The 144,179-nt window shown below is 38.1% G+C and overlaps 7 protein-coding genes and 1 pseudogene across 10 annotated transcripts; 4 read left to right on the top strand and 4 right to left on the bottom strand.

Moving 5' to 3' along the window:
• Positions 1-6,842: 6,842 nt before the first annotated feature.
• On the bottom strand, positions 6,843-9,578 carry LOC104592721 (indole-3-acetic acid-amido synthetase GH3.17-like). Its single transcript, XM_010252181.3, has 4 exons — positions 9,030-9,578; positions 8,845-8,946; positions 7,772-8,667; positions 6,843-7,545 (listed from the first exon to the last, which is right to left on the bottom strand). Exons 1-4 carry the CDS (start codon positions 9,317-9,319, stop codon positions 6,941-6,943), a joined length of 1,893 nt encoding a protein of 630 aa, XP_010250483.1. The 5' UTR covers positions 9,320-9,578; the 3' UTR covers positions 6,843-6,940.
• A 9,560-nt stretch (positions 9,579-19,138) lies between these two features.
• LOC104592720 (protein DETOXIFICATION 33-like) lies at positions 19,139-25,012 on the bottom strand. 3 transcript variants are annotated; one of them, XR_016083514.1, is made up of 10 exons: positions 24,512-25,004; positions 24,241-24,436; positions 23,717-24,062; positions 23,541-23,627; positions 23,202-23,258; positions 21,802-22,040; positions 21,118-21,236; positions 20,912-20,998; positions 19,489-20,665; positions 19,139-19,409 (listed from the first exon to the last, which is right to left on the bottom strand). XR_016083514.1 is itself a non-coding variant. In XM_010252180.3 (9 exons), exons 1-9 carry the CDS (start codon positions 24,770-24,772, stop codon positions 20,609-20,611), a joined length of 1,449 nt encoding a protein of 482 aa, XP_010250482.1. In that variant the 5' UTR covers positions 24,773-25,004; the 3' UTR covers positions 19,139-20,608. The 3 variants fall into 3 exon arrangements, 2 of the variants coding, with proteins under 2 accessions (XP_010250482.1, XP_088755895.1); XM_010252180.3 differs by having other exon boundaries at positions 19,139-20,665; XM_088899769.1 differs by lacking the exon at positions 23,202-23,258 and having other exon boundaries at positions 19,139-20,665; positions 24,512-25,012.
• An 18,404-nt stretch (positions 25,013-43,416) lies between these two features.
• LOC104592719 (small ribosomal subunit protein eS27y) lies at positions 43,417-44,549 on the top strand. Its single transcript, XM_010252177.3, has 4 exons — positions 43,417-43,573; positions 43,787-43,888; positions 44,080-44,108; positions 44,216-44,549. Exons 1-4 carry the CDS (start codon positions 43,472-43,474, stop codon positions 44,340-44,342), a joined length of 360 nt encoding a protein of 119 aa, XP_010250479.1. The 5' UTR covers positions 43,417-43,471; the 3' UTR covers positions 44,343-44,549.
• Positions 44,550-59,862: 15,313 nt separating this feature from the next.
• On the top strand, positions 59,863-64,425 carry LOC104592718 (nudix hydrolase 12, mitochondrial-like). 2 transcript variants are annotated; one of them, XM_010252176.3, is made up of 6 exons: positions 59,863-60,111; positions 60,403-60,491; positions 61,778-61,892; positions 62,067-62,150; positions 63,371-63,520; positions 63,804-64,425. In XM_010252176.3, the coding sequence occupies exons 2-6, from the start codon at positions 60,421-60,423 to the stop codon at positions 64,152-64,154; spliced, it is 771 nt and encodes a 256-aa protein (XP_010250478.1). In that variant the 5' UTR covers positions 59,863-60,111; positions 60,403-60,420; the 3' UTR covers positions 64,155-64,425. The 2 variants fall into 2 exon arrangements, with proteins under 2 accessions (XP_010250478.1, XP_088756064.1); XM_088899938.1 differs by lacking the exons at positions 59,863-60,111; positions 60,403-60,491 and adding an exon at positions 61,187-61,414.
• Positions 64,426-81,112: 16,687 nt separating this feature from the next.
• Positions 81,113-82,213, top strand: LOC104592717 (ethylene-responsive transcription factor LEP pseudogene; annotated as a pseudogene).
• Positions 82,214-96,460: 14,247 nt separating this feature from the next.
• Positions 96,461-115,810, top strand: KUP3 (K+ uptake transporter 3). The gene is made up of 9 exons (XM_010252174.2): positions 96,461-96,736; positions 100,695-100,935; positions 101,023-101,268; positions 112,345-112,395; positions 112,543-112,803; positions 113,003-113,055; positions 113,463-113,577; positions 113,694-113,948; positions 114,348-115,810. Exons 1-9 carry the CDS (start codon positions 96,689-96,691, stop codon positions 115,430-115,432), a joined length of 2,355 nt encoding a protein of 784 aa, XP_010250476.1. The 5' UTR covers positions 96,461-96,688; the 3' UTR covers positions 115,433-115,810.
• Positions 115,811-116,850: 1,040 nt separating this feature from the next.
• LOC104592714 (retinoblastoma-related protein-like) lies at positions 116,851-130,267 on the bottom strand. Its single transcript, XM_010252173.3, has 19 exons — positions 130,096-130,267; positions 129,744-129,906; positions 129,503-129,607; positions 129,214-129,356; positions 129,027-129,123; positions 128,864-128,910; positions 126,638-126,833; positions 126,353-126,419; positions 126,062-126,241; positions 125,545-125,738; positions 124,552-125,434; positions 124,128-124,287; positions 123,973-124,045; positions 123,198-123,374; positions 122,984-123,103; positions 122,760-122,901; positions 122,514-122,626; positions 117,334-117,449; positions 116,851-117,242 (listed from the first exon to the last, which is right to left on the bottom strand). The coding sequence occupies exons 2-19, from the start codon at positions 129,831-129,833 to the stop codon at positions 117,077-117,079; spliced, it is 3,069 nt and encodes a 1,022-aa protein (XP_010250475.1). The 5' UTR covers positions 129,834-129,906; positions 130,096-130,267; the 3' UTR covers positions 116,851-117,076.
• Positions 130,268-140,911: 10,644 nt separating this feature from the next.
• Positions 140,912-142,779, bottom strand: LOC148800892 (uncharacterized). Its single transcript, XM_088902142.1, has 2 exons — positions 142,467-142,779; positions 140,912-141,606 (listed from the first exon to the last, which is right to left on the bottom strand). The coding sequence occupies exons 1-2, from the start codon at positions 142,777-142,779 to the stop codon at positions 140,912-140,914; spliced, it is 1,008 nt and encodes a 335-aa protein (XP_088758268.1).
• Positions 142,780-144,179: the final 1,400 nt, after the last annotated feature.

The following is a 144,179-nucleotide window of genomic DNA, read 5'->3' as shown; positions in this document are numbered from 1 at the left end:
CCTTTCTCCGATGAAATGGTTGCCCAGAAAAGATAATGACGGAGCAGAGGCTATTTGACCATTGCAGAATTTTACACCAAAGGCGATGGAGATTTTCATCAATTTTATTGGTGGGAACTTTCCACCGATTCTCAGTGCAAAACTCACCCTAAGTGGAGTTTTATGCTAATTTACAATGTAAAACAACACCTAAAACAAACATAGGGAAATTTGAACCGAGTGTAAAGTTTTACCCCGGTTCTTATTTACACTGAAAACAAACACGGCCAAAAAGTAAAATAAAACCAGAAATTATACTCAACCTATTTGCATCCTCATATTTGATCAATCAAACGAAATTTAACTTATAAACAAATATAGTCTAAATACATACATAAATACATACATACATATAGAAAGAGAGAGATCTTCTCTTGAATGCAGACATATTCCATCATCAACATTTAATCATCGAAACTTCTTTACCAAGAAAATATGGAATCTCAGACTTTAATTCTCATTATTAGCTTAACTGCATGGATGCAAATTATCTATCGACATACAAATTCCAAATCGAATCTCAGACTCTAAAGCGGTCTTCAATGAATATTGTTTTTTTTTCAAATGATAATGTTCATTGATTTTACCTCTCTTTTTAATAAAAAAAGGCAGTTAATTTATTTTGTAATAGTTTTCTTCTTCCTTTTATTTATTTATTTTTTTTTCTGAAACACGTCCAAGGGATGGATATTATGATGAATCAATTTGTCCATGTGCAAACAAGAAGGGATGTGAATATGCTTACTTGGGACATTTCAGAGGTGTCTTGTAAGTAATTTACTCTGAAAGTTGTTTTTATTTATTTAGGCAATGGTCAGTGATCAGCATATGTGGAAGTTGACAAGATGAAGATGGGCTTTAATATTCCTAGAACCTTAGATATTGTATATGATGCAAGTATTGGTTGGCATTGGGATTTGCCTTGGGGATGATATTTTGCAGGGTTGGGCCTTTCCGGCGGGCTTTCCACAACCTAAACATCATGGGGCTTGACATATGGGCCCAGACGGGCTCTAGGTAGGTCTTGGACCATCCTATGAGAGCTCAGCAGCACATGACATGATTCGGCCATCCTAATTCTCTTTGCCTTTTGACATAGCCTGAGCCGGTCAGCCGGTCAGCCAGTCAGCCGGTCAGCCAGTCAGCCAGTCAGCCAGTCAGCCAGTCAGCCAGTCAGCCAGTCAGCCAGAGGGAGTGGGGAGGGGGGGGACAGAAATTAAAGCTGTTTGTCCATGGATAAACATCTTTTAAAGCATCTTCCTTTGAAAGCATCCTGTGAAAGCGAACGACCTCAGAATTTTGCCACTAGTTAGTTAGTGGGAAAGTAATACATGTATTCATTCACCCATGAAAACGATTTCCCATTTGTTGTGACCAAGGATCAAATAATGTTCTACTCTTGTTTGATGGAAATAGCCAATAGGAAAAAGCAGAAAGTTGTATAAATGAATTCATCCTGCAGCCACAGTCGTTAAGTAAAGGGTTTCTAGCAGATAAAGGTAACTTTTTGTCTTGAATATCAATAAAAGATAATATTTTTTAAAAATAAAATTACTTTTTTTGAAAAATATCAAAAAAGGGCAATGACACTATTTATTGTCTTCCTCTGCCTCTCTGCCTCTGTATTCATTCGAATACACTGTTCATGCGAGGGACGGAGCAGGGCACAGGCGGCGTAGAGCTCTCACCAGGGGCTTAATTGCTCCCAGAGAGGCCGCTAGAGCTGTTCCTCCCAAGCCTCCGTAACAGGCGGCCTTATTTTGAGAGCTCTGGTGGCCTTTGTAACAGGCAAGACGATGAACAGGCGGTTGTTGTTCCGGTCTTGACAGGAAGGGCTTAATTGCTCCCGAGGAGGCCGCCAGAGTAGGGCACAAGCGGCGTTCTCCCGGCAACGTCTTTTATATGCTTAGCTTTCGATGCTCGGTTGCTGTTCCGCCCATCTTAGTGAGCAAGTCTGGCGGCCTCTGTAATAGCTGCTTAAGATTGCTTGTTTAAATCGTGGTTTGTATCGCAGCTGCACTGGCTTGTCACTCTGATCGCCGTCGCATCCTGGCTTGTATCACACTAGCTTCGCCGTCGTATCCTGGCTTGTCACTGGTTTATCACGCACTAGCTCCGCACTTGGCAGAGTATATTGTCCATCCACCTATTAAAAACAATCACAGAGGCAGAGGAAGAAGAAGACGATGAACAGTATATTGCTTAAAAAATATTATCTTATTTTAATTATTTTATAGAAGTATTATCTTTTATTGATATTCAGGGCAAAAAATTGCCCTTATCTGCTGAAAACCCTTAAGTAAAAGGAAAAAATAGGAAAACACAGGATGCAGAATTCTGAATTCCAACCCCCCTTACAACTAGCCCTCTTCCCTTATAAATCACATTCTGACCGTGAATTTGACATCAATTCATGGTTAGAATGCATTTCCCCTGTTTGGTACTTCTCCCTAAATAAAAACTATTGATTGATGGCTAATACTAATCATTGGTGATGCACATTGGGGCTTGGACCAGACACAACACTTTGTCATTTCATTTGGGCATTTGAATTTGATATCAACCTTATTAAACCCAGAAATGTGTCAGGCTGTTTGACTTTGATTGGGCCCAACTGTTTATGGGAAACTATGCCTATGCACTAATCCAATTGCAGATAAATGGGAGGACTTTGATCCAGTAAAGAAATAAATGGGCTGGGCTGATTAGTTAAGCGTTTAGCCCAGTTTATAAAATGTGTTAGGCTTGGGCCATATCTATACAGCTTGAATCCTGGAATTAAATATTAGCCCAATCTTCTTTTTGGCGAATTATTCGACCATAAATACTATCTTTGTTCTGTTGTTTTTATTTATTGATCAGTGATGAAAATGGAATTTAATAACATTATTATTTAGATTTTAGACTAGTCATTGCTGGAAACTAGATTACTGACATAGGAGAATCCAAGTATGTGATTCGACAGAAAGTGAAATTCACAAAATATACATCAAGTCCCTTGAGAAGGTTAAATAAAATTGCAATTGGCCCTAATTAAGCCTCCCACAGCTAACGTATGCATGTTGGTGTGAGATGCATACATGATATTAAGTATTCGCCAACCAATGGACCATGGTCCACTCCATAGCGTGGTGGACCCACTAGACAAACCAGATGAACCCAATTGGAAATTAACTCAAAGACTAGGTGAGACCGATGACTTGTATACACAAAAGCTAGAAACACCTAGCGGTGTTTGGTATAGTGGCGTTATGTTGTTGTGCTTTGGATAGATCAATACAAATTTGTGTGAAAAAAAAAGTTTACATTTGAAATATTTTAAATTGATGATTGTTATTTCTATCTAAAACACCAAATTTAATATTTTTTATATAAATGGCATTCATAAATATGATGTGACAATACGTATTTCAGGATAACACAACATCACTGTACCAAACACCTCCTATTTTATTAGGCTGCTACAGATGTTTACACTCAAAGTAATGCCGACTAGTGAAAACCGACCAGCGATTGTTGGTGGTGAGTACTCGAGTGTATGTTTATTTGCTGCACCAAGTATAGGTTAAACTTAAACTTAACCATATTATATATAATGGAAGAAGAGTTTGGTAGCGAATGAATATATATATATGTTGTGCGTGTGTGTATGGTGTTATGTGTATCTAAGAAGGCGTGAGGATAAGGGAAATAGAATTTAATAGTGTTTTTTGCTTTTTTTTCATAGAAATTATAAGAATGTCATTCTCTCTCTCTTTTCTTATAAAATACAAGAATGCCATATTTCTCTCTCTCCTTATAAATTACAAGAATGACACTCTCTCTCTAACTGAGAGAGACCTCATCTCGGTTTCTATGGGACTTGCAATCAAAGGTAGTCGAGTTCGAGCCGAGCCGAGCCGAGCTCAAGCTCAAGTCTCTAATTCAAATCAAGTTCAAGCTAGATGACACATTGACCACTGAGGGAGACTTCAGTTCGACACCTTATCAACTAAGGGAGACCTTAGCTCGACACCTCGCCTATTAGGGAAACCTCTGTTCGATACTTCAACAGCTAAGGAAGACCTCGATTTGGTACATCCGCAATTGAGTGAGACCTCGGCTCGACACCTCTACTACTTGAGATACCTGTAATCAAAGATAGTTGAACTCGAACTTTTGAGCTTTTGATTCAAGCTGAACTCAAATCTCTAATTCGAATCGAGCTTAAGCCTGATAGTTTATAAACGAGCCCCTACAACATAGGGCCCCTCCACTAATATATACATATATAATGGGAGTTAGATGACATGAAGAGACTTATCACATCATAGGACATGGGGTGAGTGACTGACTCATCATAGTCCTATAGGGGGTGTGGTAGACATATCCTTGTAAAATTAAATGGACAACAAACTTGGAACTGTTACCCCTTTTCTCACCGTCCTTGTCTCGTGGAATTCTGAAACAAGCCAACAAGGGCACCACCCGACAACTGGGGTCCTACCCCCTACGACATGTCACTCGCAAAATAAAAGAAATAATTATCGATACATAATTTATATAAAATGGTCATGAGTAAATTCTATTTAATTTACATTTGATGTCATGAAGTGATGATATATCATAGCTCATATGATATAGATTTTAAATATGTATTATGGCCACTTTTCGTTTTTAGTCTGCTCCAAAAAGGAAAAATCTAAGATATGCATCCATCATATATAATAAAAAGATGTGTGAATGATTGAGATTTAAATGAATGCAGTGTAGTTAAACTCTATATATAATTCTTAATTTGTATTTTTCCTCTCAAAGTCCCAGTAAACATGAGCATTATATATTCATTGTTAACGTCACTCATCATAGTGAAAAGTGGCCAACTTCAGTACAATGTTACCCCAAGTTATACCGACTAACAGGAATGACATGACATATGACACCTGTTACTTTTTTTTTTTCTTTTGAAACTAAAAGCAAAATGTCATAACACTACCAAATTCACAAAGTTTTTTTACATCAGGAACCCCATCAGAGTAAAAATTAGAAAAAAAGATATCCTGATCCAAAGTCTTAGCTTTTTTGGCAATAGTATTAGACGGGATATATATTATGTTTCCTATTTACATAGAAAAAAGAAGAGGAGAATTAAACCTACTGCTTGGCTCTTACATTACAATGAGAAGGGGATATATATGATCTATCTATGATAGTTCAATTATATATACCATTTATATTAATGATTACAGAAAAAATGCATTGACTTAATTTGTTAAATAAAATGAAATTCCCTTCCACCATTCCAAGTCTTCAAGGGAAAGGATTAATGGAACCCACCCCCCCCCCCCCCCCCCCCCTCACCCCCATTTTCAATATCAATTTGGGAATTAAGATGGTAATGTTATACAGACTAAAGTGGACCTTCAATCCTTAGAGCTAGTTCACTCAGCTATGTTAACATGGTTACTCTATACCTAGACAAAAAAAGGTAATTAATTAATTTGTAAAAAAATAATAGAAAATATAAATAAAAATAAATTAGTTTCAAGGGAGAAACGACAAGAAAAGGAAAAAAAGGAAAGTGGGGTTGAGAGAGAGAGAGAGAGAGGGTCCACCCCCTCCCACCTGGTACAGGCGGGTGGGTAAGGCCACATGTTTGGAGTAAATGCTAGAGGAGGATGAAACACAAAGGATGCAATTATGGAGAGTGGGCAGGCAAGGCCCAGTACAATAGTCCTAATTGTCTCCTCCAGTCACAATCACTGTCGCATTGATGTCTTCATGCCTCATCATATCACATAGATTGATGCCCACCATCCCCACTACATGCAAACCTTGGGATGATGTCTCGTGTCTGTGTTATTTAGTTTTAGCTAGGGTGGTTGCTGCATTGAAATCAATAAGGTAAGCATCCATCCATTTAGGAATAGGATGATCTGCGCCTTGCCCCTGTGCTTTTAAATTCTTACCACAGCATGATTCTGGTGTTTGATTTGATCCATGATACAAAACTGTACCTTCATGTTAGGGCCCATTTGCTTAATTTCAAGGACTTTCTTTTGGTAGAGGACATGGACCCTCTTAGCTTATTGTTGGTAACACATTGCCGGTTTCACTGAACTTTGGCTCTCTCGATCTCCACTACTATTAATTTTCTTGGTGCATGCAAATACTATATATGCCGAGCTGTAACTCTGTAACTTATATTTTATTGAAAATTGTTGAATCCATTGCTCACTATTGTTGAATCATCCAGTTAACTGGTTCAAAACTGTGATCTTATATAAACCTGCCGTTTTCTAATTTGGCTTTACTTTCTCTATTTATTGTAATGCTAATTTCTATTTGTATTTTTATTAATTTTCAATTTTAAATGCATTCCAATTTCCAATATGAGTTACGGTCATTGGTTCAGTTCAAGTGTTCAACTTCAACCCAGCTGCGTTGAACTATCAACCCCTTTTAGGGTTCCATGAAACTCCGGGGTTCTACGAGCAGTCTAGAATTAAAACAACATACAGAATAACACCAGGAGACAGATGATGATATATACACACATCGCCTTCTTAATTCTGATTATTTCACAGAGAGCAACGCTAAGGGCTTAATTTAATCCACATGCTACATGACGGGGCTGCCAAACCACGACGATAAACTGTACAAATATAAATTTGTGGGTCGTTCATTGTCCCATGAGGTCTCGTAAACTAGCCAAGGAGGACATTGATGACATCATTCCAACAAATGTCCAACTACAGCAGAGCAGATTATCCACCCAAATATATATCTCATGACAGAGATCTAGAGAGAGAGAGAGAGAGAGATTTTACAGTTCTAATCCGAATGATTTCTCAAATCCATACCAGAAAATTAACAGAGTCTGAACAAGTGCCAGAGTGATGTGGCAGAGAGACATACATTATTATTTGGCCTCCATTCTGTAAGGTTCCCAATGGGGAGTTTTCTTACTGAAGAACCTGCCCACCACCCTTGAATCTAATAGTTCAATTGTTTTTTCCGATTTGATGCACCTGGGCGTCTTGTATTGATTTACTGAGGACCCCTGAGAAACACAGAAATCCATGAGTGCGTCAAATGTCCCATGTTGCACCACCCTTATCTCCAATGGCCCAATTGACCTGTCTTTGCTTCTGCATCTCCTATACACGGAATCAAGTGACTGTTCCACTGTAGAGCAGCATTCCTCCATTATGCTCGGATTCAGCTCAGCTGCCTGCTGCTGCTGCTGCTGGTTGCCGTTCCCCTTCATCTTTAGCTCCCAAAACAGCACATAGTGGCCGGGGATGGAACATGTGTCGGCGTAGCTTGTGTACTCAGTGAGAAGGAAGCCCAATGGTTCAAGAAGGAGCTTTGCTTGTGTTACGGCCTTCAGGAGGTCCTCTTCATTCGTTTTGTCTGTGTCAATGCTCAAAACAACGTTGAGACGATGTACAAACCGGAACTGTGGGGCATTGTTGTGGAACCCTGTTACCTTTAGAATATCTCCCACTCTGTATCTGTAAAGGCCTGAACAGCAGAGGAACAGAATACACACATAAAACAAGGACTAATTAACTATGGTATATATGGGTCAGATTGTTTTGATTTAACAGCACTGTAAATGGTATTATTGCGTCCATTTCAAGGATATGAATTTGCATCGAAACGTGATTGGAGCTTGATACAAGAACAAAAAGGAAAAAAAAAAACATGGGACATGCATGTGGGTCAGACATGAAGAAGATAATCTCACCAGTAAAAGTGGTGACCACAAGTTCATAATAGTGACCGGGCTTCACTTGTACAAGATCAACGGCCTCCTCCTCCTCCTCTTCTTCTTCTTCTTCTTCTTCTTCTTCTTCCTCCCTTCTTAAGCCATTCCGATCTGAACCCCCGCCATTGCATTGGATTCCTTGTGTCACTGCAGCTTGATCGTGGTTTCTCTCTACAGGAAGAAACTCAAAGTAGGCCATGTTAGGGAGGAGGGTGTAGGAGACATCCGATGGTTCACTCAGAGGCTTGAGATTGATCCCAAAGTAGCACTCTGATGAAGCGTACATAGTTGAAACAAGAGGCAGGCCCCCACTGTAGAAATCAAGCGTTGGGATATACTGCGCCATGGACCCTGTAACTATAACGTCCACGTACTTTGTTCTAGGCCACAACCTCTTAATTATCCCTTCCCATGATTTCCCATTCCCAATACATTCGGATTCAATCAGATGAGCCAGTTCTGAATTGGGTTGCCTTAGAATGTCAGAAACAGCATTTCTGCAACCTGGGTCTGTAATCCAATCACTCACATGACCCGTCCTGATGTTTGAACATAGCTCCTGCCAATAATCCTCCAAGAATTTGATAGCTCGTAACAATGCTGATGCAAAAACTGCGCCCACCCGAAGGACCTCATCTCTCTGAATCAGACCGCATAATAATTGGCAGTACATGCTTTGTCTGCAATCCGAACACAGGATGGTTTCATCCGGGCTGGTGTAGACATTGAACCTGTTGAAAGGGCGGTTTCTGAAGTTACAGCTTTTGTAGTAGCTGGTTAGTACTGGCCTTGCCATCAAACCAGAGGGAGTTCTGATTTCTGGTTTGATAAACAGGAGGTACATCCCTTTTCCTTGGTCCAGGCCATCTACATACCTGAAATTGAAACTAATGCATGAGCATCATATTCATTACCAGAATTAAACAAGAAAGATGATACAGAGAAGAGCTTCGGTAAAACCCGGCTTTTACTGTAATCCTGTAATATACATACATATTCATGATTCAGATTAAAGCAATGGAAAAAGAAATTATATAAGAGAGGAAGCTCACTGGTTCATGACAGGCACCAGCAGGTTATATAAGAAGGTCTTCCTATCCAAGTCTTGGGCAGTGGACGGCATAATCTTTGGTTGTCCTCCAGAAGTTCCAGAGCTGCACGTACAAGAGACAAGTTTTAGATGAAATTCTGGAAAATTAAGAACTGGGTCTTAAAATTTATCAGAAATATGCCATGCCTTGTGAGGAGTTCTGTTATTTGTTGTGATGAAATGATCCTTGATGCCTCCCCGTTAGCTATTCGCTCAATATAGGGCTTGATGTCCTCGTAAGTTACAATGGGGACTTTGTTCTTGAATTGCTCCTTATCAAAGCAGCCTCCGAGAAAGCTCTTTAGATACTCTGTATCTGCATTTTGAGTTAGTATCTCCTCCAGTATCTGTTGTTGCACTTCATTCGCATTTGTTGTTAGGTCCTCCACAAGCTTCAAGCTGCCTTCTCCATCATTAGGATCACAGTGGAGTAACATCCTCAATAATCAAAAAAACCAGAACTCAAATTCAAAGCTCGACCCAGTAAATAATATCATCAATTGTCCCTTAACCCACAAAGTGAAAAACAAAACACTGTCAACGACCATAAATCCTAGGAGTGGCGGCCTTGGCCTCCTAAACTAAATAGAAAGCAGCCTTATCAGCTAAAAGCAAAACAAAAAAAAAGGTGCTTCAAGGACAGAGAAAGAGAGAGAGAGAGAGAATGACATAAGCCACCACCCAAGTACACTGCCCCTCTTATTAGGCTTACCCTCATATTTAAATCTCTCTCTTTCTCTCTCTCCCAATCAAGTTTCTGTTTCTCGGTAGCTGCTGACAGGAGTGGTGGAGGGATTTTGGAAATTGCTGCTTTTTAGAAAATAATAATATTGATTAAAAAACACAAGGAAATGTAGGGGAAGTAGAGTCTATAATATTAATGGTCCTACACACGTGGACCTGTCTGTTAGGGCTCTGATCAGATGCTTCCATCGTGGGTCAAATTCTATATATATATATAGCAATTTTACTTTCCAAGCTAGCTAGGAATACTTCAATTATAATGACATAAATAAACAGTTAAAAACTGATTGAGTAGTATCTTAGAATAAAGACTATGAAAAGTAGTTAAAAAGTAAGATGGATCAGCTTAAGCGGCAACTTATATTTTCAGCAATAAATGCTAGTGTCATACTGATACATCTAACACTAGGCAAATGGGATGGGGAAGATAAACAAATTTATACAATTAATTAATGATGAAATTCAAGTACCAATGACTGTAGGACACTGCAATTAATCAAATTAATTGGAAATCATGGAGAAACTTCCCTGCAGCTTGTACAGTATGAAGGAAGATCATGACAGGAATCTTCAAGGAAAACCTCTATTAGTGTCTAATCTGCTAGATAGTCAACGGTCTGCTTGCTTAAACAGAGATTTTTGGTGGCATTATACATGGGGGGAGAGAGAGAATGAGTTCTATCCAATCCTCTAAGAATATGAGAGTTTTCAAGCTACCCACTTGTAGTTAAACACTTAAACTTTGAAATAATAAGACTTCCTTATCTAGCCCTGTACACAATAGATTGTCAAACTTTGTAATATCATACCTCACCAATGTCCTACAATGCGGCTTAACCTATAGCTCTCTTCTTCTTCTTCTTCTTCTTCTACAGTCTGCAGGGTCACCCATCTTGGGCTGACAATCGAGATCAATATCCCTGGTTATCCGCCAGACAAAGAAAATAATGGTTGAAACTTAAAACTTCACTAATGGTTCATATAATCGTGCATGCGTTGTAATGTTCCAGCCCTTACTTGTTTTGATATTCAAAACTTGTACTGTTTAATTATTAATTAAGCTCTCCACACCATATATTGATGTTAATTAATTAAACAGTCTGTGTTGATTTGTAACATGGTTTATTAGCAGCAGACTGACATGTCGCCCAACAATCAACCTCATTAAAGTTGAACAGGTTCTACTGTTAGAATTGATTTCAATATATAATCTATGCAAATGTAATTGCCTGCTTTGAGATGAAGAAAAAAACAAGGTTGGTCGTGTATCATGTTTTGTGTCAAGGTCAAGGACCCCACCATATATAGAACCATCCAAATTATGAATGGGACAAGGTGATAGTCTGATTATATATAACTGGATTCAAAACCGGAAGAGATCGATCCTGCAAATAAACACCCAGTTAGCTTTGATATACAGACCGAAAGTCAAGGAAGCTTTTGCTTGGGTTTGATCCATGGAGCTAGAAACAAAGGGATTTCTAATTAAATGGAATTTCAGACCCTAGTGACTGGTGAGAGTACTGGTGCTCTGGCCTGAGGTAAATTCTCAACATTAATTTTCTGTGGAGTGTGGACATATATACAACCAGCCCTCCCTCCCATACCCTTCAACTCATGAAATTTCGATATCTAAATTCTAAAACACGCATCATCTCTTAATTAAGATCGATCCTTCCCATCTTTCAGAAAAAACAAAATCACAATAATGAAAATAACGTGCAAAGATAAAAACAATTAAACTTCTTTCTCTTTAGTACTGTTGTGTTTATAGTTTCTGGGTTGTGTTGTTAGTCTGTGTGTCGAGTGTCTTTGTTTGGCATTTCTGTTGTTTCTTTTGTTAGCTTTCGAATAACAAAGGAAGTCTAGAAGATGACAGTTGTTGTAGGGATGTTCTGTCCCACCGGCCGGGCAACTGGCCCCTGGTGGTGCCCAATACAAGCCACTGCCAGGTAACTTGCAGAGAGCCAGAGGGAATTAAAACTCATAGTCAAAGGTGGTATTAAGTTGGGGTGTTATGATGAATTAATTTCTTGATTATAATATTCATTACTACAACAAGGATAGCGGGATATGCTGGATTTGTTGTTGCAGGTTTTGGGGTTTATTTATTAAAATACAAAACATGAAAGGTGTCTAATGATGATGCCATAAATGACCATATATATGGACGAATTCTTTTTAACGCCATTATTTAATTAGCTTTTTGATGGCCTTATTAATTATTTCACTACTTTATTTTTTTATTTTTCGAAGTTAATCAAAGAAGTCAACAAAATAATAGGGAAAAGATAATTAAGGAATCTGGATTTCCACGCCATGAATTAAACATGCATTTTTTTCTTCATTTTGATAATTAATCAGGCATATATAACATACGAGAAGAGATAATAAAAAAGAAAGCTGTGTTTGGTTTGAAGGTAAAGGTAGGGAAAGGAAGGCTGTGTTTGTAAAAGTTTTCCTACATTTTCTTTTCTTTCCTTATTTTTTCCTTCAAATCAAACATAGCTTTAATTAATTTCATCCAATGCATCTCCCTCCCATGCGTAATAGGTAGGATATACATGTGTTGATTACTTGTTTATATAAATATATATATATATATGAGCATGCGTGCAAGTGGTAAAATATGATATGTGAATGTGGTAGTCGGGCTGTAAATTAATATAGACCGGCTATTGGTCCAATCTGATCTGATCTAATATGAATTCATTATAGATGGACCAGATATAATCCAATCCAATAATGAATATTTGGACCTTTAAGTCTGGAATGGCCCAATTCAACACTTATCGGTCCATCTAACCTATTCAAATTGGTTTTTGATTCGAATAAATCCAATCCAAACCCGGTCCATTTACACCTCTATGCGGTAGCTAAACTACGAATGTAGAAAGGCTTTAGCTAGTCAGATTGGTGTGACACCTGCATTAGTGCACTCATTGCTTATCATGTGCATAGAGAGTCTTCCCGCCAGATTGTGGTGTTTGTATTAAGTGTAATGTAGAACCAATTATACAACCAATGCAAACCAATTATATTGGTTGTTATTCTAACTAATTAACTACTCCCAAAGCCCTCTTTGAACTTATACTAAAAGTCATTTTATATATATTTGGCATCGATGCTATAGAAAATAGTGTTGTATATATGTGGGTTAGAAATATTGTTTTCTAAGAAAATGATATCTTTTTTTGTTTAGAAACGTTGTTGTTAGCAGTAGAATATTTCCTGGGGCAACAGCAACATCTTTTGTTTGGTACCAGTGCTCCATATCTGTTTCAGCACCGGTACCCATTATAGAAAGTCCACGTCACTGCCACATCATGTCCTCATTGGTAGCAACAATCTCCAAATTGAGGAAACGTCGAATCCAATATTTCCCTAGACCACGCCTTCTCGATTTCCAAGGCGTGGTTTAGAGCACCGTTTTTATGAAAAAACAATTCCAAACATACTTCCATTTTTTAGAGCACCAATTTTTTCAATGTAGCACTAATATGTCACCATTTTCTGAAACAACAACATTGATGCCAAACACCGCCTTTATTTCATTTGGCAACATTTTTCCCCTCCTTTAAAACAAAAACGAACTCCTTAAAACAACTCTAAAAGCAAATATCATAGACCTTAATTGCTCTTAATCAAATCTTCACTCCCAACCAAAACCCTAGGCAGAAGGAAATATCCTTTTTAATTGCCTCCGGTAAAAGCTAAAATGCCCTAGGTAGATTCACCCATTTAAAATGCTTGACCAAATCCACACCCCATTTAAAATATTAGCTGCAGCATCAAACTAATCAAAGGCATCTCTAGCTCGTGCAAATATATACAAAATAAAAAAGTTATTAAAAAAAAAACTACTTCAACTTGAAGATGTAAAAAGCTAGATCCCTTACATATCACACCTACTATTTGCCACTTCTCAACATATCAAAGTAACAAAGAGAAGAAAAGAACGAAAAGTAACAAGTGGAGTCCCTAGAAAGTCATCAAAATCTCTTCAGGAGACCGAATAAATATTAAACAGCCAAATTAAGAAAAGGTGCATGAGTGCATCAATAAAAAGCAGATTACGTTTAACCAAAATCACCACCACAAGCACACGGTTTCGCCTTTTCATGGTTAACACCTTTAGACAGAGGGTCTTATTAATTTACTTGGAAGATGGGAAGAATATTATTTGTTATTTCATATTTGTTAGGGATTCAATTGGTTCTATTCTAATTAAACAGCCAATCCCTGAGGCTCAGTTTGGAAAGAGTACAAATACAAATATTTATACAATATGAATACATACAAAATAATATACAATACAAGGTTTTGCACTCTACATGTTTATATTTGTTCTCCTTCCAAACTAAGCCTAATAAAATTAAACAACCAGTGGTAATTAACCATAAATTAATCTAACTAATGAGACATTATTAACTAATTTAATGAAAAGGGAAAAAAAAGAGAGAGAGAGATTGTTCGATCAAATTAATCCAAGTAATTACCCGACCAAATAAATGGAGCTTAGGCCGGAATGGATGGGTTGGTTAATTTTCCATGGATTGGATAGAAATAATTAAGGGAATCTACATCATATTATATGGAGGTAAGCAGCAGATGAATTGGGCTAGCTTGATCCATACACTACATTAATTAATTAATTAAGGACTGGGGGTTGACATCATTTAATTTGTTCCCAAGATGCCAGCTTAATGAGTTGAAATTAAAAAACCTGCAACTGCAAGTAGTGTTGATATCATATTACAGACCCTTCTTCTGTCTTCACCCACTTTATCCAATCCATTGACACACCCACACACACACCTCCTACCACCTTAAGTCAAGCAAATATCACTAGATCCGAGATAAAGGGCAGTATCAAATATTAAAAAGCAGGGAGAAATTAAGAGAGTAAAGCAAGTTGTGTGGTGGTGAAGGGTAGAGGAAGGAGAACCCATTCTCATTTCATGGCAATTGGCACATGAAGAGAGGCTAGGGTACAAATTAAAAGGAATAGAGAAAATCCAAAAAGGTGGAGTGGAGAACATGGTAGCAAGGAGAACCCATTCTCATATCTCATTTAATTTTAATGGGCATTTACCAACTAGGACCCAGATCCAACTTCGAAATCCCATAAATACAATAACCTATTTTGCATGTTATATCCAGTATCCATATCTAAATATTAATTGTTTCTCCCAGAAAAAGCACATGAGCTTTTCAGTTTCGTATGAAGATGGAGAAGAAGATGCACATGCAGAGATTAACATGTTTGAAATATACACAAATTAATAATTGATATATATATATATATAGCTAGATATGGTGGCAACTATTAGGAGCTGTTTGTTTCATTACAATTACATTGTAATATGTGGTCCTTCTGCTCCTGCTCTTGCACGAGTTCATGGGATAATTTTGGTTGTTTTATATCATTTTTTTCTACTTTTTAATTTATTTATATTTGTTGGGTCCCACTCACCAAGCTGCAGGTCTTTTTAGACTTTTAGTTTTAGGTAGGCGGTGTTTAAACCTGGCCGGCCCTATTTATTTCTTTTGATCCAAGTCTCCATACAAACCGAGATGGGCCCTTAGTCCACACCACATAAAGATGGGCTCGGCAGAGTGTAGCAAGGGCATTGATTAAGAAACAAAACAAAATCCACATACTCGGTTGCAGTTGTCATGGATACAACTTCATTAAATTTAGAGATTTAAAATTACAGTAATTATCCTGTTCAGGCAGATAGGCAGTTTGATTAGACAAAGCCCAAGGGGGAGGACTATGATATCCCAAATAACAACACCAGAAATGGGTTTAACAAACTGCAACCGATTGGGCAAATCCTATCAGCAGATGTATGAACCATGAGCATAACAAAAAGAAACAGATTAAAAAAATATTTAGGGTCCGTTTGGTTTATAATTGGAATTAGAATCGGAATAATCTTTTCACTTCACCTATTTGGTTCAGTCTCAAATCGGAATCGGAACCAAAATTGGCTGGAATGGATTCTCATTCCTACGGGAGGGGGAGGGATTGTCATTCCACCATGAATGGGAATGGGATTCCGATTCCACCCAACCAAACAGTTGGAATTGGAATGGACCATTCCGATTCTAATTCCAGACCCCTTTTTCCCGTAAACCAAATAGACCCTTAAGGTCTTCTTGGCAATGGTTTCAACCCTCCTTTGATCGAACAGTCGAACTGTCCAAACAGTCATCCAGACGTGATTCCAGGTTCGGTTTGGCTAAAACCCAATATTTGGTTAAAACTTGTTGACTTGGTCAAAAACTGTCTGACCTGGGAGGTTGAATTAACCCATTCAACCTGATCACTAGGTTATGGGTTTGTATACACTCGATGTATGTGCAAATTTCAGGAGGTTATATTTTTGTAGTTGGGGTGATCTTTTTAGCCATAAAAAGCCATTATCAAAAGGGGCAATTTTGTTCCATCCAAGTATTGACAATACCCACATAGGAAATAGGTATCACTTCCCCAAATAGGAAATAGGTATCCCATTGACTAACTTCCCCCCCCCCCCTCTCAAAATCAAGAAGAAGAAGAAGAATGGGTCCTAAGTTCAACTTCCATTGCTCCTTGGAACAGGGAACACATAGTCCTTACCTGCACAACAAAAGATAGACTGACTATTTCTGGCCACTAAACCATAAGATCCTAAAGATGAAGATATAGTTCCCCGTCACAGTTTGGTTTGATATTTTCCCCTAATTTGGGGTTTCCAAGAAATTTCTCTATGCAACAAATCAGTGGTGATAACATCCTAAAGTTGAAGATTAGAATCTAGAAAGAACCTAAGGCTATGTTTGGTTGCAATGCAAATATATTTGCACTGATGCAAAACCATAGCAGTACAAATTATTTGAGTGTAAATTCTGATCTATTTTTGTTTCAAATTTTAGCTTATTTTGTTTGATTGCAGTACAAATGAAGTAAATTAAGACACAAAACAGAATAAAATGAAATCCGAAACAAAATTAAACCAGAATTTGCATTTTTTTATATTTGCACTCCCATGCATTATTTGTACTAGTGCAAATAAAATTGTAGTGCAACCAAGCACAGCCTAAGCAAGTGAGAGATCCTTACTATTAAAATTCCTCTTATTCCTGACATACTAAATATAATAAAACTATATAGAAAATCAAGAGAAACCATTATAACTACTTAGAGGTGTCGATGGACCAGGTTTGGGTTGGGTCCTATCTGAATCAAAATCAATTTTGGATGAATTGGATAGACCAATAAGACATAACGAATTGGACCAGTCCAGACTTAATGGTCCAAAATATTTATTGGATTGGGTTGGACCTGATACATCCATAATGGGTTTATATTGGACTGGGTTAGATTGAATTCATATCCGGTCCATTGATAGAATATAAGAGTACGAGTTTCAATGGACCAGGTTTGGATTGGACCGAATCTAAATTGAAACCAATTTCAGTTTTCAGGGCCTGCCTGCATACCTAAGTTGCATCTCTATTGCTTTTAGCTTAAATCTAAAAGAAGACAGCTTAGGTGGTGTTTGGCATCGATGCCGTTGTTCCAGAAAATGGTGATACATCAGCGCCACGTTGGAAAAATTGGAGCTTCAGAAAACGGTAATATGTTTGAAACTGTTTTTCCATAAAAAACAGTGCTCCAAGTCATGTCTTGAAAATTGGGGAGGCATGGTTTGGAGAAACGCTGAATTCGATATTTTTTCAAATTGGAGCTCGTTGCTACCAATGAAAACATGATGTGACAGTGACGTAGACTTCCTATAATGGATACCAATGCTGAAAACAGATCTGGAGCACTAATACCAAACAAAAGGTATCGCTTTTGTCCCAAAAAACGTGGCAGCAGCATTTCCAAACCAAAAAAAAAAAAGAAATACCCTCTTCCACACATATAGACAGCACCGTTTTCTCAGCATCGATGCCAAATATAAACTTAATTCGACAATAAAAGAATTGTCGTTGCCGCTATTTAATACTAACCCTTAATCCAATCGAAATTTGTGACTGAACCTATTTATTCAAAGCCCCAAGACAAAGAGTTATCTGAGTTTCTCAAGACAAGTAATTTGGGAAAAAGGTTTCCAAACATGCCAAGTAGGGATTTCAACCAACAACCTAAAACAACACATGGATTCTTTACCCACTCCAACTCCAAGTCTCCAATCCAACATTATTGGCCTTGCTCTACTTCTATAACATGGTGTTTGGAAGCGTGGGTGCTTTTTGGGACCGATTTAAAAAAAAAAAAAAAAAACATATGCTTCCAAGATCCTTTTTTCACAAAAAAAAACGCTTCTACCATGTACGTAGTGAGCAACAGTATGCTGTTTGGTAAGGTGATTTTTATCACTGTTTTTCATGTATGTGCTGACAGGTAAGCACCACATAGGATATATATCAGTCAACCGTTGAGGGAAATGGTTCACCGATTTGGTGTTTCATGTATCGGTGGGATCCCAATTTTCAAGGCATGCCCATTTTTTTAATAATCGACTGAACCAAACAATGAGATACATGGGCATTGTTGAAACGCCTATGTGGATCCGATGTGGCACCGTTGTTTTGAAAAACGACCACGGTTCCAAACATCCCCTAAATTATGATTCGGTTGATATGGCAGTTGGCACTTAGGAAGTTACAATTACAGCTGAAGTTGCTGACCTGAATGACGAATTGGCATCTCCTGCCAACAAAATGTGTTCCAACATGATCGGACACCACAAATTTCACCATGAGACTGGGAATCACCATGTATGAGATGTGTGGTTAAGATCATGTTGGAAGGGTGTTGGAACATATTTTGTTGGTAGGAGATCACTACTCCTGAATGACTTATTATTTTATCCAACATTTTCGAACCGCTGTTATCTCAGATGGTCGGACCGTTTGGGCCAGGAACTGTCCAAGCAATTGGTGGTTCTGTTTTACCCCAAACTCAGTCTTTGGCAAAAACCGTTGAATCGGTTAACGACCCATTGATCCGAGCGTTCGATTCGTTTGACCCAATCAATGGTTTTTTATCATTTTTTATTTTAATGTTTTGATAGAACGTATTGTCCATTCAGACTGGACAGTCAAACCATCGACCCGGAAACCAGTGGCTATAATGATTCCAGTTATAGGTCCTTTTTTAAAACATTGGTTTTGTCTTTTAGTAGATAAAGTATAATTAGATAAAAAAAAGAAAATCAAATTAAAGGTATAGTAATCTACCCAACTTCAGCTTCAGCCATTAAAGAGCCCCTAACCTCATTAAAATCTTATTCACTAAAAGACAAAGCAATAAACTTTTCAGTTCAGCCAAGGAATTGGGAATTGCTAGACTTGTGCACTTGCATTCAGGGGTTTCACTAGTAAAACCGTGAACAAGTTCCATGCTATGAGCAAAGAAGACCAATGGTTGCCGTAGGCCCTGCAGTTTTTGTAATGGGGCTACAAAGGCAGCTGAGCACCTTGCTAGCACTGCTCCTCCTCTAGGCTCTAGCTCCACGAATTTTGTATATTTCCCATAATTTTGTGATTTAATTGTTGTAATCTAGGTTTGAATTCTTAACTTGCTTTGCATTTTATGATGCATGTGAGCGTTTCAGTTTAATTTACAACCTTCTTCGACTTCCTTGTAGTTGAAAGTTTTGGTATCACAAAATATAATTTAAAAAAGATCCTGATGGTGCGCAATCTGATCACTCCTACCTGGCGACGGACGAGATACCTGTGAAGAAAAAGGATCCCTGGGGAGCTTTCCCGGCGGGAATACTTCGATGCTTAAGTTAGTAGCAGGAAGAGAGTTGTAGAGCAGAGCAAAAAGGGTTAGAGTGCAGATCACGCAAGTTACCTTTGCTCTTGGGGGTCGGAGCTCTTATATACCGATGTCCTATCAAATCAGGCATAACCGCCTCTGATTCTCTGCCGCAGCCGTTACTTGCCAGGGCTGAGCTGGTGGGCGCAGGTAACCATTGCAGAGTATGGCCCTCGCTAGGTAAGGGACACCTCTCAGGGTTGGCAGGCACGACGCCGCTTGACGAGAGACGTGGGTGCAGTCTTCAAATGTGGCAGGTACGGTTGTCAGGTAGGAGATCTTCCTGTGATACGTCGAGCTGCTCTGCCCCGAGCTACCCTGTGCCAAGGTGCTTCTACCGAGGTGGCCTACTTGAGTTTGGTCGAGCGAGTTTACTCTTACGAGGCTCTCGAGCTCAACCCGAAGCACCTTGAGCTCGGGAGATTTCTGTCTTGGAAGAATCTTATCTCGGGGTAATCGGAGTGTCATCTTATAGCGAGCTGCCACGCTGGATCTTGGCGGACTAGTTGTGCTGAGTTGTCACTTATGTTGAGTCACGTCCACGTGTCCTCTTATGATGAGGTTGGGTCAAATCACCCTCCATCAGATCCAACACAAAAAGAGTGCTATTTGGGGGCACCAACATAATGGAGGCAGTCAATCAATATAGATTATTCTTCTGATATTTCACTTAAATCTAACAAAGAACCTATGGACATATAAGAAATGTATCCAATTGATTGTTGTTAGTAGTTAGATTCAATGGCAACTTTTAAAATGAAATTCATGGGCCGGGGATGATGGAATGGGAAATGATACCTTGCAAGACCGTGTTCCCACAGTCCCTTGCACCCTTGCATTGAGAATATCTCCCCGTGAAAAAAAAAATAATACAAGTACAAAGATATTCCCAAATCCCAATGCAAGGCTGCAAGGGACTGTACGAACGGTGTGAGCACGGAAGTTGATCTCATGAAATATATGGTCATTGAAAACACAGCCTTTAAAAATGAAATTTCTCTACTTTCTAGATTGGAACAGATCAAGCCTTCAACAAAGTATGACATGCACTAGGAAGACCATCTCATTTTCCTTGGCATCATGTTATCCTGATTCCTGATGGCACTAGTTTTTGTTGAACAGCAGAAACAACAGGAAGCAAATTGTGCAAAGTAAATCAGTTCTCATCTACTGATCCTCCCCACTTCCGGATACGGTTCTCAGCTTCTGAAGCCTGCAAATTCAATTATAAGAAAAAAAAAATTATTTTCATCACTTACTGTAACAAGTACTAACTGGTATTTCATATAACAAGCTCTGGCGGAATTTCTCAATACAAATATCTTCTTAAGAAGAGAAAATTTATTCACTACATGGAAAGGATGGAGTTATGTTTTTGTAGACCAAGTATGATTAAAGATAAAGCATATAAAAAGTGAAGAGAGATTCTATCTAAATTGTGGAACTCTTTGATACTCACCTCCTTATTCCAGTCAGTGTATAAAGTAATTGCCACTAATATCATGGTCTGTAAAACAATGCCACCTATCATCCCTCCCCAAATGCCCTGCAACTCCAAACATGAAAGAGAAAAAGAAAAATCATAAAATCTTCCAAAACCTGATGTATGTAATAAAAAAAGAAAATCTTTCTAGTTATATAATCCAAACACTCTTAGTATTTCACCTCAGCCCCAAAGTTAAATTTAAACCCCAAAACTATGCCAGCAGGTAAGCCAACAAAGTAATAGCACCCAATGTTGATATAAGCTATGAGAGCTTGCCATCCAGCTCCAATAGCAACCCCTGAAAAGAAAATTAAACCAAGAAAGCAGAGTACATTGAACAAATTAGTAATCACAGTTGCAGCAAAAAAAAAAAAAAAGTAACCACAGACTAACTTAACTTTAATAAACCTTTGATAAATCCTCTTCCAAATACATACACAAAAGTAACTCATCAAAACAGAGTATTATTCTCATACTCTGCTCACCCATGGGTTTCCTAAGAACTCTGGATACTAGGATGATATAGATGAATTTTCTGGACCCTTTCTCCCTGCTTACTTTTCCCTTTTACAACAATTCAATAAAACTGGACTCCTACAACTACCGAATTGTAGTTTCTACCCTTATCTTTGTAAACATAAACTGTAGAGTCACCATTTTCCTAAAGCATAACATATGCATGGCTAATCTGTTGTCTTACCAATAACAAGACCCAGAGGCCCAGATATATAAATGTTTGATGTCATAGAGAAAACCAGAAAGCACAAATCCATAGAATATAATGCCCTTACAAATGCTACACGTGTCCAGGATGTATATCTTCAGAAGAAAATAATGGAAAAATAACAATTTTTCATACTTACCAGACAAGACTGGTTGAAGACTATTCAGAAGCACAGTGGCTCCTAGCAAAAGTGCAAGCTTGCTAACTTCTTTCATGACTTCAATGTTGCTAGTAAACAGAACAGGAAAATTGAATCTTGTTGTCAAGACCAAAATCATGCATAACACTCCTATTGACAAAGATGTGGCAGACACCACAGCTACTGCGAATTTTGCTGCTTGAGGGTTACGGCTTCCAAGCTCATTTGATACTCTCACACTGTGAAGCCAACCATGGAAAGATTTTCATGAAGAGGTAATATTAATGAATGTTTTCATGCAAGAGGCAATCAGGCAACATATACTCTAAACCCAACTATGCTAAATGGTAGACAAGATTGACTGTTTTGGTTCATTGTTTTATTTGTCATGTGGCTGTTCATAGCATGTATCTCTTGCATCCTATTCTACAATTGGAGTTTGACAATCTTGGTCATTTGACTGAGATTTAAGTGTTGTATGATTCACAAAGGTAAACATGCTGAGATAGATCTTAAGAGCACGATTTGTATTTGATTGCGCAGATAATTCTGGTTGGGTTTGGCACTAAGATTCTGGTGAAGCAATCATAAATGAAAGTGATGAGTTGCAGGAACCCTTATAATTTATATTGTTTTCAAATCAAGGTCCCCATAATCAATATGTGATACAGGAGAACCCAAACAAGAAACATGAAAACTGAGCTTTCTAAAATAATTATAAACTTTTATGGAAATTTTACAGAATGAGCCAGACACAGGACATTGCGACCAGGGTTCAAATCTTGGAAACAGCCTCTCTGTATGTGCAGGGTTAAGGCTGTGTACATTTGCCCCTCCCCAGACCCTGCATTGGCGGGAGCTTCCTACACTTGACTGCCCTTTTGGACACACACAGGACATGGCTGGAGTTTCATTGTCCTAATCCTATCCTAAAGCAAATTGGGAACAGATTCTCATAATGGAACAGAAGAGTCTTACTTCTGAAGAAAACAGAAACAAATTAATACAAAAAAGGAACTCACATTACTGTTTACAGAGGGGAATAAAAAGAACAGAAGAGTCCTACTTCTGATGTATGTCATTTTTTTTATAAATTGCATTAATTAATATCCAAAAAGTAATTGTTTTGAAAGACAGATGTATCTCACCTCAGCTCAACCCAACAAAATCTTATCCCAACTATTTGGGATCAGCTACGGGTACCCTATTCTGTGTAGCTTATAGAAATTTCTAAAAGAAGGCCATTAGCCAATGTTGGTCTCAGCTATCTGAGGTCAAGAGTTCCCTGTAATTATTAATTTTTATCCAATAAACACTAGCCCTGCTGTACTAGTGTTTATGTTAACCATCAAAATAATAAATTAAAAAGAAATGAGGGAAAAGGAAAGGAGGTGTTGAACCTTATGGCAGCATTGAATCCCAACCCAATCATTGCATCCCATCCATTTATGCTCATGCTGTTAAAAACAAAGAAACAAAAGGAGATTCTTATTCTAAGTAAAGAAGGTAGAATTAACAAATCATAAAGAATAAAAACCCATTCAGAGACCTCAGCTAACAGCTTAAGCTTTTAGGTTGAATGGTTACTTGAGAAGTCTCAAAGAAAGATATGATTAAGCTCGAAATGTAAGGTTTTTCTTCTTAGGTTGTTGGAGTCGGTTCAGTACAATTACAGGTAAAAAATACTGTAATTGGACAACCATGAAATCAAGCGGGATTATAATTTATAAAGAACTCACCAGATGGAAAGGGCATCAACTGGTACCAATGGATTGGTTAGATGTCCTGTTATTGTTATTATTATCATCAAGTACCAGAACTGCAGACTGCCACATCGTGCAATAAAACTATATCAGGAACAGGAATAGAGAAAGAGAGAGGGAGAGGGAGAGAGAGAGAGAGAGAGAGAGAGTACCATAACATCACGGCAGAAGCCAAGGAAAGCTTGATAAATCCCCACAGGTCTGCAAAGGCTTGCAAAGAGAAACCAGTCCAAGCTCCACCCGACTTGGATATGAAAATGTACATCGACTGACCAAAGATGTTGATCCACCATGAAAAGTTGAGACTCACTGCCGCACCGATCAAACCCCACCCCAGTTTAAATATTACCAACCAACTAATCAGTACATGTACCACCAGAACGATAGCTGCAACGCAAGCCATCACCATGACTTTCCTTTGAGCTTGCAAGAACTTCTGTATTGGAAAGTTCAGGGCATATGCAAACAATTGAGGAAGCATCCAAGTGGCGAACCTCCCTGTGTGCCATGAAATTCATCCGTCATGTTTTAGTTAATCCTGCTGGACTCATTTCAGGTTATAGTTCATCAAAATGTTGATGCATTTGATAGAATTTTTTATCTATGATTACACCCTTGCATGACTGTGGGGCATATTAGTCTCTGAAAGAGAGAGAGAGAGAGAGAGAGCACTCACCAGCAGCATCAGCGATCTCGACAGTCTGTCCCATGAGTATGAGGATGGGAGCAGAGAAAACATATATTGGAACCAAAAGAAGAGCAGTGCAGAGCAAAATGAGCCATGATCTTTGCATGTAAATTCCCAGCATCGTAAACTTCCCTGCTCCAAATGCTTGCCCACACAATGTCTCTAAAGCACTCCCCATTCCCAACTACAATAACATCATAAATAAACACTCACACATACACATGAGGATGAGGAGAGAGAGAGAGAGAGAGAGAGTTACCATAAGCCCGTAGCCAAATCCGGCTACTACAGAGTTTGCGACAGAAAAGGCGGCGAGCTCAAGCGTTCCCACATGTCCAATGAAGGCCTGAGTGATGGCACCAAGCGAGTACTGACATATCATTGTGAATATCGCTGGCCCTGCAATCTTCCAAAGCTTTTTAGACTCTACGCTCACCCGCCGGAGCAAGAGCAACCCAGACCCAGTATTACCACTGGCGGTAGTGTTGGGTTTATCCTCTTCAAGGAGTGGAGTTTCCATTGATTTCTAACAAACAAACAAAAAAAAATTCCCTACCTCCAACAGTCCAACTCCAAGGCTCCAACAAAAAAAATTTCCAACTGTGTTCTCTAGGTGGTTCATCTTGATCACTTATTTATCAACATCGTGTTGACTGTTGAGTGGTTAACTTACCATATCGAATATGATGCGTCTTGCTTCAACCGTCGACAGCCGTTGCAACAGTTGACGAATTGGTGGAACCTTGGCGTTGAAAGAGCAGCAGCACGCGTCCCTTTTATACTTAATTGTATCCCAAGGACTAAAAATTGTTAACAGACGTTAAGTGGTATATAGAAGGACAAAAATGCCCTTTTATGTGTCAATCTATTTTTCTTTATTAATCAATCGCATTGAATTCACCTTATACAAAGTCCCTTTTGTTGTTATTGCCACTCATCTCTTTACAATCTCATAGTTGGAGAAGATCGTTGCCGTCGGAGGTAATTGACAAAGAATAGAAGAATATTCAAAATTGTGATTTATATTTATAATCTCCAACGAGAAGAAAATGAAGAATAAGAGAAAAGACCAGATTCTTCTAAGATTTCTAACTTGTGAGTCTTTTTTGGTCCATTTCCATTTCCAATTACTTTAATTTTATGAAATTCTAAAAGAAAATCGGCAATAGCTTCAGTTTAGATGGTGAGCCTCTGCTAATTAGATGGTAAACTCACCAATCATTGATCTGGGATTCTATTTACTGTTTCTCTGGTTTAATCCCAAGGAAGAAATGAGTAGTGTCTTCCAAAGGGTAATTTGGAATTTTGAAATGTTTCAATTCGCATAGGACATGTAGTAAATTGGCAGTTTTCGAAAGTTCAAATATTGCAATGACATGTTTTGAAGTTTGGATACTAAATTGAGACTAACCCTAAAATATAAGTTAATAATGTTGAATTTTTTCTTATTTTTTTAGATTTTGAGAGAGGGAAAAGTTGGTAAATTGGATTTTGATTCTCATTAACGAAAATATACATATTCTTTTTTCTAATTTATGTAGGGTTTATAGAAAATTTATTTTTTCAATTAGATAAATAACTTTCCTAATTGAAAGAAAATTGTCAACAATTAAATGAGACAAAATTATAACATTTAATAATGATTTTTTTAAGACTAAAACAGTCATTTACTTTAAAAATGCTCCTAAACTCTTAAACTCTTGGAATTTCAATTTTCATTACCTCTCACAGTTAGGAGCCATAAACGTAAGGGACAAGCTTGAAATTCCCCACTTTCAGCTTTCAGGAGACGTAGAATTATCCACCGGCATGGTCCAGGCTATCATCTTGGTTGCCGCCGTGAGAACCATACAGGTTCTTAGGGCGTTTTGAGATGGCTCAAACTGCCCAAACCTACTAATTAAGAATAAAGGTCCGGTGATCTCTAATGATCAGTTTGGAAGGAGTATAAATGTAAATTTATAAAATATAAAACCTTATATTTTATATTTTTTTTGTATGTATTTATATTATACGTATTTGTATTTGTATTCTGAGCCTAAAATGCAACATTACTTGAGTGGATTTTGCCAATGAAAATACAAAAATGGGGTTTATAATTATCACATGCCAACCACCGGAATATGACGGGCAACTGACAAAAATGGGGTTTATAATTACCGCATGCCAACCACCGGAATATGACGGGCAACTGACAGAGATATGCTATTTTTCATGTTTTCAAAATTTAGGTAATTTAAAATTTTAAGAATACTTTTAATTAATTATGAAATACTATAGAGGGGCATTATAAATAATTTAACCTTGATACTCCATTTCCTTCTTCCGGAATGAATCCCACTCCAACTACGAGTTGAAAGCAAGTCTTAGATACCAATAATTTCTATGCTAGTAGGGGTGGATTCGAGCCGAGTCGAGCCGAATAGTATTAGGCTCGAGCTCAGCTGGAGACTATTCTACAAGACTCGAGCTTGGCTCGGTTCGGCTCATTTTATATTTTACAAAGAATTTTGTTATATATTTTTATAAATATTTTATTATAAAATTATAATATTTTTATTATATACATATATATATATATATAGATTATTTTCTATAATTTTATTTTATATATATATGTATATATTTGAGCCGATTCACGAACCAAGCTCGGCTCGTTGCCACCCCTATATGCTAGCAAGCATCGATTTCGACGCCTCACCAAATTTCAGTGTTCAGTGTCATTTTTGTCTCTTGATGGATTTATGTATAAAGGGTTGTATCACATGCTTGCTACTAAAATTTCTTAAACTACCCTTATGGTTTAGCTAATTGACTAAGTGTACCCTTATTGTTTGAAAATTGACGGATGTTACCTCTACTATTTTTGACAATTCTCTAAACATTATCAGGGCCATTAAACATGGACGGAAAAATGCAAAATGACCATTTTACCCTTAAATTCAATTGGATGGAGCCACTGACAGTAGCGGAGATCTGAGAGGAAAAAAAAAGATCTCTTGCATTGTTTCTAATCTGAACCCAGATCTGAGATAACCCCGATGGGAGCCACCAGAGAGATCAACGGTAGCAGAGATCTAAGAGAAAAAACTAGTCTGGAGATCTCTAAACAAATACTAGTCTAAACGGGTATTTATAGGACAAAGGAAAAGAAAAGGTGGGATCTAAGATAACTCAAATTGCTAATAGTTGCAGCGATGATGAGAGCCACCTGAGAGATATCTAGACAAATACTAATCTAAGCAAGTATTTATAGGACAAAGGAAAAGAAAAGGTGGGGTCTGAGATAATCCAAATTGCCGCTGCTAAGAGTTAAATCGGCGATGGTAGGGGAGGTGAGGTTGAAGAAGAAGGAGAGAGAGAGAGAGAGAGAGAGATGTGAGATCCCCACACATTGCCAAGAGACTAGTTTTGGTCGGTTAGGTTCTGTGAACGGCCACCACCGCCTGCACAGTTGCAATGGCAGCATCTGCTACGGCTACCATGGCCGCAACCACCATAATGCATGCTTGTTCTTCTCCTTCTCAATCTCGGTGTAATAAGACCTCAACCAAGCAGCATCTGCTTGACTTATGTTATTCGGAATGCTAGACAAGATCTGAACCATTCTCCCCAAATCCCTCCCTGACTTGCCAAAACTCCATCTTCTGTTATCTTTCAGGTCACTAGAGCTAGAATTCTCCCTTTGTTCCTTATCTTTCTTCAGTCAAAGTACAATAGCTTTGTCGTCGGCAACAAAAACTCCACACCATTTGACACAGCAGTTTATGGTTTGTACTAGTGCAAGGGCAACCTCAAGACAAGTGACTGTTCTAGGTGGCTCCCAAATGATTTGTGTATGTTTCCAATGAGTTTGTTTGATTGGAGCATTAGTATTTGTAATCTATTAAGGTTTGCGAGAGAAGTCGGGATTTTCATGTTAGGGTTCTTCATCCTGAGTTCCACGAATCGAAGTAATGGGGGATTTTCAAAGATTTCTTGATTTTTTAGAGGAAATCTCCTCCGACCATAGGTAAGAAAGAGAAAATTAGAGAGAGGTAAGGGAGAAGAGACAGGAGGTCTGAGGAGGAAGGGGTTGCCGGTCAAAGGAAGGGGACGAGAGAGGGGGATAATATTGGGTTTTAAAAGAAGTTTAAACATCACGTGATCTCACATGTATGCAGGTTTTGACAGAATATTACGGATGATAAGGTAAGGGTAGAGTTAGTCAATTGTCAAAAACAATAAGGTAACATCAATCAATTTTCAAATAATAAGGTATACTTAGTCAATTAGCTAAACCATAAGGATAGTTTAAAAAATTTACCATTATATTTTTCTTTTTTCAAAAAAAAAAATTATCTTAAGGAGGAAGTAGGGAATCTGCATTCTCTACTCCCATTACCTCTCTCTCTCTCTCTTTGATATGCTCCTTCTTCCTTGTGTTGACAGTCAATATGTTGCAAATGCCTGGATTTGCACCTGCACTGCACCCAAGTTTTCTTTGTGTGTGCTCTCTACAAAAAGAGAGACCAAATAAAGAGAAGCACAAGGTGTCGATGCAAGTGCAGGTCTAGACGAATGCCATATTGCCCCTCTCTCTCTCTCTCTCTCTCAACTTTTCATGAATCTTAAGGTGATGAAGACTCTATGTGTGGTGAATGATCGGGAGAGAGGTAATGGGAGACTGTAAAAGCTCCACTTGTCTCTTGATATGAAGAGGAAATGCTTGTTTTCCCCATATTTTGGTGAACTTTTTTTTCTAACTAATTTCTTTAGCTTTTATTCGTAACTTTCGATGCTTTTCCTTTCTGCGAAAATTGAAATAACGAAGATGGGTTTCTTTGTTCTAAGATTGTGAGATTGAGGTTGCAGATTATACAACCTTGAGAGACCTTTTTCGTTTATGTATGTGGGCTTCTTACCCAAGTGGATGTAGGGAGGCTAAGGTTTCTCTCATCTCATCTCAGGTTTGGTGAGACATGATCTAAGTCCGTGGGTAAGGTACTTTAGTTGGTGGTAAGGTACTCAGTAAGAAGAAGAAGAAGGAGAAGAAGAAGAACGCAGACTTGGAAGTAGGAACGTACATGTTAGCTATAGAGCCTACACCTATTTGATGCATGATTGGGCTAACCAACGTGGTTCATCACTTCATCCCTACACTACGAAACATTGGAGTCCGCATCTTCTAGTCCCCTGGACCAGCATCCTGCTAGTCCAAACCAATAAAAAACCTCCACGAAGCCCAACCCCTTTAATTGAAAAACTAACGGGAGTCCAAACTAATGGCAGTCTTGGACTCCAAAATGAATTGTGAATTCTGGCCTCTGAAACCCTTTTACCCTCTTTGAACTGTGAACTTCGGCGGTAAGGTCATCTTTACCGAAAATCAGAAAAGCTTTCACCGTTATTTTTCTTCAGAATAACCAGGTATATCTCCCTCTAGTCTCCTCCTATTCTTCTTCTTTTTCTTCTTATTCTACATCAATCACATGGATTTAGATTAACTTCGACTGATAGACGAATATAGAGTTCATGCTTAACCACTAAACAGAGATTATTAAAGTTCACAGGGGTTGTCATCCGAGTTGTTGTTGTCAGAGTTACTGTTGCCGTCCAAACTAGTCTATTCAACTGGTCGCCGCCGTCCAGTACCGCAGTTCACGGTTCACAGTTCAAGGAGGAGGGTAAAAGGGTTTATAGTCCGCTGCCGTCCAACTTCTTCAAAAACTAATTGGTATGAGGAAGAAAGAGGCATGTCATTTGGAGTCTTAAGAATACCGTTAGTTTGGACTCCCGTAAGGTTTTCAATTAAAAGGGCTTAGGCTAGTGGAGGTTTTTTATTGATTTGGACTAACTAGCAAGATGCTGGTCCAAGGGATTAGCAGATGCAGACTCGAAACATTGGAGTTCGGGTTCTGTGCACCCATGGGTGTACTTGATGCGTGAACCTGCCAATACGAGGCGTACACGTCAACTCCTTTGCACCAACCTTAACATAACGGGTTTTTAACATCTCAACTTCTATCTGTCCAGTTGAATTGGATGCTAAAAGACAAAAAATGGAAAACCTTGTTTTGAACTTTCCCTCCCATCCTCCCATATCCGAGCCTAACCCTGGCCAGAGAAAAGACCACCGACGATTTTCCTATGCAAACGACATTAGATGACGAGGAATCATCAATCAGCAACAAAAATAAATAAATAAATAGTCAGTGGTAAGTCAAGGGACCGTTACCGGTAAGCTGAAGTGAGGGCTAGACCTTTTATGGTATGCCGGAAAACCATCTATGCGTTAATGCGCCAGATTTGACGTTTTAGCTTCTCACCCAACAAGTGATTTTGTTACGACAATGGTTTTAGGTTGATGATAGAGACAGTTCAAATAAGTAATAACACTAAGGCTGGCTGTGTTTGGCTTGAAGGAAAAGGTAGGGAAAGGCTGTGTATGGATTTTCTTACCTTTCCCTTCGTTAAAAGGGAAAAAGGAAGGAAGGTTGAGAGACGAAAGATTTTTTCTCCTTCCTGGTTTTCCGGTGCAGCAAGTGAAGGAGCTCTAACTGCCATCGACGAAATTGGAATCTCAAGGCATCCAGGACACTTGGATCCTCAAGCACAAGAGTTCCGACCGAGAAATCCTTCTCTGCAGAACCAGGTTACTTTCCTTCCACCGAAAAATTTACTACCCATGCCCTTCTTCCTTCCCACCTATAGGAGTTCAAGCGATGCATTTCTATGATGGGAGATTAAGCTAACTCGCTTCATCCCCTCTAGCGGCGTACCCCAGACCAAATAGCACAAATCCACCTTAACTGCCGTCAACGCTTCCGCTGCCTTCATCAACAGCGACAAGCGCATTGCTTCTTAGCTCCGTGCCGACGGACGTTGATGAAACAATAGTGAGAAGAGAATTGGGGGTGTTCGGTGAGGTGAGGGTTGCTCAAATGGAGATGTTATAGGAGGGAATCGTGACTGTTCATTTCTATGATACGAGGCATGCACAGGCAGCAATGACGAAGATACGAGAGTAGTACATGCAGAAGCAAAATAGGCTAAGACAATACTACAACTCATTGTTGAACTGGAATATATGGTTTGAAGGGGAGAACTCGGAGGCTCCGGTTCCCCCACCGGCGCGTGGGCTTATCGTTGGGCGAAGACGAAGATGAATAAATTTTTTAGGCTTTTGGTATGAGTCGAAGACAAAAAAAGCAAACATTTGTTGTTTATTTTATTTTCACTGAAATCTATCTATGTGTGGTGTAATTTTATGGGTTTCGATTGATTTCTTGATTTTTTATTCCGAGTTAGTTGATTCTATTTGCTCCTCTCCTTCTCTTTCCCTCATATACTGTTAGAATAGACTTGGTTGAATATTTACGCTTGGGGCAATCACGCATTTAAAGAGGTGGTCTTCTCACCGTCGTTTGCGCAGGAAAATCGCTGGTGGTTTTCTCACTGGCCAGGGTTTGGCTTGGATATGATAGAATGGGAGGGAGAGTTCAAATCGTTCAAAACGAGGTTCACGCGTAGGCCAAGATTTGAACGTCGTTGGTGGTGTTGACGGTGAGAAGGCCACTGCCGTTTTCTTCTTTTAGTGTTGGTGGTCAAAACAAGGTTGCCTCTGTTTTGAACGTCGCCAGTGGTCTTCTCATTATTGTTTGCACAGGAAAATCACCGGTGGTCTTCTCACTGTCGTTTTCTTCTTTTAGTATCGGGTTCAACCAGACGGATAGAAGTTAACGTTAAAGACCCGTTTTGTTAAGGTTGGTGCAAAGGAGTCGACGTGCATACCTCTTATTGGCAGGTTCACAATGCACCCATGGGTGCACAAAACGCAGACTTGAACCAATGATGCATTTATTAGTAAAATTATAGAAAATTTTGAATATACAATATTATTATCATTTAAAATTGAAAATTGGGGTGTGCTTATATTTACTAGTAGAGAATTAAATGGGGTTTTATAAAAAAAAAATTTTTTTTTTCCCAAATAGCTAAATCTCTTTCCCTACCTAGGGTATCAAAAGAGACCTGAATTCAATTCAATATCGGACACTGATAAACTTATTTTATTATGTGTGATTAACTTACCATATGAAATGTTGAATTCAGATCATATAATAAGTTATGAGAGTGATTAACATATTTATCATGTTGAGTGATTAAGTTGGGATGAGCTCGGGCTTGGTTAGGCACAAGCTTAGACAAGTTAGTTGGGTTTAAAAAGGTTTCTAGCAAGAGTTTTGCTCATCGTCTTTGCTGTTCAATTTAGAAATATAATAAATGAAAAACATAAAAAATTTCACCAATGCCATGCCATCAAATAAATGCATACATATATTTTGTACATAGATACAAATACATCATCAAATATATAGTTGGAAAGCAATTTATATACAAAAATAATGTGTATTTGTACATTTCTAAACAATTTACGAATAACTAAACAAGCTTTAGAATGTGCAAGCCCCTGTCAAAGTTTAATACATAAGAGGTGTTCGATACAGTGGTATTGTGTTACTATTGCGTTTTGGGTTGGTCAATAAAAATTTGTGAGAAATTTTTCTACATGAAATGTTTGAAAAATATTTTTGAGTTGATTAATACAAATTGTTATTTTTACATAAATTGGCAAATATGATATTTCAACCATAACTATAAATAGCAATGATTAATCACATACATGCATTTTCTAGTTTAAATTACACACACTATATATATATATATATATATATAATTGGACGGTCCATGTCAGCATGTCTCTCATTTGAGAGAAGCTATTTATCTATTTTCTCCATTTTTTTTATATTTTTCTTATTTTGTTTGTTTTAAAAATATAAAACAATAACCATTGTTTATCTTGATTAGATTAATAAAACTGTACACTATTAGAGAAAGGCCTTTGGATTTTCCAAAGCCTCTAATTTTAATGCATGTTATTATTACAGTTAAAAATAACATTTAAGAGAGTGAGAAAGAAAGAGAATAGTAATAATATAAATAGTTTGAGGTTAACCAATAAAAAAAAATATTAATTTAAAAATTCGCTAAACTTCACTAAAAAAAATATTAACAAAACTTAGTAAATATTAAAAATGTGTTTCAATTTACTTAAAAATCAAACTTAATAAGCGTTGAAAACAGAAGAAGTTTAAATATAAAAATATTAATTGATAGATTTAATAATATTATTAGATAACTTATGAGTTGAGACCTTTAATGTGCATAATGGCCTCACGAAAAGGACAAAAATTAATGAAAATTTAAAATGCAAAATCCATTTTATTAACAGTATTTTATTGCAAAAATTACTGAACAATAATGAAAAAAATACCAATAATTAATTAAAATATGGAAATTTAAATATAGAAATATTAATTAATAGTTTTAATAATATTATTTATAAATTTATATTAATGCATTTTTAATTAATTAATAATTTTTATGAATTGAGACCTTAATTGTGCATAATGAACTCATTAAAAATGATAAAAAATAATGAAAATTTAAAATGTAGAACATGTTTTATTAATAATATTTTATTGCAAAAAATGCTCATATGCAAAAATAATTGAATAATAATGAAAAATACCAACAATTAAATAAAAATCCAAAAAAATTCATAAAAATAATTAAAAAGTACAATTAATAGTATTTTAATATTAAAATACACCTAAGCCACAAATTATTGAAAAATATTGAAAATTAGCTATGTTTTTTATTAACTATGGTAATTATTTAGTTATTTAATTTATTTTTACTTAAAGTAAATGAAAATTAATTTTGTAGTGACTAATATGCAAAAATAAATGCTGAAAATACTAAAAGTTATTGAAAAATACTCATATGCAAAAATTATTGATTAATAATGAAAAAACACCAAAAATTAATTAAAAATAAAAAAAATCTAAAAAACCTAAAGCTTAATTAAAATACTAAAGATAATTAAAAATTAAACTAATTGTATTTTATTACAAAAATACTGAATAATAATAAAAAATAATGTATTTTAATTATTAATAGTAATATAATTAACAATAATTATTTTTAAACTATAACTAATAGTAATTATATTTTAAGCTATAAATAGTAGAAAATTACATTTAATTACCAAAAAGTTATATTTAATTACTAGAAAATTACATTTAATTAGTTCTAGCCAAGAAATTAACAATATTTCTAAAAATATGATAATTTCAATAAATTATTGTATTTTAAATAAATATAGTAATTTAATAATTTTAATATTTTAATAGCTAACGATATTTTAATAATTAATAGTAAAAAGTAACAAATCGTTTATAACTTGACCTAACTCGATTATATCTAAAAATTTGCAAGTTCAAGCAACTATTTTCTTTTGAGTTAGGTCTAGCTGAGATATGCACCATGCTCACACATTATCAGGGATAAATGGATAATTATATTCGAAGTCTAATTGGGGATCAAACTTTTGGAGTCCAATGTTGGCTTTAGTGGACAGGGCCCAAGCTAAACAACTCCTAATAAGCTCAACTAGGAAGTTATATGCACATATGGTAAATATTCTTATATAATATTTAAATAACAAATTTTATATTACTATATGTGTAAAATGTTATATATTTTTTATATTAGACTAGAATTAAATAAAAATTTTAATTTATAAAAAGTCAGTTTTATAATTAACATGGGCCTCTTTATCAATAGAAAATGTGTAAGCCTGAGCCCGAGCCTTGCCCTTATATAAAGCCTGAAACTCGATCCCAAGCTGGAAGCCCGAGCTGTATACAAAATGTCTTATTTTTTAGTATACTTTTATAAACTAATACTATATTAATTTAGTAATAATTTAATAAATTAATAACATAATTTATATTTCCTAATAGTAAATTGATATTTATTAATAATTTAAGAAGCATGTATATATATTATTTATTATATATAACATAAGTACTTTTTTATATATGTAATAGTATCAGGTCGGGCTTATTTGAGAAAGCCCGAGCTCAAGCCCACAGGCTTGAACTGGCCTAGCATGACACAATTTACACCTCTACTTGAACCCGCCCAATACTGGGGACGAGGCAGGGAAATTCAAGGATTCCCCATCCTTGATTAGGAGTGGGGCTGCCTTGCCCTTGAACTTGCCCGATATTTAAGAGTGGTTGCCTTGCCCTGAACCCGCTTGACATTGGGCATAGGGCGAGGATGGAATAGAGTGTCTTGACTACAAGGCAAGGACAAGGATAGGGTGCCCCGCCCTAAACCCACCCCGTTGTCATTCTTATATAATTGTTAATTATTAGTGAAATTAATAAAAAATGTTAGCTTTTATAATTATTTTTATTTATTTAAAGTTATTTGAAATTTCATTTAAAAATAATAACAATTATTAGAATTACTATAAATTATTAATAAAACTAAATTTATTAAAAATATTTATTCATATTAAATTAATAATAATTATTTTATGAATCAACATTGATGCAAGCTGATTCGGCCCAACCTATTGAACAAGGGACACGTGGACGCGATTCGACCGCAAGACGATGACTCAGCGCTCCCTGCCACCTTGGTAGGATGAGCCACCTCGGGGTACCTCGGCTATGACCGAGGTGGGAGCAGATTGGGACAACCCAACCTGCTGAGGTGACACGTAGCAGACTTCTAGAAGCCCACCAGCTATCTCTGACACCTCTAGAATCATGCCTCACAACCGCCAGCTTTATCCTCAACCCGCCCAATTCGGGTGGGCACGATGAGCATTATCTGAAGACACGATAACTACTATCCGGTGCGGAATGGACTCCTAATAACATGGGAATAGATCTCGAAAACGTTTCGTGAGACCCACGACACTCTACTATATAAGGGCACAGACCCCCAAGACCCAAGTACGCGCAATTAAGTGTATTCTACCTCTCTTACTTCTAAGCTTTTAGCTCACAACCACGACAAGAATACTAACTTGAGCATCAGAGTGACCACACCAGGTTATCCACCCTAGGTTCTCTGACCTGTTTTCTTATAGTCTGCCCATCTCGTTCAGTAATCGACATTCAAGCTGCCATCCAAATAGGTGCATCCAGGTCGTGCACTATCAAACATTAAATGAAAAATATAATTATTAAAATTTTAGATATTAATGTAGTCGTATGAGACTACTGACAGCCCAAACTGTGGTGCATAATCAATGGGAAATTAAGAGGATGAGAGGAGAGAATGAGAGGAAACAAAGAGAAGAAGAGAAGAAGATTTTGAATGAAGGATTTCAGAAAAGAAGAGGATGCTTAATCTGCCACCCCCCTCTTTCTATTTATATTAATTATGAAGTAAGGATAAGACTGCTTACATGGCAAAATTAAAATCCTAATAAAAGACAACAATTAAAGTCCTAATTAAAGACTAACAACTAATTGTGGATTGACACTTAAATAACTAGTAGTTGTATACAAGTACAATAGAAAAAGGTGGGAACCACATACTAGTTGTATACGAGTACAATAGAAAGAGGTGGGGACCACATCAGTGGTTTCTACACTCCCCCTCAAGTTGGGAATAGATGTTTGTCATTCCCAACTTGCATAGATCTGCTTCTAACTTCTTCTTTGAAACTGTTTTGGTGAGAATATCAGCAAGCTGCATGTTGGAGCTTATATATGGAAGACAGACCTCTTGAGATGCAACACTTTCCCTAGTAAAATGTCGATTGACTTCAATGTGCTTGGGTCTGCCATGTTGTACCGGGTTATGAGCTATATTAATAGCAGTTTGATTATCATAATACAACACTAGAGGTTTCTCATAGGTAATACCCAATTCATCAAACAGTTATTTCAACCATAGTACTTCATCCACACCATTTGCCATGGACCGATATTCAGCTTCAGCACTAGAATGAGAAACAATATTTTGTTTCTTACTTTTCCAAGAAACAATGTTACCTCCTACAAAGGCACAATATCCAGAGGCAAACCTTCTGTTATCAACACAACCGACCCAATCTGCATTTGTATAAACTTCTATCTTCATGTGATTATTATCTTTATATAATACACCTATGATCGAACACCTCATCAAATATGCCAATATCCTTTCAACAACAAGTAGGTGGGTAGTTCTGGGAAAGTGCATATACTAACTAACAACACTGACTGCATGGCTGATGTCTGGTCGTGTAAGACAAAGATATAGTAGTTTGCCAACTAATCTTTGGAACATAGCTTTATCTTCAAGAGGCTCTCCACCTTCTACACTAATCTTGTGATTCTGTTCAATAAGTGTATCAGCTGGTTTAACACCCAACTTTCTTGTTTCTTAACAAATCAAGGACATACTTCCTTTGAGAAACAAAGATTCCATGCTTGCACCGAACTACTTCAATACCCAAGAAATATCGTAGCTCTCCCAGGTCCTTTACCTCAAATTCTTGATGGAGAAGTTTCTTAAGAGACTCAATTTCGCTGTTATCACTCCATGTTACTACAATGTCATCCACATATAAATCAAGTAGAGTCAAAGAAGTATCAACTTTCTTAATAAACAAAGTGTTATTTGTTTGAGCTTGCACATAGCCAAACTTTTCAAGGGTTTGTCTGAATCTACCAAACCAAGCTCTAGGGGACTGTTTTAGTCCATACAAAGCTTTATTCAACCGACAAGCTCTGAGGTAACTGCATGTACACTTCTTCTTGCAAGTCTCCATTGAGGAAGACATTTTTAACATCCATTTGGAACAAGGGCCAAGAGTAATTGGTTGCAAAAAATAATAACACTTTAGTAGTGGTAATTTTTGCTACTGGTGCAAAAGTCTCCAAATAATCTATATCATAAGTCTGAGTAAATCCCTTTGCAACTAACCGGGCCTTTCCACTCAATAATGGTCAGGGCTTCCTGTACTGTTCTAGGAATGGGAATATCAACAATTGGTTTAGGAAAGGACTTGTAAGAGGGAGACAGGTGATCATAGGACAAGAATTGTGAGATACAGTGGGTTGTGGATGAGGTGCAACGGCGTTCGCCTTTACGGACTACAATGGAAAGGTCAAGGTCATTCAATGGAAGTGAGGGCTCAGAAGATGGAGAAGGCTCAATAGCAGAAGGCTCATCTGTAATGGGAGCTGGAAGAGATGTAGTACTTGGATCTGGATCTTCAAAATGAATTGGGGCTGGTCTGGATTGTTGATGACCGAAATCAACCTGCCTCCATCGCCTGTGATAAACTCTCAAATCTCAACATTTTTGACAACCCTTCCCATTACACCCCTCTTCACTCAATGGAACAGGTAAAGGGGCTTCTAATGTGTTAACCCCAATCGTACTATTCTCCTCCTGAGAAGAAACCTTAAAGTAATAAAGTACATCCTCAAATAAAGTAACATCTATGGATACAAATCTCCTTCCTGAAACAAGTTTGTTGCAAGAGTATCCTTTTTGAGTTTGTGCATAACCAAGGAAAATACATTTTGAGGTTATAGGGTCAAATTTGGAACAGTGAAGGCCAAGAGTTTGCACGAAGCAGGTACAACCAAAGATTTAAAGAGGGACAGAAAACAACTCTTTATCAGGATATAAAAGTGTGAATGGGGGTTTGTTGTCAAGAACTTGTGAAGGAATTCGGTTGATGTGATACACAGCTGTGAGAATGGCATCACCCTATAAATGTATAGGCACATTGGAGTTGAATATGATACTTCTAGCTACTTCCAATATGTGCATATTCTTTCTCTCAGCCACCCCATTCTGCCGAGGGGTATGAGGGTAGGTACTCTGATGGATAATCCCATGGTTAAGAAAATAAGAGGCTAGTAATGTTTTAAAGTATTCTCTCACATTATCAGATCTGGAAATTTTGATTTTTACCCCAAACTGGGTTAAAATCATCTGATGAAAGGTTTGGGTTAGGGTAGGGACCTCATCTCGAGAACGCATCAAGTAGACCCAAGAAAACCGGGTATAGTCATCAACAAACAGCAAGAAGGATCTGTACCCCCCCATAACAGTGATGTGATATGGTCCCCAAACATCGGTATGCACAATGTCAAAATGAACACTATTTCTCTTATTACTTAATGAATATGTTGTTCTACAATGCTTTGCAAAGTCACAACTTTCACACTTTAAACTGGACATCTAGATAGATTCAAATAAACTAGGAAACAAGTTTTTCAAAGACCTAAAGGATAAATGACCCAATCGGTTATGCCAAAGCATGACTTGACCAATAGACTGAGAAACAAAAGACCCTCTAACTTCACTACCGTCCCACTGTGAACTTCTTCCAAGCAGATAGATTCCAATTGTCTCACGGCCAGTCCCAATCACCTTTCTTGTCTCCAAGTCCCGAAAAACACATTGATTAGGAAAAAAGGTTACTGAGCAATTATGGTTTTAGTAATGCATGGTAACTGAAAGTAAATTGGTGCTAAGTTTAGGAACATGCAGAACAGAAGACAGGGAAATGGCACTAGACAACTTGGTGTTTCCCTTGCCAAAAATGGGAACAAGTGATCTATCAGCAATAAACACCTTGTCTCTACTAGAGGATAAGTGATAGGTAGCAAATAGTGAAGGCAAATTAGTCATATGGTCAGATGCACCTGAGTCTATTACTCAACAATATTCAGTGTTACCTAGAGCTGAAGCATAATAAGCTAAGGCCCGTGTATCTGAATGAGCAAATGCTGAGGTGGGAGGAGCTGATGTTGTGACTGGCTGAGATGATGATGCTGAATTACCAACCTCTTTTTCCAACTGAGTCAAGGCAGCTCGGATAGCAGCTAGAGTGTCTAGTGGTACTGCTCTTGTGCCTGATGAGGTTGCATAATCAGTAGTAACAATTGTATTAGCACTCCCCTTTTTGTTCTTAAGTTTTGCGGGAACTAGATGAGGATGTAGCTTCCAGCATGTTTTTTTGGTATGCTTGGGTTTTTTGCAATATTCACATATTAGGTCCTTCTTGTCTTCCTTCTTCATATCTCTCTCCATATCCCCCCAAACTTGGGTTTAGTTGCTGCCAAGGCTGATTCAAGTGACAAATGTTGTAACATAATTTTTCTTATACTTCCTTCACTGTGCACTAAAGAGTAAGCTTGTGATAGAATCACAATGTCTCTTGTTAGAAGTTGTTGTCTCAAAATGTCATACTCAAAATTCAGAATAGCTAGAAACTCAAATACCTTATTGATTTTAACCTGCTTTCTGTAGGTCTGTGCATCCTTCTGGCTTTTCCACTCAATTATTTCTAAGTGATCAATTTCATGCCACAAGGATTTCAATGTGGAAAAATAAACCGAGATTGGCTTCTCTCCTTGCTTAAGGTTATTCACCTTACATTTTAGCTCATAGGCCCTAGCAACATTGAGGGCTTGGGAGTAGGTTTCTTTCATGATATCCCTAATTTCTTTAGTTGTTTTTGCCCATAAATAATTTCGGCTGATATGTGGTTGCATGGAGTTGCACAGCCATGTCATAACAAAATAGTTATCCCGAACCCATTTGGTATATATTTGGTCATCCTTGGCTGGTTCCTTGACATCTCCCAGTAAATAACTTAGCTTTCCTCTACCCCCAATAGCCATCATGGCTGATTGGAACCACTCTAGGTAGTTTGACCCATCAAATTTTACAGTGGTAATCTGAAAATTGTTCTCAGGTATGCTATTAGCACCACTAGCCCCTAAATAGTTTTCCCCTTGGCTCTTAAACTCCATTCTTTATCAAGAAAAGATTAACAAATGCCTTTTGTATCACTAAGACTGGGTAGTTACACCCTCAATTTTCTATCAACTGAACCTACTTTATCCTTCTAGGTCGGCAGTCCACCCAAAAAAGATAACCTTCCAAGTACAACTTAGAGTGCAGGGCTGAGAGTGCAAAACTAAAACTAACTGCAACCCTAGAATTGGCGATAGTAAAGAAACTAGAATCTTGACCCTAGAACTAGTCAAAGGTCAAGAAACAAGCCAATAACACAACCAGTTCAGCCACAACTCTTAAAGTAGCCAAAAAAACTATTCTTTTAATGTATTAAGAACAATTAAGAACAGTTCGGGAGGAAAAAACTTTTAGCTTAACCGTTGAAATAACCAGAAAAGGTAATCATTTTAATAGAAAAGATTGACTTACTTTAACAAAACTCTGGCCGCAACCTTCAAAGATAAGTCTGAACCCTAATCTTGAAGGTTCTTCCTTCTGACTTTCTGGCCGCAACCTTCAAAAACAAGTCTAAACCCTAATCTTTAGTGTTCTTCCTTCTGACTCTTCCTGATTGCTGGTCATCCTCTGATGCTTCACCAACAATCTCCAAGACTCAGCCGATGATCCTTTTTTATTGGAAATTTTCCAACCCTAGGAAATTCTTATGCAGCCGGCTATGTCAGACTATCATAAGATTTCCTAGATTGGCTCTGATACCATGTAGTCATATGAGACTACTGACAGCCCAAGCTATGGTGTATAATCAACGAGAAATTAAGAGGATGAGAAGAGAGAATGAGAGGAGAAAGAGAAAATAATAGAATAAATTTTCGAAGGAAGGATTTCATAAAAGAAGAGGATGCTTAATCTGTCGCTCCCCTCTTTCTATTTATATTAATTATGAAGTAAGCATAAGACTGCTTACATGGCAAAATTAAAATCCTAATAAAAGACAACAATTAAAGTCCTAATAAAAGACTAACAAATAATTGTGGACTGACACTTAAATAACTAGTAGTTGTATACGAGTGCAATAGAAAGAGGTGGGGACCACATCAGTGGTTTATACAATTAACAATAACTTTGAATACTTTTAGTTAATTAACAACAATTTTTGATTATTAATTTAATATTAATCAATAGTAAATAAAATTATTAAATCTTTTAGATTTTCCATGCATCACTCGGGTCCCCGCTAGTATAATGTTATAACACATATTTCTTTCAAATTTGTATTGATTGGATCAAAACACAACATTTGCACAACACTACTGTACCAAACACCCCATATTGATTATTGTGATAGAGAAAGATTTCAATATATAAATTCCCAATTTTGGGTTAAAACTTTGGACAAAAAGTTCATTACCAATATACTATAGAAATGTATCGGGAAAATTTATGATGCGGGAAAAATATGGCACTGGATTAGTTTTGACCAATCAAAACCCACCCGTGAATTTCGATGAACAACACATAATTGGTTACCACATTTATGACATAAGTTGATTGTTCAATTTGTTGAAAGGATAGCAAAGTCAACAACTCAACGTATGTAAGTCAAGACCTCATTATAGACTCCTATATGCTAGAATTAGAAACACATACAACGGCTACCAATGTGTACCAATAAGCATAACCATGGTCTATTTCTATAGTCTATTTGGTTTAAACTCGAATGGGAATGAAATTTGGAATCATCAGGATTCATTTCCAATGGAGGGGCAGGGAATGGCTATTTCCTTAAATGGGGGAATGCAAATCCAGCAGAAATAGGAATGAGATTCTGATTCCGCCCAACCAAACAGTTGGAATTGGAATAGCCCATACCGATCCCAATTCCAGACTTCTATTCTATGCAAACCAAATGGGGCCTAAGGGTTCGTTTAGTTCACAATTGGAATTGGAATTGAAATCCTACAGAATCAGAATGGTCCATTCTCATAGTTTATTTGGTTCAGACAAGAATGAAAATGAAATATGGAATTAGCAGGAATGAGATTTCATTCCCAAGAGAGGGGCATGGAATAGCCATTCCCTCAAATGGGGGAATGACATTCCAGCAGGAATGGGAATGTGATTCTAATTCCACCCAACTAGACAGTTGGAATCAGAAATAGAAATAACCCATCTCAATTCTGATTCCATACCCCTATTCCCATGAACCAAACGGATCCTAAAATAAGATAGAATAGGCCAGGCCTAAGCATGAAGTTTTCACAAGGGTTGGGCCTGGGTTGACCTTCAACCCGGACCCAGTCGTAGCCCTAAGATTGAGCTCTAGGCAATAGCGCCATTGGAGGGATGTAATTGGTAATAAATATAGAACTCAAGATATGACCGGAAAAGCACCCACTTCCACTGCCCTAAGATTGAACTCTAGGCATTAGCGCCATTGGAGGGATGTAATTGGTAATAAATATAGAGCTTAAGTATGATCGGAAAAGCATCCACTTCCACTGCCCTAGAACTTTCATAAGATACCGAACGAAAGGCCAAGATCTACAACTTATTCATCCAATGGCTAACTATTATTTGACTCTTCCTTATAAGTACCATGTTTATTTCGGTCTCTTCTCCCATTTTGCTAGCTGCCACAGCTCGCGCATTCGGAGGCTTATCTAGGGTTTCGGGTTCTTCTAGGGTCTCCGCCAAAATGGTGAGTTCGATCTGATCTGTTTTAGTTTCCTTTCTTTGTTTGTTAAGATCTTGTATGTTTGGTTCTGGGTTCCGTTTATTTTTTACAAATCGTTGGTCGTTCTATATTCTCTACATCTGTGTTGTCAATTTGTTTTATAGTTTTCTATATTATTTTTTTTACCTTAGATTTTTGTTAGTTTTAACCTTTTAAGAGGGATTTTCCTGGTCTTAGGTTCTTCCGAACGATATTGATTTGCTCAACCCTCCGGCCGAGCTTGAGAAGAGGAGGCACAAACTCAAGCGTCTTGTGCAATCACCGAATTCATTCTTTATGGTAATCATGCATATCTAAAGTCGTATCTTACCTGAAATTGATGTCTATTTTTTATGCATTTTTCGTGTGTTTATATAAGATTTCAATTTTTTTTGTTCCTCCAGTCTATTGGTTTCCGGGTTGATTTCTTTCATCTTTTATTTTAATCATTTGAGCTATCTGCGCTCTAATTGGTCATCTTCTTAATGCAGGACGTGAAGTGCCAAGGCTGTTTCAACATGTGAGTTCTGTCATTTGTCATCCGTTTTCTCTCTTCGTTTTGTTCGTTTCATTTTATTATTGGTTGGCTTGTTTGTTGTCCAATTTATGGGTGTATTGTGAGTGCAGAACTACTGTCTTCAGCCACTCGCAAACCGTTGTGGTGTGTGGGAACTGCCAGACGGTATTATGTCAGCCTACGGGAGGACGTGCTAGACTTACCGAGGGATGCTCCTTCAGGAGGAAGGGGGACTGAGTGGTGATCACTAAATGTTGTTAGAATTCGTATTGGCTTAGTGTTGGAAAATGAGGCGGTTTTGGTTTTGTTTCTAAGATATAATTTTGTTAGGAGAACATTTGTGACTGAGATTACTACCGACTGATAGTTTCTCTACTTTATGAAATTTGATTTTATTTGGAACTACTGTTAATATATTTTTGTCATTACTCCATTCATCTTTAATTGCCTCTTCGCTTATGGTATGCTATTTTTTTTTGCATAATTTGTGTCCTCGACGTTTTTTCTGTTGAGTTTCTTTGAATATTGATCTTTTACTGCAACTTCTGTATCCGTAAAAAATATAACTTCATTTTCTGTTGTGGTTTTGTTCATCAATGTTTGCCTCTATGGGAAACGGTGGTTTATATTATGTACGTTCTCTATCAGCCCTCAATGTAAAGAATATATGAAAACTTGATCCAAAAATACGGAAACACAACTATTAGATTTCTCCCATGAACTGTTCTGTTAATGTGTTATTATCTCATCCTTTTGTGTAAGACTGAGATTCAAAATTAGATTGCTTTCCCCTTTCTGGTCCATCATCTCTACTTTGATTCTGGGATCCAATAAGCTAGTTGAAATTATTTCATTTTTCTGGTGTCCAGAGTTTAGTTTGCTTTTCCTTGTTTGATCCTTGACTTAATGCATCCTGGTTTGCCTTGCAATAAGGTTGTACTTAGATCATGGTTAGTTCTCTAGTTTTATATTCCATTCAGCATGTATATTAATTGAAAAAATAGCAATTATCTTTATTAAGAACATTAATTCATCTAAAAATGTGTCAAATCATCACATCTAAAAGATGAAAATATTTTAAATATATTAATTCTATTTTTTCACAAATAATACTACTATAATAAGGATTTAATAGAGAAAGTTTATATCATAGCAGGTAAAGAAGGTTAACTTGTATGATAAATATTCGACATGGAAAGTAAAATAGAAAAACAACGATGGAGTTTCTGTTTTATGTAACAAGAGAGAATATAAAAACTGTACCTTTTATAATTCTTTTCTTTCTTTTTCTCTCCTCAAAACCTCTTGATCTTTAAATTTCAATATAAAAATTAAAACAAAGTGTATATATATGTATACACCTTGAACCTTGTTAGTTACTAAGTTGCTTGAGTTCAAGGTGATTTCATAGAATTTGGCTCAGTTCTCAACCATTCAAAATATAATTTGATAAGATCGATCCCTTTTCCTAGTTTTTGTGCAAAGATTATGCATAAAGGCAGATGGTTTGCTGCATATTGAAATCTCGGTCAGAACCGGATCCTCGAATGATTCTTTTTGGCATCAACTATGTGTTATCTGTGGTTGATGATTTGAGTCGTTCTTTCCTTGACCTGCGTCTGTATGCCGTGCTCTTTTGCAAGCTATTGGCTATCATGGGATCTAGTCAATGTATTGGTTGATCCTTGTAGCTGGCTTTAGGCAGTCATTGACTCGTTGATTATGTTTAGGAGAGCCTTGTTCTTTGTTTTTTCTATAATTAGTGTAGCCGTTACAAGACCCCAAATTGCTGGTGGACAGGCATTGGTTGGGTAATGACCTTTAATGTTGTTTGGAAGGAGTACAAATAGTACAGATATAATTTTGATTGATTGTGCTACATTTGGAAGGAGTACAAATACAAATATGTAGAGTGCAAAACCTTTTATAATTTTATTATGTATTATGTATTTGTAGTGTATATATATATATATATAAGATATTTGTATTTGTACTCCTTTCAAGGTTCAGTTTGGAAAAAGTATTAATACAATTGTGGAGTGCAAATCCTTGTCTTTTGTATTATTTTTATTGTTAATCCTTGTATTTACACTGTACATATATATATATATATATATGTATTTGTACCCTTTCCAAACTGAGCCTAATGTATGCTATTATATGTATCTGGTTGCAGAGGCGTAAGAGCTTCAAAATTTGGTAGCTTTTACTTGATACTTGAAACACATTAGTGACTCAGTGACTCGGTAATACTTGATGCATCTGGTAGTCTGCTAGTGTAAAATATGTATCAAACTTATGATAGGCTGCTAGTGTAAAATATGTATCAAACTTATGATAAACTTGATTTCTAAGATTTGAACTAATGAAGCATTCCTGGTTATGTTTATGCTCGGGATCGAATTGAAACACATTAGTGACTCAGTGACTTGGTAATGCTTTATGTATCTGGTAGGCTGCTAGTGTAAATTATGTATCAAACTCGTGATAAACTTGATTTCTAAGATTTGAACTAATGAAGCATTCCTGGTTATGTTTATGCTCGGGATCGAATTGAAACACATTAGTGACTCAGTGACTTGGTAATACTTTATGTATCTGGTAGGCTGCTAGTGTAAAATATGTATCAAACTTATGATAAACTTTATTTCGAAGATTTGAACTAATGAAGATTCCTGGTTATATTTATGCTCGGGATCGAATCCTTAATTAACTCGTCATTCTATCACAGGATTTATTATGAGGGCTGAGGTGGTTCTATGTTTATTTGTTTTTTTGGTGAGAGTTCTATGTTTGTTTCTGGATCTTTCTCTCCCCGACTGGCTTTTAAATTTCTCCCAAAAAAACGCTACCTGTATCTGTCTATCTGAAATCTAGTGTGCTAAAGAGGTTTTCCTGATGTGATGTAGTAACATGTTTGGACTTCAGACATTGGAGTGGGGTCTTTCTGATCCGGAACTGGGAAGTAATTTGTAGTAACGAGATTTCCTGAAAACAAAAACTGGGCCAGCGCCCTGTTTTCTGATTTATCGGTGGATGCCTTGCTCCCAAGAGTGATGGCATGGTTTTGCTTTCAGGAGATTCGAGAAGTTGATTCTTGAAGTATGATCCAATCCAAACCTAGAGCGATAGTGAAAGTTTGAATGTGCAGTTTTCATGTCCTTTTGTTGGGAGTTGGGTGGGGTGGGGTGGGGGGCTTTATCTATGCGCATAGGCCACGAAAAATGCATTTTCCCTTGCATAAATAGTTGGGTCACTTCTCTTGGCAAGTATTACAACACTGTTGGAACACAAAACTCAAGAATAAGGTCGTAACAGAGGAAAACACTTCTTAACAAAAGAAATGTTAGAACTCCACACCGTTTAAATATATTTACCTGCATAAAAATGTTCGTGAAAAGAATGACTTTGATTACCTAAAGAAAAAAAAATCAAGATTCAAGACTTAAATCCCCTCTTAACTCCCTCATGTATGTACCCAACCTCTGCTGCGTGTAGCCACTTTGGCTTGATAGGAGCATAGGAATATTGATAGGAGTAGGCCCTTTTCTTTTTCTGTAATTCTATTTTCTATAACGTGTAGGGTGTAGGGAGACGCTGTACCTGTGGGTAACCAAAGTTCCAGACTATCCATATAGAATTTGGAAGAGGGACCCCTCTTCTCTAATCTTTTACGAATGGGTTAAAACTGAACTGGAGTCGCTGATGAATTTGATTTATTGTTATTAATTGATAGGGAACTGTTGGCTGGTCGTGTCGTTATTTAGTGGAGTCTACTCTAATGGGCCAAGTGAATAGTCAAGATTTAGTCGATTGGGTTGGGTAGTCACTAATCACTAGTGAATCGGAGTCACTGAGATTCAAATTTTTTTTCCCTTTGAATCAATCCTGAGCTTGATAAAAGTTAATGTTATTTAGAGTAATTACTTGGGACTGGGACTTAGGGGGGGGGGGGGGGGTACTATCGATCGGGCAGAATAACCAAAGCTTTGTTGCTTCATAGTTTGTGTTATGATGGTGAAGGAGCATCAACGTGGGGATGAGTACCATCCACTTTCTGTTTGGAATTTGGATGGATTAAGTTAGCCACTATTCCATTCATTTATAGTGGGACCTCATCGCATCCACTATTCTATTCAATATTCATGCATGCAATCTGAAATGAGACCTGTTTTTGTTGGGTGACCCCTAGACGCTAGACGACGACCCCTAGTCCTCTTCCCCCAAGTTTTGGGTCAAATACCAATAAAGCCTGCATGTTTGTAGTAGTCTAAGCCTCTAAGGTGGGTTCTTCAATTGGGATCAAGTGGCTGGCAACTATATATTAGACGATAAGAACGAACAGCACCACCACATGGATCCACGTCAAACAGACCTCAAGGTTTCCCCCGATTGGTTGTGGTTTAGCTAAGAAAAGGTGGTCATTCTCACAACTTTCACGTCAAAAGAACTCATTAATATATCGCACCCTGTCTTATATTTGTTTTGCCGATGCATGCTTGGGGGAGATTCTCACTCAGAGGCTGTTAGTGTTTCCCTCATCTATCAAAAAATAAAAAGACAACAAGCCTGGTCCAAAACAGATAAAGAAAAGAAACACTAGACTTTTCACCGTTCCACTCGGAATGTGGAATTTGAAATCTTCCAAGAATACTAGTGCTCTGTGCCCAGCCACATCTTCCTTAGTAGTCCCCCGGCCCGGCTTGGCATGGAAGAATATAAATAAACCACCAAGTGATTTTCTTCTGGCCGGCTTGTCTTTTATTTTTTGTTATATGAAAAGCTCAGTATTAAACTATTAATTGTGTTGGGAACGACTTAACTTAAAAAAAGGATTGCTTTTTAGTAAATTAGATGATCAAGGGTAAAGCTCCGGGGTTCCATAGCTTGGCCACCTCTTAACTACTACTTCTCTGCTCTGTGTTTACCCCTAGCTCTAGCTTAATCGTTTCTTAGAGTCTCTTGTCATCATTTAATTAGCTAGGAATCTTATTCTCTTCTTATATTGGACAAGCTTGGCCTGGGAGTTGGGATGACCCAGTTAGCAACTAGTTTACAAGATTTCGACTTAATCTCAAGCCTTAAGCTCAGTCAGATGCTAGCTAGTTGCGCTCATGACTCATCTCTTAATTAGTGGCAAATAAGCGGTTTTTGGAATCTGGGTTATGGGGTAGATCATAGATGTGTATATCTTACACGTCTGATCCTATACAGTGGACTTGGGTGATCCAATAAGCTAACTATTGCCTTGATCGGTGGGTCATGCATGAAAATATTAATCTTTGACCAGATCTGGCCTTTCTTTCTTTCTTTCTTTTTTTTTTTTTTCTCAATTTCCTTTTCTCTTGCTTTGTTTACCATTATTTTCACTCCAATATGATTATTGAGATATTGAGTTCAAAGATTAGCTATGCTAGATGATTGTTGAGTTTAACTGAAAGGTTTTATTATTATTAAGAAACAAATTTTAATTTAATTATAAAATTTACCTTTTAAGAGAAACAAATTCATTAATGTCAATAGAGATGATTATATATTTATTTATTAGTGGTTCTGATTCAAATCCGACTAATTTTAAATTTTTTTTATAGCCAATTCATGAGCAATTTACATTTTAAAGCTCAGTTTATATACACAATTTTCACTGATGTACGTTATTATTACAAAGAGCAAACCAACTCCGGCTCCAGTCTCCAGTCTCCAGTCTCCAGGACCACTTTCTGGTCTACGATGGGTCAAGTAAATTCTATATTAGTATGTAAACCCGTGTTTTAAAACCCAACCCAATGGTTGAACCGTTTTTCCTACCTTGCTTCTCAATGAATGTGGATCATCAACCAACATTGTCATCATTATAAAAGTGTTTTTTTAAAAAAAAAACTACAATGTTTAAAAAAAATAAAAAAGTAACCTGTTGTCTTTCAATGGCTTGGATGTCAAGAATTCAACCATTTCAGCCAATAGATTGTTTGACCGAATCAATATTTTTGTTATATTGTCAATAAGTTGGGATTCTGACTGAATCACCCGTATCTTTAATTTGCCCCCCTATTCATGGCTTCGACCCTCTCAATCAAAAAATCCTAACTCCTCCACTGAACTGGTCAACAATGAATTCAAAACACTGATTACTAATATAAGGTTAGAAGTTGTTGTTGTCATATATCTTTCGTTGAATATGGTTATTCGATGTATATGGCTAAATATTGTACTGTTTGCACCTTAATTAGAGCAATTTCACTTCTTAATGCACTACACTGATCCAACAACATTTCCTTCTCCATCATTGAAATAAGAAAATTAAGGGTCCAATTTTTAGCTTATTAAAATAAATATTATTTGTCAATCATCTGTCATGTTGCATGCAACTCTCTGCTACCCACAAGATAATACAAACAATACATTAGGAACGTCCGGTCTCTCAGTTGTCATTCATGAGATAATGTTTTCCGGCTGTAGAATTTTGTGGGTACATACACGTGGATAATAGATCTGAGCTCCCACCTTTTTTTTTTTTTTAAAATTTATTTCCATTGTCGATCTGTTCGTGTTTAATTGGGAGTTGCAAGGAAGTGGTATAAATGTATTGTCGCTTGATGGATGTAGACATTTTTTATTGGCTGTTGCAACGGCGATCAGATTTTCCGAAAACAATAACTCTGCAAGCATGAGAATCATCCATCCACACATTCAGAATATATCTCTGTATGCATTTTTAATATATAGATATATTCCTGTGCCAAGGGACCAGGGATATTGCTTTCATAAAATCCGGGCTTTCTTGAAATATTGATAATTTTCAGGCCCACGCAGAAGCACGTGGTTTGGAAAATCTGAAGTGAGCTGGTGGAAGTAATCAGCAAAAGAAGAAGAAAGTGTTAAGAGATAAGAATCTCATACAACTCCATCAATGCTTACTCGGATGCAGATTGGTCAAATTGCCGAATGGATCGGCGTTCTCAAGGAGGTCATTGTGTGTTCCTCGGGTTTAATTTAGTCTCTTGGAGCTCTAGGAAACAAAGTACCGTTTCCCGATCCAGCACAGAATCTGAGAAACGAAGCTTCGCCTCCGCTGCTGCTGAAGTTACTTGGCTTCGTATATTACTCATTGAACTTGGTTTTTCGCTGTCCAGCACCCCTGTTATTTGGTGTGACAATCTGGGTGCTAAACACTTGGCTTCTAATTCAGTCCATTACTCCCGCACGAAGCACATTGAACTTGATATTCATTTTGTGCGCGAGAAAGTTAGTAACTAACAACACACCACACTCTTTGTACAGTTCACTCCCGCCTCTGAGCAAATAGCTGACGTGCTTACCAAACCTATTGCTGCACCCCGATTTCTTAGCTTTCTTCCCAAGCTCACCGTGTGCAAACCCCCGTTTCGCTTTAGGGGGGGTGTTACCGTGTTAGAGATAAGAATCTCATACAACAACTCCATCCTCAGAATCCTGAGCCTCTTGGATAGCCACGTCAACTATTCTTGATAAAGATAAACCATATCTGTTTTTGTTTTGATAAATGTATTCGATTGTAACCTGTTTTCAAATATTCAAAATGTTTGTATCTATCCTATCTTGTAAATAGAATCATTATAAATATAAACAGAAACAAACAGCCGTAGTTAAGTAAGACTATCGTTTCCTATTCAAAATCTTTTAGAAGCGATGAGACACAATTAGACAAAGAAGGGAGAAGTGAAAAAGACACACTTGTTCTTTTTCCTGCCAAACAATCCCCACCAAGTAGTTGACTCCAAGTAAACGCCCCTTGGATTTATTATTATCGAATATCGATCGTAGGGTAGGTAAGAAGGAAGAAGTTGATCTCAAATATTATATCAATCACATAACCAACCTACCCATTAGCCATTAAGTAGTTGATTTTGAGTGCATTATAATAACATTGCTATATTTCTTAATTAATACGATGTCAGAATTTAATATATTAATATTGATTAAACATAATTTTAACCCAACACAGCTCCAAGCATGCAATTAAATAAAGCATTTATACATGTTTGTTTTTCATATTCACAGCTCTAGCTAGGTAGGTAGGCCATATTAATTTCTATATATTGTCATTGTTGTAAGTTTCCTGGAAGCTGCATATGTGTTATATATGCATGGACCCCTGATCAGAACGATTTAGCCATTTAACATCCTAAGTTTTTGTTGCTTGTTGGATCCACGTACCATGTTTGAAATGATGTTGTGGACGTGAAGATTTCAGGAATTAATAATAAAAATGAATAGTGTGGTCAAAATGTTAAGATATATATATATATATATATAGCTAACCATGTTAATTTATACAGCTTTCTATACAAATTTTTTTCCATACCCCACTCTCTATCTCAATGGTTGACCCTCTTTATAGGTTCATCCATACTTTATTTATGTTTTGACCCCCCTTACAACAATTTCCTGGCTCCGTCCATGTATATACACGTGGCCTTCCACTCCTACATGACATGGGTGATGGGTCGACCCTGCAGCAGTCAGCAGGTTAATGCATGCATGCATATTCTATAAGTGCAAACTCATCAATAAATGAAGTCATGGCTTCATTAATCCTAATTACAAACCTGCTATTTATACAACCACCACCACAGCCCATAGCCTACAGTTGGCAAATTAATTTATTTGACAATATCTAATTGTATTATTATTCTTTTTTACAAGGAATATATAATTCCCAACCCAACCTCATCCAAGTTATTGTATTAAGACAGCAGTGGGAATGTAAAATCAGTGAATTTCAACAAAATGAGCAATATCACTATATACTTATTCTCGATCCAGTTATCACTAATAACGGAAGCGGATGACGTTGCGTATTCAATACAAATAAAATAAGATGAGAACAAAAAATGAATGAATGAGCCACGTTGACAACACATAAGAATTTGGAATATGTAAAGTAGCGCACTAATAAGGTTAATTGCACGCACTGTGATGCATGCCATGCCACACCTGACTCTTTCTCACCCAAATGCTTTGATTTGTTATTTTCTTGGAATGGTATAAAGAAGATGCCTTTCACGAATTGATTATTTAGATGCATGCGTGCATGACTTATCCAACTTAATTACTTTAGCATCTTTCAATAGAATTCACTTTGATATGATTTACTAGGTCGACCACTCTATGCAATGCATGGTATGGTTGAACTTGCAAATACCAACAATTTTTCTTATCGTATACTATCTATTTTTGGGGCTCGGGGCTGTCAATGGTCAGATTTGGATCCAGGATTCATGTATAAGGTTGTAAATGGCGGACTATATTTGAATCAGTTGCATCTACATTTTCATCCAATTATCAAATGTCTAGATCTGTATTTGCATTCAATTATCATCAGATTGGATTCATAACCATTTATTGGATTTGAATTTTAATCAGTTGGGATGGAGTTCGATCTCTGATTATTAATTGGATGCAAGTTCTAATATCATAATCTATAATAATCAGCTTTGTAGTCAAATTGAATATCAGACTTTTAGAGTCTATTGCAGCACTATTCATATACATCCAATTTGCCCACTCAAGTTCTAACATCATATCACCGAAAGATTCTTCCAAATGGCCACCTTGGTGGAATCGCTAGCAAGCTTCCCAACTCAACTCCATTCCATTATTAGGGAGCCTTCTTATTATAAAAGAGTGATTAATAGTTAACAACAACAGTACTTAATGCAACAGACAACAATGAAGCAATACAATTGCATTTGTTAATGTTTCAACTTAGGGGGTGTTGTCAATTTGAATGGTTTTGTTATTTTAAGCAACCGCTACGTAAGCAAAAGCATATTATTCTTTGCTGATATGGCAATTTTTTTTTTTTCATTTTGAAAAAAAAAACAGCAGTATTTATATCGGAGAACTTGTACGTTGAAGGAGTTCTTATTACCATTATTGTATCATAATAATGGTAATACAATATTCTGGGTGGGTTATTTGTTATTGACTTATTTCCACTAGTGGTAGTGGTTCTATATAATATATATATATATATATAAGAGAGGCTAATAATAGAGGGTCCACAGCATTAATTCTGTCTAGTGTTTGAAACAAAATATCGGCCAATCGAAGAACCTTGTGTCAACAACTGTGGACTTGATAACATGCATTTCGGTGAATTGAAACATCTGATCTGATCAGTCATCAGAGCACAGCATGAGCATGTGGTGGTGGTGGATGGGTCGTGTATGTCGGCACCAACATGCATATTACGTATTACAGACACATGTCCTTTTCCCGCATTCCTTAATTCATCTTTCTATTATTTTTGTATTTTGTTTGTGCTGTGAGAAACTGAGAAATGAGAACGAGATCATGTTTGGAGTTAGGAGGAGCAATGAAATTTATTGATTGCAAGTGATATATATTGAATGCATATATATATATATATATATATATATATATATAATGTTCTCTCAGACTTGGACTGAATACAAAATCGAAAACAGAAGCTTAAAACTGCTACCCAGAAACAGAAAACTATCACCATCACTGGTTCAATTCCACTCTAATAACACTAAACATATGCAGTAATACATGCATGGCCCTGGTTTGGGCTACCATCTCTTTGGTTTCCGACAACCCGGCCCACAAATGTTCATTACTTACTTGTTTTGAGATCAGGTCTGTGCCCTACAAGCATGTATTGCGAACATCTCCCAAAGTTGTTCCAATACACAGTTGGGATATACACGAGAGTAAATGCACTTGACTTAAAAGAATTGGGTGCATACCTGAGGAATTCAAAGTTTCAGATTCAGTCTTTACAGCAGGCTTACAGCTTTGTATTCAAAATATCTTTCCATAGATAAAAACATAATACACGGCTCTGTCAAGATGGTTTTGAGAATTTAATCGGAATTCCGAACTGATTATGGTGGCTCTTGAGTCATTAAATTTTACTAAAACCCACAATAAAATATAGTGATTTTAGTTGATGGGTCATGCAAATAATTAATCTTTGAGCAAGAATCAACAATTAATTAATTTATCTAAAATCCGATTCCTAATTGGGAATTGTTGGGAGCTAATGGGGAATGGTGTTAAGCCAATTAATTGGAATTTGGAAATGATTGTGGTCCCTCGCTCTCTGATATCTTGGATCAAGTCCCTAGCTACTAAATTGGCTGGGTTCATGTGTCTACGTAGTGCCACCACCACCTTCGGTTTAGACACGGAAACAAGTTGAACGAGCATCATCGTAGAAGATCTCATATCATCATCAGAAGTGAAGTAGTAGAAGTAAATTTGGATTGGATTAAATCGATTTAGTCTCTCGAGAACTTTCCTCCTCATTCCCATCCCCACAGAGAATGACTGACACAACAAAAATCGAATAATTTTATCCACTCGTATAGAAAGTAAAAAAAAAACGAAGGATCCGTTCTCCTTCCCAAAGCTATTCCGGCCGACTGCTGATATTGACCCGACAATAATGCCTTTAATATATATATATATATATATATATATACTTTACCATTTCGCGTCGATTATAATTTTGGTTTCTTCTTTTGCCTAAAATTTATTTTTAAAAATAAATAAAAAATGTATTAATGAATAACCATGAAGGCCAAATAAGGAATCCAGAACATTGAATTGGACCACTAAACCCTTCATCCATCTCGATCAAAACCTGATGAATGGTTTGGCAATTTGTTAAATGGATCGCAAGGTAAACTATTTTTCACCCGAAATTCATTTTTTATACTTGAACCTTGTCCGTACTATATATACATCTTCCCCTCGTAAGGTACGTAATAATATTTCTGTTTTAATTTTACATTTTTACTCATGAATTTAAACAAAAAGTTTAGTTTCATCAACAGCCTCCAATAATGTTAATTGGATTTTGACTTTTATTCCATTGGATCTTGGAAGTTAATTATTGACACAATGTGTTAGAAGATAAACATATCTTTTATGAAGAAAGTAACAGACTTAAATATCTTTATTTGTTTGTAAAGTGGAAGGTGATCGAATAGATAACATCATAGGAAAACCATTTAATTATAATATTTTAATAATTGGTATTTCATTTCAGATAAATTAATTAATGTTTATATTACAAACAGAATGCAGAAAATATTCTTTTGAGACAAAATATTAAGCATTTCTAAAGTAAAGTTTGGCTTTATCAAAATTCACGGGGTGATTGGTCAAAGCTCTTTGGATATCATGTCTTTGTCTTTCTAGTAGCGCATAATAAGTAAAATAGATTAAATGCATTAATCCTTTTATCGAATGCAGTAATGAAGGCAACAAAGTTGTCATTAATTAACCAAACCACATCATTTTTCTTTTTTTTTTTTTTTTTTAAAATAAAAGCTATATTTGAACTTGCTTGTTAAGTTTGGCAAACGTGTAAGGGTATTTTTTGTTGAAAAATGTGTCAAATAATCGTATACATGATTGTTGGATTAATGGAGGAGGTCTGTAAAGTAAAATATTTTTGAAGATAGTTGAAATAAATACAATATAAATATTATAAGGTTAGAAATACACTATGCAATTAAAATTTGATGTAAGTAAAATTTTACATCAAATTTTCCATGTTTAAACTACACTCTATTTAAATGCCAACAAAACAATTACAGTGAGGTGGTAAAAAAATGTAGAAACCAGGCTGAAGTAAATTATATATGCTGGCATTATAAACAGCAACTGCTGGGTTCTGGCAACCCTGCTGCTTGCTGCTACAAAAGACAGTGAACCATCTAATGACACAATATAAGACAATTTTTAGTGGGCACTGATCCATCCATCTGTAGACTGTATAGACTGTAACTGTAGGTTCAGAAAAGCAGCTGACCCACCTGCTAGCATTGCTGGAGCACAGAACTAACCTAAAAGTTTCTTTTATATCTTTTTTTTTTTTTTTTTTTTTTATAAATCCTTTTAACAGAAAATCAGCAATCTAGTACTCTCGGTCTGGGTGGGTCTGGGAACAAGTAAATGATTGATGATTTGGATCTACCCAATATATTTATCTCATCCATTCCGATATTATTTAAATATTCAAATTTATGATTATGTTTTCTTAAAACTAAGGGAAAATTTTCGATCAATATCCAGTATTTTGGCTCGAGTGCTAATTTGATCCCAAACTTTAAAATGAGATAATTCATTATTCGAACTTTCAAAATGTGACAATTCAGTACCTGTTGTTAACCGGTCCGTTACTCGGCTATTAAGTGACATTTGAAAAGTAAAAAATGATCTAAGAATGCAATCTAATTATCTTTATCAAGCATCCAAACATGAACAATAAAATGAACAGTCCCAAATTTTAGATTCTTCTAAATAGTCATCAACGCTTTTGAATGGAAGAGGCTAGGATTTGGGAGTGTTCAGTTTTTTGTCAATGTTTGGATGACTCATAAAGAGAATTAGATGCCATTCGAAGGGTATTTTTGACTTTTCAAATGTCACATAACGATTGATTAATAAACTAGTTAACAGCAACTACTGGATTGTCACATTTTGAAAGTTCGAGTATTGGATTGTCGCATTTTAAAGTTTGGGGACTCAATTGTCACTCGAACCAAAGTACAGGGTACTGATCAGGAATTTTCTCTAAAACCAATGTGTATGGATTCAAATCTCATAAAAGTTATGAGAATTGGTGTTCAAATTTAATAGTCTAATCAATTTAAGCTTATATGTCCAGGGTTCCTCTCTTGAGAATTTGTGTTCAAGTTTTCATCATAGAAGAGGTAAAACAACAAGGTATTCTTCCCAAATGAAAGCACTTTTCCAGCTCAAGTGTACTTGTGGTTGGAAGACTTCCTTGTCACTCTTGCTAGGACAGTTTTTGGAAGATTTCCTTGTCATCTCAAGGTTTGTAAAGGTTTTTCCATGGTCTTCAAAACTGGACCGGACCGGATGGTTAGATCGGAAAAAACTAGTAACCGGTCAGTCCCTGGGTCCGGTTTTACTAAAAACCGAAAATTTCTAAAAATCGTTGAAAAAGTCTGAAAACCGTTGACTCAGGCGGTAGGACCGCTAAACCGTTTGACCCAGGCAGCGGTTCACGGGTTACTCTTTTTATTTTCAATGTTTTAAATAATAAAAAACAAAAAATCCCTAACCTAGTCTAATGTTTAGTCCCTTTAGCTTTAGGGTTTCTTGAGTTCCCTCGTCTGAACCCTCACACCCAACCGACCACCTACGGCGGCCAGTGCCTCCGGCATCCAACGATGACATACACCGACCGACGGTGACCGACGACGGCGAGCTTGCAGGGAGCGGGCAGCACTTACAACCAGTTGTAAGAGTTGGCGGGCCTTGCGGCGGCTAGCACTTGCAGTGGCAGACGGTTAGCTTGCCTGCTACCAAGTTTGTAGCGGTGGGTGAGGGTTTTTAGCGACAGTAACAGTTGCAACCACTTGCAGCGGCAATCACCTACGACAATTAGTAGGGATCTTGGGTCCTCTAAGCAACATTCTAGAGATGTATATGGAAGAGTTCAACAACACCATGCTCACCAATGTGCCAGGGATGGCATCGATGATTAAGCACGCAGGTCGGGCTATGGTGGAGAGAAAGATATGCGGCTCGATTGTCTACACTGAAACTGTGGTAGTGGCCTTGGGTGGCTCTGCTCCTCGTACATACACCACTTCTAAGCACGCATTGGTGGGGCTGGTCCAGTTAGCCTGTAGTGAGCTGGGGGCTCATGGCATTAGGGTCAACTGCATCTCCCCTTTTGGAGTCACTACCCCATTGGCCTGCAACTTGAAGGGCACTGTGTTAAAGCCCGCCCATATAGCAGAGGCTGCTCTGTTTCTTGCTTCAGATGAAGTAGATGGAGGATTCACAGTAGTTAGTCATAGCTACTCCACCATCCAGAGAGAGAGAGAGAGAGAGAGATTTACTGTTGAAGTTTTATGGTTTTATTTTTCTCTTTTTTTTCTGTATTTTTTTGAACTTTTTTTGGTGTTTTTTCTATATTTTTAAAATTTTTCTGTATTTTATTTTTATATTTTATTTAGATAGTTTTATTTTTTGTATTTTTTTTCTGTTTTTTATTTAGATTTTATATTATTTATAAATATTATTTTTTATTTTTTATTTATTTATGATGTCATGGGTCGAACCGTTCAACCTAGATGGTTGAACCGCTTAACCAGAAACTGGTCCCATGACCAATTCTGTTTCCGGTTCGTTTTTAAAAACCTTGGGTTTTTCCACCTTTTCCTTTATTTCCCTACTTTTTCCTTCAAACCAAACATAACCTTAGCGTCTTGACACATTTCAAAAATAAGCTTAAAAAATGTGATCAAAACACCCGTTATGCTGATGCATCCAATGTATTAAAATTGTATCGATACTTTGAACTAGGATGTCAAGTCATTTAAAAATGTTGATATAATTAATTCAAATACATAGGTGTTAATTTAAAACAAATAACACATATTGTCTTGGCATGTAAGAATAAATTTGTAGGAAAATTTGGATTTGGGGAGTTAGATATATAAAATGGGAAATCCATCTCCCGCGGACTACAGAATTCATCAAATGAATATGAATCCAAAGTCCAAACACGAGGAAGTATCCTGGTGACGACAACCACGCACACTCGTGATTTGATTATATCAACTAATTTTGTATTTACTATTTTGATTTTGTCATTAACTCATAAGATAAAATCATCCATCAATCATCAATTAAAGAAAAGCAATCTCCCAAATATAACCGTCCAAATGTCCATCTATATAATATATAGATGGGTAGGGTACCGTTGGTTGATCTGGAGTCTGGACCCGCGGAAATCGCTCCCGCTCCTGTCATCCATTTCTCCCGGCCTCTTTCTCTTTCCATCTGAGCTGCTCTTTCCATGAAACCTCTCTTTGAAGCTTTGAACCGTTAACCAAAGGCAAGGGACTAGTGGGGATTTCCCTTCGCGTTCTTGACTCTCCACACACCCTGCTGTTCTCTGCTCGTGCCACAGGGACATGAAAAACATCGATCGTCTCGCCCGAGGGTGGGTATCAATAATCTATATCTGTTGTTTATCTTCTCTATGTCATCTCCGAGTTGTGACTCGCTTTGGGTCTTTCTGAGCTCTTCTTTTATGCTTAGAGTCTCCTCCTTCTTGCCCATTTGACGCGGCTTGAAGGCTTTATGGTTATGAAAGCTGTTGCTTTCGTATCAAAAAACAAGGGTCCTTGTTGCCGCTTCTCTGGTTCTCCTCTGATTATATTTGAACTTTTTTTCATTCCCACATGAAAACAAAAACTCCCTTTTAGTCCTTCTTTTATTGTTTTCCCTTCAGGAAATTTTCAGGATCATCATGTTGCCTTTGCTAGCTCGAACAGGGAGGCACCGGCAAAGATATGAGGACCAACTTCGTCTCGTTGCTGGGTACTAATTTTATCAATGTTTGGCTTATATTGCTCTTGTTATTTATTCTTTTTAACTTATTAGGTGTTTTGCTTGTTGTTGTTTTTTGGTTTTCATTTTCGGCTTCTGTGATTTATGATTTATCTATGCCATTGCCGCGTGCAATATGATTGCTTTATGCAAAACTAATTTCATCATGCGTAGGCCTTTTACAGGATTTCCCAAAAAATAAAAAGAAAGGACAGGAAAGAAAACAAAAGCCAAAATTGTGGTAAATTTGAAGATTTATGTACAATCTCCAAAAATTTAGGTGCCCTTAAGAGGTGAAGTGGGTTTTCTTGGATGAGCAATATATTTCTTATCCTGATCAAGTGTGGTAGAGTTGTATAATAATGGTGACTTTTCTACTTTGGATTTTTTATTGGATGGTGACAAAATGGGGGTCCTACCTTGAATTGTTTTTTGATGGGCGGGGCCCTACCTTGAATTGAATTGATGCTGCTTCATGTTTTTGTTTTCAATTGTTATGGGCGTCGTGCCGTTGTCCTTATTTTTTATTTTATTTTTTTCATCATAACCTGTTCTGAACTTTCTCAACCCTTTCGGTGGTGCTTACGTGGGAGGTTCGGTGTTTGGACTTAGACGCTTCAGTTTCCCAATTTATTTTTAATTTTTAATGATATGATCTATAACCAGCTTCCTACCTCAAGGTTGAGACGCAGAATGCGCAATTTGCTTTTGGGTCAACCCTTGTTTTAATTTTATTTGGATTTTCTGGAGAGAAAGAGAGCTTTTTTTCTTTGGGATTTGTTTTCTTGGGTTTCATTAGCCCCAGATTGTTTATCGATTTGGACCCTCTTCATCCTCATTTTGGTGCGGGCAGACAGAACTACTACCCGTTGCCCTGATGTGCTGCACTATGTAAAAACAACAGGCAAAACAAGGTAGAGAGAGAACAAAAAGATATTGATTCTGTTTTGAGTTTTGACAAATACTCCCATGGTTGTTTTCGTTAGTGATGTTTCAACTGAGAGCCTATGGGGTGTCAAATCTCAATTAATAAAATTTATACACGTTTTTCTTCTAAATGAAAATGGTATCCCATAAGTCACAACCCTTTTTCTTTTTCTCATTTAGGTTGGTTTTCCTTACATTCTGTTGACCTTCTTGAAGTGCCCATTTTATTAGTTTGCACTGAATATTAGATTCATCAGTGGACTTTGATAAATACTTTCAAGTTTGGAGTTTTTTTTTTTTTTTGTTAATGTCCATCTGTTGTTTCTCACCACTTGTTGCAACACAAACAGGTGCATTCCTTACAGGCTAAAAGAAGATGTCGATGATCACAGTTATGATCTGGTGAATAGGTTGGAAGTGCTTATGATTTCTTCACCAAATCGGGATGACCTTGTATTTCCAAAAGTATGCATCTTTCTGCTTTCATTCCTTAATTTAATGCGGAGCCATTTAAAATTTTGAATCATGTGTTCTATAATGTATTGCAGTGCCATTAGCATCAAGTAGGGGACAGAAAGAGGAATGTTATCATTAGTGGAAATTTTTGAACTGATGCTATTTACATATAATTTGGTTCAGGGTGGGTGGGAGGATGATGAATCTGTTTGGCAAGCCGCATGTCGTGAGGCCTTGGAGGAAGCAGGAGTGAGAGGAATTCTTGATGTAGGTTCCATTTCCTTTTGGTATCTAGACTGCTTGTTGTTGCATATCTTGGACACACTATGAATCTACTTCCAACTGTTGCTTCAGGTTCTGCTGTCCCGGCATTGTTCCTCATCATACTAGTGACTAGTCTACATTCTTTCTGCCTTGGGAAATTGCTCAGTTTGAAGTTCTATCTGAAGTTACCCCATCTTGTGCATCATTCACTTCACATTGGGAATAAAGCTTTAAAACAGATGAAAGTGAACTGATTTACTGATAGTTTGAACAGGAAGCATTTGGCCTTCTGTGAGGAAAAAAAAAGTGGGGGCTACTGTGTATTCTACCCAGAGCATACATGCTCAAGAATGCCACACATAGTATCATAATTATTAGATATGATATTTTGGCAGTTATCTGTTATGTTAGCTTGTTGCCTGTGTTGCATACTATCCATGGGATGCATTTAGTCGCAAATTAGGTAGTTTGACTTATCATGGCCTTTTTTTTTTGTTGTGGTAAATAATTTTTAGCTTCTTTAAAAATGAAGTCCTGAGCTCCACTGCCATTTGGATTACCTGCCTTAGTGCCAAACATTCTGTTATAATCATTGATTGAAAATGTATTCTCTTCCAAATGTAGCCAGCTGCATAAATCCTCCAATGTAAAACCTATGAAGATCATGGGATGATGCATCTTTGGGATAGCCTTTGGATACTAATCCACATATATACTTCCCCCCAAAGATCTGATGGTTAGAATCACCCAATATTCTTTTTTAGTTTTGTTATGCACCTTCATTGTCCCTTGGTACGACAAAGCATCCCAGTCCAAATTCAGAAATTATCTTCGAGTTCATACTCTTGGAGCTGCTTTTCTTCCCCCAATTGAGCTTCTTTTTGTTACAAATTTCTTTAAGAACCTTGGTCTATTATGCATTGTGCTTGCTCTATGTTCAAATGCAAGCAACATTGAGTTAATGGAGTTCATCACAATTGCTTGGTTCAATGTTAAAAGCTTAGGCTGACAATGCAAGAACTACAGAGGTTAGGTCCATATCCAGTCCACCCATCCCAAGGTCCCAGGTAGCCAGGGCAACATTGAGTTAATGGCCCTTGGTAGTTGAATTTGTGTTCTCCCCCAAATCATTTGACTATGATGCATGACATAAGGAAAATAGAAAATAGAAGAAAAAGAAACATTGAGTCATCTGATAAATTGTGATTCCTCCTCTCTCGTAGGAAAATCAGCTGGGAGTTTGGGAGTTCAGAAGCAAGAGCAGACAGGATAGCAGTAGCCTGGAAGGAGGTTGTAGAGGTTACATGTTTGCACTGAGGGTTACCGAGGAGCTCAACTCCTGGCCGGAGCAGGCTAGCCATGACAGGAAATGGGTCAGTATGCGATAAAGGTGTACAAAAATGATGGGATATTTGTTAACCATGGCTCATTCTCTTTAACTGTTTAGAAGGATCCAAATATGTAAAATTAGGTCAACATAAGCAAGTTCTGTAATTTGATCCATCAATTGGATGCCTTGAAAGCCACATGTATATTGAGGGAAGCCATTGTTAAGAACATTGTATTCAGTTTTTACGATACAAGGCAGTGAATTCCCTGGTTAATAACTACTAAGCACCTATGAGCCTAACTTGAGACCTGGTTTTCCCTTTGTAGCTGACAGTTGGAGAAGCATTCAAACTCTGCCGGTATGAATGGATGCGTAGTGCTCTTGACCAATTTCTGAGAGTTCTTTCAAAGAAAATGGAACAAAGAGAGAGGGAAATTCTGATGGAGCCTCCTTCAGTTCCAGTGACAGAGCATCGGATTGTCCCACCAAACTGCTTTGTGACGCCTTGTGGTTCTCAGCCACTGGATGAGACCTATGATTGTGTAGTCGCAGGTCTGGTGGACCCTTCATCGGTTCCAGTGCCTGAGCATCCGGTCTTGCCACCAAACTGCTATGTGAAGAAGCCTCCTGGGTCACCACACCTTGATGAGCCCCATGATTGTGTTGTCCAGGGATGATGACCAAGATGTGGCATTTCCAAATGAGAGGGAGCAGAGACTCTCCCCGGTTGGAGAGCTTCTTCTGTGAAGAGCCATCAACAACTTTTTGGCCAGTCATCCGAATTTCTTCTTACCTTCTCCTGTGAAGAGCCATCAACAGCTTTTTGGCCATCTTCAGTCACTTGCTCGGTGCTGTTCTGTGGGTCTTGTTTGATTGTGGTACGGTTCTGAAAGTGAACTTCTGTTAACTTACAAGTTGAAAAGCAAATAAACACCAAATTTCATCCTACCTTGTTTTAGTTAAACAGTTCAAAAAAAAAACCTCCTCTTTTTATTTCTTTCTTGTTTGGTAATGAAAGGAGGGGTGACATGAAGCAAAAAATCTGGTGCCTAATCCAACTTCCAGTATACGGCACAAATGCCTGAAGAATTAAGAATCATGACTTGAAAACCTTGTAAATTGCAATCAACCAAAGACAAGGAATCAAAACTACAAAAGTGCATTGTTTTTTATTATGACAACCTTTTGAACTAAACCAAAAAAAAAATCACTTTAGACCCTTAAGAATTAAAAGGGCCACTTTTGCCCTCAAACTATGATGAAAAGACCAATTTAAGGTAAAAATAGATGGAGTTAGAGACCCGTTAGAAAATGAATAAAATAATAAAAGCATGCTTATGTGGCACTTCTCAAGTTTGAAAGGGCCACTTCAAATTCTAAAGTTCGAAAATGTCACTTTAATAAAATTAATTAAGTTAATTAAATAAGTTACACTAATTAAGATAATTAAGTCAATTATGTAAATTAAGCAATCAAATATGTAAATTAAATTAATTAAGGAAACTAAGTTAATTAAGTAAATTAGATAAATAAAGTTAATTGATCTAAATAAGTCAATTAAGTAAAGTTTTAAAAATCAACCAAAAAACAAAACCACTTTGGCCATCGGTTTTTGTTCAGCTTTTCGATCATTTGGTCCAAACGGATAAGCCCGCAATGTTTTAAAAAATAAAAAACATAATTAAAAAGTCTTGAAAATCATTCACTAGGAGTTTAGTAGTTCAACCATTTGGATTAGCAATTTGATTGTCTGATCCAAGCTGATCAGCCCATGACGTTTTAGAAAATAAAAATAAAAAATAATTAAAAAGCCTCAAAACCATTCATTGAGAGTTTAGTAGTTCAACAATCTAGGCCAATGGTTTGCTACTCAAGTCAATATTTTTGGGAGAATGAATGTTCAGCTCAGGGTCAGAATTTTTAGGCCCAAAGTACAGTTGGGGTGGGTGTCAGTTCGGAATTGATGCCAATTCACAAGCAAGGCATTGGTGTATAGAATGGGGGATTTTTGACATTTTGAATGTTTATAGCTCTGCAGTGGAAATCTGAAATCTGCATTGGATCTGTTCGTACTTTTCCGAATATTTTTTGCAAAGTTCCAAACCAAGTATAAAATGGAATTAGACAGTTAACTGATTCTTAACGGTTCCACCACCTGGGCCAATGGAAATTTTAAAACTATGTAATTAAGTGAATTAACTAATTAATTAAGTAAATTAAGCTAAGTAAATAGAGTAATTAAATAATAAAGCTAAAGGTAAAGGTAAATAAGTAAATTAAGTTACTATTAGTTAAGTAAATTAAATAATTAGAGAAATTAAGTAAATTAATGTAATTAAGCAAACTGAGTTACTAAGTTAGCTATAAGTCAATAAAGTAAATTAAGGGAATGTTAGTTTACTATTAACTAAGCTAATTAAGTTAGTGTTTAAGTAACAATTTACTCTTAGTTAATTATTTACTATTAAATTAATTATTGTTAGTTTAATGACTCTAATTTGATAATCTCTTTGAAGTAATTTATTTCAAGGTTAATAAAATTTATATTTTAACTAATTGCGTAGATATGCATGTGGGGCGTTTGTGGGGTAAGCTTTGTGGGAAGCAGATCTGTCTCCCACAGAGTCCTATGGATCTCGCGTAACACCTGGTTCACTTCTATTGGACGCAAGCAGCACAATTAGGGGAGCGTGAATGACCTGCGATACAGTTGCTCGCCAATGATAACATAGTGAACTGATTATCTCTCTACCCTCCGAGCTGCATTGCATTTTACTGGTAGGGTCCTGTGGTGCAGATAGTCAACGAGCGGGTCGATCCAGCTCGGTTCTACAGCCAAAACAAGAGCGACCTTCTCTATCACCCTTTCTATGCTAGGTCGTGGTAGGTCTTCAATGTAGACCGTTCTCTTTGTGATGTTCGTTGCTTCGGCCAAGTTCAAGAGCACGTCGGCCTTGATGTTCTCGGACTTCGAAACTTGCTGGATGTACTAAGAGTGGAAGTTGGGCAGGAGCTCTCTAACCTTGGCCAAGTAGGCCAACATGACGGGCTCCCAAGCCTTATATTGCCCATTCACTTGAATCACCACTAGTTGAGAGTCGTTGCACGCCACGAGATGTTTTGTGCTAACCTCTTTTTCCAACAATAGCCCGGCTATAGCGCTTCATACTCAACTTCATTGTTCGAAGCTCAAAACACGAATCAAAGAGTGTACTCTATCTTCACCTCGCTAGGTCCATAGAGGATTAGCCCAGCTCTGCTTTTGCCTTGGTTGGATGAGCCGTGCTGAACGTGTAATAGGCGACGAAGTCTTTCAGGACCTGAGTCTTGATCGTTGGACATGGCTCAAACCAGATGTCGTACTCGCTGAGCTTAATTGCTCATTTTGTTAACCTTCCCGAGACCTTAGGCTTTTGAAGGATTTGCCTCAAACATCGATTGGTCAGGACCACAATGGTATGAGCCCGAAAGTAAGGGCATAGTTTACGGGTTGCTAACACCAACGAGAAGGCCAACTTTTCGATGTTCGAATACCTCGTCTCAGTGGTGTGCAGGACTTTACTTACGTAGCAGACATGTATCTGCACCCTGTCCACCTTGCCAATTAAAACCGAGCTCACTACCTCGTCACTTATTGAGAGGTAGAGTTTTAGCTCATCTTCCGTTCCAGCCTAGTTAGCAAGGGTGGTGAACTCAAGTACCTTTCAGCTCGTCAAACACAAGCTGGTACTCTTTGGTCCACTCAAAGTCTTGGTTCTTTTTTATGGCTTTAAATAATGGAAGGTACTGCTCAGCCGACTTAGACATAAACCGGTTCTGGGCAGCTATTCGACCTGTTAGCCTTTGAACCTCTTTAATAGACCTAGGGGTCTCATATCTAGGACGGCTTGGATTTTGTCCAGTTGGCCCCAATGCCACGTCTGTTCACTATTTACCCGAGGAACTTGCCCGGCGTGACACCGAAGGCGCACTTGTTTGGATTGAGCCTCATGTTGTTTTTTCTTAAAATGTCAAAAGCACAGTTTAGGTAAGAAACCAAAGAGTTTGAAAATCGAGTTTTAACAACCATATCATTGACATAAGCTTCTATTTTATTTCCAATTAAATAAGAAAATACTTTATTTACAAGTAGTTGGTTGGTCATCCTAGCGTTGTTTAAACCCAAAGGGCATAACTTTATAACAATACAATACTGTTTCAATTACAAAAGTAGTTTTTTCTTGGACAATTGGATCCATCTGGATTTTGTTGTATCTGGAGTAGGCGCCCATGAAACTCAATAGCTCAAACCCTGAGGTCACATCTACCAGGCGGTCTATCCTAGGAAGTGGGAAGTTATCCTTTGGGCAGGCTCTATTGAGGTCTGTGTAGTCGACGTACATGTGCCACTTGTCATTGGCCTTCTTCGCAAGCATTGAGTTTGCAATCCAGCTCGGGTATTGGACCTTTCTAATGAAGTCTGCAACGAGGAGCTTCTCTACCTCCTCTTCTACTATCCTCCACTACTCTTGGGTGAAGTTCATTTTCTTCTACCGGATTGATCTAGTTAAAGGGTCAACATTCAACCTATGAGTTATAACAGAGGGGTCTATACCAAGCATTTCTGCTACCCACCAAGAAAAAACATCTAAGTTATTAATTAAAAAGCTTACTAATTTAGAGCGTAGTGGTTCTATGAGGTGGGCTCCGATCTGTCCTGTCTTCATGGGGTCGACATCTGAGATTGGCACTTGGAGGGTGTCCTCAATGGGGCGATCACTCTCGTCACCATTCTCCGAGGGCGGCTCCAAGTCGACATCGGTGGCCTGCCTTCCTTTTCCTTTCAACGCGGTCACGTAGGACTTCCGTGACTTGAGCTGATCTCCTTGCACCACTTCCACTCCATAGTCTGTCAGGAATTTCATCAACAGATGATAGGTCGACACCACAACTCCAAGGGCGTGCAGGGTTGGTTGGCCCAAGGTGGCATTGTAGGGCGAGAGAGTTGCTACCACTAGGAAGTTATGGTCGAAGTGCACATGGTTTGTTGGCGAGCTTGCTATCACTGGTACTCTTATGCGGCCTAGAGGCCACACCACTTCTCCACTGAAGTCGACTAGAGGGACATCAGCGGGTAGTAGGTCCTTCCTCTCCAGCCCCATCCACTCGAATGCCACTAGGAAAATGATATCCATTGAACTGTCGGAATTGACTAGAATCCGCTTAACCTCGAAGTCATTTATCACTAATTTGATCACGGAGGTGTCATCATGCGGATACTGGATCCTGCAAGTGTCATCTTCTGTGAAGTAAATTACCTCCTCTAGACGAGGGCGCTTCATCCTCATGCACAAACTCCCAAACTGAATGTTTCTTGGTCGAGGTGCTGCATCCTACCACTATGGACCCACCCATGATCATGTTGATTACACTACGGATGGGCCGCTCTACTAGTGGTGGGTCTCAAGGTGGCTTGCCTCTGTTTTGGTCCTTGTTCGATTATGACACTTCTCTGGGCTGGTCAGTAGATTAGTGGCGGTCTTCCTACTCAATTAATTGCTTTAGGTAACCCCGGCAGATCAGCTCCTCGATATGGTTCTTGAGGTTATGATAGTTTTCTGTATCATGGTCGATGTCCCGGTGGAAGTGGTAGTACTTGTTCAGGTTCCTGTTGGTGGGGTTTCCTCTCATCCGAGGTGGCCATATGACGTACTCGGTTGTCTTTATCTGCAACAGGATCTCCCCTCTCTTTGCATTTAGTGTAGTGTAGTTTCGGTTTTGAACGAGAGGGGTGCGAGAATGCCAGCCTAAGAATCTGTTGCCTCTATAAGGGGACCTTCTCCTTCTTCATGGCGACCTGCTACGTTGGTTATGAGGGGACCTAATGTGCCTTGGCGACTTACTCTTCCGCCTTTGCTTGCTACTGCCAGACTTGTCTTTCAATCTCTTTTGTTTACCACTCAACTCTAAATGAAACCCGAGTGCTTTTTCGGCCTTTGTGAACTTGGCGGCCTAGTTGTGGAAGTCCTCCATATAGGTCAGAGGGTTCAACTCGACCTCCCAGCATAAGTCAAGATTGCAAATGTCGTTGATTGTCGCAGTGAGTTGTACGGCCTAGTCGAGGTTGAGTATCGGAAGTCGCTCCAAGTTTAATCGCTTGATGTAGTCTCGGAGCTTCTCATCTAGTTGCTGGACCACATTTATAAGATAGGTCGTTGACATTAGAGACCACTTGCTTGGCGTGAAGTGGGTGGTGAAGATGTCGGCGAACTAGCTCCAACTCTTGATTGAGTCCACAGTTAGTCCCGAATACCACATCCAAGTTGTGCCCCGGAAGGTGGTTGGGAAGGCCATGCAAAGGCTTATGTCGTTGGCCCCGTGTAACTACATCAGAGCCTGGAAGCTATCGAGGTGGTCGATTGGATTGGTTGTTTCGTCTATGATTTCAGGCTAGGGGCCTTGAAGTCCTTTGGTCATGGGGACATAAGGATTTTAGCGGCTAGTCACGAAGTGTGAGTCACCGTCTGCATTGACAAGGTGGCGATTTGGCTTGGCTCCTTCTTTTCTGTGTCCCCATTTTCATTTAGGGCGAGGTGGCTCTTCCTTACATTGTAGCGCGTGCATCTACGATGCCTTCTCCTGGATCCCTTGGTAGAATAGGTTGCTTCAGTCTCAACCGACGCCACAACTCGACTCAACTCCTCATCTTGGACTTGACTTGTCATGGCGACAAGGTAGATTTGGTACCTAGTTCTAGTTCTAATTCAGGTTTTGGTTGCCAGGTTGCTGATTCTAGTTGACGTTCTGCCCAGCGGCCTGATGATGTTGGTGTTGTTGCTGCTGCTACATCCCTTTTGGTGCCACAAAACGGCCTTCTCACATTCTCATCTGCAGGTGTATCCCATGGACAAACTGCACCAGCTCATGAAAATGGCGGCCATCAATCCCAATGGTAACTACAAAGCGCTTAACTGCTAGAAGAGATGCATTCACAGTTGGCAAAGGGTGGTTAGGATTCTGTGTGACAGGGATGCCTGGTAAGGTCAGGGGCATAATGAACTGCCCGATAGTGACAGAGGGGACCTCAGTGCGCATGGCATGCTGGTCCTGCCCCCTATGACTGCTCTTTCAACGTGTGTGTTGCTGTTGACGTTGTTGATGGGGGTGTTATTGGAAGATGTATTCAAAGATGTAGTTACAGAGAATGTGTGAGAATAGGCCCTTTGTGTAGCGGTTCCCATAGATGACACTAATTGATGATGCGTTATTTGGTGTTCCCTACTGGCAGACAGCTCGAACATCGGACTGAGTAGATCACCTTGTCGAACTGCAAGAAAGTGATGACCAGAGTGTCTGGGTTGCTTTACCTGGGGTGGGCACTCCGATGCTTAAGTCAGCGAACTGATAATATGTTTGTAAGAATGCGAGAAAGCTAGAGTGTGTGAGAGCTAAACCACACGTACCTTTTCCGTTAATGGAGATACTTGTATATAGGCAATCTGTCGTGAGGCTCACAAAGTGTGTCCGAGATCTCCGGCCCGTTTGGTTCAAAGGTGGTTCACGCCCAGAGATGGACTCCGCATAAGCGAGTAGTGTCTATCTAGTCATGCCCGAAGTGGGCGGGGTGATAACTAGCTCTTTCGATGTGGGCAGGGTGATAACTCACTCATGGGGGAGGTCACCTGGCACATCGGGCAGTTTGCTAGGTGAAATTGAGTCGAGTTGGCAAAAGCATGTCACCTCATACACCGACCTGATGTTTTGCCGAGCTGTTCGTAGTCTGGCCTGTCGAGGTGGTTCCACGGTCATCAAGGTGGGTGCAATGTGTCCAAGGCACTCCCAAAGTAAACTTACATTGCATTAAGATATTGTGTCACTGTTTTAAGGTGTTACGTGTCATCATTTCACTGGAGGGCCTAATCGCCCCTCATCACTTGGTTTTACTGATTCCCCATCTTAGAACAAGAAGAAGAAGAAAAGAGATAAAAGAAAGAGATTGGTGGGAGGGGCTTTGTTGCCTCTGCCTCTATTGCCCATTGTGAAAAAAAAAAGATAATAGAAAAAAAAAACAAATATTTTCTTTTTCCAAGACTTAACTGCTGCTAAGTCTCAGTGTCGTCTCTAAAATGACATGGCAAGTTTAAGTTTTTATTGGAGGGTCTAAGTATCCCATGGACCCAAACGGAAGGTCCATAGAATATAAGTTCTAGCATTTGCATGATTTCATCATTGTTGTACATCTATTACTATTTACAACCTTTTTCTCTTGGGTAAATTATAGAAACTTTCCTTAGTTTTTCTGACAATTTTATAAACCTTGTCTGTGTTTTTATCCCCCATAATTGAAAAAAGGTGCATAATAAATTAATAATACCTCCCTTTGTTTGTTTTCCTAACGTATATGCTGACATGCATAACGTATTACCTTTTTAAATTAAACCACATATACCACGAATAGGAGAGTCAAGGACAGTGAAATTAAACCTCCCCTTCGTTTATTTGGCTTCAATTACTTGCATGCTGCAAACCATCTCTGATCCACACTTTTGTCACAAGTAATATAAATGTAATAAATAGTGTGAAAATGAATTGATTTTTCTGACAAACAACAAAATAAATAAATTACAATTATATATAAAATCCTCCAAAATGCATAAACGTAACAAATGAATTAATTTTGTAGTTTTTAGCTAAGTTGATAATGGCTTGTGGTAGTAGCTAAGTTCATCATCCCATCTGATTTCGAATTAAATTTCAGAACTCAGCTAAATTTCATGAAGAATGGGCAATTTAATATATAATCTATAAATGTAATGACAAAAACTTGCAAATTCAAATGAGTGATTTCATTTCAACTTTCTCAAGTTTTCCATAACCATTAGGTATAATTGAAAAAAAAAAAGCAGTTCCCGGAGTTTTCACATAACAAGGAGCCTAACATTTTTTTACATTTACGTAATTATATATTAAACAACCTAACAACTCATAATTGATATGAAACCTTCATTATTAGCGTCATGTACTTCAAAATCCAATATAAAAGTATGAACAAAAGTTTGCGAAGAAAACTACGTAGAATAATGACTAACATGACCTACTCTTTGGTACCGTTGCTTTATTTACTTAAAATGTTTTGGGTTGAACAATATAAGGGTAAATTGCAGAAACCTCTTCTAAAATTTTTGACCCTTGGTGAAATCTCTCCTAAAGTTTGGTAATTATAATTATCTCGTTGAACTTTAAATACAGTTGTGCAAGTAGATTCCCTTTGTTAGAATCCTCTAATAAGAGGTATGAAAATATCTAAAATATACATACAGTGGCAACTGTTAGAAACTTCAGTTATGTTTGGTTTAAAGGAAAAAGTAGGAAAAGGAAAGGAAAGTTAAGGAAACCTTCACAAATCTTGTATAGGTTTCCCTACTTTTTCCTTCAAACCAAACATAGCCTTCAGAGGAGGTTTTTAACAATTTACCCTTGATACAAATTGGCATACATACAATTATTATTGGTCAACCCAAAACGTTTCAAATACCCAACACAACCTTAGAAATCATAAAAATCAGCATCATCGCCAGCCATATTAACACACATGGTATATCAATTTGAAGTACCATGTGTATTGTATCGGAAAATTTTTATTGGTTGACAACTTACGAGTAGTAAAAATAAACAGGTACAAATATAGGGTATGTTTGATATCGATGATGTTTTGTATGATTTTGTTTCATAAATTAAGGCAAAATTTGTTGTAAATGTTTTTTTACACCTCGGCATTAGTAGGCAGGCACCACTAGATGCCATTAGACGCCATATAAGTTACATGGTAAAAAAATGCCTTTGAAAGAAAATGGAAAACATCATTTTTGACGTTTTTCTGATAAACAACTCTCATGTAAACTGAGACACATTTATCAATTAAGTGGCTTAACTAAACAAGTCCAAATTTGCTCTTCACATCAACTTCATATGTACCATCGGAAACATCTCCCATACTTCTATGTTATGTGAGGAGATAATCCCAATTCCAACTAAACATCATTTTTTTTCATTTTTCTATTAAACACCTATATGGCACTGAGCTGACATCGATGCTCCTAAAACACCATTGATGCCAAACACATCATATCAATGTTTTAAATACTGGACTGAACACGAAATTATTCTTGAGACCAATTTTTGGGTCGAACGGTTCAATCATCCGATTCAAATGAAGGCCCGTTCTAATTTAAACAATTAAAAATAAAATAAAAAATAACCAAAACAATTGTCTAGATCAATAGGTCAATGGCTCGACCACCCAGATTAGTAGGTCGCTAACCAAATAACCAATTTTTTAGCTAAAAAGTGATTTTAAGATGAAACAGAACTGACCAATTCCCATGTGAACCGGTCCGATCGCCAGATCCAATCCAATTTTCAAAACCATGCATCATATTAATTCTTAACTTGCAATCGGCTCTAATTCGCTTCACTCAAGAGTCAAGATCCCATCTAACCCTAACTCGGTATATATAACGATGACTCCATGAGGTGGGTGACTGCGAGACTGGGTGTAAGAGAGAGAGAGAGAGGCAAGCGGACCTAATATTCTGGGTAGGATGTCATACGCGACACGACATTCAAACCCACAGGCTCCCTTAAAATCATGAATCTGTTGAAAAGGTAGTATAACACCTAGAAGACCTTTTATGCATTTTAGGGTTTTGATGGGATCTTGTCTCCAATATTTGACAATATAAATTTAAATCGGCACTAAGCAACCTTTTATAGAAGTCAAATAAATTAGGGTGATATCCACATGGAAAGAATGTAATGTATGGTGGAACTCCACCACCATCATCTTTTTTTTTTTTTTGGCTTCATGGGACTACACAACAGAGGGTATAGTCCATCCCCTTTCCCTTAACCCCCCCAATTTCTGGTGGCAGCGAGATTTGATCCCAGAGAACCTACCAACTGAGCACCATCATCATCCTGATCACATACATTTTATACTCCTACCGACTAACGAGGGAATCTCTACTCTTTGACTCCACCGTTTAGCACATCTTTTCACATTCATAATATTGTTTTTGGTTTTATATGCTTGGGGAATAGAGTTGCATGGGACTGACTGTAAAAATTTAAAATACCATCATCATCAAATTCTTTCTACTCCATTTTCAAGTGGACTTTTTTTTAGTAATTTTTCTCTTTTCCCTTAACCTATCATCAACCATCCCTCCTAATTAAGTTTTTAGCAAACGGAAAAGCTATATGTCTCAGGTAGGTAGGGAAAAATTTATGATGCTGACACTGGAAATTAAAAGTTTTGATCAATTAAATCCTCATGAATTAATTTTAAAATAAATTCATCTGATTGGTTACCACTTTTATGATGCCGATTGATTGGTTATAAGTATTTTTTGTGTCATGTCATCATCGTCGATCTCTCATATAGATACTATAAAAAATCAGAATTAAAGAAAAAAAAGCAATCCAGTCTTCAATAGTCAATAGGACTATTGGGCATACAGGTTCAGTAGTAGTAGTAATAGTAGAGAGATGCAGTTCATGCATGCATCCTGGTCTCTTATTATTTAAAATTAATGCTCTTGTTTTGATTCAAAGTCATGTTGCATGCCCAGTCAAACACCTTTACATTTAAAGAGTGATGTAATTGTCTAACACACAAATTCCGAGTTTACATGGGTGCCACATGGCTTGGATGTATAAAGAGAAACACTTGGAGACGCTAAATAGATTAGAGTCTATATACATATATCATCATATTAAGAGAGATGATGAAGTAGGGTGGAGTTGTGAAACTTATACTTTTAAATTAGGCTTTAACATGATTACAGGTTTAAAGGGCCTTGTTAATTTAGTTTATTTGTAATTCAACCTTTATGGGAGAGGGAGACATAACACAAATTTACAATTATGGGGGATAGAGTCTCTTTTGGTGGGAAGCCTCTCTGGTCTCTACTCTCCACCTTATTTTGCGTTGCTTCCCAGTTCCCACAATAAACAAAACGGGTCAACGGTAGAATAAAGTTTGGACGGTAGAAGGAGCTTTTTTCTATTTCTAATATAACTTTTTGGTTCCCTTCCCTATCGACTGTCGTCCGAAACAGTGATTGCTAATTTGCAAATATTGTATCATGCGCATGGAGTATGGACATACAAATAAAGAGAATTTAACGTTTAAATCATATAAAGTGAATGTGGTGCTTACTATTTTGGTTTGGTGTTGTTCATCACAAAGATGACTTCTCAATGTAGGACTGTCAATGGACTAAATTCAGTCCAGGCTGGGCTACGCTAGTCTCGACCCTGACCCATTACATCTTCACCAGCAGGAGGCCCAGGCCCTACAGGGTTTTGAATGGGCTATACTTACAGTTACACTACACAATAGGTGTTGGGATTTCAAAACCACTCATCCAGCCAATTCACAGTGGTCGTGGTCGAAGACAAAGAGTTAATAATTAACCCGAAAGCTTAGATACAAAGACAATACCCACTCCTAAATGGGAATCTGCTCGCTTATCATTTTCATCAACATGGGTGTGGGTGCCCATTATAGTAATCGATTGTTTCTAGGTTCAGTTGGGAAAGAGTAAAAATACAAATATATAGTATAATATAAGGTTTTGTACTTTACATATTTATATTTGTATTTTTTTTAATTGAGATTTAATTTGAGAAGAGTGTAAATACAAATATGTACCATTCAATTTGGAAGGAATAGTAAGATGCAAAATATTGTATTATTTTATATATATTTATATTTATATTCTTTCTAAATTGAGCCCACAGTGCAAAATCATATATGTTTAAATTTCTAAACCTTATATTTACACTATAAGGTTTTTCCAAACTGAACCTAAAGAAAGAGTCTAAATACAAATATATATATATATACATATAGAGTGTAAAACTTTGTATTTTATATTGTATAGATTTGTATTTGTATTCTTTCTAAACTGGTCCCATAGATAAGATCCTATTTTGCCATATCATAAGATCCTTCCAAGTTCGAAGTTTGTCACTTGTGAGTTTTTTTTTTTTTTTTCTTCTTTTAGCCAAACGCAATTTTTCATTCACCCAAACAAAATATTACATCTCATCTAACCCCATAAATCTTCAAAAACAATTGACCAGATCATGGGTTGATTGTGCCGCCTGATAGCATATTGATCTAGCCCCTGTGCCATTCTATTACAGGAGCGAGATGTGTAGAAAAGCAAAGAAGAAGAAGCAAATTCTCACAGTATAAATAAATACAAAATGTCAGATTTTGCACTCTATATATTTGTATTTGTAGTCCTTTCAAATTGAATAAGAAAACAAGCGGAGGAACCTAAATTTGTATTCCTATATAATGTGGTTCTTGGAAGAACAAGGTTGCAACGCTGGTCACGCATGACAACCTATAGAATCACTTAACAACCCTGGCTAATATCAGAGTTCAGACATAGGATTAAAATTTAAAACTTAGAAAGGAGGGGGTTGGTACCCAGAAATTAAAGGAATTTAAATAAATAAATATATATATATATATGTATATATATATTTGTAATAAATGTGAATGAATGGACCTTACAATAGAAGGCTCACTTGGTCAAGGCCTACTTGATTTCACATTTTCTCTTGCCATGTAGGTAGTGTGCCTAGTCATCATTTTCTTTAAAAAAAGGCGAATTTTTCCTATATGTTAATGTGTCCCTCCCACATGCAACCCAACAAGGGGGGTGCTTCAAAAACCTTTGGTGTTAATTTAATTATAAAAGTAGAAAAGTCATTTCAATGGTGTTGAAAAAGGAGATTTTGGCTTAAATTGAAAATGCACATGGATCATCAATTAATGATTATCTTAATAACCCCTCCCCTCCATATACAATAATACAAGTAAGGATTAGGTAACATGCATGGCTTATTCAAAACTCATATAAATAATCACCTCCCCATCTTTTTTTTCTTTGAATTCCACTCTTTTGTTTTTATTTCTTCCGACCACAAAATCTTGTTAGAACCCAATCACATGTCTTCCTACTTTTTTTTTTTTTGTCACAAGGGCTACAAATGCTTCGGATGATTTGGATAGGCTATATACCTTGATCCGAATTTAGCACAAAGATATGATATCTAAGAAAAACTTTTGAAGAATCAATTGATATCATAACCGTGGTTGGTAGCCAATCAGGTGCTAATTATTTATCAATATTCATGGGTGGGTTTTCATAAAAGTACTTTTGTAAGAATGTTTTTGTGTAAAAATACTTTTATAAGTGCTTTTATACTTTCATAAAAGTGTTTTCATAAAAGCACTTTAATAAAGTGTTTTTATAAAAGTATTTTCATAAGTACTTTGTAAAAGTGCTTTCATAAAATTACTTTGTAAAATTGCTTTTGTAAAAGTGTTTTTGTATAAAATTGCATGTGAACACGAAAGGTATTAAAATCTATTTTATTTCGCTTTCATTAACAAAATGAAATTTGGCATAGTGGTTGTAAAATTGCTTTTGTAAAAGTATTTTTGTATAAAATTGCATGTGAACACGAAAGGTATTAAAATCTATTTTATTTCACTTTCATTAACAAAATGAAATTTGGCATAGTGGTTTGGAAGTGTAATAAAATGTTTCCATAGTAGGAGGTTCGAATTTGAATCATTATAGCTTATAATTTTTGAGATTTGGTGAGTATAGGTAGAATTGACTTTGACCCAACCCATCTTGACCCGCGGGACCCAACCCACCCTAACCCTTTTCCGCTGACTCTAACGAGGTGCTCGACCCATATTGACCCATCAATAAATTAGGTGGATTCCAAGATGAATGGATTGGGTGGGTCAAATGGGTTGGGATTAAGGATTACCAGCCCTAATCAACATGATGATTGAAAAAATGGAATCTTAATAATAAATTGGTTTTATTTTATCTGTGATAAATCGGAATCATAGAAAAGAGGACAAAGGCCAAGAAATATGGGCAACGATCTCATATATTGTCGTTGGTAGCCCCAAATTTAACCCATATGAAATTTGATGCCTTCCCTTTCTCGTTTTAAAGTTATTTTCTGGGGTAGGTAGGTAGAGGAGAGGCCACAGGTAACTCATAGCTAAGTGAAAATAATGTGGAACTTGTAGATTTTTTTTCATGTAAAATTTGAATTTTAAAATAATTTGAAAAAAAAAATCATTGGAAGAGCCACGCCACTTTCTCCCTACTATAACATATTGTAGAAATTTCTATTAATGGGATTCAATATATGAGATAAATAGATTAGTTGGTAATTAAAAACCCACTCAGAAAAGAGAAAAAGCAAGTCATTGGCCAATAGTTTATCAGCCATATATGTTGATAAAAACACAAATATAACCCTCTTCCACATCTATATCTATATTATATAATGCTATGATGTGAATTTGGATCTCATCCTCATAAGACTGCCCTTACAACCACTATCTCCCCATAAATAAAATATACAGTATGGGCCATGTTTGGTGTGAGCTATTGGCTGAAGACTTTCTCAGTGATCTTAATCTTATAGATTTTTGCTATCTTGTGTGGAGTGTAGCTGGCTTCTTTGTTCGGGGTTTTTTATTGTTTTTATTTTTTCCCATTTATCAAAAAACTAATAATAATAATACAGTTATGAAGGTGTTCCCAATGCATGACTATAAAAGGCTGTGAGGGCGGTGTAAGGACAACTTTGTGAGGATTAAATCTGGTCTCCTATACTGCTAATACTTGCATTGTTAGATCATAGTATTTTAATGGCATCATGTCATAAAAAGGTTGATATTTAAAAAGAACAATTATCTAAATATTTCGATCTTTAAATCTGATCAATGAATTATAAACACTTAAAGGCTCTATTCACTTTTTGAGAAATTACTTACCTAGGTAAATGCATTTATCTAGGCAAGAAACATTTATCTCGGTAAGTGCATTTACCCATGTTCTTTTATTTCCTAGGTAAATAAGCTAATGACCGTTTTAGCCATAAAAAGTCATTATTAAAAGGAGTAATTTTGTCTCATTCAAGTATTTGCAATTTCCCCCCAGGTGGAAAAGTTAATTATGTACCCGTTTGGGATATGAGTATCACTTACCCGAGTGAATGATACAAAAAATAAATTTTCCGTAGACCCCACATAAATCTGAAAAAAGAACATAAATATCTTGATCAATAGGAACCAAAATCCCATTGACCAACTTCTCCCCATCTCAAAATCCCCCCCCCCCCCCAAAAAAAAAAAAAAACCAAAATGTGTAATAGAAAAAGTTAAAATCAAAATGTCATCTAATGTTTTTGAGATGACATTACACTAATATAACTAACTTCTAAACAAGATGCCCATACATTAATTCTTTATTTTCTATCTGATCAATTGCCTTTTGTTCTATATATGTGGTTGGAGGAGGGTGGGATATTGTCCTCCTCTCTTCCCATGGTGCACACATACATAAATGAAATGAAATGAACTAAAATAAATATATAGATAAGTAACTTGGTAAGGCTCTAAAGGACAATCTGATTATTAAAAGTAATTCTGAGCCTGATGATAGGTCCCGCCCATCATATGGAGAAGAAAAGTGTGAAGTAAGGTCCGCCCAATTCATATAATTAACCAGCTAGCTAGGGACCTTCAGGCATGCACCTGCTGCGTTAATTATTGAGCTAGTTAATCATGATTTCATAGCTTTAAACAGTATATGGAGATATGCAGGTGACTCTCTTTACAAGGATTCTGCTGCAGCCTGCAGGATATACAAGGCTTCAAAACCTTGGAGATGTTTAGTACTTCACCTTATCCAACATTCCAGGTCACAAACAATGGTTATTCTATTTCATGCATCAATATATATTATATATATATAGATAATCTTTGTTGGATCGGTAAGTACATCATTAATTAGGGTAGACCCCTTCAAAACACCATCCTTACCTTTGAACAATCACATGCATGCAAAGAGGAACTTTGATCCACCCACCTTAAATAATTAAATTGAATTAAATATCAAATTTAATACGTAGTTATTTAATTCAATTAAATTATTTAGGTTGGAGAATAATATCTTAAAACCTGCTGGGATCTAAGAGAGAGAACATGCTAATAATTTCGTTTTAGATCTCTAATCATACCCTTCAACTTCAATACATTCTTCTTCTTCTTTTAATTTTCTTGAACCTCAACATCTTCCCATCATTAGAAACTCATTCCACGATAAAGAAAACTGTCAATTGTCATTCATCCAATGAAGAGCAAAGTCTATTGTTAATGGAGTTACAACAATCAATATATATGGCCCACGTTCACTGTGATAGGACCCACCAATAAATGATTCCCACTTAATCAGAAATTTGATTCACTGATGCGGCGAATCACAAAATGTAGTAGTAGTCCAGTGATCCAGTCCAAAAGAGCACTCCAATAGTCCAATGTCAATGTGAGTATGTGACCACCATGTTAATTTTTTGTTGGGTTGAAAAATTACGGCTACGGATGACATTTTGGAAAATCGTAAGGGCAGCGAAAGTAAAATGCCATGGATATAGTAGCCAGGTTCCTCGTTATTTATTTAAACGACCAACATGCAGCAGCCAGAAGAACCCAGAAAACACTCCAAAACTAGTTTATACCCTAGTAGAGATCGAAGAAGAGAAAAAGACATGCACTTTCTTTGTTTAGAAGGAATGCTGAAACTCTCCATTAGAATTAGACTTTAGACACCCCCTCCCCCCGCTCTCTCTAGCTGGCTGAAACAAGGAAATTAAAACGAAAACCTACGACTTCTCAATCTATATATCCATCATGGATTTCACCAATCCAACAACTAATCCATCTTCATCTTCTTCTTCTTCATCCCCCATGCTTTTCCAGGAGAAAAGGAGCAAAAGGAAGCAGCAACAAGATACGACGGGAAGGTTTCTAGGTGTTCGACGAAGGCCATGGGGACGATACGCAGCAGAGATAAGAGACCCAACAACCAAAGAGCGGCATTGGCTCGGCACCTTCGACACGGCCGAAGAGGCCGCCTTAGCTTACGATAGAGCCGCCCGCTCCATGCGTGGCTCTCGTGCTCGCACCAACTTCGTCTACTCCGACTTGCCACCCGGCTCTTCTATCACTTCTATCATCTCCCCGGACGAAACCCAACACGACCTCTCGGCAGCCCTCTTACTCCCTTCCCCTCAGACTGAACCAACCACCCAACTCTACTTCACTAAGGATTCCGGCACCGCCACCCACTTCTCCGGCGAATTTCCTGCCGGAGACTCGTGGGTTGCGGCCAATGTTTCTGAGTCAATATCATCATTTGCTGGGGTTGTTGATGGTTTAGCGTCGAACCAATTTTACGATAGCACGGACCTCCCCCCATTCCCTTCTGACGTTTCGAGTTGCAATGCGGCAGCTTCGGGTTATGATATGGGTCAGGCGGTGTGGCCCGATACAACAAATTATGTTGGGTACTCGGACCAAACGATGGCCGGGTTCGACTCTGGGTCGTCCTCGTGTTTCAGTTTTGACTCGAATGAGTTCGTTCACAGCCCGCTTTTTGGACAGATGCCACCGGTTTCCGATGCGACGCCGTCGGTTTCAGATGGTTTTGATTTGGGTTCTTCAGGATATTTCTTTTGATGTTTGTAGAGGTCTGGTTTTGGACCTTTTCTGTTGGGATCTGCGTTTTTTTTACTTCTTCTATTAGTTTTTCATCTTCCCCCTTTTTTTTTTGGTGAGAGTGTGAGACGGAAAGCTGAATTGATGGATGTGTTAGTAGCTTGAGACGAAATGCTTTTATGGCCATCTTTCTGGGTTTGTATTGGTTATAAGTTTTCGTTATATGTGAATCCACGGATGCATGTGGTCCGAAGTTACTAGCTCAGTTGCTGAGTTTCTTTACACATCTAGTTCTTGTAATGGATTAGCCCACGGGCTAGACCAATTTGTCATTCAGACAAGAAATCTATAGCCTGATCTTCAATTCCCGAGTTTATCAGGTCATTGGCGCTTGATGAGATATAATGTTGATGATCTAAATGAATGAATTTGCCTTTGTGCTTAAAAAAGAAGAAGTTACTAGCTAGTCATTTGTTTCTGTTTTCCTCGTCCGCGTCCATGCGTACATAGCATAGATCCTAAGGTCCGTTTTGCGTTTTTATGAAACGTTCATTAGTCTATATATCTGTGAAGGCTTTGAATAGTTGATAAAAGAAAATAAACCATTTGATTTAATTGATTGAACCATGAATATTGAAAAGAGCTTGGCAGGCCTGGTTTTGGTTTTAATTTTGGGTCATTCAGAAATCACAACATATATATATGGTTGTTCTATTTTCATTAAATTGTTGCTGAGGCCGGAGGGGAATTGCATGGTCAACTCTACCCAGTATTGCTCATGGTATGGACTATAGACCGAGACCCATTTTTAATTGGAATTGGGACAGTTAAATAAGTAGGGAAAGCATAGTCACACCATGCGCTTGAGACCATACAGTTAAACAGCTCGTCTGTTTCGATCGGGCTCTTGATGCCTTCATCGGCTGAACCAGTCAGTCCAACACCGGCCCTTGTTAATTTAGGACGACCTTTAACCCTCCCATGGTGGTTACTGCAAGTGCATGATACCTTTCACACAAATAATCCACCATTCCCTTCTGCTGAAACTTTATAACCCACCAAAATAGCCCATGGGCTGAAACTTTGTAACTCAGAACCATTGGCTGTGTTCCAGCTTTATATCATTCGATTACTACTGATAATCAAGATTCAGGAAACCTCCTTCATACATCGACTTGGGCCATAAATAATGGGACCTAACTGCTAGACCCAACAAGCCCACCCTTGAGTATGGCTGCGACTGCGAGTAAGGGTGGCAAACGGGTGGGTTAGGTTGGAGTGGAATGTGGCTTTAACAGAAACCACCCACATCCACATCAATTTATGACCCACTTAAATAGTATAAAACTAGTGTTGAAATCCAACCAGGCCACACCAAATCTAACCTATCCATTCTAACCCAACTAGGGATATCAATTGGACTGGATTTGGTCCAATCCGATCCAATCCAATATGAATCCATTACAAATGGACTAGGTCTAATCCAATTCAATGAATATTTTGGACCAGTCCAATTTAATGTCTGGACCATCTAATCCGTTCAAATTTGTTTTAATTTATATTGGTTTCAACCTAAACCCAATCCATTGATACACCTATATTCAACCCAAACCCGATCCATTGGCCCAATCCAACCAAATCCAATATGATGAGGGCAGATTTGGCTCTCCAGTGAAATTGCGACACGTGGCACCTCGTGACAACTAGGCGACACCCAGGCAATAACTTACCAAGTCGGTGTCCCGTCGGGGCACCGACCTGGCCGGCCTGGCGCGCGACCTGCGCACTGCCTGGCGCGACCTGCGTGACCTGGCCGACCTGGATCAGCCCGGCACATGATCCGACCTGGCCGACCTGGCAACCCATAAGACGCCCACCGATGAACCATAACGGCATACCCCGCGAGCTCGGTAGCTCACCAAAGAGCTCGCCAAGGAGCTAGGCAGCTCTCCAAGGAGCTCGCCACCAAGGAGCCAGGCAACTTGGCAAAGCTCGCCACAAGGAGCTTGGCATAGCTCCCCCGGGCAGCTCGCCACTTGTAGGGTAGCTCGGTACAGAAGAGTAGTTTAGCATATCGCAGGAAGATCTCCTGCCTGACAACTTGGCCCAAACACCGACCCGCCGACTGACACAATCGCCGACCTGACAACTTGGCCCAGGCGCCGACCTGGCCGCCTGACAACCTCGAGGAGTTCACCACCATACCCCGATTCTAACGGGATGTGACGAGTCTTACCGTTTGAAGGCTTTTCACCCACCTAACCCGCGAGGACACCACTATATAAGGACTCCGACCCCCAAAGCCAAGGGAGGGAAAAAGGATGGTAACCCCTGCTCTCTAGCTCTCTCATTTCTCTCCAAGCTCTTTGTAATCAGAATGCTAACTTAGGCATTGGAGAGTCCCCGCTGGGAAAATACCCCCGGGTCATCTGATTCAGTTCTCGTAGGTCCCTCAGCTCCCGCCACCTACAAAGGAGAGGAAATCACCTCATGCAGAGGGCAGTCGGGTTGCGCTGCACCAGGAAGTTCGCCACCAAGTAGCTCGTCACCAAGTAGCTCTCCACCAGGGAGCTCGCCACCAGGCATTTCTCCACCAGGGAGCTCGCCACCAAGTAGCTCATCACCAAGGCACGTCACCACCGGGTCAAATAACGAGGTACTTAGCCAAAAAAATTTATACATCACAAAAAATTGGTACGTGACCAGAAACGGTTACATCAATTGGCGTCGTCTGTGGGAACACGCTACAAAAAGCTAAGTTCTCATCCTACAAAAGCTAAGTTCTCATCTTACAAAAAGCTAAGTCCTCACTTTTTAGAAATTGAAGCTATCGCTTTATAGTTTACATTTTTTATGAACTCAAAGACTATGCAGGGAGCTAACAGACTAAGTAGCTCTACCAACCTTACTTTCAATTCAGATAAAGCCTCACCAGTTCTCTCCGTGAGGTCCCCCCTACAAAGATGAGCTCTTCGTGGCTTCCGCAGGAGTTGGCGGCCAACAGACTACATAAGCGCCCTTATCGGTCAAACCTTCCAAGGCTCCCGTGTGAGCTGGCAGCCTAAAGTTAGTAGTGCTGCCCCCGAAGGTCGAGCTCCTAGTAGCTTCTTGTAGGAGTGGGTGACCGGCATTACGAAGCTGATACAGCACAATCATAGCTCGGCACCTCACAGGCAAAGCCTACAGGCCACATTATTGCTTAAGACCCGGTCGCCTCCCCGGCACGGGCAAAGTCAAAAAAGAGTAGAGTACGAGTCACTCCCAAAGCCTACGGGCCACATTACTACCCGGTCGCCTCTCCGGCACGGGCAAAGTGAAAAAAAGAGTAGACTACGAGTTACTCCCAAAGCCTACGGGCCACACTATTGCTAAATATCCAATCGCTTCCTCAGCAGGAGCAAAATCAGCAAAAGTGAACTATAAGTTGCCCCCAGAGCCTAAGGGCTACACTACTGAACTGGCGGAGACCCCCTCGCCTTACTGGCAGCTTGCCACATACATGAAGCTCCCAAAGTCTAAGGAATTGGATTAGCACTTACTAGCTCATTGACTTATGGGCCAAAAGAAATCTACTCCCTTCGCTAAGTTACTCTCAGCTCGGGAGTGGGGGGCAAATGATGAGGGCAGATTTGGCCCTCCAGTGAAATTGCGACACATGGCACCTCATGACAACTAGGCGACACCCAGGCAACAACTTACCAAGTCGGTGTTCCGCCGGGGCACCGACCTGGCCGGCCTAGCATGGCCTGGCGCGCGGCCTGCTCGCGGCCAGCGTGCTGCCTGCACGCGGCCTGCGCACTGCCTAACGCGGCCTGCGCGCTGCCTGGCGCGGCCTGTGCGTGGCCTACGCGAACTGGCCGACCTAGATCAGCCCGGCACATGATCCGACCTGGCCGACCTGGCAACCCATAAGACGCCCACCGATGAACCATAACGGCATACCCCGCGAGCTCGGTAGCTCACCAAGGAGCTCGGTAGCTCACCAAAGAGCTCGCCAAGGAGCTAGGCAGCTCTCCAAGGAGCTCGCCACCAAGGAGCCAGGTAGCTCGGCAAAGCTCGCCACAAGGAGCTTGGCATAGCTCCCCCTGGCAGCTCGCCACTTGTAGGGTAGCTCGGTACAGAAGAGTAGTTTGGCGTATCGCAGGAAGATCTCCTGCATGACAACCTGGCCCAGACACCGACCCGCCAACTGACACAAGCGCCAACCTAACAACTTGGCCCAGGCGCCGACCTGGCCGCCTGACACAAGCGCCAGCCTGACAACCTCGAGGAGTTCACCACCATACCCCGATTCTGACGGGATGTGACGAGTCTTACCGTTTGAAGGCTTTTCACCCACCTAACCCGCGAGGACACCACTATATAAGGACTCTGACCCCCAAAGCCAAGGGAGGGAAAAAGGATGGTAACCCCTGCTCTCTAGCTCTCTCATTTCTCTCCAAGCTCTTTGTAATCAGAATGCTAACTTAGGCATCGGAGAGTCCCCACCGGGAAAATACCCCCGGGTCCTCTGATTCAGTTCTCGTAGGTCTCTCAGCTCCCGCCGCCTACAAAGGAGAGGAAATCACCTCATGCAGAGGGCAGTCGGGTTGCGCTGCACCAGGGAGCTTCACCATCCTCTGAGTTGCAGGCTGCCTAGGAGCAGGTCAAATGACGAGTCCACCAGGCAGTTCTCCCCCAGGGAGTTCGCCACCAAGTAGCTCTCCACCAGGGAGCTCGCCACTAGGGAGCTCGCCACCAGGCAGTTCGCCACCAGGGAGTTCGCCACCAGGCAGTTCGCCACCAGGGAGCTTGCCACCAGACAGTTCTCCACCAGGGAGTTCGCCACCAGGGAGCTCGCCACCAGGCAGTTCGCCACCAAGGAGTTCGCCACCAGGGAGCTCGCTACCAAGCAGTTCTCCACCAAGGAGTTCGCCACCAAGCAGTTCGCCACCAAGTAGCTCTCCACCAGGGAGCTCGCCACCAGGCAGTTCTCCACCAGGGAGTTCGCCACCAAGTAGCTCATCACCAAGGCACGTCACCACCGGGTCAAATAACGAGGTACTTAGCCAAAAAAATTTATACATCACAAAAAATTGGTACGTGACCAGAAACGGTTACATCACAATATAAATTCATTACAGATGGACCAGGTCCAATCCAATCCAATAAATAGTTTGGAGCACTAAGTCTAGAATGGTCCAATTCAATATGTCTTGTTGGTCTGTCCAATCCATCTAAATTGATTTTGATTTGGACGGGTCCAACCCAAAACTGATCCATTGACACCCTTAAGCCCAATTGGAAGTGAGAAAGAGTAAATCGAGAATCAAACAAGATAGAAGAGATGATGGGAAGAGAGTGGGTTAGAAGATAGGAATCCAGATTTCCTCCTCACAAAATGATCCTTGCACTCACCTCACAACACTTGTAGCCATGCATTGGGAACATCTCCCCAGGAATGAAAACATACAAGTATGAGAGATGTTCCTACTGTGCAGCTACAACATGTTGTAAGATGGATGTGAGGACCACTCTATGAGGAAATTCAAACTAATAAGATAGGAAAGAATGTTTGAAAATGCTTCTTTTTTTAAGTAAATGACAGATTACCACCCTGTACATTGGGGATAATGACATTTAGCCTCTCAAACTTCATTTGCAACGAAGACTATCTGAATTTTCAAATTCTAACACATTGCCTCCTCTCCATTAAGGCTATGTTTGGCTTGAAGGAAAAGATAGGGAAAGGAAGGAAAAGGTAGGGAAACCTTTACAAACCTAATTGGATTCGCGAAAAAGTTTAATTTACTAAAACTGCCTTTTAAGATTGATATGAGTGAAATGATGGCATTTTAAAATAATAAAAATAGACAAGACAAAGCATGCTATCTCTTTTTTTACACACTACAGATGCTAAACAAGATATAAAAAAAGAAACATAATTAATAAAGGGTTTATACAAATATGTAAGAGAAAGGACAAAATGGTCCCATAAATTAAGGGTAGATTAGGGATTTTAAACGTTTAACAAACACATAATGATCAAGGGTGATAAACTATAACTTACTCTTTTTAGTTAGTTTGTTTCTTTAGTTCTCATCAAGAGTAGGACCCACATTTTTATTGTTGCACATCATTTAGTTTTATATTTAGGATATTAATTCTTGTTCTTTCAAAGAATATTTGCTTTTATTGGTAATAGAAATAAGAACTTTTTATAGAAAAAAAAAATAACAAAGTTTGTTAAAATGGAAAAATCAGTGGTTTTGTAAAGTAATAGCCAAATAAGTGATCGGGGAAGAAACCAATTTATTTTAGACAAAATTGCCCAGAAACAATATAGAAGGTAACTAGAGCTCCGCGAAGGCTAGCTGAAGATCCATCTCTCTCCCAAAAGACAATATTTGTTTTAATATTGTTTGCTAAACAGGATATCCAAAGGAGCCAAGATCAATTTTCTTTTCTTTTTGTTATAAATTTTCTAATTGGGTTTGTGTAGTTCGTAGATTTTTCAATGTGGGCATATTCTATTTCATTGTTTCGTTGTCTCGTATCTTGATTAGAGAATAGAGTTGCCTATTGTTATTGGAGGCTCCGATGCATTCATCATACCAATCATCTCCATCATGGATCCATGATCCATTTTAAAATCTCTCTCTCCCTACTACACTTTATGGCAAAATAAATGCTTAGGGTTCTCTCTCTATTTTTAATGTGCATTGTGGAAGAAGAGGGGCTAAGGGTTCTTAATGTGCTCAAGTTCTTTCTTTGCTAAAACTATTGGATATAAATCTAATTAACAAAATTTATTTGAAGCAAAAAAAAAAAACAAAATGATAGAATTTATTAGTGAAAAAAGGAGAATTAATTTGAGAGAGAGAATGAGAATTAGTACCTTAAATATAAGACTTGATGAAAAGGAATTGAATGAGATAAAAGTAGTTTAAAATACATTTTGTGCCCTCACAATTAGATAGGGGCAAAATTAAAACATAAGGGCTTAATGATAGGGAATTACATAAGGTGAAAAATAGTAATTCAAGTTAATTTTTTCCCTCACAATTAAATAGGGACCAAATTAAAAAATAGGGTATTTTCATCAAACAAAAGTTCCATCAATACTTGTAGTAGTAGTGTAGATAGATATAGATATAGGTTTTATTACTAATCTATCTGGGAGAGGAAGGGCTAAGGTTGAGGGTTGAAGGGACATCTTGTATTTTTTCTTTTTTAACAAAGCATAATTAGGGGTGTCGATTGGACTGGATTTGGTCCAACCTGATCCAATCCAATGTGAGTCCATTATAAATGGACCAGGTCCAATCCAAACCAATGAATAATTTGGACCATTTTGGGCCAATCCAATTCAATGTTCGGACCATCCAATTTGTTCAAATTCATTTTAATTTAGACTGGTTTCAACCCAAACCCGGTCCATTAACACCTATATTCTTATCTTATATCAATGCACTGGATATTGACTTAATCCAATCAAATCCAATATAAATTTATTATGGATAGACCAGGTCCAGTCCAATCTAATAAATATTTTGGACCGGATTGGTCCAATCCATTGTTTTTTTTTGTCCGTCCAATCTGTCCAAATTGATTTTGAATTGGATGGGTCCATTGAGACCCTTAGGCATAATCCTGTCTTACAAAACCTATTTTGTTTCCCACTCACCTATTTGGGCATTATTTTCTTAACATGACCAAATTTATCAATTTGATAAACATTGTTAATATTTTTTGCAAAAATCCCTAGAAATAAAATACAAATTTAAAACCAACCCAAAATGGAATTGTTTTCCTATTTGGTGAAGCCAACAATTCGACCTTTTGGGTTAAAATATGTCAACCCTTAACGTAATAATAATAATTAAAAAAGATGAAAATATAAAAATACAAAAAAAAAACTGTTGAAAACATTTGGGCACATCTCTAATGTCGTATATTTATCATATTAAACAAAAATAAGTATGACTAGTGAGAATAATTTTTATAGGCATACAAATTTAAAAAAATATAGAAAATTCTGAAAACATACATATATATATATATATATATATATATATATATATATATATATATGTGTGTGTGTGTGTGTGTGTGTGTGTGTATGTGTGTTTTCTTATTTGAAAGTATAAAAATGGAGTTGTTTTCTTATTTTCTTAAGAAAAAAAATCTCATAATTGGTTACTCACTTTCAAATAAAAACAACCTTCTTTAGACATGTATTTACCACAGAAAAAATGTATGAGCTTCAAATGGTAGTTACCTCTACTCTCAAAAAGGTTAGTGATAGTTACCTCCACTAAAAAGAAAAATAAAAATAAAACTCATTTCAAATAATGTAGGATCCACAAAGTGGGTTATTATTTGGAAATAAAACTTGATTTAATCTCAATTTATATATATATATATATATATAATATCAAATAAAATAATAACCTATATTTACAACATAAAAATGGGTATCAAACAAAATTTATCAGCACACATGAAAAAAAAATCAGAATAGTAGCCCCATACTAGGGGGCTAGGAAATTGGTGTAGATGACAGCCTATTCTCATTGGCTACAATGACTGAAACCATTGATTTCTCTACATTTATTTACAAAATCTTGGAGCTATGAGGATCTGATCAAGATCATGGTCATCCATACAATGTGAATCCATGTGATGCATGAAATTGAATTTGTCTACCACTTACAATTTCATTAAATCAGAAAATATGTTTAAAAAAATCAGGCTGGCTTCTTTGTAAAAGCTTTTATATCTCAATAAATCAAGATATCAGATTTATTGATTGTTAGATCCATGTACCCCCAAGCTTCTTGATCCTCAAGATTCTACATCTTCCATGCTACACATCTTGATCATCTCAAGTTAAAATGTGAAAATCAACTAACAACTTTCAAAATAAAGGCGAGGCTTATCATATCCTTATCCATGGCTATGGATGAGATACACCACGACTATGTATATATCCTATGAATAGTGCATATTGGCATGGTATGACTTTGTATTAGGCCATATAGCATATGCACCAGTATAGAAGCATATCAGTGTCTAGTTTGACAAAATTGTATATTGACCACTTTTGGATTGTTTTTTAAGTTTAATAAAAATGTAAAAGTTTAATTATAAAATTGAAATAGAATTATAATTACAAAACTAAAATAAATAATTTAATATTTAATTTCCTAAAAATTTGATAAGAACTAAAAGTTATGAGGATAATTTATTTTTATCTACCTTAAATGATTTATATGTTTTATTTTATATATAAATTATATGTTGAAAATGAAAAGATATTTATTATTTTAAAAATAAAGTTACTATTTTTATAGAAATATTAAATAAATAAAATTTTCCAAAAATTGGAAATTATAAGTGATAATTATTGTATGATGTATACATGTTTTAGAGTCTTGGTACTGTTGATTGCAATGTTTCTCTTCATATAACCCATTAATATATGTATTTCTCATGTGTTTATGTAATTTAGTGCTTTTAATGTATTTATGTAATTTGTATGCATTTCCTAGTGTATCTAAGCATATTATCTTTGATCCCCATCCATGCATTTCCAAAAGTGTATCCATATATGTATTTATATTTGAGCTATCCAATACAATGTTCAATACCAATAATTTGATCCTTGAATAGAGGAGTTTTTGTCTACTATTAAGTTAATTATGATGAGTTTATCCATAAAAAATGGTTATTTACTAACACCCCTATAGTTTCACAGATTTACTAAAACCTACCCTATAGTTTGTATTTTACTAAAACACCCCTATACCATTTTTCTCCCCATAAGCAACCACTCTATTTGGTTATATTTGGTCAATTTTGTTTCTTATATGAAGAAGTGTTAGGGATACTTATGAAATAAACAATCATTGGACCATTCCCTTGAACATTTTCCACTCAAGTTAGGTGATCATGTTACTATTTTCACATGGCAAAACAAACACTTCTTAGTGAAAGGTTGATTAAGTAAATAGGTTTCAAATTATAGAGAGTGTTTTAGTAAAATGAAAAATATAAGGTAGGTTTAAGTAAATCAATAAAACTAGAGTGGTGTTCTAGTAAATGACCCAAATAAAAAGAGTTAATTATGAGTCATGATAGTAATTTATACCTATACCTATATCTATATTTATTATTAAAAAGTACAAATGAGCATGTGAAACTTTTCTTCTATCTAAAATACCCCTATTTGTGAATTAGGTCCCTCTCTAATAGTAAAGGCAAAAATAAATAAAGTTTGAAGTACTACTTTACCTCTCATTAAGGATCTTATATTTGAGGTATTAACTACCATTCTCTCTCACTCAGTTTTATATTTAAAATAATTTTTCCTCAAAAGTAAATTCTACTAATTAGATTTGTATCCAATACTTTTAACAAATAGTGGGTAAGCAATTCAACTATCTAGGTCAAATGGGTCAACCCATTATGCCATAGTTAAATAATGACATTTTTAAAATAAAAATAAATACAAAAATTATAAAAGGTCAACAAATGTAGAAAATCTAGGCTTATAATATTTTATATTAATCAAAAAATAGGTGTGATAAATAAAATTTGTTCTTATTGATGGTGGAAGTGAAATTCAAAATTTAAAACCAACCAAAAAATGAAATTGTTTTCTTGTTTAGCAATGGATCAACAATTCAACCTTTCTTTACCCCCCTAAAAAACAGCTCAGCCTTTTGGATCACATGTGTCAGTCCTTTATTTGTAATTAAATAATAAAGATTACAAATGGGTTGGTTGGGTGAAAAGTTACCACCCTTACTTGTGGGAATAAAATTGTTGTAGTTATTCTGCATCCTAGTTGAGTTGAGTTCATTTATTTAATATCCCAAACCTGATAATCAACTATTTTACATTGTCCCTAACCATGTGTAGATTCTTCATTCTTTCTATCCAAAAAAGAACTAAAAGATTCTAGGCACAACCATGAGTTACTTTTTCAATTAGATAGGGATGAATGGTTAAACTAGATGATGGCCACTCAATATCCTTTTAGGTATAGAGGTAAACCCATATAACTACAGGCTCTCTATGGTAAAGTCAGTGGGCTACATACACCCAATTCTGTCTCCACCCTTTAGTCCCCTTGTAATATGTAATGCAATACCAACTAAAAAGAAGGGTAGTGTTAATCGATTAACTACAAAATTACTAGTGTTTAGAAAAGTATATTGGACTAGTCGATTGAACTATGATTGGGCCCTTGGCTGGTTTGATCATACCCAAAAAATCAGAATTTATAAAAAAACTGACTAACTAGTTGGTTTAACAAGAGAACCAGTGAATTGGTCCCAATTTTAGAAAACTGTATAGGTTACTAAATTAATGGAATTTTCAAAAAGCTAATGACAATACTTGAACCCCTGGCCTATTATTTATGTGTAATGACTTTATACCTTTAATCCATTCCTTTATTTGTATCCATTTATGCATATTTAATGTATATATTGTTTTAATATACATATTTTAAATAAAATGTGAGTTGAGAGGATTTAATCCTAGCCATTTGCTTTAAAAATCAAAGAAACTAGCCATCTATCCACCACATTCAAGAATGATATTATTTGTTATGTATATATGTTATATCATCAAGGGCGGAGCCAGGGGACCTAGGGGAGCCATGCCCCCCCTATGGTTCATAAAATCCCCATTGTAGTACAACTTTTCATGTAAAATTTCCCCTCCCCCCACTCCCCACCCCAATGGTTCCCCCAATCCATTTAGGTTTTGGCCCCTCATAAAAATTTTCTGGTTCCGCTCCTGTATATCATCATTTTTCTACATTCAATTTGACCATAACTGAACCTTTGGCCTATGAAAAACTCTCTCTTTTTTAGTTCTATGATGGGTGCAATTCTATGAACACTGAAAATTAAGAGAAGGGTCATTTACTTAGATACCCCTATAATTTCATATATTTACTAAAACATATCCTCTATTTTATGTACTACTAAAATATCCCCTATAAATTGTATATGTTTTACTTAATTCACCCTCCATCAAGAACCATTTGTATTTCCATCTAGGAATGGTCACACGACCCCTTGATGTGTGTTGAAAATATGAAGGGCATTGATCCAAGGTTTTTATTCCAAAAAATAGCCCTTGTAATCCTCTCATCAAACTTTAGAAAACAAATAAACCCTATCCCCACAACTTTGTTTGGAAAAGGGATGGAGTACATGTGATATAAGAACTTTTAGAGGTATTTTTGGAATAAAAAATCTTGAGTCTATGCCGTTTCACATTTTTCACTCGCTTTTAAGAAGACAAGTGACTATTCGCAAATGAAAATACAAAAGATTTCTGACGGAGGATTGAATAAGCAATTAAAGTAATTCCAAATTAGAGGAGGTGTTTTTAATAAAATGCAAAAGAGGGTAGATTTTAATAATACATAAAACTATAAGGGTGCCTAAGTAAATGATCCATTAATAGAAACGCCCATTAGAGGTGGAATTATTTAATTTAAGGTGTTAACAAAGGAAGCCACATTGATGTCAGTTGAGAATATTTTTTGAGTCTTTAGTATTATTGTAATGGTATGATTATGCAATGTTAGTCACGCCTACAATAATTAACAAGGAAGGAATATAGAGAATAAAGTCAACTCTTATTATCCACTTACAAATAAAACATTGTTGAGTAAGAGGTTTTGGTTTGATGGGCGGACACTTCTATGAGACCTCCCATTTTTAACCTGCTTCTACAAATCCAGTGTCCACCAAAGCCCCACAATCTGTTTTTTTTTTTAACAAGATTCATCATTGGACCGGGTTGAAAATTGAAACTTGGGGAAGGCATTGGCTCCAAACGAAGATGCTAGGAAGTTACCTGCTCCTGCCCCTGATAGTGAAATATTTTTGGGATTGGCAAAGTTTTGCAAAGTAAGGCTGTGTTTGGTGGGCTTGTCTTTTTTCATTTTCAATATTGGATTTCTTTCTTTCTTTCTTTCTTTTTTTTTGTGTGTGTGTGGTGTGTTAAAGAAATATCAACTTAATACATGAACAGGACGCCTACCATATGGATCAAACCCGATAAAGTCTGTTAGAGGTGTGGGTTGATACTGATACGTAAGTTGGACCAGGCTCGGCGCATGGCCAAACGCTGACCAACATGGCCACGGGATTTTCTTTTCTCTCGTCGTCAGTTGTCATTATGTTAGCGTTGCGCGTATATGCCGTGGGTCAGTGGGTGGGGGTGGCCGTGGGGGAGAAGGGATGTCACAAGCTGAATTTGATACCGGTCTTACCGGCTGCAGCCTGTGGGCCGTGGGAGTGAGACCCATCATTTGATCTATGCCGCCGAGGGAAATAAATGTATTGTAATGTCATTAATGTCTAACGTGGGCTTTCTGTAACGCTTACCATCCATCGGCCATCGCATTATCGAATAACGATATCCCAATTTCCATCGGCATGACGGCATCCGTAGAAGAGTGATGGGTTTTGTTTCGTAATTTCACTCCCTTTTGACTTGCTCAGCGTTGGTTCCATTTGTTTAGCCAAACCTTGCAAAGAAAAACGTCTTTGAAGTTTGAAAAGGACTTCTCTCCTCTCTTATGAGACCGGATCTGCTCCTTACTTCTGGCGCCTTACAGGTGTCTCACACGCACATCTTATCATGCATTGGGAACATCTTTCTTATTTATTTGTTATTATTCACGGGAGATGTTTCTTATGCACGGTCGATATGCATATAAGCACCCATTTGTGAGGAACAGATCCCGTCACCTCTCCTATAGTCCTATGATCCTATCCTCTCCTCCTGTCAATTGCAGATTGATTGGCTTTGCTTCTCCCAAAAACATTATCTGATTTTGTTTGTCTATCTGTGACTGTGTTTGGTTTGGTTAGGGGCCTTTTATTTCTCTTCCCCGCTCTATCAACCATATGGACGTGGATGTCTTGTCTTGTCTTAACCCGGAACCAGAAGGGCATTTTGTGTTAATTTTATCCAAGGCCGAGGTTCTGTTTTATTAGTTAGTGGGGACGGTTGGAATTGTCTTGTGGGGTGCGTCACTATTGCATTTGTACTCTTTGTCCAGGTCTAGCAGCTCTGATAAGTGATAACTATTGATTGCTGGGTGAATGTATGAATCATTATATCACATCTGCGCCCTACATGCACATTTCAGAGACTGACCGATGAATCCACGTGTCAATAATCCCACATTTCACTCGTGTGGAGCTCCTCAGGCCATTCTAAACAGCCTATAGCTACATATGACTTATGAGCCTCGTGGCTCCCACCTGTCAGAATAATCCCCCGGCCCAAAGCCCAACCAACAACTCCAACAACAATGCCTTCTATTCAAAAGTTCTGATTTCTGAGAGAGTGTTTTTCTTTTCCTTTTTTGATGCAATATAGGTACATAACCAATGGTGTTTTAGTAATTACATAACCCGTGTGCGTCTGCGCCCCGGCTTGACCAGCGCTAACTGAGCGTCCCTCTAGCATCTACCTCCACAAGGGGCCAAGGGGGATGACCGGATGACGGGATGATGGGGTGAGCCATAGAGGGAGGGAGACGGATATATATAAATATAGTTCAGAGAAGCGTATAGCTCCATTCTGCCGCAGGCCATGGAGCCCGAAGCTGGAACCTCCACTTCTCTCCGAAATCCTTCGCAGGTCTGGGCTTAGGGTTTCTTTGCTTCAGAACTCATTTTTCCTTTAATCAATTACTTATAATAATCCAATTAGTTCTGCTTGTATATTTTTCCTTTGTTTCTGATCGGGTTTGCGATGGGTTTGATTGTGTTTCTTTGCTGATTCGATTTGGTTTTCGCGCTTAGTTGTGCTTCGTAATGTCTTGAATGTGTAGCCGGAATTGGTGGATAATCAGTGAAATTGAAGTGATGATGTATCTCTCCCTTTATGGCAGTTTAGGAGGATATTCTTAACTTGAGCCCTTGAATTTATAGCAGGTTGCGGTATTACAACTGAGATCACAAGTAAATAAACTCTGAAAAAGAAGGGAAATGTCAATTTCCTTCCTTCCTTCCTTTCCTTCTTTATTTCTTTATGTTTGTCTTTCTGTCTTTCTTTCGTATTTCATTTCTTTCTTCGAACTGTATTAATGGTTCTATTTTTAGGATATAAACTATAGGATTAGTTAGTCTACTTTCCGTTAGAGGATGGGATCTTAATGATTCATGGCGTTGCTTTTAAAGTAAAAATTAGGATCTTGGTAATGCTGCGTTCCGGGAAGAAAATAAAGGGAGAGGAATTTCAGTTTCTATTCCTATGCAAATGCTTTCAAACTGTAGTTGATCCTGACAGTTGAACTGCTGAAGCAGAAAGCTGATCGGATTCATGGTTTTTTATTGTTTTGGTTTTTTCACCTGGTGAACTGACTGCTTGAACTGTTAAAGTGGTGACTTCAACTTTCCAGTTCAGCATCTAGGTTGCTTTTTAATACATTGGGCTATGGTAGCTTCACAAGGAGATCTTAAATGGTCGTAGAACGTTTGGACACTTGCACTATAGTAACTAAGGATACAACATTGACAGACCAAATACAATTATTTTTCTTTGTTTTCTTCTTTTGGACTTCTTTGATTAGTAATCAATTACAAAAGTTATACCAAAACAAGAAAAACTTAACTTTCTAATCATTTCCTTTTTTCCTATGTGTTCTCCATTTCCCTATTTATTCTCTGTTATGTCCTGATATTTCCTCCTCATCTTTTCTTTCTGTCATCCTCTATCCCAAATGGAAATTCTTGGAGTTTCATAATGGAAATTCTTGGAATTTCATTCTCTTGGATAATGTTCTGATTACCATAAAGACCCTAATGAATTCCACGAATTATAACAAAACTTAAGTCTATGCGTTAGTTAAAGACTTATATTTTGTATGGCAGTTTTTTCTTTTTCTTTTGGATGAATAGCTGTGTTGTATGACAAAACTTTTCTTTTATCAATAGTAGATAATCCTTCAACAATTGTGATTGATTACAGAAGTATAGTCGAGCTTCATCCAAAGGTCCTCATCACTGTATAGGAATAGAGGATGGTACATAAACAACACACCGTGGGATATTATCTCCCTAGTACAGCCCATTCATCAATACCACTTTGTCAGTTACACCACGCATCAAGTTAGTGACCATGAAGGCATGAAGTTCATCCCAATGAAAGTCAATGCTCTTGCATATCCAATGAAATACCTCAAAACCCATGTATAATTCTATTGATAAAAAAATTCCATGTATGAATCTTGGTATCTATCCAATAATAACCCAGAAGTTCACCCTCTCAACCTTCTCAAAGCCAAGTAGAAATTTATGCGGGATCCTGTAGCAAGGTCCTGATTTCTTCCAATAAACTCCAAGAGTGCGGGGTGCCTCCACTCTCAAAGTCCCCTTGTTCCCAAGGAGGCACCCGTTATAGTTAAGCGGCTCTCTCTATGCCTTTGTGACAAGATATCTATTGATTAACACAACAGTTTGATGCACTTTGCTCGCTCACTGAAAAATTACTCAACAGTTCTCTGATCAAAAGACCTGAAACAATTTGAGGGGGACAAGGTCAATGAAAATTGTTGGACATATCAGAACAATAAGAAAAATGTCTTTTCTTTGATGGGACTAAAAAGATAAAGATAATAATCACCTTGATGATATGCGGTTTTTTCATACCGAGATATTGTGATAACATAGCTAGAAAAAAGTTTGGTCATAGATTTTACACTAAAAGTTCAAGAGTTACACCATGTACAGAGTTTCAGATCAAATTGCATATGACAACATCTATATGCATCCAAAGTTAGGAACAAGTAAATCCATCTTATTAATGTCTATATGTTCACCTTCTATCATGCATATGATTGCTTTTTGGAGAGAAACTTTCCTTCACTTTTAGTAATAGAAGTCTCTTTACATTTTTTCATAAAAATGTATATATAAGTTCAGCATTTTGATCAACACTTTAAAGTGGGATGAGGATTCGGCTAATGAATAGTCTATAGGGTTCTTGGCAATAGATAGGTGGGGAAAAGGTTTCAGACTTAGCTTTTACAGCTGGAAGGGAGAGTTTTCACAAGAAGATAAGATTATAACTTAAGATTAATTCATTTTTGTGCAAAAAATGCCAAAGGTTAGGACCATATCCAGTCTACCCCTCCCAAGACCCCAGATAGCTGGGACCAACATTAACAAATGCTATTGTAACATTTATTCTGGGATTGCAGAACCCTAGAGTTTACATTTCTCATGCACCCATTTTTTGATGATAAAAGAAGAATCTTCATTAAAAGAAAAAAAAAGGAATTCACATGCATTTAAATGATTGGTTCACTTTAGATGCCAAAACTCCAGCCTCTTTAACATAGTAACAGAAAAGCTAAGGACCAATGCTTCCTTACCTTATACCTGTACCATTGTTGTTTCTGAACCCCCCTCAATCTCAATATTCTGAAAAAACATTGGTATTATCAACCACAGGTCTTGTAATAAAATTATGCTTTGATGGCTGTTCATTAGAAAAACCAGGTTCACCGAGAATAGGAGCCTTGAGGGAATCAGCAAGGGTGAGCTCACCGTATGGGCCCAGCTTCTCATCATGTCATGAATAGAGAAAGCTTTAAATTCTCCTCTTGTTTGCAACCAATGACCAATTCTAATAGTAAGTATTTATCTATTAGCATTTCATGCAGCCTGTACTTGTTGAGGGAGATTTTGTCTTTCTTTATTCCCATGTTGTCCACAAAATTGCCACCCTTACAAATCTCCACATCATCTTTCCCTCTTTTCTTTGGAGAAAAAGAAGGGAGAAAATCATAAGTGTTAGAACATCCAGGGAGGTTGCGATACTGCATAGAAAAGAGAAAGAAATTGGCTCCAAGTCCTCGACACATAAGCACATAAGACAAAGAGGTGATAGTTTTCCCTCATCATTACACTTTTAGAGAAAGCACATAAGGGAGGTGGGGAAAAATCAACTTTTCCTACTATGTTGAATTATTTTTGTCAGTATTGACTTTCTGGTGCACAACTTTCTCCCTAAGATCTCTGTTTAAGAATGTATTCTTAACTATACAAGCCAATCATTAATTGCTAGAAGTGAAAGGATTACTTGATAGAGTTCATTTTGAATACAGGGGCAAATGTTTCCTAGTAATCTACACTAATAGGCTTGGTATAGTTTTTAGCTACCAACCTGGCTCAAAGGCCACCTTGGAGTATTCTTCAATGGATTTAATCAAAGTTGAGTGAAGAAGAACCACATATGAGCCAAAAGAATAGTTCAGTTAGCTCTTAAAACAATAGTTGTAATAAAGAAGATAAAATAACACACATATCCCCGTGGTACATCATTCATAAGTATTCATTCAACGATATTTATGTTCTTTTTTCCTTTGGTGATGTTGCAATATTGATATTTTATCGGTATATAGCCAATTTTTAATAGTCCATCTTCATTATTATTATTATAGAACTATGATGATGTGCTGACACTTGGTTTCTCAGTTCTCCTTGTTTTCATCTTTTCAGTCTTATATCTATCATCCTCTATAGTGAGAACAATTTTTCTTATCTGCAAACCTTTAGCTTAGAACTAAATATGTTTCCTGGTGGTCATGCAGTTATCATGGAGGAATCTCTCTAGGAATTTGATACTAGCTTATCAAAGCTTGGGTGTGGTCTATGGTGACTTGAGTACTTCACCTCTCTATGTTTATACAAGCACATTCGTTGGAAGGTTGCAAAATCATCACAATGAAGATACAATATTTGGTGCATTTTCCTTGATATTCTGGACCTTTACATTGATCCCCTTGCTTAAGTATGTTGTTATCATGTTAAGTGCAGATGACAGTGGTGAAGGTATGCCAGGAATGAAGATTTTTTCCATTTGCATGGTTTTTTTTGCTTGATATTCTATTGCCTGACAATATTCTTATACCTACTTAGGTGGAACATTTGCTCTCTACTCATTGCTATGTAGGCATGCAAAATTTAGTTTACTTCCCAATCAACAAGCAGCTGATGAGGAGCTCTCTGCTTACAAATATGGACCATCAACACAAACTGTAGCCTCCTCTCCATTGAAGAGATTCCTTGAGAAACATAAAAGGTTGCGAACTGCCCTACTTCTCATGGTGCTATTTGGTGCATCCATGGTCATAGGTGATGGTGTACTCACTCCAGCAATTTCAGGTAATAGCACATTTATGACTAGTCTGTGGTTCTACATATTCTATCTTTAAATTGAGCGTGTTTCTGTTAGTTTTAGTTTCATATGGGTTCAAGTTTTGGAGTTTATTTGTGTAAAATATGCAGAAACATTCAAGTGCTTCTTGCTATTTTATCTGTATTAATTATCCATTTATTTGCACATAAGATGCTCTTTGTGTGCACTAAAGAAGACACCTTATAAAACTCCATATTGTACATGTTAACCATCAGGCTATTTGTCTGTACCATTTAGTTGGTGAGGGTCGTGAGGCAACTAGTGCATGGCCCAACAATAAGACCAGAAATATCTAATTGTTGATTTTATATAACTTCTCTCTGATAAGAAACTATACAGGTTTTCTCATTCATATCTTTTGGTTTAGGTCTAATTGTTTATTGTTTCATCAATTTGAATTTGGATTGAGTATTGTTAAAGAAACTAGAATTGCTAGGCAAATTAGAGAAATTAATGAGTTATGGGAGCCAAGGGAAGGAAAGAAGATCATTTGGTGAAGTGGAATATAGTATGTAGGAGCAAGGAACAGGTTGGTTTGGAGGTAGGGAATGTTACTTTCAAGAATCTAGCATTGCTAGGCAAATGGCTATGGAGCATGCTCTTTGAGAATAAGAAATTATGGCATAGGGTGGTAGCAAGCATATATAGGTTGGTGGCTAATGGTTGGGATATTGGTGTATCTCCTAAGGCTACCTTGGCTTTCTCCTTGGAAAGCTATTCATGCTGTTCTTCCTCAATTCCTAAGTCTTCTCAGGTATAATGTCTAAAATTTTGTTTTAGGAAGACCATTGTTTGGTGGGAGAGTTGCTCCGCATAGATGCTTTCCCTACTTGTTATGTTACTTCACTTTTTTTAAAAAGAGCCTATCTCAAAATTTTATTCCTTGAGTGGTGGATTACTGGATTTACATGGAATTTTGGCTTGAGAAGAGGGTTGAGGGAGACTGAATGTTCACTTGTTGTTGAGTTATGGTAAATCCTTGAGACTGTTTTAGTAGATCCATCCAAGCATGATGAGAGGATTTGGACACCCAACCCAAGGGGTCTCTTCTCTTGTGCTTCTTTCTTCTAGGTTCTTGTATCATAAAATACTCATCTTTTTGTTGTGTTTCCTTCTTGGTGTGTGAAGTTTGGTGTAAGTCTGTCTCCCTAAAAATAGAGGCTTTTGTTGGGAGGTTTTTCATGAAAGATTAATACTTTGGATTTGTTGCAAAAAGGAAGAAATGTTTGTTTATCCCCAAACTGGTGCGCACTCTGAAAGGCAAATGGCAAAACCAACTACCACTTACTAACCTCTTGCTCATTTGTTACCCTTATTTGGGAATGATTCTTTTCTCTTTCTGGGTGCAGGTGGAGTGGTGGACTTTACCTATGAGCTTGGTTAGTTTGTTTGAGGTTGGAACTTTTAGATGGCCAAGGAGAAGAGGGAGTATAATGTGGAGATGTACTAGGATTACTGTTTTGTGGACAGTTTGGAAAGAGAGGAATGCAAGAATTTCAAGGAAGAGGAAATAAGTGTGGAGGCAATCCTAGAACATGTAATGACAAGGGTGATTCATTGGGTAAGATCTATGGTCCTATTTTCACCTTATTCATGTGATGATTTGAGAAGGAATTGAAATAAAGTGCCTGTATCATCAACAAGGAAGAGAGAAACTCAAAAAGATTGGGAACCACCTGATAGCTTTATGAAGCTAAACTTTGATGGTAGTAGTTTGGTAACATAGGCCCCTTGGGGATTGGAGAGTAATTTAGGGGCAAGGAGGGTAGTATAATAGCCTTGTTCTTGGGACCTATTGGCTAGTGTACTTTATGGAGTTCAGAAAGCAAACGAAATGAACCTAGAGAGGGTGGTTATTGAAGTTGACTTTTAAGTGGTGGTTGGTTGGTTAAAGAATGGGAAGAAGACAATTTGGACTTATAGAGATGCCATTAACAAGATTAAATGGCTAACGAGGGAAATGACAATAAGAATGCAATGGGTTCCAAGGGCTGGAAATGGTTTGGATGGTTCGTTAGCCAAGCAAGGGGTAAATGCAAGGCAATTATATTGGGCTCGTCATCATTTTTTTTTATCAGAAATGGTAACTTTGTTAATGAGGATTTAAATCTGAAATACAGAAGTCATCCCCTAGTAGAAGGACATGAGATTAGCAAGTGTGAGACTGTCTCACCAGAATCCAAGCAAAGACTACAAACATGGGGGGAGAGGCACATATTTGACCTCTTTATTTGCAATGTGCAAGGTATTAATTTTTTGGAGTACCACTTCCTAGCAATAAGCTTGAGTTTTTGGAGGTACAAGGCTACCCCGCACCTCCTTTGATGGAAAGTTCCCTGCAAGGTTAGAGGTCTGAAGTAGAATGTTGTAGAAAGAAGAGCAATTGAAAAAACCAGAAGGGGAAGGTTTCCAAATTCTGCTATCCCTAGAAGACTAATCTAGAAAGGCTGCCCTTAACTGAGTAATCAATTCATTAACCATCCCCATTTCTAAATCCCTTGGACCTCTTCTTGAGCCCAAATCCTAAGAATTATCAACAAACACTGATGAGATCACTTTTCTTTTGTTTTCTGACAAGGAGTAAATAGAAGGAAATCTATTTTTTTTCGATGAATAAATAGAAGGGAATCTATCTCTAAGGGAGTTTTCACCAACCCAAACATCTTCCCATAAAAAGACTTTGTTTCCTGCGTAGATATCATATTTGAAATAAGGAAGCATAAGAGACAAACTACTGTGAATAGCTTTCCAAGGAGAACACTAAGAAGCCCCAGGGTTGAGTCCTGCATCCCAGTCGTTAATTGCCAATCCATGAATACTAACAATCACTCTTGACCATAATTTGTCCTATTCCATTGGCAGCCTCCAAATCCATTTCCCCAGCAATGCTGTATTTCTTCATCTTTATATTTCCTAACCCTAAGCCTCCATCATCCCTACTCCTAGAAACCACCTCCCACTTCACTAGGTGATCCTTCTTAGTGTCCCCTGGTTCCCACAAGAAATCCCTCATTATCTTCTCTAGCTGGTTTGCTACTTCCTCTAGTAGTCTAAAGGTAGAAAGGAAATAGTTCGGTAGGTTGGCCAAGGTTGACTTAAGTAAGGTTATCCTACCCCTTAAAGAAATGTAATTCCTCTTCCAATTTGCCAACCTCTTGGAAAATCCTTCAATCACTGGGTACCAAAAGCTATTAGCCATTGGGTTCCCTCCCAGTTCTAGCCCCAAATATTGTAATGGCCAATCCCCCACTACGCACCCTAATATTCTAGCTAGGGAATCCACCTCCTCTCCCCCTAAAATAACTCCTACCACACAAAATTTTTCCCCAATTCACTTTAAGATTGGACTTCTTTTCAAAATGTAGCACTAGTCTCTTTAAATTCTGCAATTCCCCTTTCTCCCCTTCAGAAAACAAAATGATATCATCTGCAAATTGTACATGTGTGACCACCACCTCCTCCCCTATCAATCCTCCAACCTCTTATCAAATTGTTGGCATCTGCCCTTGAAATCATGGCACTCAGAACATCAACTACTAGGGTAAAGAGGAATGGGGACAGCGGATCTCCTTGTATAAGACCCCTTTTAGCAGGGAAGAAGTCCCTAGCTACACCATTTCCCAATATTGAGCAATGACATGAGGAAATGCATTCCTTTACCCATATGTACCATCTCTCCCCAAACCCTCTATGCCTTGAGAATCTCTAGTAGAAAGTCCTAGTCCACCATGTCATAGGCCTTTCAAGATTCAATTTGCAAACCAGCCCCTTTTCCTTCTTCCTCCTCTTCACCTCTACACATTCGTTGGCAATAAGTATTTGGTCTACAATTTGTCTCCCTTCCACAAAGGCCCCTTGATTTGGTGAGATTAGAGACAAAATTATCTTTTTTATTCTTAGAGCTAGGACCTTAGAAATGACCTTATACATGCTTCCCACTAGGCTAATAGGTCTGAAATCCCCTGGTTGGAGAGTGCCCTTCTTCTTAGGGATGAAGGCAATAAAAGTTGTGTTTGCTCCTGAATTAAATTTGCCTCTCTCAAAGAATTCTTCAAATACCTCCAACAAATCCTCTCCTATTATCTCCCAACAATCTTGATAGAAAGCCATCACAAAAACATCAGGCCCAGGAGCTTTAGAGCTATCCTTGGAGAAAATTGCATTTCTCACTTCTTGAGCCTCAAATCTCGTTTCCAAAGTTTCCAATAAGACTCTATCCCTCCACTCCAAGTCCTCTAAATTCTCTCTTGGTCTCCCCAGGCTGTCATACACTAATTTGAAGTGATTAACAAAAGCTTGAGCTGTTTGTTAGCATTTGCCTATCCCACTCCAATTTTGACACAAAATTCTTCCTCCTTCTACCATTTGCCACCTCAGTCAATTTTGATTCTTGTATTAGGACTACATTTGGCTTTTCGCTTCTCAACAGGTCTCTGATCACTCATCTTTTCTTTGAACTCCCCAAACCTCTTATGTTCCAACTTATTATCTTCATGGACAAATATTTCAAGTTGCCCTTAAACAAAACCACCTTCTTTACTCCTTTTTCCTATCCTTCCTACTCCTACTCCCTTTTTCAAGTTGCCCTTTTCAATCTCTCCACTTTACTCAATTTTTTCTTCCTCTTCTTAGATAGCTTTCCTACCTTCTTGCTAGATTCTTCCAACTTCTTCCCTTCTTCTCTCTTGCCTGACCACCTCTTCTTCTTTTATTTTTTTTCCTTTGTCCTTTTGATTTTCCATTGTACACACTTTTCTCCATTGTTCTGGGTTTGGATTAACCCCCTCTTCATCCCTTACCTTTCTCTCATTCAGCTCCTCTTCCATTCGAATTCTAAATAATTCCAAAACCTCCCAAATTTTGTCCCCCAATTCTCTCTCTTTTGATTTAGAATTTATCTCACTCACTATCTTTGTCATTTGCCCTAACTCAATTGAATTGGTAGACTTTACAGGTGGGTTGGATTCACCTGTAGGCAAGACACACAAAGGACTGGGAGAAACAGAGTTAGTAACTAAAACCTGAAGACAATCCATACCTTGGGAGGAAGAAGACGCAATATAAGTTGTTGGAATAGCCTGAACCACTTATCCCAACTAGACTTATTCATGGGCCGGGCTTTGGGCCAGGCCCCATTCAAATTTTGGCAAAAGCCAAGCTCGAGCCCGGCCCATGAACAGGTTTAATCCCAACTATATGGGGTTGACTACATGAATCCTGTTTCATCAATCCTTCCTATTTAAAGTCATATCCACAGTTAAATTATTAGTGCTTAAATCATTGCTTACTACTACCCATGTCCTTTTTGGTCTACCCCTAGCTCTTCTAGCTCCTTCCACTTGTAGCAAATCAATTCTAACTGGAACTGTTGGTGGTCGTTTATGCATGTGAACAAACCATCTTAGTTTACTTATCTCATTTTATCACTTATTGGAGCTACTCCTAGGTTACTACTGATGGCGTCATTCCTTATCCTATCTTTTATAGTTTTTCCACTCATCCATCTTAGCATTTGCATTTTTTCCACACTCATTTTTTGAACATGTTGTTTCTTGACTGCCCAACACTCTTCTCTATATAGGTGGAACTCTCTAAAGTAAATTGCCTTTTTGATTTGTCTACTTATGGGTGCCAATGAAGAGAGGGAAACTAATGTGGAAGTGTATTAGAGCAGCTATTTTGTGGACTATTTAGGAGGAGAGGAATGCTAGAATGTTCCATGAAAAGGAAAGAAACCTTGCTGAAGTAAAGGAGTGCATTTTGACAAGGACAATACTTTGGCTGAAAACTTCAGATTTCTTCATGAATTATTCCTTTGATGATCTTCAGAAAAGTTGGGCAGAGATGACCTCCATAGCCTCCAAAAAGAATATACTACAAGTATATTGGAGACCTCCTATGGAGGGCGTGGTAAAGCTGAACTTTGACGGGAGCAATCAAGGCAACCTAGGATTTCGGGTATAGGAGGGATCTTAATAGATAAGGATAGCAGCATTCCATCCTTTTCAGGACCAGTGGGAATTGGTGGTTCTACAAGAGCTGAGATATTGGCTATGGTACAAGGAATACAGGTTGCCAACCAAGTAGGAGTGGAAAATTCGATAGTTGAGGGAGACTCTAAGGTAGTAGTGGGTTGGTTTTCGAATCCAAAAATAGTTTTTTGGGGCTACAGGGATCTTCTCAAGAAAGTTAATTGGTTTACAAGGAACATGCTAGTCAGTTTTCCATGGCTTAGTAGATTAGCAAATGCTATGGCTGATACTTTGGCTAAAAAAGGGGTTTCAATGGTTGAATTATTTTATAGTTGTATTTTAGTAGGGGGAAAGTCGGTCAATGGGATTGTGGTTCCCATTGATCGACTCTTCCGTGTTCTTTTTTCAGGATTTAGGTGGGACCCATGATAAATATGTTTTCCTCGGGTATCACCTACTTGGGGAAGTGTTACCCTTCTTCCACTTGGGTCCATTAAAACAATATAATCCAAAAAGCATGGACTTGGGCCTAAGGGTAAAATTGACAAAACATAGAAAAATTATCCACTTACCCGGGAAATATAACATCCATGGTTGATTTCCCCAGCATAAAGCCAAATTAGTTCTCTGATACACTTGCTTCAAGTCGTAATCTTTGTTCAATTATTCTCTCCCAAAGTTTTATAGTGTGGCTCATGAGTTTAATCCCTTGATAGTTATTACAACTTTGTATATCACCTTTGTTCTTAAATATAGGCACCATATTGCTATTTCTCCTATAACCAAGCATCCTCTTATCTTTTACTATCTTATTAAATAGCTTAGTTAGTCATAGCACACCTACCTCCTCCATACCTTTCCACACTTGTATTAGAATCTCATCAAGTCTTAACGCCTTTCCCTTCATCTTATTTATTGCCTCTTTTACTTTAGTAGGTATAACTCTATGAAGGTATGTATTATTTTTAACATTATTAGTATTGCTAGCTTCTCCATTAGAACCCTTTCCTTGTTGTTCATTTAATAATTTTTCAAAATAGTTTTTCCATCATTGTTTGATTTCCTCATCTTTTACTAAGACTCTTTGATCTCCATCTTTAATGCACTTAACATGGTTTATATCTCTGCCTTTCCTTTCTCTTAGCCTTGTTAGTTTATACGTTCTTTTTTTTTTCTCTCTTTTAGTGCCTAATTTATGGTAAAACTCATCATAAGCCCTACATTTAGCTTCATTCACTTACTTTTTAACTTCCTTTCTTATGGTTTTATACTTTTCCCAATTTGCTACATTTTTAGCTTTTTGCCATTCTTTGTAACATGCTCGTTTTAATTTGATTATATTTTGAACCTCTTCATTCCACCACTAAATTTCTTTAGTACTTTCCCATTTTCCTTTAAATTCTCCTAAGATCACCTTTGCTACTTTCATTATGTTGTTTGCCATTTCAAGCCAAATATCATTAATCTTTTCATCTAAATTCTAATTCCCTTCTATTATCAACTTGTTTCTAAATTGAGCAAGCTTTTCTCCTTTTAGGTTTTCCCACATAATTTTTGGACACCTATTTTCTTCCCTATTTCTCGTCCATTTCCTAATGTGCACATCTATCACTAGTCTATGATGTGTTGTTAAGCTTTCTCCCGGACTAACTTTGCAGTCTTTGCATATCATTCGTTTTGTTCTCCCATAAAAGAAAAAATCTATTTGACTTGTGTTTGATCTACTTTTAAATATTATTAAGTGTTCATCTTTCTTTTGGGAAAAAAAGGTGTTTAAAATTGCCATATCTAATATTGTACCTCCTGATTCATTCCTCTCCTCAAATCTAAATCTTTCATGTACCATATCATATCTTACACTTTTTTGCCCTATATGCCCATTTAAGTCTCCTATGAAAATCTTCTCTTCATTTGGAATTTCTTCAATTAAGCAGTTTAAGTTTTTGCAAAATTGTCTTTTAATGTTTTCTTCTAAACCCACTTGAGGTGCATAAACTCTAATTATGTTAATGATTACCTCACCTAAAACAAATCTAGTTAAAATGATTCTATCTCCAATTATTTTAACATTTATGTTTTCATTTGTTTTCTAAATCCTTATCTACTACTATCATTGCACCATTTCTGTTATTCACCTCTCCCGTATACCGTAATTTGTAGCCATCAATTTCTTGTAGGCATGCAATATTAACCCTTCTCCTCTTCATAGTGCCTACTAATTCCATAGTTTTTCTTGTTAATGTTCTTACGTTCCAAGTGGCTAAATAAAGTCGTATTTCTTGGGCTACCTTCTTTACCCACCCCCATCCAGAATGGTGTGGGAACCCTTGCCTATTTGACACCATAGTCGGGCATTGCCATGGTGGGTCACTTACAGGACCATCCAAGCAAAACCTTTCCCACTTAACACTACACTAGGGTGCAGCACGTTGTTTCTGGACCCTAGCATGAGTACAAAAAGGCAAATTAGGATCCAACCTGATGCCAACTCTCCTCCTTTATCTAGGCTTGGGACTGGCAGTGTAAGACAAGCTCAAACTGGCGGAGTTATTGCATTGGGCCCAATTGTAATAGTTGAGGTGGGCAAATCTACCTCCTTTTGAATCCTCATTGTACATTCCTTTTTGTTATGTTAATGAAATGAAATCCTGATAATTATCAAAATAAGGCATTGTTAAAGAAGTTATGCAGTTATTGAATAGTTTGAATAGTTTTTTAGATCAGTGACTTTTTGCATTAGTTATTATTGACCATCTTCTACAATTATTTTTTAGATGCTTTCAAGCAATTACAATATGCTACATACTTACAGTGGTGGAGAGATTTACGAAGAAATTGGCTGTGGAAAAGAAATTACATATCCATTGGTGGAAGGATAACCTTAATTAGAGAAACATTAGCGAACCTCCCAGTTTACTTCTTGTCCACTTTTAGAGTCCCGGTGAGGGTAGCAAGGGAGTTAGAGAAACTTATGAGGGACTTTCTCTGGGAGCCTGGGGATGAAAAGAGAGACCATCTAGTAAAGTGGGAACAAGTTTGCAAGACAAAAGAATAGGGAGGTTTTGGGTTGGGGAATGTAATTCATAGGAATTCTTTGTTGCTAGGAAAATGGCTTTGGAGGTTTCCATTGGAAAGAAACAGGCTGTGGCACAAGGTTATTGAAAGCATTCATGGGCTAAGGAATAATGGTTGGGATGCAAAGGTCGCTTTGACATCTACCTTGAACTCTCCTTGGAAAGTAATTCAAGAGGTATATCCGACTTTTCTTAACTTCATTAGATATGATGTGGGTTGTGGTTCAAGGGTTCTGTTCTTGGAAGACCTTTGGTGTGGTGACTCTCCTTTTTGTTCTCTTTTCCCCGAACTTTACTTGATTTGTGACTATAAGAAGAGATCTATCTCAAGTTTCATCACCTTATCTCAATCTGGTGTGAACTTTGGATTTAGGAGAGGTCTAAGGGATAGTGAGTGTGAAAGCTTATTAAGCCTTTTTGATAACCTCAATTCAGCTTTTCTAGTCCAATCTTTGGAGGACACTAGAGTCTGGTCCACTTCTTCCGATGGCTCCTTTTCCTGTGCTGCATTCTTTAACTCCCTTGTGCATTCTTCTGGTGGGGAAGAGGATTTCCCAGTGAAAGAAATTTGGAGTAAGCCCATTCCACCCAAAGTTCAATCTCTTTGCTGGGAGATGTTCCTTGGAAAGGTGAACACCTGTGCTTCAAAAGAGGGGGCCTCATATGTGCCTCTCCCCTCATGTGTGCCTTCTTTGTTTTGCGAATGGTGAATCCCTCTCTCACTTATTGATCCACTGTCCTTGTGTGCTTTTTGTTTGGAAGTCTATTTGCTCTCTGTTTGGTTGCAGGTGGAGCTCCCCATAGGATGTAGTGAGCCTCTTCAACCCAAACTTCCTAAGGCAGCCGACAAAGAGGGGAAGAACAATGTGGAAATCAGTGAGGGCAGCTGTGGCATGGATGATTTGGGAGGAAAGGAATGCAAGAATATTCAATGGCAAATGCAGACCAAAAGAAAAGTTGGTGGAAGCTGTAAAGATAAAAATTGCTCATTGGATAAAAACACTTGAGCTGTTCCAAAGCTTCTCTGTGGCTGATATCCTGCGGGCTTGGAAAGAAGTGGCATGTTCAACTAAGAAGAAAGATAAGATGGTGATGGAATGGAAACCCCCTGCTGCAAATAAGTTAAAGTTAAACTTTGATGGCAATTCCATAGGGAATCTGGGATTGGCAGGTATAGGGGGTGTGTTCAGAGACTCAACAAACAAAGTTCTGGCTATGTATTCAGGGCCTATAGGGGCGGTGACTCCATAAAGGCTGAGCTTCATGCTCTTTTGCAGGGATTAAAACTAGCCAAACTAGCAGATTTTAAAATTTTGGAGGTTGAAGGAGATTCAAAACTGGTGATTTCTTGGTCCAGTTTCAGAGGTAACACTCCCTGGATTTATAGACATTCCTTGTGAGAGGTTGGAAGTTTAGCAAGGGAGCTCAATGCCACTTTCACTTGGATTAGAAGGACTGCAAATGAGATGGCTGACTCGCTAGCAAAACAAGGAGTGTACAGACAAAATCTATTCTGGGCAGTTTTATAATTCTTTTCGATTGTGCTGCATACTTACAATGATGCCCAACTTTATCATAAACAGAGCACCTTAAGGAATTTCTTTCTAGTTTTAGGTTCTTAATCTTGTGGGTTAAAGATGTTGAACACCATGTTTTACCTATCTATCAGCAATTCTCAGGGCTGCAAGTTATTCAATACATATTATGTTATGCAATGCATATAATGGCATGTACATTTTCTAATTGTAGAGCATTGTATGGGAGATTTTGTTAGTTTGCTTTCTTAACTTGCAGATTAAAGATCTAGAACATTGTATTTCACCTTTCCTGTTTTATGTGGGCATCTGAGCTCAGTTACTGGATTTACATTTTGTCATCCAACAAATATAATATTGGCTAGCATTATCTAAATGTAGAATACTTTGTGGATGTTTTACTAGTTTGGATTTTTTTTCCTTGTGAAAAAATAGTAAAGTTTGTTTTTCTTCTCTTGCAGTTTTATCATCAGTCTCAGGGCTGCAAGTTACTGAACGGAAGCTGACTGATGGTAAATAATGCAGTACCTCTATGCCTCTCTCATACATCAGTAAATGTTATTAGATTTGACTCAGGATGTCTAATCAAATCTTCAAGATTTGTTTTGGTCTCCCTCTAATTTTATTTTCCTTTTTGATGTTGATCTTACTGTTCCAAGGTGTGCTGGTGGTGCTTGCATGTGTCATATTGGTGGGCCTATTTGCTCTGCAGCATTGTGGAACACACAAGGTTGCTTTTATGTTCGCACCCATTGTTATCATCTGGTTGGTATCAATTTTCGTGATTGGTCTATACAACACAATTTATTGGAATCCCAAGATAGTACGTGCAATTTTGCCATATTACATCATCAAGTTCTTTAGAGAAACAGGCAAAGATGGGTGGATTTCTCTTGGAGGAATCCTTCTTTCTATTACAGGTATTTGACATCTGGCATATGGAGAATTGCATTATACTGAAGAACATGAAAGAAAACAAATGAACATAATTCTGACTGACTGGATAAAGTAACTCAATTCCAAGATTTGAATTAATCCTAGCCATCCAAGAAAGAAAAAAGAATTCTTGTTCTTGCCTCTATCTTAGCCTCAAACTAAATTTCTTATATGCCTCACCAGGTACTGAAGCCATGTTTGCAGATCTGGGTCATTTCACTGCCTTGTCAATAAGAGTAAGACGCCAGTTTGTTCCTTTCTTTCTTTCTTCTTGAGCTGTGGATCCACCATAAATTATTTGTCCTCCTTAAGAGATCCCTTGTACCCCCTAAGCAAAATTTGGATCTAAAGGGTACTCATTATAGGCCCATCTTTGGAGATCTATGGAAATTTCATTTCAATTGGAGATTCATTGCAATGCCATGTTTTTCAATGTTTGAAGGGCTAGGAAAAATTGCAGCAATCAATCCTGGAAAAGTCTTAACATCTCAAGTCTTAACCACATTGCTTTTGTAGGGTTGAAATAATTTTCTAGGCAGAAACAGTAGTTTGAACTATGGTCCAGGGGGATCATGAATGTTGTATGCATATTTTATTAATTAAATCTGTATTCATGTTTCTGACATCATTTTCTATTTTTCAGCTTGCCTTTGTATTCCTTATATACCCATGTTTGGTAGTACAGTACATGGGGCAGGCTGCTTATCTTTCTAAAAACCCATCTGCTATTAGCAGAAGTTTTTATGACTCAATACCAGGTTAGTTATTCACCAACTTGCCTTTTCCCCAATATTTCTTTGTCAAAGCTCCACAAGCTTCTCATTCTTGAACCGAAAATTTGGTGTATGAATATAGTGTTTTGTTATTTCCACAGATTCTGTATTCTGGCCTATCTTTGTAATTGCAACCCTTGCAGCTATAGTTGGAAGTCAAGCAGTAATCACAGCCACCTTTTCTATTATTAAGCAATGCCATGCCCTTGGTTGTTTTCCACGAGTCAAGGTTGTTCATACCTCAAGACATATTTATGGACAGATCTACATCCCAGAAATAAATTGGATCCTTATGGTCCTTTGCCTTGCTATAACTATTGGATTCCAGGACACAATTTTAATTGGGAATGCTTATGGTAAGTCCAATTATTATTTTTTTTTAATTAGTGATTTGTTTTTAACGAGGTGCTTCCACCAGAGTGAAAAGTTCAAAGGGGGTATTTTCCATGCCTTTTTAAACACAAATGGCACAAGTGCAAGCTGTATGTTCACCAGCAGCTTACAGTTCTAGGTCAATCTGGTCCATTTTTAACCATTCAAAATAATTTCATAGTTGATAATTATAGACATCCTAATTGATTGCCAAAGAATATAAGTGGGATCCCTCAACATGATGGGTTACCAAACTCCTTGGTTGTGCCATGTTTCAAAGGAGGCATAGATTACTTTTTTCCTGTCCTTAATTTTGGCTATTTTCAATTTTCAAATCTATACTACCCATACTTGTTGCTCACAGTGGTTCTTTTGGTTTCCAGGCATAGCTTGTATGGCAGTTATGTTTGTCACTACATGTCTCATGGCACTTGTCATAGTCTTTGTGTGGCAGAGGAGTGTTTTTCTGGCTGCAGCGTTCCTGCTCTTTGGATTTATTGAAGGGGTTTATCTATCAGCATCCTTCATAAAAGTGCCACAAGGAGGGTGGGTTCCCCTTGTTCTCTCGTGCATTATTATGGTTGTAATGTATGTCTGGCACTATGGAACTCGTAAGAAGTACAACTTTGATCTTCATAACAAGGTCTCCTTGAAATGGCTATTAGGCCTGGGGCCCAGCCTTGGAATTGTTCGTGTTCCTGGGATAGGACTAATTTATTCTGAATTAGCTACTGGGGTCCCTGCCATCTTCTCCCACTTTGTTACCAATCTTCCTGCATTTCATAAGGTGTTGGTGTTTGTTTGTGTGAAATCAGTTCCTGTCCCCTATGTCTCGCCCGAGGAACGCTACCTCATTGGTAGGATTTGCCCAAGACCCTACAGGATGTACCGGTGCATTGTGCGATATGGATACAAGGACATCCAACGGGACAATGGTGATTTTGAGAACCAGCTCATCCAGAGCATTGCAGAGTTCATCCAGATGGAAGCAGTAGAACCTCAGTTCTCAAGTTCTGAGAGTTCATCATTGGATGGGAGGATGGCTGTCATTAGTACCAGAACAGTTCAGTCATGCTCAAGCTTGATAGTTTCAGAGCAAGAGGATTATGGGTTAAACACCACCATTCAAAGTAGCAAATCATCTACCCTCCAGAGTTTGCGGTCTGCATACGAAAATGAGAACCCACAGATCAGGAGACGCCAAGTTAGGTTTCAGTTACCACCAAACCCAGGTATGGATCCTTCAGTGAGGGATGAGCTGATGGATTTGATCCAAGCAAAGGAAGCAGGAGTTGCGTATATAATGGGGCATTCATATGTGAAGGCCCGTAGATCATCTTCCTTTTTGAAAAAGCTGGTAATTGACATCGGATATTCATTTCTGCGTAAGAACTGCAGGGGCCCTTCTGTGGCACTGAACATTCCTCACATTAGCCTAATTGAAGTTGGCATGATTTACTACGTGTAGCTGTCAAAAAAGGACCATTCATGGCCGTACTGGATATTCTTCGCTCCACCTCTCTCTCTCTCTCTCTTATTGTGCGTAGGAGCAGCATCGCTGAGCTCTTTCACCGGTAGTAGGTTAATTGTGAATGTAGTCGACTTGGATCGACATTCGGGGAGAATACCATCGATTCAGGATTTGCTGATAGACATCGTTTTCTACCTGACATGTATATACGCGTACATCACCTGGGGAACTCTAAACAGGTGAATTCCAACTTTTGTTAATTATAGATTAGGTGAAGGTGTTATGTGAAATGGTGCTAGGTGATGATTAGAGAAAGGGATCACGTAACTTTTGTTTGCTGAAGAAAATGTCGATGATATCATGACATTTATAATCTTTCTCCTATTCTTTTTTTCCATTCAAGTGGAAAATATATGCTGCTGAAAAAAAAATGCTGGGGATTAAGATAATCTCTGTTGTTTCCCGAGCAAAGGTTGAACTATAAAACTTCAATAATCGTTTTGTCATCGTGATTCGTGAACGTGGCATCCCAAGTTAAGGCCCCACTTACCAGGACTTGCCTTTGGGAACCATCTGATTTGATATCCCCTGGATCAGTTGTGTGGTTATTTCCTTTGGCAACGTCAATAGATCAGGTGATGAGAGTTACTAAATCTGAGATCAGACAAGTTTCCCTTGGAATTAATAATCTTATACCTAAAAGGCTTCTTAAGGACTCGTTTGGATGATCATCAGTTTCGTTGCAGCAGTTATTGCAACCACCAGATCGAACCATGATGCCTCAATGAGTTACTTTTCACCCTAGAAAAATAACTAATGCAATTATAAAGATGATTATGGCCTGGGTGAAACTGAAAGAAGCCGAAGCTTCCCAAGATTGAACAAGTCTAACTAGCGGCTCAGCAGGTTCGCCTATAAACCCATTTTAACATCCTACTCATTCTTTTAACATCAAAACTAGCTATGTTTTTACCGCCAAAGTAGACGACTTCACCAACCTCAACACACATGGGTTCCAGTTCCAACGGCTGTCTATCATCAGAGTTATCACACGAAAATTTCCGAACCAGGAAAAGAAGAGCAAACATGTGAAAGAATAGTCGGCAACCCTAAATGTCATTATGAAGACATTTAAGGATTCTGTCCCAGATTTGGTAGATCCAAGCAAACCTCGGGATGATTGCCCCGGATAAAAGCAAGCAATCTGCGATATAATTGGCACAAAATTTCAATTTTCGTTATGCATTCTAACATTATATTTCAATTTTGCATGTATTTTCTATTTAATCGTGACAAATCACAAAATTCATAATTGCAATCACAAATCATAAATCCCCTTCCATCTAAAAAAAAGAAGAGGCTAGGAACAGCAAGCTTTACTAGGAAACTGGATAAAAATGAATGAACAATCGTAATAGCAAGCAACAGAAGAATATTATTATTAAATAAGTCCAGTGAGAACCGGACCTCCTCGCTGAAGAAAGTTAAATATCTAACATACATAGCACTTGGGGTGGTGGCAGTGTTTTTACAGTAACTTGCTGCTCATACAAGCACCCCGTGTCATAAGATTTGGTATAGATTAGCAATGAAAAACAAGAGAACAGAATTTACATGGAATGAGGGTCGACCTAAAGCGGGTTACGTTTCAGGTTGCTCTGATTTCAATGGTGGATTTAAAGCAGCAGCACCTGGAGATGAGGCAGAACTGCCATTCTGAATATAAAGGCTGCCCATTACAAAAGAATCACTTACCAAACCAACATTGTCAACATCAAAGTTGAGTGCCCCCCTGACCTTCCGTGTTCTGGAAAAGGGAAGAGGATATTGTCAGCATTTGTACTGGATATTAAAAAAACTTCAACAATGTATGTGATAATATCCAGCTTTTAACACACCCATTCAAGCGGTCGTTAATGACAGTCAAGTCCTTAGAAGGGCTCTGGTAAGCATGAGTGCTCTCTCCAACACAGGCGTAATAGCTTTTAGAGCTGTTTGATATCAAAGCATCCATCTGCAGACACAAAACAATGAGAACTTGAAGTGTCAAAAAAGGGATTTTTCAAGCATTTTAAGCATACCCATTGAATATTGGGTCACATATCAGAATATCTTAACAAATACGGCTTAGAGTTGTCCAAGGAAAATTGGATTTCCCAGTAACAAGAGCACAGTACACAAGGAAAAACTCTATCCTATTATCCTATATACCAAGACCAAGTTATACTAGAAACTTTTCAGGTTCTTTCCATTGTATATGGGTAGATGATGGATATGGCACTGAACAGAGCAGGATGGCGGAACAAGATTCATGTAGCCATCGACATGTAGTTCAGACAAGGTTTAAGGGACATTTGATAACAGCTGAAGTGGTTCTCTTGTATGCCCCATGCTAGCAGGAACCAATGCTCTCTAAAAGGGAGGATTGCTGGATAGCAGGAACCGACCGGTACGATGAATAAAACAATTACTCCCTAAAAGCAGATATGATAAAATAGCAGGAATCAATTACTCCCTAAAAGCAGGCATGATAAAATAGCAGGAACCAATTACTCTCTAAAAGCAGGCATGATGGATAGAAGGAAACAATTACTATCTAAAAGCAGGCATGCTGGATATGCCTCTTCTATGTTCAATTTGATGGACATTGGGCTGGGGATGCAGGAATACACCTCAAGGCAACACATGCCTAGCTTTAAGCTGTATTAAGGGAACATGACTTCCATGTGATGCTTATTGACTAATCAACAGGTCAACATAGGGAAAACAAAGAACCACTTGAATGGAGAAAACAAGGTGACTAGAAGGTGACATTTAAAACATCCTTGAGCTAATCTAGTACCATTTTCTTTTCTTTTTTTTTTGATAAATAATCTAGTACCTATTTTTTTAGTGTAACAGTAATATTATTCAAAATCATTCCTTATTGGGTTCAAACCAAAAAGCTTTTACCAGGGAATTAGAGAGACTGAAATTAGTATGCAACAGAATGCTCTTATAAAAAGTTATAAAAAAAGGTATACATGGTATTTCTGTAAAGAAGCTTGTCAATGGATATAAGTGAAGGAATGGTGGGTCGAGCCATTAACAGATTTATGGAAATTTTAGTACTCTAGGGATTCAAGAGCCTGTTAAAGTGTGAGAACTGATGGAGTCCAGTTAACTAAGGACTGAAAAAGAACATTACCCAATGTTGGCCCCAGCTATCTGGAGTCTTGGGACAGGGCAGACTGGATATGGACCTAACCATTGGCATTTTTTGCACAAGTGGCTGCTTTCAGCCTTGAATCCACATTCTCGTGCTTGTCAGCCCAAAATTTTACCATTACACTAGGACTAACATGCTAAAAATCTACTAATAAGAAGCAGTTTAGTAGTAAAGGAGAAATAAGAAGCGATATTAGAAGCAAATTAAATTAGTAACATAATTGAATCCTACCAGTGAAAGCCAAGCAATCAACAGAAGGGACTGTTGTCATTAAGTACAAAATGTTGGGTACAGATAACACATAGAGCACGAAGACAATGGGACAACCGGCCAATTGACACACATAAGTAAGGTAGTTTCAGACTCAAACCTAGAATGGAGGTAAAATCAGAAACTCGCTGTATCACCAGTTTAGTGCTTCAACTGGAAACTTACACATTCAACCCATAAAAAACATCACAAAACCAGGGCCTGGAAACCTTACTGCACCACTACCTGATCTAGGATCTGACAACATCCAGGCCAATTCCTGATGACAAAACTAAGACCTAATAATGTATTAACTTGCAATTCCAATTTCCAAGTACAACAGGTGGATAACATCAGAACAACTAAAAGAAACCAATATAAAAAAAAAATTGACTAATCCAAGATAATTCAAATATAGAAACAACCTGACAAAATTAAAGAGAAAAATTGAAGTAACCTATATTTATAAAAATGCCCCCACATCTAAGAGATTTTAAACATATTCCTCAGCTGGAAGACATGGTGAGTCCTTCCCAAAGGGTTGGCTGCTAGATTAGTTGATCCTGTTGGTGTCGAGAGATCCATGAAGATCCCCCAAATGTTTTAGATAGGGATTTCAGTCTCTGACTTCTGGATTCCTTCTTTTAGTGATAGGGAAATTCACTGATGATTTCTATCACCAGATCTGGATAATGAGCTTCAGTTTTCTCTCAGTGAAGTATGCAGTTCTATTTTGGTGTTAGGCTGCTAACTTAGTCATAATGAGCTACAAGAAGATGTCAGATCCACCAATAAAGGCTTTCATATGAATATTTTTTTGTTGGTAACTTTTCACTTTTATTAATATGCTAAAAAAGATGTCTTTTATTAATTTAGGAAGAAAATTTACAATATGACTAGGCCTCAACTACCCCAAACTTTAGGACAATAGCATAACCATATTCTTACAGTTACAGCTGAGCCCAAAAACAATTCCCTGTATTGACCCCTTGCTTAGCAAAATGATCAGCTAAACTGTTTGCTGATCTAGGTACCCACTGCACATTCACCTGCATGTCTTTTGAGAATCTTTTAAACTTCTTAATCTCATTTCTGAAATACCATGGAGTTTTACTGTTATCTTTCAGCCAATTGATAATCACCTTTGAATCTCCTTCAATCAACAACTTCCTGATCCCTATTTCCCACAAGGTTCAAAGCATCGGAAATGCAAGGTGTATCGAAAAGACAATTTTAAGAGACGTATTGAAATACGCTTTGGATATGCATATTAGGAAATTCAAACATATCCCAAAAAATATATTACTAACAATAATTATAAGTTTTAAATGATTGTAAATAAGTCATTTAAATGTAAAAATCCATAATTTAATGGTTTATATAGTGTGAGATATTGGGATACAATTAGTAACTATTGAAAAAATGATAGAATAAATAAAATGTGAGAAAACCAAAAAAAAACTAAAATGTGAATGTGTATACATCAATTTATCTTAATATTTATTAGTATATAAATTTTAATAATTAATTCTATCATTTATTAATAAATACCCACTAAGAAAAGAGAAAATTTACTTAAAAATAATAATGCATACAACAATAACAAACAAATGGGTGTGGTGTTATGGGCCCAGGAATAGGATCTCGTCACAGGTCGGTCCACGGGGAAAACCTCCTGTTTTCCCTTGTTCCTCCCTGCTCTTGATGAACCTATCTTGGCGCCCTAATGGTGATTTGTCCAAGAGATCACCTAACTCTCCTTGCTCTCTTTCTTGACTGAAATTTTCGATATGTTTATTGAATAATATCAGCTCCTTAAATAGGAGATTACAAGAGGTAGAATCCTACTTTTAGGAAGACTCCTTGCTAATCTACTACTCTATCCTATTAAACTGATAAGATAAGACTGAACTGATAAGATAAGATAAGACTTCCTTAATCTATCCTATTGAACTGATAAGATAAGATAAGAACTGTAATTAGATAAGATAAGACTCCCTTAATCTATCCTACTGAACTGATAAGATAAGATAACTGAATAGATAAGACTCCTACTAATCCCTGCTACTGAAAGCAGATAAGGTAAGAATACTGAATAGATAAGATAGGATGAGAACACTAAATTGTTGCTGCTGAGAACACTAAATTACTACTGCTGCCGCACTAAATTACTGCTGTTGCTGCCGGTGCCCACATCATGTGGCCTAGTAGTGAGCTTACAGTTGTCAAAACCTGGTAACTAACGCTCGAATCTTCCTATTGTTAAAGTTTGTAGTTTTTGTACTAATAAAACAAATTATGAGAGAAGATCATTAATTAGCAGAATTAATGAGAGAATTTGAATTAGGCACTAAAATTCAAATTTAAAATTAAAGTAAGAGTAATTAACTAATTAACAAAACAAAAAGCTAGACTTAAATATAGGAGTAATCGATGAGATTAATGAATGAAGGGCACCCGAAATAAATCAAGTGTATTGGACTGTTTCGGGCTTGTATCAGCCGATACAAAGCCAAAATAGCCCGATACGGGCCCGTATCAGCGTGATACATACGAAAAGAAATGGAACGGCTGATTTCTACACATTCCGAGTATCAAGCTCTTGTTGGAACAATACGTATTGGCCGATATGGCCCGATACGTTGCAAAATCTTGAACCTTGATTTCCCATGCCTTTTGGACCCCAAAAACAGCAGCCTTTAGTTCTGCACCCATTGAGTCCCCTTGCCCCATGGGCCCAGAAAACAAGAACACCAATTTTCCTTCACTATTTCTTATTACCCCTCCCATTCTAGCACCACCTGGATTACCAAAACAGCTCCCATCAAAATTCAACTTGAAAAAAAAAATCACCACTTGGAGGTTTACAAAAGTTGTATTTACAAAAGTATAAGATGTCGAGGCATCACAAGGTACCTCAGAAGCCACAGCTACCTAACTTTTTTTTTATCAGTAACAAAATGCTTTATTAAATAATAAGATTTGTGAAACTTTAAGTACAAGAAAGGGGAGGTAAACTATCTTAACTCCCCCACAACAAAGGAACAAAGAAGAAAGCTAAAATTAGCCCAAAACATAGATTCCTTAAGCGCCCCTTGCTTGGCTAACCCATCAGCCATTGAGTTAGCACTTCTCTTCACCCAGCTGCACTTCACCTCAATATCCCTACTCAGCCATTTAAATTTTTTCTTTTCATTGCTGTAGCTCCACAGCTACCTAACTTTTACACACCCTTCTAAGTATTATGTACAAAGGCCTGTTTTCCTATTGGTCACTTCCAAAAAAAATTGCTTTCTATTTACTCCCTTTTTGACCAGTGTGTCTGCCAAGCTGTTAGCTTCCCATCTTTCCATTGAAAGTTAGCTCTTAGTTCTGATTTTCATATGAATGTTGGCTGTCAGGGCGTGAGTCCTAAAATAGACTAAAAACTATTTAGCATCCAAGTAGGAATCAGACTAAGGGTTGAAGATTTAAACCATAAATCCAAAAATTAATTCAAGAAAGGCTATACTAAAGAAGTAACCAAAGAAATTGAGAATCAAAAGTTCAAGAGAGCATGGTATCAAGTCCTGAGAAAGAAAAAAATATTCAGATTAAATAAAGAAGCCAAATAAGATATACCTTTGAAGAGCGCAGAGGAGACACATAGACATTATGTGCTGCAGATACTTTCTTTGGAGACATGTCAGGGAGACTTGGAAATGGAGTCAACCTAGGTGATCCAGGGCATTGTCCTAATTAACAAACAAGAAAAGAAAACTAAGGAGTTTTATTCTTTTCCTTCATTTTTGCCTTCTCCTTGGAAGAAAGAAACTTGACCAGACAAAGAATTCAATATTAACTTGCAGAGAAGAAGAGAGAACATACCATCAGTGTTGTTGGTTTCAGGAACTCGATTACTTCTTGGTAATGCTCCAGCAGGACCAAGCTCCACCAGAAGAGGTTTTACAGCCGGAATAAAAATTTCATTGTAAAATGTGATAATATCAACGTGCTCCTGCCCTGTTTTCTGTTTCCAATGAACATAGAGGCACATACTTCATTAGAAAATTCATATGAAGAACTAAAAGAGCAAAATTCAAGATATATACCCCATTGCGCTTTGCAGATGACCAATCAACAAAGACACTGCGGAAAACTTGAGGTTTACACTGTGGTTGCTTCCTGTAGTTGGAAATGATTTCCCTAAAGGTCAGGTTTAATTGAGAAATCTGCAAGACAGAACACATAGGATAAGATAAACAAAATGGAAAACAAAAAAGACCATTTATGCAGTTATGCTCTAAGACATATTTAGTTGCAGACCTTTGCTACTCCATATAAACTACAGAGGATAATTTGGTCAATATGCCGGTTAAAGAAAAGAGTTGTCCGCTGACTAAGGATCTGTTGAACAAGACAATAAACACTTTCCCTTATCTGCTGAGACAGTTGTAACCTTTCAACCAAGCCACTGATTCTGACAGCAGCTAACTTCACAATCTACAAAGCAAAACAATATGATGTCAAATAAAGAAATTTCACATTACTTGTGTCTGTTTAACTGCACTTAACACTGTTTACATTGTCAAACAAAAATTATAAAATACCAAGAGATGTGTGCAAATCAAGAGTCTTATGGATGGGTTTAAAAAGAGGACAGTGGGTGAGGTAGGAAGGGAAGTGGGTGAGGACAGTAAAGGTTACAACTGACCTAAATAACTTAAATTCTGAAGTGGGTGAGGACAGTAAAGATTACACTCAACATCATCAATTTTCATTTTGTGTAACCTTTACTGACCTAAATAACTTAAATTTCTAATTTTGAAAACTGATTTAGTGTCCTACCCATAACAGAATTTAAGATAGTAGCCAGTTGGTCATGTTCAAAGCCTAATCAATGGATGCCTTAAATTTCCATTCTCCTCTCATAATAGAAGTTTTTTTTCTTTGGGGTATCTTGGTCTTCTCTCAGAACCGTTTCCTCTTCTGGTAGATTTCATTTTTCCCTTTTCTTTTAATGATACCTTAAATATTGATCACCAGGAAAAATAAAATAAAGGCAGCAAATAGCTGACATCAGAATTGTAATGAGGTATACCTTGCTGAAAAACACATTGATTCCTGTCTCAGCACATGTTTCCCCTCCTCCTCCTGGGTTTGGCCGTGTTGGGCTGTAAAGGCCAACCAAACCATTAAATAAGGCACATAAAATGGACAGAGTTGCTAATTACTTCTCCATAAGTAGATTGTTACCTGGCAAAAGCAGACTGTAAAGGTGGTGGCAGCTTTGGCTTAAGGCTATTCAAGGCCAAGAGGCGATCCTTCACAGGGGAAGTGAAGGAATTGCATTCTACCAAAACATTCCGGCGCTCACCACACGATCTCTTTGGAGAGCGAATATCTCCATTTTGACCTAAAAAAATGAATGGAAAATTAGACCAGAAGACTCGTAATTTTACAGAAAAAAGGGAATGTTCCAAACTATTCCATTAGCTTCCAGGATATTCCTAAAGCAGTAGTATCTCAAAAAAATAATAATAATTCAGTGAAGTGGTTATAGAAGTTTTTCTAATCCATGGTAAACTGACAAATATAAAAAACACATGTACAAAAAATAGAGATTAATATGTAGGGAGATGGTTCAGGATCTTCAGATGAAAATTTTAATAGCACCTACCTAGTGAAGTTTCATGCTTCTGAAAAGATGGAAGGGGAGGCAAGCCTCCACATGAAACATTGTTCTGCACTGCGATAGCATCAAGTGATGGCATAGGTTCTGCTAATAATCCCATTCGGTTTATTTCTGCAGAAAGTGTTGGTCTTGCAACAATCAAAGAATTATACATGGAAGACCCCTTTTCCCATACCATGCTCTCTAAAAGCCTTTCTTCCAAAGAATTTAAATGCCTCCTCAGTTCCCTTGGAAGGGATTCCTCATGCCTAATGAAACTCTCTATCACCTTGCTCAAATCAAAAGCAGTGATGCCAGTTCTCTCCAAAACCGCAGGGAACAGCATAGTAACTGTCTTGTGTGTTGCTAAAACCAATTCTGCCGAACAAGCTAGCATACATCTGTGAAACCTCTCATTTGTTAGCAAAGAGGTTAAGTTACCACCATGCAATATTTGAGCTTCTGCTCTACACATTGCTTCCAGGACCCTATAATATAATTTCAGAGCTTCCATTCTTCTCTGCTCTGCCCATATTCTGTCCATAAGGTTTGCACTTGGCAGGCTCCCAGTGACTGACCGCTCCCCAAGAGCACTACTTGGGAAAATAGCCTCCAATATGATACGGGCCCTACGTATTACATCTGCAGTTACATCTCTGTCGCATGATGAAAGAAAGCGTTCCAGTTCTGCTGAAGGTTTTGAAGGAAGTGGACTGATTATGGTCCGGAGCCATTTTGCTGTTGTCATTGCCATGCTTACTGGTGTAAGTGTGATCTTCAAGTTAGCACCAACTATACTACTTTTTGCAGGTGAAGCAAAAGGTGAGCATGGGGGAGATAGTGGACTTGTTATTGTCTTCACTGGGGAGGATATTGCATCAATCTTCCTCTGTGCAATTGGGTGTACAAAAATTATTAAAACTTAAGTCATTTCTGAATTAGCATAATTTGCACTCTTTGTTCAGTAAACAACAATGATGGCAACAATAGCAACAGTACCTTTGCTCCACAAATACTCATTCCACCTCCTGACAAGCTTCCTGTACCAAGTAAGCTGTCTTCATCATTAACAAACATTCTCTCATCTAGTTCTCCTTTGTTATGAATAGCTTCATCATAATCTTTCTCTAGAATGGTTAAACTTGCTGACAAAGATGAATCTTCCATTAAATCTTCAAAATAGGTCAACCCTTCTGCAATGAAAAGGATAAGAACTTTAATTGGGGTGAAGAAGATAAAGTGGTTCTTAAGGGATATGACAGTATGCTTTCATTGGGCTCCTAGGGATTCTAAGGGGATTGCTGATTAGATAGACAGGGGGTTGTCAGGGAACAATTACTTTGGGCTCAATTGTATTAACTTTTATCTCATAGGGGTAGCCATACCCCACTCGTTCATCTCTGTACATTTTTGTTTATATTAATGAAATGATACCTGTTAACTATAAAAAAAAAAGAACTTTAATTGGGGTGAAAAAAAGAGTCCAATGAAATGAAAACAGATTTGAAAGAATAACCTGTGTCAATATAATCCAGGTTTACAGTTTTGCATTCTGATGCCAAACAGGGTCTCTTCTTCAAGATATCCACTATTAAGTTATTGGCTTTCTCCATTGTTCTTTTCAACTCATCTTCTGATGTATGATAAATGCTGCAAAGGGATGTAAGAAGGTCCACACCTTTGTTTCCTTTTCTAACTGAACCAAACATCAAAGGTGTAATGTCAAATGACAATGTGAAAGCTAGAGAAAGATAAAATCAGATAGAGATGTACACAATTTGTGTCCATAAAACTGCAATATCATTACCAAATCGAGGGGAATCACGGATAGAGAACTTCCTGAGGTGGACAGGAACATGTAGGATCAAGATGGCCTATCACAAATTACATGACATATTAAAGGCATATTTTATTTTTGATAGGTAGTTTGATGTTACAAAAAAAGGTAAAGACATCCTAGTGAAAAAAGAAAAAATGACAAGCAAACAATGGAATCGTTCAATATAATCTCTGATTGCATAACATACTAAACGAAACATACTAATAAATTAATCTAATTAATGTTGTTAAGTGACACAAGATTGCAACTGACCAATATTGAAACCAAACCATTAGTGCAGGTCACCAGGTCTTTGAACCGGCTAAATGCATGGACACGGAGTGCTAAGAACAGCAACCATCCAAACTGATGGTAATCTGATACATAACCTGTAGGGCGAACAACTGGCCCTTTATCAACATTTGCGTCACTTGTCAAGAAGAACTCCTGGTATGCATTTTTGTAGTGCCTACATGCCAGGATAGGGATGCAGCCCAAAGTTAAAACTTTTTATGAGGATAAAAGAAAAGCAAGCTCAGAAACTAAATGTAACAGAGGTAAATTAAGCAAGGTACATACTGAAAGAGACATTGAGTGCAATGCAATGATACAATACAGAGAGTCTGAAATAGAAGATGAAACATAGCTACCTGAAATATTGGCCTAGATGATTTTACTTGAACCCACTATTATCTAAGAGTGAAGCCACATTAAACCACTGGAAGAATTTCCAAAATTTTCAGGATTGCATTTGAAATGAGCTCCATCATAGCAAATCATGCTATTTTTATTGGTAACAAGTAAAACGTTAGACACTTAGTAACCTAATCAGCCCATATGGATCACCACTCTCATTCAGGAGGATTTTTTTGGTTTTTTTTTTTTTTTTGCAAGAGAAAAATCCATCTGAAAGCATGGTTTGCACAAAAAAAATATTTTCCAACTAGAAAATCATATTTAAGTGTCAAATCAGGCCTTCCACTCTTGCCCCCTTGTTGCATGACATCATTAAATGTAGAACCACAGAAATGAATCATTGTTGGCTCTATAAAATTGACAAGACACCAAATGCCCACCATCCATGATATGTCTGCACAGGTATACAAACTAATTTGGTCAAGTTTATATGGTAAAAGAGATTGTGTATTCTCTCAAGGAGTGGGGTATCTGATCCATTTATTGGTGTTTCACATGCATATAGAATTTAGTGCAAGGAAAATATCCTTTTATGGTCTGCACATGCTTTTATTGTGTAATTACCTAAATATTCTAATTATTTTCTAAAATTAACTAAATGACTAATTATATACATAACACACATACATACAACAAACATGTATATGGATTTCTATGCATATGCTCTTTCAGAAAGCTCCTAAATTTTAAGCATAATCTAGTCACTTAGGTTTAACAGCAAAACCTTTTTATAGAGGGTGGTTGGATCTTAGTTCCTTTTATTTGCTTAATTGGGATCCACTTACCTTTTTTCTGATCAGTAATTGGGGTCCATTTCCTCACATCCCATGACTATAGGCCAGCATTGTGTTTTCCCGACCCTAGGGCCCAAATACAACTGTGTTTTCCTGACCCTACAATGCCATCCATAATGGGCGCATTCATAATGAAAAGACTCTTCCATATAACAAACCCATTTGCAAAGAGTCTCCCTCCCTCTAAAAACAAGCATTCAAAAAATTTGTATCAATTTATTCAACCAATGCCTCTAAAAGACTTTACTCATATTTGGCAATTGATCCCATTCCAATTGCTGCCCCATGATCTGGTTATATAGAGATATGTTATCATCACATGAATATTCCTGGATTTTTATATTGCTCAGAACTCCAAGATATTTAAATATGGCTTGACAAAGAAAAAATAAATAGAGAGACAGAAACAAGTCTATGGCACATGGTTTCCATATCCAGTGCATGAGTTTGGAGGGTATTGTATGAATTTATTGTTGGAGCAATCACATCACTGAACCATCTCTTTTTCTTATAGCAGATATATGCATCTATACAAACTGCTATTATGATGCCACTGTATTTTCATGTATATATACATATTGTCTAGGCTTTTAGGAGGCAGAAGCAGCATGTTATAGGCTACTGGGTCTATTTAATTCTTTTATGACATTTCATTTAACACAGTTCTCCAAGAAACGGGTATGTGCAATTGAAGATTTGGTTTTGAACAGAAAAAAAATGGAAGAAAAACGAAAAGGAATAACATAGTTGTGGCAATAGGCTCTTGAGAACATACCCCATCCTTATAAAAATAAGAAATAACAAAACTGTATGCTTTTTTCCAATCTTTCTTGTAGAAGTTATTGACAACAGAAAAGAAAAAAGACTATTAGTTAGTGTACTAAAAAGGAATCAGAAAGAAGGTCATACAAGAGAGTGAATAATTTTAGAGCCAAGGAATGTGTTCAGCAGCCAAAATTCTCATCAAGAATTTCCCACAACTAAAAGCAATGTAGAAAAGGATACTTACTTGCTTAGAAGGCTCAAGTGCACAAAATTGGTCTGTAGCTCTTTAGCCTAATTTCAGAAAAAGTAAACAAAGAATTAGAAGGAAACATTGAATTAGGTCGTAGCATGAGCTTATGCACATATTATACTACAATTTCTCATATCCAACTCTCCAAATGGCATACCTCTAGCCTCTTCTCCCAATCTATGCCATAGAGGTTTCTTAGAATTGGACCGACTTTGATAAAGAACTGTGGCATTTCTTTGAAGAAATCCACAACACTGTAAAACATAAAGCAATAAAGTCAAACAAAACTAAAACAGTAAGGGGAAATAATTCATGAATCACAACTAGATTGGAGTAAGATATACTTCAGCTTTGCCACCCTCAGTATTTGGCACAAATTAAAACCATTCTGAGAACATTCCCCTCCCATCGTCTCAGTATTCTCCTCGCTTAGTCTCTTCACAGAGTACAAAATAAATGCAAACCAGAACCGTTCGATTTCTTCGGGCTGTGAATCAGAACATCAAGTCCAACCAAATCAAGTTACGACAAAAGTCGAATTTCAAAACAATGAAGTCGAAGAGTCTGCATAAACAAAAATAAACTAAACTCAAATTAAGACAATGTTTTAATTGCGAGAAAAGGGAATATTACCGATCCGCTTCCAACAGCGGACATATTTGCCAACAGAAGGTGTTTGCTTTCTCTGAGCAACTTCATAGCTTCAGAAAATACTCTTTCGCCGAGGGATAATCCGCTCTACAACCAGATTCCAAATTCATGGATCAAGTAGAAGTGGTGGAAGTAGAAGGCAAATTTTTCAAACAATAAGCCGTAAAAAAAAAAAAAAATCGCTGAGAGAATTCTGAAGAAATTAACAATCAGTAGAGAAAACCTTGCAGAGCTCCGTAAACCGAGCTTCCATGCCATCGTCATCGCTGTAATGTGAATTATTCGTCGAAATGAGGGGTTTTGCTTCCTCCATCTTCAGCGCAGCTAAGGTCACAGTTTCAAACTATGTTTCCCTCGCTCTTAAGATCTATCACCATTACTTCACTCTTCAGAGAAAAAACAAGCAACGCAGACTTTAAGTCCAAAGAATATATTAAAAAAATACAGAAGAAAAGAAAAAGATCAACATATTGTTGAAACAAGCAAAATCGATCATCGATCTCCGATCTCCGATTTCAGTTTTCACGAATCTCAACAGCTGAGTATCTATTTGCAATGAGCCAGAGAAGCCCTACCTTTTCGACGAATTCGGAATCGAAGAACGCCTCCTCTGATCGACTGGAACGAGGGGCTCGAGCTCAAATGCAAATTGCAAAACCCTCTCTCTCTCTCTCCCTTCCTCTGGCTTCCTTCGGAAACCCTCCGTGCTCTCGCGCGGGAAAACATGGCATTGTCATATACATCTATGAGTCCATCATATACGATACCAGACCATCCATACATAGTGAACCAATTAAAATTTGACACGTGTAAAGTGATTCGTCCTTTTACCGCCAAATTTCGTTCCCTTGAGGACAGCAGTTGGAATTTGGAAATCTACCGTTGCGATCGTCAAGAGTGAGTCGGAACACTAACCCGGTTTCTCGGTAACTGTGAAAATTACCCGGGGCCTCGGTGGGGGGAATCTGGGACAGTAAGCCCAACCCGAGTTGCTAACTCGGGCCTCGCCTGGCCATCTTCTTTTCGTCTTGAGAGTGACGTTCTTTTTATTGCCAAGCTACTGTTGGATGGCTAATTGGCTATAGTGAGAACCTTCTTGGCTTTATCGCGGGCTGCACGACACCTAATGCATGGTTTCACCCTAGTTATTCAATTCTTGCTCAACTGGGCTGCTTGATTAATACCTGTTTCATTTGGTCCATTTGCTCTGATTTCTTGTATTCTACTAGCAAAAAGGAACATGACTTGTATTAAACTTTATTGTTGAATAGAATTGCCTTGCTGGCTTCAAAAGAATAAAGAAAAAAATTGGATGATCCGTTGAAAAAAGGCAAATACAGGAGATACCCTATATTTTCGGATGGTGGCACTTTAAGATCCTGAACTTCTAAAAATCAAGATTGTTTAGAAAATGAATCATTTTGACCACTGGTTTTTAAGTTGACAGTTCGACTATTTGAGTCAAGTCATTCAAACGTTTCAAATATATATCTAATCCTACCCATTGGATTATAATATTAGGGTAGGATGGGATATAAATGTTATAAGAAAGGGGCATGACCGCATGAGAACAAGAGTGAAAGGAGGGTTTGTAACGTCTGTCGGCTCAGAGAAGGGAAAAGAGAAGAAGAAGAAGGAAGAGGAGGGGGGAGGAAGCAAAAGTGTGGGTGACCTGTAGTGGCGATGCATCTCTTAGATCTCTCTCTCTCAGATCTGAGATCGATCTTGCCTCTCTATGTTTTTCTTTATTTTTTTATTTTTTATTTTTTGAAAAATTTAAATAAAACGCATTAGACTGCAAACCATTGCCTAGGTCGAATGGTTCAACGATCAGATTGTTTGGTTAAATGGTTTACTGACCAATTCAATGGTTATTAATAAGAGATTGTTCAATCGGCACTAAAACAAAACCTATACTTTTATCGATTTCTGATTAAGAGATTGTTCAATCGGCACTAAAACAAAACCTATACTTTTATCGATTTCTGATTCAAACAGTCCAATCATTTGGGTCAACCGGTTTAAAAACACTGAGAAAAAAAACGTCAAACCTGAACCAGAATTTAATTACGTTCAGCCCTGCACCAAATAGATGGACTATGGAGTCTAATTCACAAAAATGAGTATAATGCAATTTTGCCGTAGACCTCGCCGTTCGGTTTCGTGATATTTGTCCAAACAAATTTCAACTTTGGGCCTGTCGTACCATTTTCTAACTGTGATCGAGTAGCTAAAGCTCATTCATCAGGGATCTTACTAGGTATGCTCCAGTTTGAATCAAACCGATAAGACTATTAGTGATACTGAGTTGATTAATTGAGGCCTAAGAACAATTAATCCAGTCTATCGAATAACTAATTTGTAGTGTCACAAAAAGAAAAGAAAAAAAAAATCAAGTAGGATAGCAATGTAGAATCATCATTTGTTCATCAAGGGGGCTAAAAGCTAATGCCCTAAAGATTGGAAACCAACCCATTAAACTTTAGGATTCTTGGGTTTATAGTTGGAATTGAAATGCTCTATTTTTCAGATAGGAATTAAAATGAAAATTAGAATCAGTTGGAATGTGATTTCATTCCCCAAAAAAGGGGAAAGGAATAATCATTCATTCAAATGGAGAAATACCATTCCACCACAAATAAGAATAATATTCCAGTTCTACCCAACCAAATAATTAGAATCAGAATGACTCATTCAAATTCAAATTCCAAACCTTTATTTCCACGAACAAAATGGGACCTTAAATTTAACTTAAAAGCACTGTGTTTAATGCCATATTTCATTACTAAGTTAAGCCATGTCTGTATCTTTCTCAATAATACCTGTATTAGCAAGATTATCAGCTGGTCTATTAGCCTCTCTAGAAGCATGAACAAACCAGATATTAAGGGTATTATAGAGAGATTTAATCTCGTGGATATAATAATGAAAACCCCAAGGATAGCCGCTACTTCAACTAAACCATTCCTAATTCCAACATTCACCTCATTATTATCACTCTCAAGAAGTCAAGATAATGGCGGGCATCTCTTTCTTAGATCAACCATGAATGGAGCAATTTTTTGACGACTTATGATCTTCGAGTTAATAAAACCCAAGGCCGTATGCATAGTGATCATTGGTTATGATATTAGAAGAGTGAAAAATGCATGTTTTCCACAAAAGGCTTAAAACCCAAAACAAATGCCCTGAAAAGTATGTCGTGAAGATATGTTCATGGGCCAGGCCATGCTGGGTTTTTGCTCTTTATTAATATAAATTTTTTAGGCCCGAGCCCGAGTCCAGCCCGACCAACGGGCCTAAAATTTGGGCCCGGGCCTAAGCCCGAAACCCGACCTGGGAGTCTGAGCGCCAATGCCCTTTGAGATTGAGAGAATGGTGCCTACTGAGTTCACCAATTCCTGAGAGTTTGAGAGTGAGAATAGAAATTGAGAAAGTGAGAAGATAGAAGATGACAACAGTGTCGGCTAGAGAGAGAGAGGCGATCTAGATCTAGTGGCGCCAGCCGCCGGAGCCTGAGTTCGTAGAATGAAAACGGTGCGCCTGGGTTCTGGTGGCGCCAACTAGAGAGAGAACTGAGAAGATAGAAGACATAGTTCTAAGAAGATAGAGAATTGAGAATGAGAAGAAAGAAGATGAAAACGGTGTCGGCTGGAGAGAGAGAGAGAGAGAGATCATCGCCGAAGAGAGAGATGACTAGTTCTAGTGGCGCCGGCCGCCAGTGCCTGAGTTCGCAGGTGCGGTTGGGTTTGCCAGTTTTGACAGTTGATAGGGAGAAATGAGAGCCGCTTCTGAGAGTGAGAGTGAGAAAGGAGAATGAAAAGAAAAGTTTTAAGAAGTTAGGGTTAGGGTTAGGCAGTTTAGGAATTTAGGGTTTAACTTATATAAAAGTTGGGTCGGGCCAGGCTTTTTTAACAAATCTCGAGCCTGGCCCGTAAGATAGTTGGGCTCGGGCTTTTAGGCCCAAGGTCAAGCCCGCAGGCTAAAACGCAAGCTCAAGCCCGTCTGGGGGCCAGCCTATCGAGCTATCGGGCCCATGAATAGGTTTAGTCGCGAATTTTTAGATATATTTGGATTAAACGTTGCCAACATCCAAAACAAATGTTGTGAAAAGTCAATTTTTAGTAAGGGGTAACTTTTTTAGCAATGTTTTAAAGCTGATTCGGAACCATCAGTGGATTGATTGTATGGATCGAATAGATGGATTGTTGAAAATAAAAAAAAATTAATTAAAATGAAAATAGCCAAAAATCATTGTCTAAATCGAATGGGTCAATGGTTTGACCACCTGGACCAGCGGATTGCTAACTAAGTAAATGGTTTTTCAGCAAAATACAGATTAAGAGTGAAATCGACCCGATTGCTTGAACAATTCCCAAGCCAAACAGTCCGAAAAAACACTATTTTTTCGTGAATTGGGGTAGTGGATTCAAGTACATTGCAACTAATGTGTAAGCCAACATGCTAATTGGTTTGACGTATTGTTGGATTTTAATCTCATTAGAGATTAAATCTAATGGGATTTGATTGATTAATTACATGAAAATACACCTACACATATATCTTGGAAATAGTTTTTAAATCTTTCACTAAAATCAATCTTTAACTTGTTCCACATTGGAAAATTAAAAAACATGTTTTGAGTTTTTAAATAGGAGCTTATTTACACTCTTTAGATTTATAAGAAGAGAGTATGGAGGCTTGCTACCACACAACATGTGCATTCATGCGTGTGTGTGCAATGCAATGAGGTGCTTTAGAGACACACTTTACTTGTACCCGTGTGGTTCACGTAAGGCATTATTATTTTTATTTGTGTGTGCGTGTGTGTGAGGCTGAATTATGATCATTGATGTTTTAAGAAAATCCAATGGTCATGATTTTATCAGGTGTGATCAAGAGGCATTATTCAGAAGTTAGTAGTCATTAACTTTTAACAGTCATAAAGTTTGAATTTGTAACTATACAAAGAGCATTTTTTGAACCAACACCTTCCTCTTCAAGATGATTCTTCAAAAATTATATATAGTGTCAATCAAGCAAATGAATACACAATTTTTTGAAAAAATCACTCCTGTCTCTCTTAAGTTCGATCTGCTACTGTCTCACAGAAGGTTTCTATGGAGACTCTTCAACTTTGCCGATTGCAGATTCTCACCCAATGCTCTATTGTATCCTAGGAACAAATTTGCTTGTAACCCATCAACAAATTCAATAAAACTGAGTGGGGGCAAATAACGTTTTAATGACAATATCTTTAAACATGGCTCAGAGCTTTTCTTCCAAATTTCCGTGACTCCAATTCCCAACACATATTAAGTGGTATATCTTGTGCATGCATGTGGGCAAGTTCAAATAGATTCCATACATACCCCTTTCTAATATTGCAAAGTCTTTTTGGTCCATCTCCGTAGTAAAAGGGTTAACTTGCGAGTTCGGCTTCAGTCCAAGTACCCTCAGTTAGGGCACTGTTCACGCAATTGGAGGACACACCAATTCGTGTAAATGGTTGAAGCACGCGAGGATGCTTTACGCCGTTACTTAACAACATCCTCTCCTCTCCCTTGACAGCTGCGGTGAACCAGCGGTGGATTCTCTCCTATTTCAGACCTCCACCTCTAGCCTCTCTCTCTCTCTCTCCCCCCCCTCTTTCTCTCTCTTTTGTCTTCCCTCCCTTTTCCTCTTCTTCTGTTCTCTGTTTTGTCACTGCCGAGATCTGGAACACTCCCCTGTTCCGACACCTTGTGAATCGCTTGCCAAAGGGAGCAAGCTTCACCATCATCTTAGACTCCTGCCACAACGACAACCTCATCGATAAAGGAGAAAGAGCAAATTGGGCCTTCTGTTGCCAGTGGCACACCGCCAGCCCACCACCCCAAGACCATCCCTTTGGACTAGGGGTGTCAACGGTATTCAAAAATTCGATTTCGAATTCGAGATTCGGCATAATCGAATCGGATTTGGATAATTCGAATATTTAATCGGTAGAATTCGGATATGACCTGATTCGATTCGATAAATATCCGAATTTGATCAATTATTTAATTCTTATATATAATATATAAAATTTTTAAATGTTTTATATAATTTATAGGGAAATTGTCAAAAACTCACCATGAGTTTTTATCATTTCTCTTAAATTCACTAAAAATTTTCAAAATGTCTAAAACTCACCAGATTACTAATTTGACGTTAAAGAGACTAATGGCTGTTAATATATTACCATTTTAGCCTTCATAGAAAAATATAAAATATATACATATATTTAATATTTAGACATGAAAAAAAGGAAAAGTTCAAAAAATATTTTTAAATATAAAAACACAGAAATTACAAAAATATAAAAAATTATAGAAATTGCACACAAAATAAAAAATTATTTTCAAATTATAGAAACTATAGAAATTGAAAAACAAAATCAGAAAATAAAAATTGTAGAAAAAAGACCAAAATTATAAAAAAAAAACATTGAACTTGTAAATAAGTAACAAAAAATACAAGAAATTTTATAGATGGTAGAAAATAGAAAAATGTAAAGAAACAGAAATTATAACAAAACATTAGAAATTATAACAAAACACTAAAAATATAAAAAAATGAAAATTGAAAAATGAAAAAGACGATTTTTCCTCTAACTCGCCATTCAAGGGTGATTTGGTTATAAAAATTGTTAGTTATGCTGACATGGATACCTCTGTTAAGAAACATTAATAATACACTAATGGAAGGTGAGTTTTGGAAAATAAAAACTTACTAACATAGTGAGTTTTAGATGTTTTGAAAAGGTGTGGTGAGTTTAAGAGAAATGCTGAAAACTCATGGTGAGTTTTAGACAATTTCCCTAATTTATATATATAATAATTAAATTATATAAATAATTTATATATTTATATATTTTATATGAATAAAATATTTATTTTATATATTTATTAATTACCTAAAATAATTAATTAGTTGAATTCGAATCAAATCGAATATTCAAATATTTAATCAGATTCGAATTCGAATATTAATTTTCAATATCCGTCGGATATCGAATCGAATTTTTTAATTGGATTTGAATTCCGACATTGCCTGATCCGATTTGAATTCGATCCATTTACACCCCTACTCTTTACTCAATTCTGCAGCACCTTAGTTCACTCACTGGCATCGACTCACTAGACATTGACACCTACCTATGCTAAGTCTTCGGCAGCAACGCAAGCATCAAGTTCCACTTGCAAAAGCTTCACAACAGTCTAGTGGGGTCTCTGCACCCAGATGCAGGCCCCCAATTAGCAACTCTCTACATGCAAAGTTATATTCCTCGGTCCCAATGGCTAACACTGTCGCCAAATACTTGGTGTCAGACCCTCGTTTATTGAGCTTCAATTGGGTGTGATGCTCCACAAAATGCGCATTCATCAATACCTTCCACCCACTAATAATGAAGCCACTACTACTGGAACTATATTGCCTCTTCCGCTGCCATGGGAGTGAGAAATTGGGCTCTGTGTGAACAAAATACCTTAACAACCGCATCCATGGAAGGGACTACCTTGACTACATTTTCCCATCGGGGTGGTGGCTCAATAATCGAACTATGTCTTGCAAGATCTCCAACGACAGAGACAGCAATGACACACTCTCCATTATTCTTGACCGTCTGAGAAGTCTTTCTCACTAGAGAAGCGACGACACTCGTATCAGCTTTCTCGGCATGCTTTGCAGCTTTGTGAGGTCAACCCCATCCCTTGCGGGCAGTGGGAGGATTGACCTCTTCGATTTCAACATTGCTGATGGAAAAAACATCATCGATGTTGGTCTGAAAAACCAGAGATTCTCTGGTTTTTACTTTCATTATTTTATTTACTTAGAATGTCGAAATATATACAGTCGAGATCCTATGTTTACAAGGATAAGAAGATGTACAAGGATAAGAGGTATCAGAGACTCCTGATTCAATTACAACAGAGACTCCGAATTCAATTACTAATTGTAATCCTAACACCCCCCCTCAAGTTGGAGCATGCAGATTGTGAATGCCCAACTTGCAGAGAAAGTACTCAAATTCTTTGTGACTTAGTGCCTTTGTAAAAATGTCTGCCAGTTGAACGGTAGTCGACACATAAGCAGGACGTATGCAGCCATTTTGAATCTCATCCCGTACAAAATGACAATCAACTTCAATATGTTTCGTACGCTCATGAAACACTGGGTTTGCGGCAATATGCAAGGCTGCCTGACTGTCACAATATAAACACTTTGGGTTTGAATGCGTAACTCCAAGAGCCAATAACAATCCCTTCAGCCATTTCAATTCACATGTGGCCGTGGCCATAGACCGATACTCTACTTCCGCTGAAGAATGAGCCACAGTGTGTTGTTTCTTAGTTTTCCAGGAAATCGGCGATTTCCCAAGCATAACAAACCACCCAGACAGTGAACGTCGGGACAAAGGGCAGCTCGCCCAGTCTGAATCACACCATGCATATAACTGCAAGTCACAATCTGAACGCAAGAGAATTCCTTGACCAGGATTTCCTTTCAAGTAGCGCACCACTCGCAATGCAGCCTCCCAATGTCTTTCTTGCGGTTGTTGCATGAATTGGGACAGAACATGCACACAATAAGACAACTCTGGATGCGTTGTTGAGAGATAAATAAGCCTCCCCACCAAGCGTCTGTATTGCTCAGGATTAGACAAGAGGGCCCCGTCTGTCAAGGCGAGATTGTGATTCTGCTCTAGAGGAAAAGGAGCAGGTTTTGCACCAAGTAAACCAACTTCATAGATAATATCCAAAGCATACTTTCGTTGTGACAGAAAAATTCCTGTTGATTTTCGGGCAACTTCAATGCCCATTCAATGATCCCAAGTCTTTTATATGGAAGCAATCACTCAAATATTTCTTGAAGACTTGAATTGCCATACGATCATTACCTGACACAATAATATCGTCCACATATACGAGAACAAGCACATGCACCCTGTCCTGACGAAAGGTGAAGAGGGAGTAATCTAAACATGATTGCTGAAACCCATATGTCTTCAAGGCTGTGATTAATTTAGCAAACCAACATCTCGGCGCTTGTTTCAAGCCATACAGAAATTTTCGCAACCGACACACCATACCTGGTTTATCTGACTGAAAACCTAGAGGCATTCGCATGTAGACTTCTTCATGTAGATCACCATGCAATAATGCGTTATGTACGTCCATTTGATAAAGCTCCCAATTTCTAGCTGCTGCGACTGTAAGGAAGGTACGGACAATAACCATTTTTGCAACTGGGGCAAAAGTTTCATTATAATCAATTCCCTCAACTTGCTTGTTCCCAAAAACCACGATACGAGCTTTATATCTTTCCACTGTCCCATCAACGTTATACTTGATTCAATAAACCCATTTGCATCCTATGGCTCGTTTTCCAGATGGCAGAGGCTCTATTGTCCATGTCTGATTATTTTCAAGTGCCTGTATTTCTTTCTGCATAGCATCCCTCCATTTTTCATCCTTTACGGCTTCAGTAAAAGAAGTGGGTTCAACTCCTGCAGTGATAGCTGCCAAGAAAGCACGATATCGACAAGAAAAATTGTTACAGTTCACATAGTTATCTATGGGATAGGGACTACCTGCAGAATGTGATTGGCCGAGTGAATTTGCAAAGGGACGCGGAGAGGGACTCAAGCATTGTGTGGTGTGAAGCACATAGTCTCTTAACCTTGTGGACTGTTGTTTCTGTCAATGCCCACACCCCAAATGAGTATCAGAGTGCTGCTGTTGCTCAACATTGCCACCCCCTGACGTCAAGTCTGTCTTCGCTTGCATTTTCTGTGGTGACGTCAGAAGGATGCATGGGTGCATTGGTATTCGGGTCTATGTGGATTCCTTCTTCTACACGGACTCCTTCTTCTGCGAGTTCATTTTGCCGGTTAGTCTCTGTCTCGCCATTTGCAAGTCCAGGGGAAGAAGTGGATGGTACCAACACCTTATCTGTCCCACTTATTTCACAATCTTGTGCTTTGTTTGTCCGTGCATCCTCTTTGTGTGCATATGGGAATTCATGCTCAAAGAAAGTAACATCTCTGGAAGCAAAGAGCATGTCGGACTCTAAATCATATAAGCTCCATCATTTCTTCCCAAAAGGATACCCAACAAAAACACACCGTTTGCTTCGACTAACAAATTTATCCCCTCCATGACCAGGATTGGGCGCATATGCTAAGCAACCAAAGACTTGCACATTATCATAAGAAGGAGGTCGCCCAAATAACATTTCATAGGGAGTCTTTCCCTTTAACAGAATGGACGGTGTCCGATTGATCAGATAACATGCGGTCAAGACACATTCCCCCCAAAGATCAATAGGCAAGCTAGCTTGAAAGCGCAAGGCGCGGGCAACATTAAGTATGTGGCGGTGCTTGCGTTCAACCCTCCCGTTTTGTTGAGAGGTCCCGACACAAGTGGTTTGATGAATAATGCCACTTTCAGCAAAATAACCAGCCAAGCAGACAAACTCAATCCCATTGTCAGTACGGATCACCTTGACAGGTTTGTTAAATTGCCTTTGAACCATAGCAAAAAAATTTTGAAGGACTCGTCCCACTTCCTTCTTATCAATCAGAAGATAAATCCAAATGCCTCTAGAAAAATCGTCCACTATGGTCAAGAAATAATGTGCACCACAAGAAGCTGTAATTCTATAAGGACCCCACAAATCACAATGAATTAACTCAAAAATATCGGATGCTTTATTATTACTAGGAACAAACTCTTCCCGACATTGTTTAGCTCGGAAGCATACATCACAACCCTTACTACTGTCAGTATGCTTACTACGAAAAGGTAGCAATTTAATAATTCTATAAGAAGGATGCCCAAACCTTTGATGCCAAATATCGGACGTTCTGCTCTCTATAGTCTTCATTGCTCTTGTTGATGCAATGCTCCGGAAATAATAGAATCCCTCTCGCTGCTCACACGCTCTAATCAGCATCCTCGTAGTGCGGTCTTGTATCACACAAAATTTGTTAGTGAATTGGACGATGCAATTCGATTCCTCAATTAATTGTGATATAGAAAGTAAATTACAATTCAAACTAGGCACATATAAAACACTAGTCAGTTTCAGGTGATCGTCCAGTGCAATTGTGCCTTCTTTTTCTACTATCGTCGCTTTCCCGTCTGGCAGCCCGACAGAGCACGGAATGATATTCTTTATGTCTCTCATTGACTTGAGGTTTCCTGTCATATGATGAGAGGCCCCTGTGTCTATTATCCATTCTGACAATTTTTGCTTACCACTTAGTTGTTGACTCCCTTATTTATGTGTGTTCAAAAGGTTGAGTAACATGTTCCACTGCTCACTACTCAGTCCATTTAACCCGGTCTTGGCTGCATCGATTGATTATCCTTGAGACGTATTGCCTTGCGTAGAGGCTTTGGCTGTATTGGCCTTAGCTTGGCTGTCACGACCTTTTCCTCCTGCCCCTGTTCGTTGTTTCTGTCCACCACGCCCTCGGCCTGTTCCACGGGTATTATTTTTCGGCCGATCACCCCACCATTCAGGGTAGCCGATCAGTTGGAAACAAGACTCTACATCGTGGCCTGTCTTGTTGCAGTGAATACATACTGTGTTCTTGTCTCTGCCCTCGTTTTGCCTCTTTCCTGTGTGGGTTGCGAAGGCCACAGCTTCAGCTTTCTCTTCCTTTGCGCACGTCATAGTTTGAACTTGCTCTTCTTGAACCACTATGGCATAGGCTCGATTCAAATTTGGCAAGGGTTCCGTACTCAGTATATGCGAACGCACACCTCCATAGACCGTGTCATCTAGCCCCATAAAAAATTGATGAAGTTTCTCTTCATCTCGCTTCTTATCCCACGCCCTGCTTATGTCGCAGTTGCACTTGCCACATTGACAAGTGGGATATTGCTCATAATTTCCCAATTCCTCCCATATCATCTTGAGTTTGCCATAGTAATTCAGAATCGTCATACCTCTTTGTTTGCAATTCGCCAGTTCGGATTTGAGTTGTTGGACTCGTGGTTCATTACCAACAGAAAATCGCTCCTTTATGTCGTCCCAGAGTGTCTTCGCAATCTCTGTGTATGTTACGATTGAACGTAAATGATGAAGGATGATTTGACCCGACCTATGAAATGGCGACATGTGGATGCTGACTCAACGTAAGCGACAACTCAACATCGTATTCCGGTACGGCTAAGTGATAGGCTCATAAAGCAGCTCGCTACATGGTAGCGGGGTAAAGGAGGGGCTCACCACAATGCGAGCTCTAGGTCCCGCGAGCTACCTCAAGGGATATTCTAAGGCAAAATTTAACCTACGAGCTAAGAAAGCCAGCTCGCCCGAGCTCCCGAACAAGGCAAGTCAACCAAGGACCAATTCTACTAAGGGTACTTCTGAAGTATTCGAAGCTCGTTGCAAAGTAGCTCACAAATGGGCCGCACGAGCATTCCTCAGGAAGCTTCTATTTAATAGGCCGTACCAGTCAGACTGGGCCACGTCCCTAACTGGCAGCGCAGTCCCTGTCCTTTCGACAGTCTACGCCCACGTCTCTCAGTAGGCGGAGGCGTGCCTGTCACTTTGGGGACGTGTCACTCGCTCGGGTAAGGAGTACGTCCCAACGGCCACCTGCACGGCCCTGGCAGGTAACGGCTATGGCAGGGACCCAGTGGCGGTTATGCTCGATCTCGCAAGAGCACTCTTATAAAAGCCCTTAGGGCAAAGGAGAAACTTCTTCTTGAGCCCTCCAACCTCTCGAATATAGTGATAAGCGCGACCTCCACTCTTAGCTTTCATTTGCCCTCTTTACTTCCATACACAGTACTAACTTAAGCATCGGAGTATTCCCACCGGGCAAGCCCCTGGGAATCCTTCATTTCATCTTCTCAGGTGCCGCTCGTTGCCAACAAGGAGCCTGTTAGCCGCCAGCTAGGAGTGCCTGGATCGCGCCGCATCAGTAAATTTGGTTCAATCGTATTCAGAATCCATGACACAAGCATGGAATTCACCATCCACCAATCTTCTAATTCCACTGAATCTTCCGAAGGTTGTTTCACTGATCCATCGATGAAGCCAAATTTCTTCTTGGCTCGCAGCGCCGTTCTTATTGCTCGAGCCCATTCATCATAGTTGTCATCTCTAAGCTGGATCTGTGTGATAACGCTCCCTGGATTGTCATTGGTTGATAGAAGATAAGGTGAGATCACGTTCCTTGGACATTGACTGCCACCCTGATCCTTGTTTTCAACCATGTCGAGTATAGTGTTGGTGCCGCTGAAGAGAAACTACCGCAGAACGTTGATTCGCCAGAAGAACTCGAAGTGCCGCCACTGTTCACCGAAGAAGACGATGAACAATGATACTTCAGAAACCAGAAGAAATGCTGCCGCTGTTCTTCGAAGGAGACGATGATCACCGAAGTGTCGCCGTTGGTCCGAAAACACAGCGCCGGAATGAAAAAAAACACAGCGCAGTTGATCACTGGTCCGAAACCAGAAGAAGTGCCGTCGCTGTTCACCGAAGGAGACGACGATCACCGAAGTGCCGCCGCTTGTCCGAAAAATGCAGCGCCGGACTGAAACCACAGGGCAGAACGCTGTCGCCGCTAATCGCTGATCCGAAGTTGCCGCTGATCACTGGTTCGAAGTCGAAGGAGACGACGATCACCGAAGTGCCGCCGCTTGTCCGAAAAACACAGTGCCGGATTGAAAAGTACAACGCAGAACTTTGTCGCCGTTGATCGCTGATCCGAAGTCGCCGTTGATCACTGGTTCGAAGTCGTTGTTGATCGATCGTTGCACAGCGCCGGACTGAAAAACCATAGGGCAGAACGCTGTCGCCGCTAATCGCTTATCCAAAGTCGCCGCTGATCACTGGTTCGAAGTTGAAGGAGACGACGATCACCGAAGTGCTGCCGCTTGTCCGAAAAATACAGTGCCAGACTGAAGCACAACGTAGAACGTTGTCACCGCTGATCGCTGACCCGAAGTCGCCGCTGATCACTGGTTCGAAGTCGCCGCTGATCGATCGTCGCTACCGCCGTTGATCTCCAGAGTGCCCTGGCTCTGATACACTCTAGTTTTTACTTTCATTATTTTATTTACTCAGAATGCCAAAATATATAGAGTCGAGATCCTATGTTTACAAGGATAAGAAGATGTACAAGAATAAGAGGTATCAGAGACTCCTGATTCAATTACAACAGAGACTCCGAATTCAATTACTAATTGTAATCCTAACATGGTCGATGAAGTGGCTCCGGTGTTGTTCATTTGGAGGTCCATAGTTTCAACAGCTGGTTTCTTGGGCTTTCGACCTCGTTTCCTCTTCTAGTCTCCCATGTTATATTAGGGTATTTTTCCAGTTCCACTGCAACAGAGAGTTGTTAGCCGATGACACTCGTATTCACTCACCGACAACTCTCTGCACCGCCAGCCCACCGCCCCAAGACCATCCCTCTGGACTCAATTCTGCAACACCTGACTTTACTCACCAGCATCTACTCACTAGACGTTGGTACCCACCTGTGCCAAGTCTTCGACGGTGACACAAGTATAAAGTTCCGCCTGCAAAAGGCTTTAAGCAGAAACCTCTCCCTAAGGTTGATCCGTTTGCCGGTAATGGTTGTTTGTCGCCGGCGATAATAGATGTT

This window comes from Nelumbo nucifera, chromosome 3 (genome assembly GCF_055504915.1).
Source record: "Nelumbo nucifera cultivar China Antique chromosome 3, China Antique-T2T, whole genome shotgun sequence".
Lineage (NCBI taxonomy): Eukaryota > Viridiplantae > Streptophyta > Magnoliopsida > Proteales > Nelumbonaceae > Nelumbo > Nelumbo nucifera.
This window is presented reverse-complemented; position numbering and strand designations above follow the sequence as displayed.

Bases quoted from the DNA above. Each gene is read 5' to 3' on its own strand.
- LOC148800892 (XM_088902142.1), bottom strand. From the start codon at position 142,779: ATGGTTGAAAACAAGGATCAGGGTGGCAGTCAATGTCCAAGGAACGTG. The intron at 141,607-142,466 runs GCACTCCTAGCT...TAACATACACAG, and splicing joins ACTGATGCGGCGCGATCCAG to AGATTGCGAAGACACTCTGG.
- LOC104592720 (XM_010252180.3), bottom strand. From the start codon at position 24,772: ATGGAAACTCCACTCCTTGAAGAGGATAAACCCAACACTACCGCCAGT. The intron at 24,437-24,511 runs GTAACTCTCTCT...ATGTTATTGTAG, and splicing joins GATTTGGCTACGGGCTTATG to TTGGGAATGGGGAGTGCTTT. The intron at 21,237-21,801 runs GTAAGTATGAAA...TTTTCTTTTCAG, and splicing joins TCTTCAACCAGTCTTGTCTG to GGGTTGCTATTGGAGCTGGA.
- LOC104592718 (XM_010252176.3), top strand. From the start codon at position 60,421: ATGTTGCCTTTGCTAGCTCGAACAGGGAGGCACCGGCAAAGATATGAG. The intron at 62,151-63,370 runs GTAGGTTCCATT...CCTCTCTCGTAG, and splicing joins GAGTGAGAGGAATTCTTGAT to GAAAATCAGCTGGGAGTTTG. The intron at 63,521-63,803 runs GTCAGTATGCGA...TTCCCTTTGTAG, and splicing joins CTAGCCATGACAGGAAATGG to CTGACAGTTGGAGAAGCATT.
- LOC104592719 (XM_010252177.3), top strand. From the start codon at position 43,472: ATGTTTATTTCGGTCTCTTCTCCCATTTTGCTAGCTGCCACAGCTCGC. The intron at 43,574-43,786 runs GTGAGTTCGATC...TCCTGGTCTTAG, and splicing joins CTAGGGTCTCCGCCAAAATG to GTTCTTCCGAACGATATTGA. The intron at 43,889-44,079 runs GTAATCATGCAT...TTCTTAATGCAG, and splicing joins CACCGAATTCATTCTTTATG to GACGTGAAGTGCCAAGGCTG.
- LOC104592714 (XM_010252173.3), bottom strand. From the start codon at position 129,833: ATGGAGGAAGCAAAACCCCTCATTTCGACGAATAATTCACATTACAGC. The intron at 128,911-129,026 runs GTATGCCATTTG...TTCTGAAATTAG, and splicing joins ATTGGGAGAAGAGGCTAGAG to GCTAAAGAGCTACAGACCAA. The intron at 122,627-122,759 runs GTATGTTCTCTC...TTTGTTAATTAG, and splicing joins TGAAACCAACAACACTGATG to GACAATGCCCTGGATCACCT.
- LOC104592721 (XM_010252181.3), bottom strand. From the start codon at position 9,319: ATGTTACTCCACTGTGATCCTAATGATGGAGAAGGCAGCTTGAAGCTT. The intron at 8,668-8,844 runs GTGAGCTTCCTC...TTTCAATTTCAG, and splicing joins CTGGTGCCTGTCATGAACCA to GTATGTAGATGGCCTGGACC. The intron at 7,546-7,771 runs GTGAGATTATCT...TCTGCTGTTCAG, and splicing joins TGTGGTCACCACTTTTACTG to GCCTTTACAGATACAGAGTG.
- KUP3 (XM_010252174.2), top strand. From the start codon at position 96,689: ATGGAGCCCGAAGCTGGAACCTCCACTTCTCTCCGAAATCCTTCGCAG. The intron at 112,396-112,542 runs GTAAATAATGCA...TACTGTTCCAAG, and splicing joins TGAACGGAAGCTGACTGATG to GTGTGCTGGTGGTGCTTGCA. The intron at 113,949-114,347 runs GTAAGTCCAATT...TTTGGTTTCCAG, and splicing joins TTTAATTGGGAATGCTTATG to GCATAGCTTGTATGGCAGTT.